This window comes from Sceloporus occidentalis, unplaced genomic scaffold, assembly GCF_023333645.1.
Source record: "Sceloporus occidentalis isolate IW3139 unplaced genomic scaffold, rSceOcc1.0.p SCAF_2, whole genome shotgun sequence".
NCBI lineage: Eukaryota > Metazoa > Chordata > Lepidosauria > Squamata > Phrynosomatidae > Sceloporus > Sceloporus occidentalis.
In genome coordinates this window covers 205,019,972-205,164,150 of record NW_028316982.1, presented here as the reverse complement: position 1 = coordinate 205,164,150, position 144,179 = coordinate 205,019,972, and the positions used below count along the sequence as shown (strand labels likewise).

The 144,179-nt window shown below is 39.4% G+C and overlaps 3 protein-coding genes across 3 annotated transcripts; 1 reads left to right on the top strand and 2 right to left on the bottom strand.

Moving 5' to 3' along the window:
• Positions 1 to 30,321: 30,321 nt before the first annotated feature.
• On the bottom strand, positions 30,322 to 38,844 carry MIS18A (MIS18 kinetochore protein A). Its single transcript, XM_089512101.1, has 5 exons — positions 38,256 to 38,844; positions 36,559 to 36,625; positions 35,160 to 35,282; positions 32,975 to 33,068; positions 30,322 to 31,294 (listed from the first exon to the last, which is right to left on the bottom strand). Exons 1-5 carry the CDS (start codon positions 38,452 to 38,454, stop codon positions 31,214 to 31,216), a joined length of 564 nt encoding a protein of 187 aa, XP_089368227.1. The 5' UTR covers positions 38,455 to 38,844; the 3' UTR covers positions 30,322 to 31,213.
• Positions 38,845 to 41,384: 2,540 nt separating this feature from the next.
• MRAP (melanocortin 2 receptor accessory protein) lies at positions 41,385 to 46,259 on the top strand. Its single transcript, XM_089508123.1, has 3 exons — positions 41,385 to 41,762; positions 43,672 to 43,768; positions 45,667 to 46,259. Exons 1-3 carry the CDS (start codon positions 41,657 to 41,659, stop codon positions 45,833 to 45,835), a joined length of 372 nt encoding a protein of 123 aa, XP_089364249.1. The 5' UTR covers positions 41,385 to 41,656; the 3' UTR covers positions 45,836 to 46,259.
• Positions 46,260 to 48,743: 2,484 nt separating this feature from the next.
• URB1 (URB1 ribosome biogenesis factor) lies at positions 48,744 to 139,715 on the bottom strand. Its single transcript, XM_089512100.1, has 39 exons — positions 139,558 to 139,715; positions 137,757 to 137,896; positions 136,676 to 136,827; positions 134,890 to 135,022; positions 133,809 to 133,905; positions 132,974 to 133,059; positions 131,319 to 131,444; positions 130,097 to 130,227; positions 126,652 to 126,847; positions 124,741 to 124,878; positions 122,552 to 122,725; positions 121,312 to 121,459; positions 119,660 to 119,782; positions 115,944 to 116,056; positions 115,035 to 115,148; positions 99,244 to 99,360; positions 96,926 to 97,067; positions 94,970 to 95,143; positions 94,170 to 94,354; positions 93,784 to 94,002; positions 91,382 to 91,561; positions 87,595 to 88,450; positions 85,321 to 85,525; positions 83,714 to 83,897; positions 82,252 to 82,310; positions 79,308 to 79,501; positions 78,007 to 78,117; positions 76,942 to 77,005; positions 74,594 to 74,765; positions 73,957 to 74,059; positions 67,777 to 67,937; positions 65,768 to 65,879; positions 65,168 to 65,274; positions 60,175 to 60,318; positions 58,248 to 58,357; positions 55,925 to 56,116; positions 51,826 to 52,067; positions 49,935 to 50,519; positions 48,744 to 49,029 (listed from the first exon to the last, which is right to left on the bottom strand). Exons 1-39 carry the CDS (start codon positions 139,694 to 139,696, stop codon positions 48,815 to 48,817), a joined length of 6,843 nt encoding a protein of 2,280 aa, XP_089368226.1. The 5' UTR covers positions 139,697 to 139,715; the 3' UTR covers positions 48,744 to 48,814.
• Between the last annotated feature and the right edge of the window lie 4,464 nt (positions 139,716 to 144,179).

Sequence of the window (144,179 nt, the reverse complement as noted above, 5' to 3'; positions counted from 1 at the left end):
ATGCATTTACTATTAACCTGCACTTCCTTCTCCATGTTCTGTAGCTCAGGAGCATGAATCATGTGGTCCTCCAAATATTGCTGAACCACAACTCCCAACATTCCTCGCCACTTGCTATGGGGGCTGAGGCTGCTAGTAGTTGTAGTACAATGGTGTCTGGAGAGCTGCATGTCTCCCACTCTTCCTGCACAGAACTGATGGCTTAAATCCTATTGCTAATACCTGTTAAAATGGAGTCATTGAATAATAATAATAATAATAATAATAATAATAATAATAGGATTTATTTATATGCCACCCAATCACTGGGAATCCGGGCGGCTTAGAGGGGATCATAGACAGTTCCCTGCCCTCAGGCTTACAATCTAAAAGACATGACACAAAAGGAGAAGGGAATGGTGGGGGGGAGGGGATCAGGTCCACCATTCTTCTCTCCCTCTGAGGCCTGGACCAAGGCAGATAGACCAGAGGGAGGGCTCTTCTTCTTCAGGCTTATTAAAACTTTAATAAATAAAATTTAATAAAATTTAAAAGTTTAATAAACTTTAATAAAATTGAAGTTTTTTAAATGGGATGTGAGGCTCTCAATTTCGAAAGAGAAGATAGTGAGGTCAGTTCGAAAATACACTCAATTACGTGATTACTTATCACACCTTAAATTCGCTGTAATGGCCTCCCCGAATGCAACCCAGATTCTGTGCAAAGTAAGCCATCACATTGGTGGCTTCTTAATTGTGAACTGGCACCCTTGCACATGCTCAGTGAGACTCCAGATGACTGGAGCATAGCATATTTAGGTGACTGAAAGAGAGGAACAAAGGAACCCCACAATTTACAAAAGATGTTGGGGGGGGGGGTGGGAGGAATGGTTGAAAGAACATGCTCTATTCACGTTAAAATGAGCATATATTCACTCTTGTCACATTAAAACGTGAATATAATGTTTATCCAATAGCTCCTGGTCCATCCCTCTTAAGTAGCAGACAGACCCCCCCCCCCCCCAGCAATGCTTAAGGACAAGCGGAAGCAAAATTGAAGCGGAATTGCAGCATAGCTTCATGGGAAACCCCCCCTTCCAGATTGAGGGGGCGGGAAACCAGGACCAAAGGAGACATGCACATCACACCAAACAACAGTGCACTGAGTGAGAAGTTGCCTAAGAATAGGGTTTGTGACTTCGGTAGTTCACCGAATTTACTTAACTGTGGATTGATGCAGACTGCCAGCGATTGCGTGTGGTAACCTTTCGGAGTGTGTTCAGAGTGCCAGCGATAGCATGTGGTAACCTTTCACACAATAACATAAATATGCATGATTGCGTTCAGGATGACACTGGATTATACTTCCAATTTCAGTCATATGGTATCCTCCATTGAATCAATTGATGAGTCTTGACTCATCAGCTCTAGCTGGGACTAACCAAGAGGATTCCAGCCAATGTGTAACTGACTATAGCTTTACTTTGGGGTTGCAAAACACTTTTTCTGCTAAAGCTCACATTCTTTCAGAGGCTGCATGCCAGCACTGGGCAGGAACAAAGCCAAAGATGGGTGAGACTAAAAATGGGTAGACCAACCCATTGACTTGCTCTACCCCTCTTTTTCTGTTACCCTAATTTTTCCCTGGCTCCTGTCCAGCAGATTACCAGGAATGAAACACACTGGTTTACATTACCAGAGCTTGGAATGATTGCCACTGAAACTACAACTCCCAGAATCTCCAGCCAGTAATGTCATGGCCTTGATGACTGGAGAATTCTGGGAACTGTTGTTGAAAAGTTCATCTTTCCAAGCTCTGGTTTACATTAATGTTTTGTAGTCCCTGTTTTCTATAATAATGTGCTTAATTTCTGAAGCATGCAACTCACTTTAAAGAAATGACTCAAAATGAGGCACCAAAACTGGCTTCAACTTCCTTTAGCACTGGGATAGGATGGCACTGATATAATTACTGTGTATTTTACTGACTGGAGAGAAAGAACTCTTTCAAGTTGGCCATACATTAACTAGTTCACATGCAGTTCTTTGTTGTCTTCTTGAAAAGGTCAGGTCAGACAGTTCAAGCCAACAATGCCCCCCCTCCAATCCATTTGCAGATTCTAAAAATGAACTGATTTAACTCAGCTATCTAAGCTCCTAAGCTTTTACACAAGATCAATTCAGAGAGCACAATGTGATAAAGCAGAGGTGGGCAACTACAGCCCTCTAGATATTTATGGTTTTGCCTAACTCTCCCATCATTTGTAGCCAATGAAGCCAATCATGAAAGAGTGTGGAAACTGAGGTCAAAAAAACATCCTGGAGGGTCACAGGCTTAGATAGAAGTGAATCCCACTGTATTAAATGGGATTTAATTTCAGGTAAATGTGCATTGCATTGCAGCCAAAAGAAGAATCACTGCTGGTTCCTAATTGATCAGTACCATATTATTTCATATTAAAAGTAGGGTGGAAAGCCCCCAAAGGAATACGACCTTGAGCCTTCCAGATGTTTTTGGTTTGTAAGTCCCATCTGCCTCAGCTAGTACAACCAGTGGTGAGGAGTGTTGGGAGCTGCAGTCCAGCAGGAGCTAGAGAGCCACACGATCCCCATCCCTGTAGTAAATGATAATGGTTATTGAGTTCTATTTACAATTAAGTCCCACCTCTCTCTGAGGTTAGGCAGATGAACGAAGAAACACAAGGCCTTTCTTCTTTTCTTGTGGCACCCCACAAGTGGAATGCCCTTCCCCTAGAAACTTTCCTGGCATACTACTATCTTTTCTCTTTGGGATTAGAATGGCAGGGAAAACTATTTAAATGGTTTATTTATGGTTAATTTAAACATTTAAATTAACTGTACATTTCTCCTCAGATCTAGATCAGAGAAATAAGAGCATCTAGGTTTTTGCCACATTTTTGCTACACCATCAAATAACATGGCCAATTTTGCTTTGGAGCCTTCACAGTGGATCATAATGGCATTTTCATTAGATTTTTTTAAAGTGAGAGTTTACTGAACTGGTTAGTGGCATTAATAACTCTAATATGTGTGCTCCAGCTCACTCTCGCTCTCTTGGGAAAAGAAAAGTTTTAAAGGGGTTTTCTTAGTATTTTGGCTTATTTGTTCATTCTAGGATGAGTGAACCATAAGTTTTCCAGAGATTTTCTTCCTATTTTTTCTACTTCTGCTGGTGGTGAGGTATGATCAACCAAATATGCTTGCTAAAAGGGTGCAAAATATCTCTGGCAAAATAAAAAGGAAGAAAAATAAGAAAAAAGAAAGCAGTGTAATTACCAATAATGAGTGATATGACAATGCATTGGCTTTGCAATCTGGTTTTGCTCTCATAGCTGAATGTTTTAGAAATAATGGGTTTAAAGAAGATGATCCTTTTAGACACAGTCAATTGTTATCCTGTGAATTCTTGAGTGTCTTTAAGTTACTGAAGAGGAACACAATGCTCTTTTGTAAAAATGCATCTCAAGAATTCCAAGTTTCTTTTTGCTTGCAATGTTTTCTTTTATACTAGAGGCATGAATTTATTAAGCAAGTTAAATTGAGTGGCCCAGTTAGCACTTATTCATGTTTTCAGTCAAAAAAGTTTAGCTAGTGGTGTTCAGTGATCAACAGTGGTCTGATTTCCCATTTTAAGGATGGGTCTGAGTAAATGTGAAGTCCTTCCCACTCCTTGTCTTTATGGGTGTAAGGATATAGAAAAGTTTCACTTTTGAACAAGCCCCTCTTTCCAATTAAATCTGAGCTCATGGACCTCTTAAATATGGCTTTTGATAGTTATACCAAAACACTTCATTATCCTGGTTTGTTTTAACACATTATTTAATTAGTTAGTTATTAATTTGTACCCCAACTTTCTCCTGAGATGGCATTCAATGCAGCTTACAATCATTATTAACAGATTAAGCTAAAAGTATTGGCTTACAAATGGTTTTTAAAAATTAAAGAACAATATTATTTTTAAAACATGATTTTAAAAGTTTAAAACATTTAAAATATAATGTCTGAACAGAAGTGGTTTAATACTAGAAAAGTATATTAGAGAAGTTCACTATATTTTGGTTTAAATTTCCTGGGATGGGAAGTTCAGTGTTAGATTGTTATATACAGTTATTTGGTTTAAATTAGTTTGATATAATACATGTTGGGTGAGGTTTTTTAAAGGGGGGGGGTTTAAAGGGGAAAATTAAGTTGTTTAAAATTATTTTTAGATTGTTAAGTTTATTTGTATCTGTTTTTTTGGAGTAGTGTTGTGTTCTGTTGTACATTTTTACATTTTATACGTTATGATTTAAAATATAATAAATATTATTATAAAAACATAATTTCCAGCAAAAGATTAAAAAATACAGCATACCACATTATACATGCACTACTGCTGCAGAATTAAATCTCAAAGCCCTGTTTGAATAAAAAGGTTTTCATTTGTTGGCGAAAGAAAGCTGGGAGTAGGCCAACCAGACCTCCCACGGAAGAGATTTCCATAGTCTGAGAGCAGCCACTGAGAAGGCTGTCTCCCAGATTTTCACCAAACATACCTGTGAAGGTGCTGGGACTGAAATCTAGACCTCCATCACAGATCTTATCATTTAGAGCAAAGGGTTCAGTTGTAATAAGGAGCTGTGATTTTTGTTCAAAAGCAAAAGCTTTCCATTTCCTCATCTTCATCACATGTGTGAATGAAAAATGTGAAACTTGTGCTGGCTTATCCCAATAATATGAATGTATCTGAACCAGACCAGCACTGGGTTTGGTATAGATGTGAGATTCAAATCTCATTCAAAATAATTAAGCAGGCCTTTATTAGAGTCTGAGTGGTGTAGATTAAGACACTGGGAGACCAAGGTTCAATTGCCCACTTGGCCATGGAAGCTATGTGACCTTCGGTAAGTCACACTCTCTCAGCCTTAGAGGAAGGCAAGGGGAAACCTGCTCTGAACAAATCGTGCCAAGAAAACCCCATGATACATTCAACTTGGGGTCACCGTAAGTCAGAAATGAGTTGAAGGCACACGACAACAACAATAGGCAAGTCCTACTTGCCAGATGTAAGACATGATAACAAATTTATGATGCTTAATGACTCACTCTTAATGACATCACCATTGTCCACCACCTCAGAGATTCTTGCCACTTGGAACATCATTGGCTCCAGCACACAAGACAACATCAGGGGGGCTTCCCTAGGTTTCAGGTTTTGTTCCTGAAATCTCTGGGCTTGGGATTTATTGAATCCTCTTATCTCCTAAGAGTGCATGTTGAATAGTTTGAGATGATGATGATGATGATGATGATGATGATGATGATGATGATGATGATGATGATGATGATGATATTGGATGACAGCTTCTAGAACATCAAAGTCAGCAGTCTGGAAGTTTTAGTCCAAACAGTTTTGCAAGCTCATAAAAGCAAGAAACATATGTGAGAAAAGAAGTAATAATGTTTCACTTTGCCAAGATGAGGGGAATCTGTGGGGTTTTTTTTTCTGTTTTCTTGTTTTGATGTATACTTCCCACTTGGCTGCTATTGACCATTCAGTTGTCTGCTTTAGGGTGGTCTGGTCCGAAAAAATGTAACTGAATTTAATTTGGCATGGATTCCCAACTCTTTTTCCCAGAGGATTTCTTTTTCAAGCAGGCTATGAAGACTGAGAAAATGGGAGAAATTGTGCAGTGCTCTTGCTTAGCACTATAACATCTCATGGGCAGTCAAATATCTTCATCCTATCTAATAACAGCTGAGTGGAACAATTTAATGCTGTACTGTTAATAAGCAAACTATTATTATCAATTATGCATAGTATTCATAGCAAACCCCAGCAGTGACTTAGAAAGCAATGAAAGGAATAACTAATATAGTAGCATACCACTGTCTGTTGAGAGCCACAGCTCTTCAGGCCTGTAGTTCTACTTAGATAGAGGTCTGTCAGCAAAAGGCAAAGCTATGGAATGGTTTGCAAGCCTTTCGTTATCAGGATCTTGCCACCTGTCAGTTTTGCATCTTGACTCTGAAGCCAGTTGCTCTCCTCCGCACAGTCTGTATCATTTTTCCACAACATGCATTAGCAAAACTGATTTATCACTAACTTATACCATCAGTGCACACAGGGTTTCTACGGCAGCTCACAGAAAATAAGGGCAAAAAACCCACAAGAAGCAGAAGAACAAAGAATAGATTATACTCATGAGATCCGGAAAAGGGTAAAAAAGCATCCATTTAATTTTTTTAAAAGAACAAGAAGTTAATAGCTAGGAGAATAAAAAGAGTTTTGACACGATACTGCAAAAACATCAAAGTCAGCAGCAGATAGGCTTTTGTGAGGAGAGCATTGTGGACACAGGGTGCCACAACTAAGAAGCCCTAATTCCAGTTGGCATCTGCCTCAGTTCAGATGGTGGCGGAACCTTAGAGGGGAAAAAACCTGAAGATTCTCAGACTGACAATAGGATAGTCAAAGAGCAAAGCATGGAATAATAACCTTTTTGTGGCTCCTAGGACCATCTAACCAGAATTGAAAGTGTCTTTGTTGGCTGGGGGGCTCTGGGAGTTATCAACCTCCCTCCTGCAGAAAAGCAAATTTTGCAAGCTATATCTATGATACATATAGAGCTGGTGAATACCACAAGGTTGGAGTGGATCTTGCATGTCTTCTAGAGTATGGATGGCATAGTGTAAGCCTATGGCCCTTGAACCCCCAGTAACTTTGTGTGGTCTTACTATATTGCAATTAATGAGCCCATACAGACAGACCAAAATAAAGCTGCTCCAGGTCACTTTGGAGGTATGCTGTCTGTATGGGCCCAAGGTTTTGAAAAGTGTGCTCTGGGATTCAGTCATAATGGATGTGATATAATATGTAAAAATGTATACAAAATACTTTAATGACTCTGTTTCTTTAGATATATGCAGCAGGATAGTCATGTTTCTTTGGTCTGTTACAGACTGCCAAAATAAAGCTGTTTTGGGTCTCTTTGGAGGTATGCTATTTAAATGATGCATGCATCCTAAGAATCCGGAAGCTGCACCAAAGCTGCACTCTGGTGCTTAAGTATGGAGTGTAGCTTTGGCATGACCTCCGGACTCTTAGGACCCATGCATCATTTAAATAGCATAACTCCAAAGAGACTTGAAGCAGCTTTATTTTGGCAGTCTGTAACAGGCCTTTGATTCATGAAGCAAGACTTTGGAGACTCATGCTGGCACCTGCAATGGCTTTACATTCATTCATACCATTAATGGAACTATCCAAAGTTCTGATCTATTTGGTGCAGACTAAACCCCTGTGATAAGTTCGCCAGTGTGGTACAGGGTTGGACTACAACTCTGGAGACCAGGGTTCGAATCCCAGCTTGGCTATGGAAACCCACTGGGTGACCTTGGGCTAGTCACATTCTCTCAGCTTCAGGGATGGCAATGGCAACCCCCCCTCTGAAGAAACTTATCTAGAAAATCCCATGATAGGTTCACCTTTGAGTCACTGTAAGTTGGAAACAAATTGAAGACACACAACAACAACAACAACAACAACAACAGCAGCAGCAGCAGCCAAACCCTGTGATAGGTTCACCTTAGGATCGTCATAAGTTGGAAATAACTTGAAGGAACACAGCAACAGCAAAAAAGATAGGCTGAATACTTCACTGACATGGAAGTTACTATTGGGTACCTTCTTACTGACGTGCTTACTTTAAATGCTCTGTCATGTATCATGGGATCTCAAGTTAGCATATGAATTTTATCAGTTTAAATAATTCAATAGAGAATAAGTTAAACAGACAAGCAGCACACTAAGCAAATGAACATGTTGAATAGTTGAAAACCATACATGGACTCAGATCTGGACAAAATCAAAGTCTTTAATTATTATTTTTTTAAAAGAAAGGTGTTTTAATGTAGTCTCAGAATGAAGTCAGCGCTGGTGCCAATTGGGCCTCCAAGGGGAGGGCATTCCACAATCAGGGCACATACCAGAGAAGGCCTTCCCTCACATCCTCACATAACTATCTGGGAAGCAAAAAAAGGGGAAAGTATTCTTTCCAGTATCTAAAATTGCCAATTTTTTCTGACCACAATATGGGACAACCCTATCAAGACTATCTGCTATGCATGTGATATCTATGTTATATATAGCTGGTACATATAAGGCTTGTCACAAATCTCATGAGACCTTTCATAAGAGTTCCACATTACTATGAGATCTGAGATCTGCCAGGAGCCTGGAAATCTTGTGAGAGGCCATTCTCTCATGGCAGGCTTTAAGCTGGGCTGCCTAATGTGTGCCTCTCATATGTAGAGTTCAAAGACATACCCATGTTAGTCTGGAAAATCAGTATGCAAAGGGATCTTGCAGCACCTTTGAGACTAACTGAAAGAAAGAAGCTGGTAGCATGAGCTTTCGTAGACTCACTGGAGGAAGTAGCAAAGCTCATGCTACCAGCTTCGTTATTTCAGTTAGTCTCAAATGTGCTGCAAGATCCCTTTGCATACTCATATGTAAGAGTAGGAAAACTGGGTCCCAACCACATACAAAATAAGTAGACATTGTCTGAGGCCATTTTGCTATGGAGTCAGTCTGTTGTGAGCAGCTGGCACCTGCTTTTTCCTAACTTGCAACAGACTGACCCTGGAGTCATTGGTACCCAATAAAGTGGCCTCAGACTTGTCTGTTACAAGTGCAACAGGCAACTGATCCTCCTACTCTTTGCTCAACAGGTGGCATGATTTGGGGCTGTTCTGTCTCCCTAGTTGGGAAAGTGCAAGAGCAATGGCACCCCATCTGCAATCCCAGCATTTGGTATGTAAGACCATTTTACTGAGTACCAAATGCTTGGGGGTTGGTCATGCAGGACGCATGGCTAGCACTTGCTCTCAACATATCAAAAATATAGGTTTGGGCATTTTCTAGGAAAAGCTGGTAGGTTTGTTTGCTTCTGCCAAGACGGCAGTTGTGTTTCCTGGTATGCACTGGGCATCATGGGATAAACAGTCTATAAGAAGAACTGTTGCCTTTCAAGGGATTACCCTTTCAGAGGCAAATTTAAGTCTCAATATTCCAAAAAGGTGAAGTGATAAACCCATGTGTATGCTTTCTTGATTTACAGTTCAATAGGAAAATCCCACCAGAAATTTCCAGAAGTTTTTTATGTTTTTAATTTGTTGTTTTAACTTCTAGATTGTACACCATAGGCAGGCTTTTATATATTTTTGATTTTACCTGGTTTTGTACAGCACCGTGTACATTTACGGCGCTTTATAAATAAAGATAATAATAATAATAATAAGTTTTAAAGGATTTTTTTTTTCATTTCAAAAAGAGAAAAAAAATCAGCTCACACAACAACAACAAAGGGAAGAAGCAAGAAGGAAGAGCAGGGTCTAAGCATGTCTGTAGGCCTGAGGGAGGTCACAGTAATTGTTTTTCCAGCTGAATTGCTCTGGATTATCAACTGCCCTTCTGCCTTTGCCCTCTGATGGAGACTCTTTGTTTGAGGCATCCCAGCTTCTTAATTTAATAGCCTGACACAGTCTTCCAGGAAGACACAAAAGGATCACCATGTCTGCCAGGAAACAAGACCTGCCCTAATTCCCAAGGAGGTTTTATTCCATACTGTGATGCTCCCATAGAAATCCTGTAGGGAAAAGAAGTACATTGAAGATGAGATGCCATCCTGAACAAATATACTGTGTCCTTATTCAGTCAAGTGAATTAACATGTCTGTTTCTTTACTGCATGTCCATAACACAGTGTCATGTTTATTCACATATCTTACGAATTTCAGGAGAATTTATCAGCAGCTGCTTTAAGAGAGAGATTTTATGTGCAAGCTGAGGCTGATATGATATGACAGCAGAGGGAATAAAACCTGAGGGGGAATAAAACCTGAGCACTGCATAAGCAGTTATAAAGGACACTACAGAAAATGTATGTTATGCTCTCTCTGTGCATTTATGATTATCTGGCTCTGGGTTGAATCCAAACTTGAAGTAGACCTATTAGAACCAATGGGACTGAAGTTTTCTAGGAACTCAAAGAGAATGGGGTCATTCTAGGCATCACTGAAATCCAATCAGGATAGGTTGAATGGCTTCTATTAGTGGAAAGGGAAGTGGGGTGTTGTCCCCTGGCCATCTCCTGTGTAAACTCAGAATCTGGCACAGAGCATTGGAGATGAAAGGGAACAGATAGGGGACAGAGGACTGCTATGGGAACAGAAGAGTTGAAGGATCTGTCACATAAGCAGAAATCTGCTTGGGCAGAATTTGATTTTGCTCTAAATGTGAATCCAGCCTTCAGTGTACAAAGGTGTCCCCTCCCAGCAACAACAACAACCAAAAAAAAAAGCCACAAGACAAAACATAGTGGCTGCATTGTTATGATAATGTAACAGTAGTTGTCTGCATAAGACATATTAGGTTTGGTGCTAAATTGAAGGATTTTACAACATACTGTTGTACCCCATGGATAAGAAATATGTGGCCCTCCAAATGTCAATGGACTGCAAATCCCAGCAGTCCTCACCATTGCAGCCAATAGTGAGGGCTGCTGAGAGTTGCAGTCCAGCACCATCTGGAGGGCTACATAATTCCCACTTTGGATACATACTCTAAGTAAGGAGTATGAATCTTGTGGCCCTCCTGATGTTGCTGAACTGCAACACCTAGTATTCATTAGTCATCATGGCTAGGGTTGCTGAGACTTGCATCTTGAAGCCTACATCTTTCCTGTCCCTGGTCTAAAGGAAAAAGTTAAATGGTCAGAAATCAATATGATTTTGATGAGGGTGGATCAAGAAATTTCCTGATTCTATAAACAGGAAAGTGTTGTAGAACTAAAATTGGCAACTACATTTCTATGTTAATTTTTCCCCAAGCAAAAATGTGAAAAGAAAAATTGCATTTAATAGCCATTGAATTCTTATCAGTCCTGCTAATTTTTCCCAGTTTTAAAATAATATCTACTATTTTCTTTTATTTAATTTCACTATTATAGAGCTATATGATATTCTGGGATTTTGAATAATTTTCAACAGGTTTGGTGCTAAATTGAAGATGCAACACTTCCTTCACTTATAGAATGGGTGCTGCATTCTTTGTAGTTTACTCATAAAAAGAGGTGGCTACTGTTGAGAACATGTCTCCAGTCTTTTTAAAATTTATCTGTCACAGAGCAGGTTTTTTCAGATTGTGGGGAGAAAAAAATTCAAGTTGAGTTCCAAGATTGCCAAAGTAGTTACTGTCAGAATTATAGATTTTGTAAGTAATTACTTCCAAATATTTGCTATTTTTCTATAATTAGAATTTCTCATTACGGTTTATAGAGCTCCACTTTCACAGTGGAAGGTGCCATCCCATCCCATTTTATACCTCCTAATTGACAAAGAATATAGCAGTAGCAATAGCAAGTACATTTCTATATGGTTTATCAGTGAACTAGCATTCCCCAAGCAGTTTACAATGTGTGAATCAAAAAAAAAATCAAAGAGCTTGTTCATTTGTTGCAGTTGTTGTTTGGTGTCAGGTTGGCTTCAACTATGCATGAGACATCTCTAAGTCCCTGTTCTAGTCAGCCCTGCTCAAGTCTTGCAAACTCAGGACCATGGCATTTTTGAATGAGTCAATCCACCCATGATATAGTTTTCTTTTTTTCATACTGCTTTCTACTGTAGCAAGCATTATCCTATTTACCCCCTTTGTCCTCAGCTTACTAGAATTGCTGCAAACTGAGTTCAAACTACAGAAGCAGTTTTCATTCAATTAACTCAGAAGGTGGAAGAGGAGAGAAGGTGGCAGAATCTTGCATTTCCCAATAGACTCCAGCAAAAGCAAATAGCTGTGGCCTCTCTTTGCTTGTCTTTTCTTCTTCATTAATAATGTTTGACCACATCTTGACCACACCTAGCCACACAGGTCACATTTTCACCTGTGAAATATTGGAGGGTACAAATTTGCTGGAGTTCTTTCCCACTTTTTTCTTACCTTCTTCCAAATCTAATTCTGGTTTCCATGTGATATTCCAATGCACAAACAAAACAGATAGCGGGAGATAGCAAAATATTTATGTTGTCCATTTGTGGATGCTTAGGCCAAGTGGCAAGTACAAATGGCAAGATTTTTTTTTTAGCTTTGAACTTTATCGCACCCGTTTTTTGGCCCGTTATGGGTACGGAAAGAGAACGCTCATGTGCACGTGCGACCACCAAATGGATTTTACCGCATGTCAAAGCGTCCCCCAAAAGGCCCCGTTCTGTTCCGTTGCAGCAATCCATCCCCGTCCAGTGCTGAGGCGCATGAAATGTTCTGGTCAGCGGATGGGTACTCAGCAATGTTTTATAAAGTGTTCAAATATGAGTTAGGTGAAATATTATGTAATACATTTAATAACATAGTGGAAGAAGGTAAACCTATCTCATGGAACAACGCAGATGTGGTCGTAATACCAAAAGAGGGGAAGGACAAAAAAGAGGTAAAAAATTACAGACCCATCGCACTTTTAAACATTGATTACAAGATCTACACATGGATATTGAGCAACAGACTTAAAAAAATCTTAACAGAAACCATACATAAAGATCAGAATGGCTTTTTGCCAAAGAGACAAATTAAGAACAACATAAGGAACATTTTAAATATTCTGGAATATTATAATTCATATAAAGATAAAAAACTGGCACTTATTTTTCTCGACGCCGAAAAGGCGTTCGATAATGTGAAATGGCCATTCATGTTGGAAACATTAAAGAAAATGGAAATGGGGCACTTCTTTATAAATAATATTGAACAAATATATAAGCAACAAAAATCACAAATAATAATCAATGGTGAAAAGACTGCAGACATATGGGTGGATAAGGGCACGAGACAGGGGTGCCCCTTATCCCCATTACTGCTTATTATGATTTTAGAAGTATTAAACAATGCAATAAGAAATAATAGAGAAATCAGAGGTACAAAAATAAAAGGAGAAGAGCATAAATTAAAAGCATATGCTGATGACATGGTTATCATACTGGAGGATCCCAATAGAAGCATAAAACATTTGTTGAAAGAACTAAATGAATTTGGAAATTATTCTGGAATAAAAATCAATAAAAGTAAAACCTCTATTCTAACTAAAAACCTAAAGGAGAAGGAGAAAGAAGAATTGATAAAAACAGAGAGAAAAATAAAATATTTGGGAATATGGTTAACTGAAAGTAATGCAAATTTATTCAAAAACAATTACAAAATAATTTGGCAACAAATAGAGAAAGAGCTAAAAAAATGGAACAAATATAATTTATCAATATTGGGCAGAATTGCCACAATCAAAATGAACGTTCTCCCAAAATTTATGTTTTTATTTATAAATCTGCCAATTGAGATAAGTGAAAGAAAACTATTAAACTTGGAAGCATATAATATGAATAATGGCTGGCATGCCCACTTATGGTACACGAAAGAAATTAAAGATAAAGATATAAATAAGCATACTATAAGAAAAGCACTGTTAAAGACATGGCGTTCAATAAAGGAAAAGTTTTATAGAGGAGTGCCAGAATGGGTCTCAATAGATGAAGCATTTCAGATTGGAAGGGGAAAAGGAAAAGACAGTTGGATTACATATAAGGATCTATTAGTGAAAGACAGAAACGCTAACATAAAACTAAAGACAGAACAAGAGCTGAAAGATGATGGAAAAAATATAACATGGTTTGAATACTTACAAATAATACAAAGATTTTAAAAAAATGCAAAAAAAGATGGATTTGAGAAAGAGGAAAATGAATTAGACAAGATAATACGGGGGAAAGACAAAGGGAAGATATCTAGATTGTACAAGTTATTTTTAGAAAGAACACTGGAACAAGAAACGGTCACCACATATATGGTTAAGTGGGCACAAGAAATAGGACATGAAATTTTGTTTGAAAATTGGGAATATGCATGGAAAAAATCTTACAAGTTTACAGCATCTCAAGACCTTAGAGAAAATTATATCAAAACTGTAAATAGGTGGTATTATACACCATGCAGAATAGCTAAGTATTATAACCTAAAAGATGATAGATGCTGGAAATGTCACAAGGAAAAAGGTTCCTACTACCATATGTGGTGGTCATGTCAAAAAATCAAAAAGTTCTGGTTCAAAGTTCACAAATGTATTCAAGAAATATTTGTAATACAATTTCCGTTATCTCCCGAACTGTACTTATTAAATATGACTTCTTTCTTAGGTGAAAAATTGGAAAAACCCTTCTGGAGAATTATACTTTATTTGATCACTGCTGCAAGGACATTATTAGCAAAAAAACTGGAAATTGGAATATATCCCAAGAATTGAGGACTGGCTGCAAAAAGTAATAGAGTACAAGGATATGGACATTCTGACTGCATTAATCAACAATGAAGCAAAGAAAAAAAGAGAAACAGAATGGGCTCCAGTAATTAAATACTGGATTGACTATATGGAATAATTTATGGGTCGCAAAAAGAAAAAGAAAGAAAAAGAGGAAAGGGAGGGGAAAGAAAAGAAAAAAAACAGTATATATAAGTTTGATGTATTGGATCATATATAAGTTTGGGAAGATTGTGTTCAGTAATTGCATTTTGTATTTTGTAAATTTATAAATGCTATGTATTGGGAAAACAATATGTAATACATACATGGGTTATGAATGTAAATAACTATGTTAAAATCAAATAAAAATATCACACACAAAAAAAGAAATGTTCTGGTCGGAAGTCTTTCGACCAAGCAAAATGGCGCCTGTCAGCACTGAACGGGGATGGATTGCCGCAACGGAACGGAATGGGGCCTTTTGGGGGATGCTTTGACATGCAGTAAAATCTGTTTTTGGGCAGTTGCGTGTGCGCACAAGCATCCTCTTTCCGTACCCGTAACGGGCCAAAAAACGGGTGCGATAAAGTCCTTTGTCTTCTTCCATTTTTCTGAGCTGTATTCTCACACAACCATGTTCAGATTGAAACCTAGAAATGAATACCCAGTGGCTTTCTTTCCAATGATATGCATTTGAAAACAGAGTGAACTGAAATTATATACCAGTATTTCAGTATTTCAGTTTATAAAATAGAAATGCATTTTATCTGCATACTAACAAAATGTATATAAGATATACAAATGGCAGTTTAATTCTCTGCTTCTGGTTCTTATGTTGTCAATGTGTCAGTGCATACACACAAGGTTTATCTAAAGGTTTATGGAAAAACCAAAGATTTGCAGAATTATTCTATGAAGTATGGGAAACTACTGTATTGTGTTTTGACTCTTTAAGAGGCAAGCTTAGAAGGCCTCAGTGCTAGCAGGCCTTGTGTAAAGGATACAAGGGAATGCTTTTAATTTGGGGGGCAGAAGCTAGTAGGAGCTGTTGGAGCCTGCACCACTTTATCAGAAGCTGTGTTTCTTTGAAGTCAGATGCTGTTCTGTGTTCCAGGAGGATTTAATAGACATTCATTGAAGATGGGTGCATGTAGTGCAGTTTCCCATGAAGACTGAGCATACTTAGTGGCTCCCAGAAGGGTCATGGCAGAAAGCCAAACAGAATGTGGAAATACAGACTGCAACATTTTGTTGCAGTTTGAAGCCCCATTTATGATCTCTGTTTTACTCTCACTGTGGATTAAGAAAAGGTTGCAAAGGATCCTATGCACTACACATTATGGGTAAAACTATGTGGTGATGGGTATTCAATTTATAGATTAAGTGTGCAGGTGCACAGTAGTCTGTACATGTTCTGATGTGAAATGGAGAAAGATGGCTATTGTATTTCAAGGGGTCCATTTGAATATGATGTCAAACAAGCAGCAAGAGATTTTTCTCTCACCTAAATGGAGACATGGGGTCAGGAAAATCCTCCCGTCCCAAGCCCTTCACAAGACTCTTTCTCATTCACCTAGTTATCACCAACGTATATTCCTTTTCACCCCCGTCTGCTTGACAGGGATTTCTAATGTTTTCCATATGAGTGCTATTTATTTAGCTTACTGACTATATACCAGCTGCTCCAGCCTACAGATATGAACCTTCAAAGTCAGGGGCAGAGGAAAGCTTCCCTCCGTTTTCCAGAAAATGCATAAAACACTCTTTGTGAAAAGAGCTGTACACTGGCATTATACAGCCACAGAAACAGGCATCTGAAGAGGAAATGAAAGTGAGCTCTGCTTAGAGGGGATTTCTGTCACATAATTTATTTTCAATATGGAATTGTACCCTTTCCTTTCTTGCTTATAATGGGGAGAAAAAGAAGTCAGACAGTTTGTGGGATATTATTACTGAAAGAACCTAATTAATTGAAGTTGGGTAAGATTTTTAGAACATTTTTTAAATCAGATATTTATGGCTGATTGTATTTCATAGCAGACCTGGAATATAGTTTATTGAGTAATTCAGCATGCATGACTTAAAATAAAGCTAACTACCTCAACAGTCCCAAATGCACAATTCTGCTTATGCCACTATCAGTTGAAAAACAATTGTGCAATGTTTCAAAATGGAACAAAAACAGTGCACTTGTGTAGCACAACTTCCAGCTGTTACTGACAGGATGCCAGCCAAAGGGTATATCACAGAAAAGGACAGTTCAGAAAACAGTTTCAGGTGACTCAAGGAAATAAGCCAAGTCATACACTATAGAGAAATTAAAACACAAGGCAAACACCAGGGTTAGGTGCTATCTGGCCCTCCAGGCATACAAATGAATGGGGCAATAATTCAGTTGTAAGGAACACAAGTGCACAGGCTTCCTATACTCACTTCACATAAGAAAAAAAACCTTCATTCTTATGGGGTGTACAGAAACCTTTCTTTTTCCATATGCAAGATACTTGTATTATAGGAAACCATCTGAAAGACAAGAGCATTGCATTTAGCAATAAAAGGAACAGACACATGCACCAAATGCTCAAGGACTATGTTAATTTGCAGTGAAACTTAATTCCATTTCAGAGGCTTGAATGTTCTGGGGAGAGTTTTCTTTTGTATGTTTGTTTTTTGTTTTGTTTTCTGCCCTTTGGTCACAATTTAATAGTTTTAACATAATTGCCCTGATCCAGTTAGCCATTTTTATGAGCTTCCGAGGGCCTGCAAGGCTTCCCAGTGGTTGCATTTACTTCTGCCTCACAGCTGCTCTTTCCTAAGCAGAGCAATATGCTTTTTAAACCTGGGGAAATTAAAGAAACAAACTTCTGCAGTAAAAGTATGGTATTTGTCAGTAAAAATTTTGCTTGGGTTTCTTTGTCATAATCTCTGAGCTCTGCAGTCAACAACTATCAATGTGACCCTTCTACATTTAAGATAATGGTGATAGGACTTCCTTTGGCAAGATCATACCCAGTGTTGTTATTTTCATTACACATCAAGAACAACCCAAGTAAAAGATACTCCAGTCCCATGATAGCTCAATTAAAGGATGAAACATTGCAGGACAATATAATTCGCGTATGATCTGGACCAAAGCTTGACAGGGTCAGTTTTTTCAGACTATAGCCCCTGAAATCTGGGATATGTAGTCCCAAAAGGTAAAATTTCTGGTTACCTGAACTGGACCAGACATGGGGTCAGAGGAAGGCTTGTGACTACTACCACCACTACTCACTAATGTCATGCTTTGTGAAATGGCATGCTTTATGAAATTTTTAAATATGGCAAAACTGCCAGCCAGTCTGCCTGACCTCTTTGATTCCTCTGCTTCCTTGTGAGGAGACTAGTGTAGTCAGTGGTGAGCCTTTTGCCATCATCTCCAAAACTGCTTAGAAACAATAAAAGTTGGAAGGGATTCTAAAGATTGTCTCCAACTGCCTGCTACTAAAACTAAGGGAAATAAAACCTACTAAAGTATCCCCAAAATGTGGGTGTTTGTTTGTTTGTTTACTATCCCATCTTTCTCCCAATACGGTACCCAAAGTGGCTTACACAAAGCAGCATCCAAACTCTATTTAAACGTCTCCAATGAAAGAAAGCCTTCACCCTGTGAGAGAGTCTGTCCCACTGCTGGATAGCCCTTACCTTCAGGAAATCCATTCCAGTGTTTAACTGGAATCACCTTTCTTGTCACTTAAGGCCACTGATTTGTGTCCTACTCTCTTAGAAAACATGATGACCATGTGACAGCCCTTCAGTTATCTGAAGATGGCTAACATATCACCCATCAGTGATATGTTAATTCTGTCATCTTTTCGGCCTGTGAGGGAGAGAATAGGCTGGCCCAGCTCCATCAGGGCTAGCCTGAAGAAGAAGAGCTCTCCCTCCGGTCCATCTGCCTTGGTCCAGGGCTCAGCGGGAGAGAAGAATCCTGGACCTGATCCCCTCCCCCACTCACCATTCCCTTCTCCTTTTGCGTCATGTCTTTTTAGATTGTAAGCTTGAGGGCAGGGAACCATCTATTATCCCCTCTGTTGTAAGCTGGCCCGGATTCCCAGTGATTGGATGGGCAGCATATAAATAAATCCTATTATTATTATTATTATTATTATTATTATTATTATTATTATTATCAGTCTTCTTTTTCTCTGTTTTGCTAAATGGTGGCACATGCACGCAACCATGCCATTAGTTTTAATGGGACTTCAGCATGTGCAGATTTTGGTATCGGGGGTGAGGGAGGTCCAGAGCAGAACCCCCTCAAATATGGAGGACCAACTGTATAACTAAATCAGAATAAAGTGTTATGGTACATCCCTTGATCTCAATGCTATAGTTTTGTTGATCTAGCTTAGGATTAAGCTACTTAATCATACTGTAGTCTCACGCTAAGCTTGTGGTCCACCAAGACACCCAGATCCTTTTTACATATGCTGCTGTCAAGCCAGGTTACTCCTATCCATTATAAAATGTATTTATTAAAAAAAAGGAACGAACAAAGCTGTGTTCAGGACAGAGTCCCACTTGTCACTTCTCTCCAGGATGAGAAGGTGGTTATAAAACCACCAATAGTTGTATCATGAACCCCAGTACTTCCCAGTCTTTTGGCTCTCCAGCCAGCATGGCCAATGTTGCAGAATTCTGGGAGCTGAAATCCCAAACATTGGGAGGATCAAAATCTGAGAACCAGTCATGCTGACATTTTATAGGCTTGTCTGCAAGAGTATCATGGAAGGCCATGTCAAATGCTTTATTAAAATCAAGGTATACTTTGTTCAAAGCATTCCCTTCATCTATGAAGTTATCAAAACTACCAAAAAAGAGAGATTAATTTGGCATGATTTGTTTTCTAGAAACTCATCCTAGCTGTCAATAATCAGGGGATTCCTTTCTAACTGTTCACAGACCAATAACAATAGCAATAGTGAGTACACGTCTTTACCGCTTATCAATCAATATTAATCAATATTTATTGACTAGCCCTGGGGCTGTTTACAATGTGTAAGCCAATTGCTGTAAACAAGCTGGATACTCATTTTACCAATCTATGAAAGGATGGAAGGCTGAGTGGAACCCTCCTCTAGGATCGAACCTACAATGCTGTGACTGCAGTACCAGCATTTAACCTGCCAGGGCTCCATTCAATTATCCATTCTAGAATTTTTCCCGGTGTCAATGTTGAGCTGGCAAATCAATAATTGCCTGAATACTGCCCCTTTCTCCTACTTGGGAAGAAAGTGACAAATTATTACAAATCATTGATCTCCGCCAATGAGAGGTGCCCGCAGCATTTCTTCTCCAGCTTCAACACTTTGCTTAAACCTCCCTCTCCTCCTGTCCCTTCATCTTTCTCTCCTAATGACTTTGCTAACTATTTCATCTCTAAGATTACCACTATTCGCTCTGAGATAGTCCCTCCTGATTCTTCTTCTGCTCTTAATCTTCTATCGCCTTCACCTAACAAATTTTCTGTCTTTCCTCCTGCCTCCTTGGATGAACTCTCTACACTTCTGAACTCTTCCAAACCTGCTACCTGTCCTCTTGATCCTATTCCTACTCGTCTTCTAATCTCTATAGCTCCCTCCTTTCTGCCCTCGCTTCTCCATATCTTCAATCTCTCTCTCTCTACAGGCTCCTTCCCCTCGGACTTCAAACATGCTCTCATTTCCCCAATTCTGAAAAAACCTTCTCTTGACCCCTCCTCTTTGTCCGATTTCTCTTCTCCCCTTTCTTTCTAAGGTTTTGGAACGGGTTGTTTATTCGCGCTGTCTTAAGTTTCTTGAAACCAACTCCATCCTTGATCCCTATCAGTCTGGTTTCCGCCCAAGGCATTCCACAGAGACAGCTCTCACAAAGATCTCGAATGACCTTTTACAGGCCAAGGCTAATGGCCTTTACTCTGTTCTCATTCTTCTCGATTTGTCTGCAGCCTTTGACACTGTTGATCACTGTCTCCTAATTGACATACTCTCTGACCTTGGGTTCTCAGACTCTGTTCTCGACTGGTTTAGATCTTACTTGTCTGGCAGATCTTTTGCAGTAGTTGCAGGGGGTCAGACTTCATCTCCTGTTCCCTTATCTGTTGGAGTTCCCCAGGGCTCTGTTCTGGGTCCCCTTCTGTTTTCTCTCTACACACTGTCCTTAGGAAAACTCATCAGCTCTTTTGGTTTTTCCTACCATCTGTATGCCGATGACACCCAGCTGTATCTTTCTGCCCCTGACCTTTCTCCAAGGCTTGAACAGCAAGTCTCGTCTTGCCTTACAGCTGTCTCACAGTGGATGCGCCATCGGCGTTTGAAGCTCAACATGTCCAAGACAGAGCTTCTTGTCTTTCCTCCTAAGCCCAACCTTCAACACTCCTTTTCTGTCTCTGTGGACAACATTTCCATTCAACCAGTCCGGCAAGCCCGCAGTCTTGGTTTTATCTTTGACTCTTCTCTGTCGTGTATCCCTCAGATCCAGACCACAGCCAAGGCTTGTAGATTCTTTTTGTACAATCCGACCATATCTCTCCGCCTCTACTGCCAAGATCCTGGTCCATGCCCTAGTGATCTCACGACTTGATTACTGTAATGTCCTCCTGGCTGGGCTTCCTCTTTCTCACCTCTGTCCTTTAATTTCTGTCCAGCATTCAGCTGCACGCATTATCACTTCCACCCACCGCTCTGACCACATCTCTCCTGTGCTGGCATCCCTTCACTGGCTCCCTCTCCCTTTCCGCATTCAGTATAAGCTCCTGCTGTCAACATTCAAAGCCCTCCATGGACTGGCCCCTCCTTACTTATCAGACCTTCTTTCTCCTCACCTTCCCACTTGGGCCCTCCGTTCTGGTAGTCAAGGGTTCCTGTCTCAACCCAGCATTTCCTCTGCCCCATCCCGGATTCGCCCCTTTTCACTTGCTGCCCCTCACTCCTGGAACCTTCTTCCTCCACAAGCAAGAGTCATCACTTCTTTAACCAGCTTCAAAACGGAGTTGAAAACCATCCTGTTCAGAGAAGCCTTCCCAGGCATCGCATAATTGTCGCTTACTATCTGATGTTATGTTGTTGACTGTTTATCGATCCATTTCCTGTATTGCTATGTACTGTATATGTATTATCCTACTTGTGAGTATGTATTTTCCCTGGATAATGATTAACCTTCCATTTTGAAGCCAAGCCCTCCCTCCTGTCCATCTGCCTTGGTCCAGGCCTCGGAGGTTGAGAGGAACTGCTGGACCTCTTACCCTTTCCCGTCACCACTCCCTTCTCCTTCTGTGTCATGTCTTTTTAGATTGTAAGCCTGAGGGCAGGGAACCGTCTAACTAAAAAGATTGCATGTACAGCGCTGTGTAAATTTACAGCGCTTCATAAATAAAGGTTAATAATAATAATAATAATAATAATAATAATAATAATAATATCTACCCATCTCTAGTCTTCTGGGACCTTGCCTATTCTCAAAGAATTCCCAAAGATTATCCACAAAGGCTCTGAGATTCTGTCTGCAAGTTTCTTTAGTAGCCTTGGATGCAGTTCATCTAGCCCTGCATATCTGAATTCATTTAAAGTACTTAAGTGTTGCTATATCACCTCTTTGCCAATTTTAGGCTGCAGTTCCCTCACTGAATCATTTATTCTATTTTCAACACCTTGAGTCCTGTTTTCCTTTTTGGGAAAAGACAGAAGCAAAGTATGTGTGGAGCAATGCTTTCTATTGTCACCTGTTAGCACTTCTCCATCTCCTCTACTTAACAGACCTGCTGCTTCCATGTTCCTCCTCTTGCTCTGACCATAGCTGGAAAATCTCTTTTTATTATTTTTAGCCTGTCTGGCAAACCTGAGCTTATCTTGAGTTTTAGCCCTCCTGACCTTCTCTTTATAAATATTGGCTCTCATCTGTACTCTTCTTTGGAGAAGCGTAAAAACAAAAATGCTAGGAGAACCCATCACTGGTCTCCCACATCTTGGACCATTTGTGCCAGCCACTATTTTTTCACTGCTGGCTTTCCTATCTCCTAAATTCCTCCCACTTTGTGAAGAATGTGCCAAAAACAGAGCTTGAAAAATGTTGGTTTTGGTTTTTTTTTGGAGGGGGGGACTATGATTTTCAGAATCCTCAGCCAGCATGGTCAATGGCTGAGCATTTATTTTAAATATAACTTCCAAAATGGCAATGCTAGTCAAAGGATTCTGAGAACTGTAGTCCTCAAAGTAACCTTCCTGCACTTCACTCCAAAATTGAATTTCTATAGTTATTTAACAGCTACAATGTATTCTCCACATTTCTCATCACTTCTATGACAACCTATTCACACTTATCATCTGTGTTCTCAGGATGTTGCTTAAAACTACTAATAATGCCTATAGCAGGCCTGCACAACGTACAGCCTGGGGGCCACATACAGCCCACCAAAGGATTTTGGGAAGCCCGTAAGGATGGGAAACAATTTCAAGGCTTCACAGGCAAACACTCTCCCTACAAGGCTCCTCCGCTGCTCGGCTTTCTCCTGAGAAGGCCAGGTGGCCAAGGAAGAAGATGGGCAAACACTCACCCCACAAGGTTTCTCCTCTGCTTGGCTTTCCCCTGAGATGGCCAGGCAGCAGAGGAAGAAGAGGGGCAAATGCTCACTCCTCAAGGCTTCTCTTCCACTTGGCTTTCTCCTGAGGAGAGGGCCAGGCTGGAATTAATATTAATAATATTTATTATGATTGATTAATAATAATAATAATAATTAATATTTAATTATTTGCGGCCTGAATAAATTCAACCCATTTTAATTATGGCTACTATCTACTGTCAAGTTGTGCAGATCTGGCATACAGAATTGGACAAGTTGAGCCACAGCCAACTGTTTGCCATCATTAGCATGTTTTTGATATCAGGGCTGACTTTCTTTGAGTGAAGAAAGAAAAGTTGACCATGCCTCAATATATCTGAAAAAATATCTTATTGCTGAGTTACTTGAACAACCTCCTGAAATCTGGACTTTTAAAATACTAACTGTAAGATCAGCAGCTCTCAAACTGATGACTTCAGCATGCGTTAGGCTACAGATCTCAACATTCCCAGATGTCATAGTGGTTGCTGGCTGGGCTTGGAGAGAACTACTCCAGCTAATATATTGAAAATGGCAAGTTGGTGAAGGCTACAGTAGGTAGATGCACTTGGTAGATACATCCATACTTCACAAGATATAATGACCTGGATCCAGTTGTTAACCCCAACTGGGAATCAATGGAATTTCCTTGTTTCACCAAATTCCCATTGCTCAAATGGGTCTGCTGTAGTTAGGACTAATAATCTAATTTTAGCCCAATGAAACTGACTATGGATAAAGGTCTGCTAGAAGGGACCTCCATTCTGTCCCACCAGTGGCAACAATGCTCTGGGGCAGGATATGGGAGATGAGCTTATCTGCTGTGGGACCTTGTTTGTGAAATGTTCTTCCCTTGGAAGCCCAAATGGCACCTATATTGGTTTCATTCAGGTTCCACATTAAAACGTGACTTTTTATTCAAGCTTTGGGGGCCTAACAAATTTCTTCCAAAATGTACATGCACATCATTTTAAACTCTTTTAACATTTTAATCTATTTTAACTTGTTGAATCGTTGAATGTTTCTAATCTGTTTAATTTATTTTTATCACTTTAAATTTGAAATCATTTTAACTGTTGAATTAAATTTACTGGTGCACTCCTTTGAGATTCCATGATATAATGTGGAGTTATCCCCTCCCACCCCAAATATAAAGGTAATGTTTCAAACTTTTAAAAAGCAAGCAAAACAGAAATCTGATAGTTTTAGCTGTATAGTTATACCATTTACAGGAAACTGGATTATCTTAAACCCATAGTAAAAGAAATTTACTAGTTAAAAATAGTTAAATTTACCCCAGTGAGAATGATTGGTGACCCTGAAAGAAATGTAGCATGTATTCCAGAGGATTACTCAACCTTTGGTCCTTTGGGACTGATCTAAGCCTTTTGAAAGAATGTTAGTTCTCTTCCTATGTAGTAACTTTGAAGTGAAGCAGCACAACTGATTAGTCAGGAATGTGGACTGACAGTTCTTACTTTAAGAATGGCTCCAGTTACTCAATCTTCAAAAGAATGATAGTATTTGAGCAGTACAAATGATCAGAATTGCAGGGGGGAGCCCCTTAAATTTAGTAGCTTGATTATAAAAAGGGATTTATTTAGACATAGGAACAAAATTGTACATTCTTTAAGAAATGCCACGAAGGTATTCAAAGGAATTGCTGTTTTATGGATACATAGCACTGTGGTATTACATCTTTATCCCATTTTCCACCATCAATAAATAAATGCGTAAATAAAATTTTGGACTCTGTTTTGCACTGGCAGATTGTGTTCCTTTCATAAATAATACTGGGGATTTTTAAAATAAAATTCTTAAAAGACAGCTCCTCAAACATATCCACCACAATCTTTTAACTGTGTGATTTATTACAATAAAACAGAGCTGTGTAGACCCCAGAACAGGGGGCAGGGGAACTCAAGTCCCCCAAGACTAGGCTAAGAGGCTGCAGTGGCATCAATAGGGATGTGCGGGGGGGGGGGGGGGTGTACGGTCCACACCGGATGACAACCCAGAAGAGAAGTGATACCTGGTGGGCTCTCCTCCTGCTGGGGATGGTGAGAAGGGGAGCAGATGCTCCTCCCAAGCTTCACTGGGGCAGCAGTTCCCTCTTCAGGATGAGACAACTGCCACAGTGAAGGAGAAGGCAAGAGTACCTTTTTGACTGCCCCCCCCCCCCACCAAATAACCCTCCTGGCAGCCTCCCCTGCAGCAGATGACACCTGGGGTGGGGATGCCACTGAGATGCTGAGCTCCTCCTCCCAGTTATCTGGCAAAATTGGACCCCAGGGACTTCTACAGTTGAGCCTTTCCTGGAATTATCCACCCAAAGTGCACTAAATGATCCAGTATTAAGAAATACAGATCTGAGGAAGTAGACCAAATCTACAAAAGCTCATGCTATAACTTCTTTCGCACAGTAAGGACTTTATTGCACCGCCTCCGGGGCCCAACTTACCTCTTCTGAATTTGAGCCAACTTCAAAATCTAGGCTGATTTCTCTCAAAACGGCTTCCTGTTGCCTCCAGTGTTAAATTTGGGACCTGTAAAGTCAGTTCAACAGCTATTTTTTCCAATTCTGAAGCTTCTGATTTGAAAAAAAATGGCCTCCGAAGTGACTTATGGGGCCCAAATTCAACACTGGAGACAACAGGAAGCCATTTTGAGGGGAAAGTCCATGTGATAAGATTAGCCTAACTTCTGAATTTGGCTGAAATTCAGAAGAGGTAAGTCGCGCAGCAAAAGCAGTGTGATAAAGACCTTAGTCTCAAAGGTGCTGCAAGATTCTTTTGCATAATAATATTCTAAACTAGCTATGTCTCTGCATTCTACCTCCATAGAAAGTGATTGGCTTTCAGCCCTCCCACGAATAATAAAAGCTGCCTGTAATCTGCCCTGTGTGTACTTACCTGGGAGTAAACACAGGAAGCACACTTCTGAGTACACATTGTACTTGTAATAGTCTTCATTTTTATGGATGTTTCTATGATAATGGATGAGAAAAATAGTTTGCCCTTCCCCTGCAAGTAAGCACAATTAATAGCAACCTGCCTGCCAATGTTGAGCCCCCTTACTTTAAAAACAATTCCAGCATCCTGGCTGTGGTCAAAATTGTTCCCAGCAATTTAATCCTTACTAACTGAAATAGCCTGTTTCCTTCACAGTCCTCTTCTGAAGTAAAAACCCTAACTTCTTTACATGATGAAGACAATGTGCCATGCTGCCCATATGTCATCATGACACCATGATACCCCTCAAGTATAGCTAGCAAGTGCTGTACAGGTATTATGAACGCTGAAGAACCATGTGAGCCTCCACAAAACTAACAGAAGCCGGCGACAAAACCAACATAGCATAATTAAAGAATTTTAAAAGGAGAATATGTGGAATGGATCTATTATAAAAATGAGACAATCTACTTAGAGAAAACAAACACTTATCAATTTTACTAAACAAAAGAAATTTTCTCACACTCCAAGCTGATCTGTGACTAACTGTAATAAATAATAGCACCTCTCATTCCTTTCTCATCCATTTCCCTGCAGATTTAAGAAACCAATCTCCATCACTTAAAAGCACTCCACTAGGCAACCTGAAACAAAGGAGCAATAGTATGAAGGCAAAAGAGTGCAGAATGCACCACCTTGTGGTGGCACTGTAAACAAGTATACCAGAATGCTTAAATGTGGAATTGATAGTTTATGGGACACATAAAGTGCTTGTAAAATAAGAGTTAACCCAATGTATTCCTGCATCCTAATGATGTCCCATGGAAGATAGTCTTCTGAAGCAGTTTCAATAGTTTCCAACTTTCAATGAGTCTCAAACCTTGCCTTTCTGGGTGCATGATGGAAGGCCTTGATTATATTAACATTTTAGTCCTACCTAGAATAGACCTATTGAAATCAGTGTGACATAACCAGAGGTCAAATACTGTACGTCAGCCCCATTGACTTCAATAGCTCTGCTCCAAGTAGGGCAGATGTCGAATTTAGGTACAGCCCCATGGTAGTAGTGCAATTTGATTTGGATGTAGCTTCTGATTTTAAACACACTGCAAGTATATTTTACTTTTGACTTTGTTGTTTGGGATTGTGAGGTACATGTGCTTCTCACCATAAAGTGATGGCAAAAATCATCATGTGCTGGTGAGTAATATAAGTAGCTGTATTAAATATGAGATAAATTCTAATGTCCATACTGTGATACTTTTCCAGAAGGCTGGGGACAGGTTTTGGAAGGCCACAGAGGGCTCCCTTGGTAGGTGGAGGGATAGAAGTACCAATGCCACTTCCCTTTGGCATGTATCTTGGCCTTTAGGACAGTAGATTAGGGCAGTAGATTAACCTACGCTTGTTTTTAAGGATCTTACGCATCAGCCTGCCTTCTCCCCTTTAGACCCATTTGATCTTTGAGGCCATCTGGTTGCTCTAGTGCCACAACAAACTACAATTCCCAGAATTTCACAGCATTGAGCCAGGGTATTTGGAAGTGGTGTCAAAACAGATTATTTCTGTAGTGCGGATGAGGCATTAGAGCCTTTCCTTACAACTTAGGTTATCTGGTTAAAAAGACAAGCTCAAGTTATTTGTGACTTGTTCTAGTGAGCCTCTAACCAACCATGCCAGCTTGAATGAAAGGTAAAGAGAAAAGAAAGGTGAAAGAAGATAGAGGGACTGCAAATACAGGGCTGATAAAGTATACATTTGGACTTGGTTATTTATTTGTTTATTTATTTAAGTTTCTGATCCCACAGTCTGCTGAAGTTATGGGTTTGCATTGGTAATACTGGTGCCCCTCAAAGCACCCCTTGCATTTGTTTGGGGGAGCAGTGTTGCATCTGGTGGCCACAACCCACATGACTGATATTCCTTCACATATTCCTCTGGCCACATATATGTGAAGAGGGCTTCTATGTATTTAAAAACACTTAATACTGGAAAAGCTACTTTTTCTACACCTCCCAGTTTTCTCCAGCAAACTGGCTATTAAGTTCTGGGTTATAGCCCCCCAAATCTTTCATGCTCTGCTGTGAATACACACAAAGGCCATTCACATAGTCTCCTTAGATCTCTTTTGCATTGAGGACCTCTAGCAATATACATCTGGGGCTGAGATGTTGTGGCTTACCTGAGTATTAAAAGAGAGGGTGCACATGGCCAACCTGTGTGGCTGTACATCCCCTTGCATGTTCTTTTATGTGAGCCTTCCTTAGGTCTTGGTGAATGTTTAATTTAGCCATGAATAGTCAATAGGAAATTTGAGATCTGCAAGTATTTAAATGAATTAATGACTGAAAAAGCAGGGGAACATCTTATCCATCCCTTTGCAAGGAGAAGCATAATAGAAAAGGCAATCACAAACCACTGTACTTGGTTACAAATTCATTATCTTTCTCAGTGTTCTAACAAATGTACATGTGACCATATCGAAAAACTACGCTTGCAGTGTGATCTCACTTTAAAATGTGTCAACCAGCAACACTCTTCATGAGCTGCCAAGGTCACAGCATTCCATCATATGGCATTTGCTTTTGGTAATGACTTTAATTAATAGTCTTGCAAGATGATTTTTTTAAATCTGTTGTTATATTCAGTTTTACTTTTGAGTGTGATTTATACACATATTTCAAATGTAGTGCTTTCCACCGAATCCAAGGAAAGAATGGTAGAATTAAAATGGAAGGGCTGAAATCTGTCAGCCCATTCAGCTCCAGGACACTCTTCTGGCTACTTTATTTATTTTATATTTACTTATTTATGTCCCACTTTCTTCCCAAATGGGACCCAAGGCAGCTCACAGGAATTAAAAGAACCACTGACAGGCAAGTTGGAAACCACAATTCCTGTCTTTTATTTTTCCTTGTTTTTAATAGTTAATTGTAATTTGTTAGATTTATAGTTTTGTCAGATTTGTTATCCCTAGATAGTTGTTTTAGGTATATAGAAATGTATTGTATTTCCTTGTGTTGCTGTTATTTTTGTTGTAACAATTCTTTTTTAAATGAATTAAAACAAGGTAAATTCCCAGCTCAGCCATGAAACTCAGTGGGTGACCTTGGGCAGGTCACATACTCTCAGCCTCAGGGGAAGGCAATTGCAAACCTCCTCTGAACAAATCTTGCCAAGAAAACCCCATTTTAGGTTCAGCTGAGGGCCAGACTTGAAGGCAAATAATAACAAATTTGAACCTAATGAAAAAAAGCTTTAAAACAATGAAAGAAACTACCATATTACTGTATCAGTAAGTTAAAACAATATACAAATATGCAAGCAATATACAATATACTTTTAGTACAAATTTCCACCTTTAGGTGGCATGCCATTATGGTAATGTTCACATGGGATTATCTTTATAATTACAATCTTCAACAAACCTTCCATCAAAAACCACTAATCCTTGAGAGTACTGGGGGTATGAGTTCATTCCTCTCCTTATTATGATGCCATTGGTGGGAAAGGTTTTTTCATTTGGAGCTTTGAAATAGGAGCATGAGGAAAACAGAAGTGTTGAATTATAGCCAGAATGGACCTGCCCAGTCATATTTATTTGGGTTGTTGCAAATGCAAGTTGCCCAAGTTGAAATCATTTCCCCTTGTCATTCACCTCATTTTTCATGAAGTATTTCTAACATGACAGAATTTCTTGGGTGTGATGCAGTAGAAAGGGAATTTTCCTTCTACAACCTGTTCATTTGTTGAAACAACCTCAGGTTGTTTTACAACCCAAATCAGTACTATGCCATACAGGAGGAATACCTTGACCTGTGCTTTAAGATGCCCCCTAAAGACATGTTTGGCTCAAGACTTTTTACTGGTCCCCGACAGTGGATTTTTAAAAACTTTTTAGATTTTGTTTTGCTGCTATATATTTGATATTATAATATAGGTAAGTGGTCTAAGAATTAAATGAGTGCTGAATAATAAAGTTGAGTCATTATTTCCAGTTTTATTCACAGTACAGTACCAAGATGTATCTTACCAAAACAACTTGGGAACAAACTGTTACAAATGCTGTAATAAATCTGTTAAGTTGCCTTTAAGTTGCCACAGTACCTTTTGTTCTGCAAAAGAAAAAGTAATGTTTGCTTTAGTTTCCAGTTTCATGACACCTATTAATACAGCAATCTATTTTGCAAGGCTTCTCTTAATGAATGGAGGCTGTTTTTAATGTTTGAAGAAAAAGAGAATAGAGATGAAACCATATAATACACCCCAATTAAATGAACAGAATGTTCTACAACATAATAAGAAATCTATGATGACTAACGCCACCTAGGCTATTTGTTACATGAAAACTATTCAGATTTGGCATACTGTTTGAAGCTTCAGATTCTAGAGAATGAGGCAGTTATCAATAAGCACCAAGACTTGCAGTAGAAAATGTCAACTATAAATTCTTGTTTTTATTGAAGCATATACATCATTGTGTATTTACATTTATTCAAGTATCTTGATTCCAAAACAACACTAGAAAACAATCCTTTCTAAATAGTAGGTCCACCATAAAATTACAAAACTGAGCTGACGTGCTATAGTTTTTACTATTTTATTTACAAAGATTAAGGGCTAGATCCAATTTCAGTCCCAATTAGAGACAATCCATAGAAATCAATGAGATTTATTGTATAACGGGATTTATGTAAGTGTTGCTTAACAAATCCCATTCATTTTAATGGGTCCACTGTATGTAGGACAAAAAAATTTCTCACCTGTTCTGGAAGATGTAAATCTTACTCTTTACAGCAATGGAAGTAACGATTAAGTCATTTAAAAATTCTGCTTGAGTAAATGAAACCTCACATTTTGACACCTTCTATTTTAGAACATCTAACTGGAAGAAAACTAAACAGCTGTTATATAGAGAAACTTTAAGTATTACACCATTGATCTCCCAGGCATCCCACCTCTTAGGGATGCCGCCTTCTTTGGAAGTTAGTCACATCTTCACTAAATTGACAAAAAAATTGTCAAAAAGTATATAGGGAATAGAAAGCAGAAAGCAGACAAGAACACTATTTCAGTCATTCAGCAAAAGTTGACATTGTTTTTTTAAGTAAAACATGGTTTTGCAAACAGGATCCCTGAAGATTCTCTTCAGCTCCCCCAAAGTATTTTCCTACCCAAGAAGCCTATATTTTCAACCGGACAGAGACTAGCCACATTCTGTTGTTTTTTAAAATGGATGGTTCTTGCTGTGATTCAACAAACTTCCAGGAATAAGTGTTATACCAAAGTTATGTATCGATATTAACATTAGTAATGTTCATGATCTTTTTCAGCCAATGTTGTGAAGAGATGCAAAACTGGATTCCACTACAGATAATCGTTGCTCCAATGCTTTCAATATTGTTTCTGCCTGTTAAGTAAAATAAAAGACCATTTCATTATACATTATATGTCAATTAAGAAGAGATGACTCACAAATCTTTGATATCTGAAATAAGAACTCTGAAGACTCCTCTGCATGTCATACATACTGAAGGTGTCCACTATATGCCAGATGCTTTCTGTTGAACTGAAAGATCTGTGATCTTTCTGCATGAAAAAACAAGCAGTAGTATGAACATACCACAAGAAATAATTTGTTTGCAAACAAGAATCAGATGCAAATAATTCCACCTAAAATGGAGCACCTGATAACTGGACTAAAACTCATGATGGCATTTATAAACCATTTTGGACAACTTTGCTTGAAACAACTAAGAACTGTCAATAGTTGATATCCTGCAACTACAAAAAGGATAGAATCATAGAATCGTAGAGTTGGAAGAGACCGCAAGGGCCATCCAGTCCAAACCCCTGCCATGCAGGAAATCTAAATCAAAGCATCCCTGACGGTAAGAAGTAATGGAATTGCAAAATGACTGAAGTGTTTTTGTGAAGGAGAATATTTTCAGCAGTGGTATGTGGTGTTATTGGAACAATAAACTGAAACCTGACCAAGGAGTCTGTTTTTGTTTTTTTGTTTATATTTTAATTAAAACTTGTTTAACTAACAAATATTTAAACCAAACAAATCCCAGTGTTAATCAAACCAGGCTATGGCTAAGATTTCTCTGGATTGTTTCATTTTAGTTTTATGCTTTTGAATCCCTCTTTAACACAAGGTTCAACAAATGATCTACAGCTATGAATGTTCTTTTTTGTTGTTGAAAATCTCTTACAATGTGATTTGATTTAAACAAACTCAAAATAGTACAAAGATGCAAATACAGGCGAGTCCAAGTGGCAAAAAGGGAACTGAATCTCCAACTATGTTAAAGTGTAGGTCTGTGATACATAAAGCTTGTCTCATTTAAACAATGTGCAGAATTTTGCTAATTGTTGTGTTGGAGTATGTGTAATGTATATTTTAATCTGGCTTTAATACTTCTACAAATGATGATGATGTCATTACTGGGTAATATATTTGTGAGCAAAATGTTGATACTGGATAATGCCACCCTGTACAGCATTTAACCATATAACGTGCAACAAATAAGTTTAGCCTCAGTTTTTCTTACAGTGCACTTGTGCATGGCTGCCATTTTGAAAAATGGCAGCCATCATCTTCAGGAACCAAGTGTGTAATGCCATCATCTTCAGGAACCAAGTGTGTAATGCCCCCAAAGCCAAAATCTGTTTCATATTTAGATTGCAAATTTTGTTCCAATTGCATGGTTTTACCACAAAATGCATAATTCTTGCATATTTTCCAGCTAATCCATCATCCATTGTTTTTTTTTTTTTTTTGCTACCCACCATAGGACTTAAAGTGGAGGAGTAGATGACCACCACTATCCCTGCCACATCTTAACACACTATTGACAAACTGTCCAAGGCAAACAAGTTTACCTGTTTGGAACTATATTTTACCTGCAGTTCTTCAGATGGTGTATGCAAAAGGTGAACATTTCTTTTCTGCTAACAGTTTTTGTTAGGAAATGCTACTGGCCATGATTATAAGTAAGAGAAATTTTAGGAAAGAATGAACTCTGCATAATACTTCTCATGGGGGAAAAAAAACCAAAATGCCAGCACAGATCAACTATCTTACCCTTTCTAGTGACTCTTCTAAGCTAGCTCGACTTTCAAGGGTGAGAGGCTCCTCATCAATTACAGCTTTCTGTTCCGATGACCCTAGGGTGTAACTTGGACATTGCACAGTTACTATTAGCATCCCAATGACTCAATAAAAGATTGAAAATAAATCAACTGAAGAGTAACTTGCAAATAAAAGTAATTAAGGTGCGGCCTGCACCCACCCCTTTCCCCGCTAGATCGGGGCCTCAGCGGCCAGAGCGGCAACCACTGAGGCCCCGATCTGCTGCTTTCCAGGCCACGGGGAAGCGGCAAAAGGCCACTTCCCCGAGGCCTGGAAAGGGGTGTCCTTGGGGCTTCAAGCCCCAAGGACACCCTGTGGTGGTGGGGAGGAGGAGAAAGGGGCCGCTTGGCCCCTTTCTCCTCTGTGTCGCTGGGCGTAGCCATCTAAAGGCTGCGCCCAGCGACGCAAACCTGGAAGGAGCTCTGAAACGGAGCTCCTTCCAGGGCCGCGGAAAGGGCGCATTAGGCGCCCTCGCGTGGCCCCACGTCACAACTGCGCCGCCCCGTTTAGAGGTGGCGCGGTCGTGACGTACTCATGGCGGCGGCTGTGTGGAACAGCCGCCACCATTTTGTGCGCACTCCGCACGTCCTAGGGTTGGGGGCATCCGGAAAGGACGCCCCTTTCTAACCCTAGCACGCACACTTTTAGGCCCATCTGTAACGGGCCTATGTTTCTAACAGAGATTTGTTGTGTGCCTTTCGACCTTAGGGTGAACCCATCACAGCGTTTTCTTGGTAAGAGTTATTCAGACGGAGTTTGTTTTTGTTTCCATCTGAGGCTGAGAAAGTGTGACTTGCCCAAGGTTAGCCAGTGGATTTCCATGGCTAAGTGGTGATTCAAAATCTGGCCTCCAGAATTGTAGTTCGAGACTCAAATCACTATAACCACACTGGCTCTCTAACAGAGATACATAACTTAAATCTCCCTATATCAGGAGTGGGAACAAGTGGGGCCGCTACAGATGTTGTTCTACTTTAAGTCCCAGCATTTCTCTCCATTGGCCATGCTTATATGGTCTGCTGGGAGCTGCAGTCCAACATTTTGGAAGGCTACACGAATCCCACCACTGTTCTACATTTTGTTAGGCTACAGTTCCTACCTACCCTAGTCAGTGTGGACAATGGTCAAGGATGTTAGGACTTGCAGTAGAATAACTGAATGACCGCATGTTCTCTACCCTTCATGTAGCACTAAGGCAAAATTAGGGTATCCAATAGTTAAAATGATTGTATTGCATACAAGGAGATTGGCTCCCTCCCAATATTCTATGGCAAATACAAAAGGTCTGCACCACAGGTAAGCACCTGCCAGCTTACCAAGGCAAATCTCCCTCAGAGAAGGGAGGGCTATCTTTATAAGGTGATCATTTTTAAATTTGACAAATGGGGTTCTGGGGTATCTCCAGCACTCAACCAGAGCTTTCCTCCTCAGGCTAGCATGGTACTGTTAAGCCATGTAGTACTGTTTGCACTTTATGGAGAGAGGGGAGATTTCAGGAAGAGGAGAGAAAAAGGATCACTCACCACCCCCAAATCCTCTGGAAAATGTTTCCAGTTGTGTGATATAGTCCTGAAGAATTTAGGTTTGGAGATGGCTCCCAGCTCAACTGCCAGCCATATTTTATGACTCTTGGGAGGCTACTGAGCGTGATTTGGCTCTGTTGGGCAGGCTTTTCTTCACATATCTGGGGATATTCCATCTACACATAAAACAATTACCACACCTGTATATGGGCACATTTTTCTGGCTAACCGCTAAGGCACAGAACCACCAATTTCAGTGTTAGAATTAGAAGGCAATAGAACTTTGCAGTACCATGCCTCAAGTTAGTAGCAAGTGAGCCATGTACAGAAAATTGTCACAGTTCTTGAAAGACTGCTAGATTTTACTAATGAAGTGCAGTAATGACTGCACACCTTCATCTTAATTATACATGTTTTAGTTTCTATCATCCAGAAGGAAAATCTAAATTTTGAAGGATACATATTATGATAATTATAGCCATCTGTAATAAAAATCCTCATTCTGTCTTATTAGCAAAAAGGACTGTAGTGTCAGTAAAACTAATAAAATAATAAGTATAAAATAATAAGTATAGAAAAGTATATTTGGCAAACAGAATTATTGCTTCTCTCACCTGTCTAGGGAGTCAACATTCAAGCAGAATAAATCTCGTTTATAGTCAAGATGCTTTGGGGTACATCTGTAAATGCTTCCAAGTGTCATCTTGCACCCAGTGCAAAACAAGGTTTCAAGAATACTGTAAAGCAAAGTATTTAGATTAGTTTTTAGACATGTTCACATCCTAATTCAGAGATGGAGCCCTGGTGGCGCAGTGGTTAAATGCCTGTACTGCAGCCACAAGGTTGTGAGTTCTAAGACCAGCAAAAGGGCCCAAGCTCGACTCAGGCTTGCATCCTTCCGAGGTCGCTAAAATGAGTACCCAGACTGTTGGGGGCAAATTAGCTTAATGCTAATTAGCTTACTTGCTGTTCACCGCTATGATCTTTGGAATAGCGGTATATAAATAAAAAAAAACAAATTATTATTGCGGAACAAATGAAATAAACATTATCATGCAATAAACGATGGATTAATTATTGTCCTTCTATATTTTACATATAATATATCTGATTCTCATAAAACCCCTAAGAAGTAGATTAGGCTAAGAGACTATGGCCCGAGACAGACAGTCCCTAACCCTAGTACATGTGAGCAGCATAACAATGGCGGCATCCTGTGTACACAGGCGCTGCCATTGATGTAAGCGCCACGCCAGTGCAACCATTCCAGCCCATAGAAACAAACAGGATCTGTGGAGAAGTGATGGCTCGTGGACTGCAACTGAAATATTGTAACTGTACACATTTGCTTGTATAGTATGCAACTTTTAAATCCAGTTTTAGCTATCATTTGGCTCAGAATGGCTTTTCCTTTCCCTTCCTTTCTAGCCTTGCTTACAGCATACTTAGCCATTCCCAGCAAGTCAAAGCCCTTCCATAACTCAGTCAAATCATGGTGGTTGTCCTCTGGAAACATACTCAATGTCCTATATTAATTAGGATCCAGTCCATCAAAATTATATGGCATCTATTTCGTAAACAAAACTGAAGCAGTACAAAACATAAATTTGTCAAATGATATAAATGTTCCATAAGATTCCATAAGTAAAAAGCATTTGAAGGGCAATATTTGATCAGGAAAAAAATTCCAGTAAAAAGTAAGGTACAGCAAAATGGAAAATAAAATTAGTGTAGTCCAAAACCACTTTTTAAATCAGTTTTTAACAATGCAAACAATTAAAACAATCAGAAAATCCATCCTTGATCTTAAGAACCAAAGGCCTTACAAAACAGGCCTGTCTTGGCTCAAAATTGATACAGCAAGAATCCCAACACAGTCTCTATTAGTTTGCATAATCATTTTTAAGTAAAAATAGTTTTGACCTAAAAATAATGTGTTTTGAACTAGAATGCAACAATCCTGGTACAAGAGAAGTCTCATTTTTATTTTGGCGAAGCTGACTGTTTACTTACCATCCATATTCACCTGCTTGGGTTGACAGTTTTTGTTCTTTGTCCACAGAGACATTGAGGGTGACACCTGCATTTTTAAAGATACAAATCAGGAACAGGATTGTCCTCATGTATATAATGAGCTGGCGTAGCTTTTTGGTACAGAAAAAAAAGTCTGTACTACACTGAATTTATGAAAACATTTACAGCCCTTCAAGTAGAAAATATCACTTGGCGATACTGGTAGCATGTTACAATTTTGTAAAAACAATGCAGTTGTGGCCTAATGGGCTGATACTGGTAGAAAGAAGTAACATTATACCTTGGCATAATGTATCATGTGTACTTTAATTTTTGGATAACATCTGTTTTGTTTTATTTTGTAAGATGTTTCCATCCTGGCTTGTATCTGCATCTGTTGAAGTGAGTAACAGCCCAGAAAAGCTTTACCTATAATAAATCTGTAACACGTTGTCTCCCTTATTTGAAATGCTTGGTTCCAGAAGTACTTCGAATGTTGGAAGTTCTGGGGGATTTTGGAATATTTGCACATACAGTGCGCCAGCGTCATACGTGCGACGGAAGTAACAATGGTGCCCACAGCACCTGCACTATGCCACGCAATGTGCTCGAGCCCCATTATTTTCAATGAGGCTCGAGCATATGCGCTATTTGCCTTATGTGGGGTGTGTGTGTGTGTGTAACGGAACCCCCACTTAAGGCACAAGCGCCCTGTACATAATGAGATGTCTTGCAGATGGGACCTAAGTCTGTGAAGTTGAAGGCTTTCATGGCTGGCATCCATGGTTTTTTGTGGGTTTTTCGGGCTATGTGGCCATGTTCTAGAAGGTTTTCTTCAGAACATGGCCACATAGAAAGCAAAGGTGCCACTGTCTTGGCCATCCATGTGGCCAATTTTTGGAATGTTTTGGGACTCCAGGTTACGGGAGGCTCAATCTGCGTAGTATGTGTTGGTTTTGGCCTTTAAAGCCCTACCTGGTTTGGGTCCAGTTTATCTACAGGACTGCCTTCTCCTGTACAATCTGCCCCGAACACTGGGGGGCGGTTGCTACCGTTTGTAAGAGCCAAGACTGTGGAATGACCAGCCACAGCTAAACCAGCTGATGCAATATAAAACATATTTGAAGACCCATCTCTTCCGGCAGGCCTATCCAGGCAGTTTTTAATCATGAATTTAAACATGGATTTTACATTTAATTATTGCCCTACGTATTGTCATATAAATATACGTGTATTTTATGGAATGATTGTGTTTTAACTGTGTTGTAACCTGCCTCAAGCTGTGAGGAGAGGCGGGTCAGAAATAAAATAATAATGATTACAATAATAATATACAGTCACTGTATATATATATTATTATTATTATTATTATTATTATTCAGTCAGTGGAAACAGGCCTCCTTGTTTCTGTCCCTGTCGCTTTTTGCCGCCAGGGGAAGGAGGAACTGCCAAAATAGCCCTCATGGCCATTGTCACTATGCACCTTGATTGAAGAAAAAGGGGGAGCTATTATTATTTACTCCTCCGCCTCAGGCAGCAAAGTGTGCGGGGTCGACCAAGGCTAGCCTCAGGGCTCTTGCGAAGAAGGGGGCGGGGCCAGCGCGACCGTTATTTGTCCCTCATTTAGGGCGCGCGCCAGAGAAAGGGGAAGGTCGGGGTAGGTCTCTCGCGCCCGCGCATGCGCACTCCCGGCTCACCGTTGAGAAGGATGCAGTTGGCGTCTTCGTCGTTGATCTCCCAGCTGAGCGAGTCCCCAACGGGGCGCTTGCAACCGGAGCACAGGAACACCACGGGCAGCTCTTCCGAACCGGGGCCTTCCTGCTCCTCGGGGCCCTGGGTATCGGGAGGCAACGGGCTCCTCTCCTCTTTTCCCATCCCCAGCGGGACCGCCGCCATTCTCGTTCAAAGCGGCACCGCCTCCTCATACCGGAAATAATTGCCCTCAACGTGGGGCCGCTCTAGGAAGCCCACAGCCACACTCGCTCGCCTCCCCAGAAAGGAGGAGAGAGAAAGAGAGCGCCGTGCTCTAATGCGCACGCGCACCCCGCCCGCAGTGACGTCAAGCATGTCCGTTGAGGGCGGTATTTCGAGCCTCGCCACGTGACCTGAGGGGAAGTCCATGGCAAGCTCCCTCTGAAGAATTGTTGCCAAAACCCACAGTGACTTAGAGTACACAAGCACAAGCAGCAACCCCTGTTTGAGGGCAGGAAAACATTGCCTCATTATACAGACTGAACAAAATATCAAAAGTCCACCTGTTTTGGAAAGCGTGCCCCCATAAAGACAGAAATGTGTTCCTTCATCGTGTAATCTACACAAACGTGGATGATATGCTTATTATTATTAACCTTTATTTATAGAGCACTGTAAATTTACACTGTGCTATACATACAATCAGTTAAAAATAGAATGAAATAAAAATAAACTGCCTGAGGCATACACTACAAAAAATAATATAATACATATTAATACATATTAACGTTAAATAATAAAATATAGCAGAGAAATACACATGGAAGGCTGCATCTACACTAGAAATAATGCAGTGCGGTACCACTTTTAAGTGTTGAAGCTCTGCCTATGGAATCCTGGGATTTGTAGTTGTAGAAGATCTTCAAACTGTCTCTGCCAGAGTGTTGGTGCCTCCTCTGTGTGTTCTTGTGCCTTCGAGGCATTTTTCACATATGGCAAGGCTATCATGGGGGTTTCTTGGCAAGATGTGTTCAGACAAGGTTTGCCATTGCCATCCTTTGAGGCTGAGAGAGTGTGATTTGCCCAAGGTCACCAGTGGGTTTCATGGCTGAGCAGGGAACTGAATCCTGGTCTCCATTTGTTGTCCAGTACTCATCATACCACTACTCCATGCTGCTCTTATTGGCACCTCACAAAAATACAAATCCCAGATTTCTGATTGAGTCATGACAGTTAAAAGTGGTGTCAAATTGAATTATTTCTACAGTGTAGATGCACCCCAAGTTAACTGAAATCAATACTTTCATTTGGTATTTCAGTAGAACACAGATTTGTTAATACAGATTGAGTCTCCCTTATCTGGAGTTAAGAATATTTGCTATTGGTGGTCAGCATCAGTTGGCAACGGAGCTGACCTTAAACTAAGAGTCATCTGCCTCAGGTGCCAGATACTTTGGGGCCAGCAATAGCAATGGGCCAGCCTTGAACTCCTGCAAGTAGCCTGTTGCCCTTGGATGCTGTGTGTGCAGGACTAGGAAAGATGGGTAAAAACTAACAAAACGAATTTCAACATGGAGAAATGTAAGGTACTACCCTTAGGCAGAAAAAATGAAATGTACAGATATTGGCGGGATACATACCGCCATTTAGTACGTCTTCTATACGTACTAGGGTTAGGAAGGGGCGGTGCTTCCGCACCCCCCTAACCCTAGTACGTATAGAATATGTACAAGATGGCGGCGCCCCTTCCACATGGGCGCCGCCATCTTTGCGTATCGGACGCTGAGCGTCCGTACGCGTCGCGCCGCTTGTGATGTAGCGAGTGCGCCCCTGGCGCCTCGCTACGTCGCAAACGCGACGAAAAAAGAAGCTCCATTTTGGAGCTTCTTTTTCGGTCCGCGCGGGAGTCGGGCCGTGTGAAGGCTCCGGCTCCCCCGCGGACCTACTGGCGGCGGCGGCAGAGCGCCGCAAAGTGGCGGTATGTACCCCGCCATAGAATGGGGGACACCTGGCTTAACAAGACAACATGTGAAAGGGATCTAGGAGTCCTAGCAGACCACAAGTTGAACATGAGTCAGCAATGTAATGTGGCAGCTAAAAAGGCCAATGTGATTCTAGGCTGCATCAATTGGAGAAATTTAGGGAGCTGGGTATGTTTAGCCTGGAGAAGAGAAAGTTAAGAGGTGATATGATAGCCCTGTTTAAGTATTTGAGGGAGTGTCATATTGAGGAGGGAGCAAGCTTGTTTTCTGCTGCTCCAGAGAACAGGACCCGCAGCAGTGGATGCAAACTGCAGGAAAAGAGATTCCACTTCAACATTAGGAGGAACTTCCCAACAGTAAGAGCTGTTTGACAGTGAAACACATTCCCTCGGAGTGTGGGGGAGTCTCCTTATTTTGAGGTTTTTAAACAGAGGCTGGACAGCCATCTCAGAGGTGCTTTGATTGTGATTTCCTGCATGGCAGAATGGGGTTGGACTGGATGGCCCTTGTGGTCTCTTCTAACTCTATGATTCTAGGACACAGGACACTGCCTGTCACTAACGCTGAACGTAAATTCAAATTCATATCTCACTTATGTCTGTTCGTTTATTTGGAGTTGAAGAGGGGGGGGGGAGTGCTATTCTTTTTTTTTTTTAGGCACCAAAATGTCTTAGACTGGCCTTGTCTGACATTTTTAACACTTCAGCTAACGGCTGGAGGAAATCTTGTTAGTCAGTTGCAGAAAAACAAGAGAGGCCATGGCATATTAAAGACTAGAAAACTGCTCTGGCGTAAGCTTCCATTCATGTCCCTCAAATGCATGAAGTATTAGTCTCAGATGGGCTGGTTGTTGTTGTCTATGACTTATGATGACCCCAAGACATGGGGCTTTCTTAGCAAGATTTGTTCAAAGGTTTGCCATTGCCTTCCCCTGAGGCTGAGACAGTGTGACTTGCCCAGTGGGTTTCATGGCCAAGCTGGGAATTTAACACTGATCTCCAAAGTCATAGCCCAATGCTCAAACCACTACACCACACTAGCTCTCAAGTATATATGTACACACTCACTTGTGCACACATTGAGAGAAGAGGAATTGTAAACTGGCTTGAAACAAAACTGAAATGCAGAAAATACAGAAAGTAATAATTAGCTAAAGTGCTTTTCATTGCTAACTTTACTCTATGTTATGGATAACAAAGGTGAACTATAGCTTGCACTGTACTTAGGGGAGGGATGATAGGGTGTCCTTTGGCACCAGGCAGCTGTTGTTTGCAGCAGACATGAAGGTCAGACTGAATAGTTCTGGTATCTAAGCATGGCCTGTCAAATAAAACATTATTTACACAATTATACAGCCTCAAGTAGGGTTTAACATTATTGTGTGCCGGGGCAGAGTTTTGAGCTGCCTGGGATGTACTATCAAAATGGCTAACAGGACGAATATATCCGATTATATTTGGTCTTACGAATATTACATGGATTATTTAGATCCCATTCCAGTTGATGCAAGCAAGCTAAAGGCCAACAGATGTAAGTAGCTTTCTTTTCTCCATCTGTGAAGGAATATGGTAAAAGAATAACTAAAATGAAGTATAGAGTTGGGAGACATAGCTGTGTTAGTCTTGAGTATCAGGATGCAAGGGAATCTTGTAGCACCTTGGAGACTAACTGCAGAGAAGAACTCGTAGCATAAGCTTTCGTAGGTTTGGTCTACTTCTTGAGGAAGTAGATAGTCTCAAAGGTGTTCCAAGATCCCTTTGCACACTGAAATGAAAATGTAGACCCTTCTGATTTATTTATTTGTTTTCTTGCAGAGCTTGGTGACTACAGACTAGAAAGGGTTCAATCCAGGAAAACTGGAAATGCAGCAAAAGATCCCATCACCTAATGCTAAACCATTATAGTCTAGATCTGTTTTCCCCCTTCTCCTAAATTAATCAGTTATCTGAAGTGATAGAACCAAGGACCACTGTCCTTCAAATTTACATGATGGATGCTGGTGTCTTCGTTCTTCTTCTGCAACAGCTCTTTGTGGCTATTCTATCTAACCATGCATGCAAATCACTTCTTGAGGTTGGAGATACTGTATTTATGTTAAACAATCCTTGTTGATTTTTGTGGGTTTTTCAGGCTATGTGGCCATGTTCTAGAAGAGTTTATTCCTGACGTTTGAAGATGCCAGCCACAGATCCTGACAAAATGTCAGGAATAAACTCTTTTAGAACATGGCCACATAGCCCGAAAAACCCACAAAAATCTATGGATGCCGGCCATGAAAGCCTTTGACTTCACAATCCTTGTTGACATTCAGTATCAAATTAAGTATCCAATCAATGCAAAAATCCAAATGGGTTTGGTAAAACTGGTTTCTTTATGGGCATTCATTGTTTTGGACTGTAAGAATATTAACCATTTTAAAATTTTCATTATTTTCATTGGACTGGATCCAGAGTTACAGTGCAATCTTTTACACGTCTCTTTAGAGTTGAAAAGAACATATGCTATGATTGCATCCACACTGAAGAAATAATCCAGTTTGACACATTTTTAGCTGCCATGACTCAAAGCTATGAAATGCTGGGAATTGTAGTTTTTTTTGGGAGCCAACGCTCTCTGACAGAGAAGACTAAATATCTCACAAAACTATAATTCCCAGAATTCCATAACATTCAGCCATGGCAGTTAAAAGTGGTGTCAAACTGAATTATTTCTGCAGTATGGATGCAGCCTCAAGTTGTGTTAAAACAGAGGTAGGGATTGTCTGGCCCTCCAGTTGCTGTTGGATTGCAATTCCCAGCAGCCATACACAGCATAGGAAGTAGTAAAGAATGCTGGCAGCGACAACCTCATAATCCCCAGCTCTGAGCATTGCAATGTTAGTCATGCTTAGAGTAAATGCATTGAAATAAGTGAGCCTTAATTTAGTCCTATTGTAATGGGCCTATTCAGAGTATGATTAAGTTGTTCTCCAGCTTAGTGTTTCTGTTACAGAATGACTATCCACTAGAATATTTGAATATATTTAAACTTTGTTTTAAATAGCAATTAGACTCTTACTGAATATTACATTTAAACAAAGTCTTTAGACCACATCCTTTAAACACATCTGAATGAAGTTAATTAAACATTTTGGTTTCCATTTGAAATTCTATTTTTTTCAAAACAGAATTAAAATGTTTCTTTATCCAGTGGTATAAAGACTCCAGTGCCGATTAAGGAGACCATCGATTCAATGATTTAAAGCAATGTATTGGGGCAGAGAGCTGGGAGGATTTAGAGAACAACCAACAATGCTGCACTCCCAATCTCTCCATCTCAATTTCCTTTGGCCTACATGCAAGAAGTAGTCTTCCATGATTATAACATTAGAGTAAGAAAAAATTATTAAAATATTCTAAAAATTTATCAGATTTATCATCATCACATTTCCTTTTAACAGATTCAATTGTCATTGCTTTTTGGATTGGGCTAGCTTCTTTTGTGGCACTTCTCTTCTTGATTTTGTTCTACATGTCTCAGTCTGATTCTACAATTAAGTAAGTGTTTTTATTGTATTGTATTGTATTGTATTGTAATGTAGTGTAGTGTAGTGTAGTGTCTGTTTGCACACGCCCCAAAAAATGACTTGCAAGGGGAGAAGTGCTTGTTCCTGTCTTCATCAGCCAGGGTTTATGAAGCCTGGAACAATAATCTGTACTTTCCAAAGTGGCAGAATTCAAAGACACAGTGGTGTTCATCTGAATGAGTATGTAATGGGATATTGTAACACCTTTGAGATGGAAAGGTTTGAAGTCTACTTCATCAGATGCATCTTTTTTTCTCACAGTGGTAGAATTTAAAGGTAAGCCATGTTAGTCTGTAGAAGCAGTATGTAGAGAGATCTTGTAGTACCTCTGAGACTACCGTAACTAAAGAAAGAAGTTGGTAGCATGAGCTTTTGTAGATTTAAGTCTATGAAAGCTCATGCTGCCAACTTCTTTCTTTAGTTAGCCTCAAAGGTGCTACAAGATCTCTCTACAATTTTTTTTCTTACAGTTAGTCTCAAAGGTGCTACAATGTCTTTTTGCATATCAAACGTTTATGCTTTTTTAAGGTAATGCATGAAATGCATATTGGCCAATGGCCTTGATATATTTTCTGTGTCACTTATTAGGTTCATTCATTTCAAATTATATAAAGCATGGCCTTTTAAAATTAGACAATAACCAAGGAAAACCAAGTAACAAACTATAAGAAAAGGTGCTGGGAAGTATCAGCTCAACAGTGTAGAACCTGTAATTCAGAAATATAACATGAAAACACGGAAGGAAAAATATATTTGCTTATATCAGGGATAGGAATCACACAGCTCTCCAGATGTTGTTGGCCTGGTACTCCCAGTATTTCTTACTGTGGGTTGTGATGGCTATGACTAGCTGGTGGGTCATGTAATTTCCACTTCTGGGTTACAGCATCTTAAGCCATCTTAAAAACTGGCCCACTGAAATCAGTCGGATTTAAATAAGTCACAATTACTTTTGGATCCATAGATATCAATGGGTTTACCCAATATACGTAACATGAGATATGGGTAAGTTCTGGGTCCAACCTGCTGTATTTATTTCATGCAAGGCATTAGCTACTTAGACTGAGAGCCCGTACAGACAGGCCAAAATAAAGCTGCTTCAGGTCACTATGGAGATATGCTGTTTAAATGATGTATGCATTCTAAGAGTCCGGAAGCCTCACCAAAGCCACACTCCAGTCCTGATGCCATTGGACTGCAGTCCCCATCAGCTATAAGTAGCATACCTGACAGTGGTGGATAAATGAATAGAAATAACAGTCACATAACATTTAGAGGGCTAAGAGTTCCCACCCCTATAGTAAAAGGATAGATTAGGCTCAAAATCACATTTAGCCAATTCTGTGGGTGACTTTGAAGTAGTCACCAGTTCTCATAATCTACCTCATAGATTTGTTGTGAGGTAAAAAGGAACAGAACCATATACACTCATCCCTCCATATTTGCGGATTTGATATTTGAGGATTTGATTATTCACAGATTTTCTTAATATGTTCTCTCTGTAAATATCTAGGTCCTCCAGCCCAACTCTATGGTCAACTTTAATAAGTTGCACTGAAAGACCTAGAGATTCCTAGAGAGAATTCTCTACTAGGCATTCATAGCTCCTCCAGGGTAGCTCTATGGTCAGAGTCTGTCTGTTGCACTGGAGGACCTAGAGATTCCTAGAGAGGTGCCCTCTCAGGTAAAATCATGGTGTTTTTGTTATTTGCGATTTCCCCATATTCACGGGTTCTTGTGCCCCTAACCCTAGTGAATATGGAGGGACAAGTGTATTGCATTTTGAGCTCCTGCTGAACTTCTGCTGTGATATTCTGTAAATTATATTTTATGGGCAGCCAATAATGTATTAACTTTATTTGTTCACAGGAATGGAAGACTAGAGAAAAGATATCCAAGGAATTATTCAATAAATATCCATCAAAATCTTGGAACAAACCATGATAGACCAACTTTAGATGATTCTCAAGTTGAAGAAATTGAAAGCATCTGTTCAAACAGTAGGTCACCATGTCATAATCTGAACAATATGGTTTGAGCCTGCATCTCAACTAAATATACACAACAATCTATTACACCATAGGTTGACTAGAGGGAGCTTCCTTAGGAACATGTAATCAATTTAGAATACTTGTTTAATAACAAAAATTGCTAAATGAACACAATCAAATAGTTACCTCAGATGTAATGTACAGTGAAATGACTATTTTCAAAATTGAATCAGAAACAGAGGGTTCGGAATAAGTATATCAGTCATCACTAATCGCTCACGGAAGAGATATTAGCAATTTCTTAGATATTTGCACAATTGTAACTTAAGACATTGTTCTAATGTTTTGTATAATGTAATTTGTACATGGCAGACTATCCTAGAAATAGTTGATTGTCCCTTCCAATTCATTTTCAAAACATAATACCTACCATTAAAGAAAAAATGTTGATGGGGATTTTTTTTTTTTTACTGAAACATGCTGCATTTTCCCTTGGTTGTTAACATCTTAATTTTTAAATTTACTTTTAATTTTAATATAGTAGTTTCATTGCTTTTAATATTGCTTTTAATTGTATTCTGAAATATGTAAATAAATGATCCATGTGTTGTTCTGGACTTTTGTAAAAACATGTGTTTAGTATAGAAATTAATGTAAGTATTGTCACCTGAAAACTCATGCAGCCCCTTCAGTGACAATTCATGCCCATTATGCAAGGTTCCCAATTCACATGCTGAGAGATTCTTTATGGCACTTTATTAAATCTTGCAAGACTGAGTACAAACGCCTGAAGAGTTACAGTATGGTTATGTGATATATAGTATATAGTATGAAATAAGTGATCTGTTGAGAGCAGATAGAGCACAGAATACTGGGGATGACTAAGGACTGGCTGAGTATTTCAGTGGAATTTTAAAAAGGTTTCATGACTGTTAATGCCCTGATGGTGAAGTGGTTAAATGCCAGTACTTCATGCTCTCACTCACAAACCACAAGGTTGTGAGTTCAATACCAGCCAGTGTTCAGGGTCCAGCCTGGCATCCTTTCGAGGTTGACAGCTTGTTGGGAGCAATTAGTTTACCATTGTAAACCACTGGGCACTGATAAGCAGTATAGAAATGTACTTGCTATTGCTATTTCTAATTAATTATAGTCAATTTAGAGTAAGAGTCAGTTGATTATAGGGAGTGGACTCTGTGAGATGTGTTTGAAGAAGATAATTAGCATAATTGTATAAGCATATAAGTAACAGTAAGAACTAAAACAGTAAGAACTAAAACACTATGCATTTGAACAAGTAATTATGAATAGGTTTAATGTTGTTGCTGGGTGCCATCAAATCAATTCTTACTTATGGTGACCCTAAGGCACATATATCATAGGGTTTTCTTGGCAAAATTTGTTTAGAGGAGGTTTGCCATTGCCTTCACTTGAGGCTGAGAGCATGTGACTTGCCCAAGGTCATCCAGTGAGTTTCATGGCTGAGCGAGCAATCAAACCCTGGTCTCCAAAGTCAGAGTCCAACACTCAAACCACTAGTGTTCTTTTGTTAAACTATTTTGTATTCAAATACACACACAAAGCCTTTGGGGTCACTATACTAAGATAAAGTTACTGATAAATTCAGGCACAGTGATGACAGTAGTGGAAAAAGTAGCAGTCCCCACAAGGCAAGAACTGGAGCGACTAAAATGGTGAAGGGTCTGGAAATCATGCTCTATGAGGAACGACCTAGGGAACTGGGGATGTTTAGCCTGGAGAAGAGAAGGTTAAGAGGTGATATAATAGCCCTGTTTAAATACTTGAAGGGATGTCATATTGAGGAGGGAGTAGGGTTGCCATAAGTCTGGACCTCCAAACTGGGACAAATGTAGGACAAATGTAGGACAAAATTTTCAAATGTAGGGCGCATTTTTAAAAAATGGACATGCGAAAAAAATTGATGTTTTTTTTTTAAAATGTTACTATAAATGCATGTTTCTTAGGCATGATCAAAATGGAGGGCATTTGGGAATTATTCCTAGACAGATGGCAGAAATGTACTTTCCCTTTCTGGCCACCCCCCCTCCCCCATTCCAAACAGCACATTTGGGCATTGAACATGGCTTTACTTAAAATGGCCTCTTGCATATTTCAGAGGCTTATTGTATAACCAAACTCTTTGGGTTTCACACTGAACATGCTATGCATTCATACTGAACATGTCAAGGTGGTTTAACAAGAAGTGGGTTTGCCCTCGGATTCAACTGTACTTCTCAGAAGTGCGTACTTGGTCAAGGGACTTTGGTTTTTTTTCACTGCGCATGAGTTTGTAAAAATCAGAGCAACTTACATTGGTCGTGCCTCAGAAGCTGGCTCATTCATCATCATCATCATCATCATCATCATCATCATCATCATCATCATCATCATCGCTATCCTCTTCCTCCTCTCCTCCCTCCCTCCCTCCCTCCCTCCCTCCCTCCCTTCCTTCCTTCTTTCCTCCCTCCCTCCTTCTTTCCTCCCTCCTCCTCTGCCTCCCGGGCCCAAGCAGATGAGGTGGGTGGCTGCCTTGGCGCACTCCCCCCCCGCCCGCGTGCCAAGGCAGCAGGCAGGCAGCCACCCACCGCCTCTGCGCAACTGCGCTAGGCGCTTGGCTTGGCCTCGGCAGGCAGAAGCAGAGCCAGAGGAGGAGGAGGAGGCAGTGGCTGAGGGCCCGCCGGCTGCATGAGCAGCCGCGCGCGGCGAGAAGGAGGAGGAGGTGGGTGGCTGTGGGCGGGGCAGTCCCACCTTTGCAAAACCGGACTGTAGATTGGTCTATGCTATGCTTTTGTAGCAGCCTTAACTTCCAAGTGGCCAAGCATGTCAAAACATAATATATAAAAATAGCCCTAAAATCCAGCTTTGACAAACTCTGTAAAAATTAACAGAAAATATTTATTTTTAAAAAAGATGTAAAAAATGTACAGCATCATTATAATGTAGTTTCTGTATAAAACATAAGTTATAAATACTAAAGTTATTTCCTGTAGATTTTACACAGAATTTTAATTCTGAAAAGTGTGGTAAAAAATTGGCAGAGAGTAAAGGTCTTTGCATAGAGAAACCACAGGTTCTTCACATTTCCACATTTCTTGATCATTGTTTTGCTTCCTATCTGTTGCTCCACATACCAATTTGATGTGATTTATAAACATGTCTGGTTGTTTTGCTCCCAGCCAAATGTCTCCAATGTAAACAGAAGTGAGGAACATTCCTGCAGCTAGAAAATTAAAAAAAGATAGTCAAAATTAATGTCTAGTTTTTACCATTGATTTTTATCCTTTATTTATTACTATTTAAAATATTTATACTGCACCATACATCAAAAGATCTCTGTGTGGTTCACAAGTAACATTAAAACAAGTTAAACAGATTAAAACAATAAAAATAATTTAAATAAGATAAAAACATATTAAACATCACAATTAGTTAAAACACATTGCATATTTTATATAACAGAGTTCCTATTATGTTTTTCACAACAGGAACTTATTTTTTTTCTCTCAGTCCACTCCTACGTTTCTTAGTTTTATGGAATAGAAAGATGTATATGTAGAGAAAATCAAGCCTGAACTCTCCCCTAGGCTGCATCTGCATTTTAGAAATAATCTAATTTGACACTACTTTAACTGCCATGGCTCAATGCTACGGAATTTGGGGAACTGTAGTTTGTTGTGGCACCAGTGCTCTCTGTCAGAAAAAGTTAAATGTCTCACAAAATTACACTTCCCAGAACTCCACAGCTTTCAGCCATGGCAGTTAAAGTGGTGTCAAATCGGATTATTTCTGTAGTGCGGATGCAGCCCTAGAAGCCAAGATGACTAAACTGAGACTGCTGTACTTTGACCATATGAAAAGACATGTCTCACTGGAAAAGACAATAATGCTTGGTAAGGTAGATGGTAGTAGGAAAAGAAGAAGATTACATTCCAGATAGATAGTCTATGTTAAGGAAGCCACATTCCTGAGTCTGCAAGACAAGAGAAGGACTGTTGATGAGAGGATTACCTAAAGATCTCTCATTCATGGGTCACCATAAGTTGAAGTCGACTTGATGGCAATTAACAACAAAAAAACAACTTATATCTTTCATTCTGATGTCTTGCTGAAAGTAAAGTAAGTTACCTTTCTTCATTGTGTCCTCCTCTGTCATTGAAGAAAGGCACAACTTTCTCACAATCCCATGAAAATCCTTTGTGTTCAAATCCTGAAAATCTAGTAGATGAAGCATGGTATCATTGAGCAGAGAAAGATCACTCAGTTCCACAATGTTGTCTTCAGTGGCACTCCAAATGCTGTTGTAAATCTTAAATATATCACTTCTTAGCATTTCGTCTTTAAGAATCTCCTCTACCACAGTGCTATTTTGCAACACATTCTTTTTAAGCCACTTGAATGTTAAAAGTACATTTTGTACATTGAGGATACTGTCAATGTGGGACTTCACAAGCCATCTGAATACTAAGTAAGCAATCTTACATGAAAGAGTAGGGTTGCTATAGCTGTTCTGCTCTTTTGGATACTTTACTGACAAGTCAAGAAACACAGGTTTCCACTGGACAAGTATACATCTTAGAACTGATTTGCATTCCTCTAAATGTAATTGTTTCCACTCAGATGCTGTTTCTGTTTCAATTAGATTCTTTTTCTGAGCAAGCTGAGATAATGTTCGAAAAGGCATCTCTGGTTTGTTTTTTTCTTTAATATTTTCTGTACAGAAGAAAGAAAAAGAAAAAAAAGGTAACACCTCATATATAATAATTTAGAAAATGAAAAGGGGAAATTGTTTTTGTGAGAAAGGGAATAAAAAATTAAAAAGCTAGTAGTGAGGCAGAGAAGCACAGATTTAAGAGAATACTGTTACACAGAACCACCTTCTAGTGGACTGTGGTTGTAACACAGAAAAATGACTAAATCGCAACAAGGTCAGTATCCCAACATATCATCAAAAGCCGAAATATGAGATAATATCTATCTTGAGGCTACTAGAATTCCACAAATTTACATCAGCCAAAAATACTTAAATAAAATGTTGTTATTCCTTTTACAATAGCAGAAACAATGCAAATAATATTCCTTCAAAAATAGCAGAAGCAATGCAAACATTGCTCAAGTATTTCTTAAAAAGAAGCTTTAAAAATGAGAAGGCTCCTTTTATTTAACTGAAACAGCACTGCTCTTATGCTGGATTGACATAAACTGGAAAATTGCATTAGTCTGCCTACAGTGCTTTCTCAGTCATCCCTCCCTCTCATTAATGTTCAAACAGGAAGAAAGTGATTAGTTAGAGTATCTAAGCTGATGAGATAAGCACTACAATTACAAGAACCACCATTCCCATTAGCTTTGTTTTCTTTCAAGAGTAAATGCCAATGATGTTCAATCCCATTTTCAACTTTAAACTAAAATAGGGGGTAAGAGGACATGCTACCAAATGAGAAAATGCAGTCAGAGAGGAATTGCAGAGAGGAACACAAAGCAACCCAAGTTTAATCTTTTGCACAAATTAAGAAGCAAACACTTTCCCCACCTACGTATATACACTGGGCTCTGTGTTCTATAGAGACCTACAAAATGGAAAGGAAACTGATTCTAAGAATTATCTGTAAGAGTTGGTTCTGACTTTTTGGTTATTTTTTATCAGCATCTGTGAAATCTAAAGACAAACATCAATCGGGAACTTAAAGTGTCCAAGCTTAGAAAGGCCTTAATAAGCTCATAAAGATCATAATGCAGCACACATGTAAAGTGGTGGCAATGTCAGGTAATAAGAATTCATTTAAACATTTTCAGGAATGTTTTAAAAACATGTAAAGAATCATATAGTGAGACTTACAATCCTATTGTTTATATTATGCACAATATTAAATAAATAAGCATAGCTTCAAATTTTACTGATTTTCCTTTCCTTTCTAGTATTGATTATTTAAGTTTCTGGCTCCTAGAAATTCTCAGAAGTATTTGCTTTGATAGATAGAATTCAACAGAAAACAAATCGCTTATATTTAGAACTTACTAAGCAAGTCTTTAGTTTGATACTGTTGTGCAATTATCTGCAGATCATTTTGAAGTTCCACATCTTTGCTGATGATGCTCCATTTGTGCAAAAGCAGCAAAACATCTCTGTTTGACAGGACATGCTCATTTACAGTAAATCTGCCCATTTCTCTGAAGGCTTCAATGACCAGAACGCGGTATTCTAATACAGAACTCAATGTGCTGAAAAACTGAATCAGGTTAGGAAAATCCAAGTTGACCCTGTTTGGCAAAAGAAAGAGGGAAAAAAATTAAAACAGTGTGTGTATCTATCTGTCTATAACGGATGTGGGCAAAATACAGCCCACTGGATACATTATTATTATTATTATTAACCTTTATTTATGAAGCGCTGTAAATTTACACAGCGCTGTACATACAATCTTTTAGTTAGACGATTCCCTGCCCTCGGGCTTACAATCTAAAAAGACAAGACACAGAAGGAGAAGGGAGTGGTGGAGGGAAAGGGTAAGAGGTCCAGCAGTTCCTCTCTACCTCCAAGGCCTGGACCAAGGGAGATGGACTGGAGGGAGGGCGAGGCTTCATAATGAATGGTTAATCATTTTCCAGGGAAAATACATACTCTCAAGTAGGATAAAACATATACAGTACATAGCAATACAGGAAATGGTTCAATAAACAGGCACCACAAGAACATCAAATAGTAAGCGACAATTATGCAATGCCTGGGAAGGCTTCTCTGAACAGGATGGTTTTCAACTCCGTTTTGAAGCTGGTTAAAGAAGTGATGGCTCTTGCTTGTGGGGGAAGAAGGTTCCAGGAGTGAGGGGCAGCGAGTGAAAAGGGGCGAATCCGGGATGGGGCAGAGGAAATCCTGGGCTGAGACAGCAGACCTTGACTACCAGAACGGAGGGCCCTGGTGGGAAGGTGAGGAGAAAGAAGGTCTGATAAGTAGGGAGGGGCCAGTCCATGGAGGGCTTTAAACGTGGACAGCAGGAGCTTATACTGAATGCGGAAAGGGAGGGGGAGCCAGTGAAGGGATGCCAACACAGGAGAGATGTGGTCAGAGCGGTGGGTGGAAGTGATAATGCGTGCAGCTGAAAGCTGAACAGAGATTAAAGGACGGAGGTGAGAAAGAGGAAGCCCAGCCAGGAGGACATTACAGTAATCAAGTCGTGAGACCACTAGGGCATGGACCAGGATCTTGGCAGCAGAAGCGGAGAGATATGGTCGGATTTTGGCAATATTGTACAAAAAGAATCTACAAGCTTTGGCTGTGGTCTGGATCTGAGGGATACATGACAGAGAAGAGTCAAAGATAAAACCAAGACTGCGGGCTTGCCGGACAGGTTGAATAGAAATGTTGTCCACAGAGACAGAAAAGGAGTGTTGAAGGGTGGGCTTAGGAGGAAAGACAAGAAGCTCTGTCTTGGACATGTTGAGCTTCCAACGCTGATGGCACATCCACTGCGAGACAGCTGTGAGGCAGGACGAAACTTGCTGTTCAAGCCTTGGAGAAAGGTCAGGGGCAGAAAGATACAGCTGGGTGTCATCGGCATACAGATGGTAGGAAAAGCCAAAAGAGCTGATGAGTTTTCCTAAGGACAGTGTGTAGAGAGAAAACAGAAGGGGACCCAGAACAGAGCCCTGGGGAACTCCAACAGATAAGGGAACAGGAGATGAAGTCTGACCTCCTGCAACCACTGCAAAGGATCTGCCAGACAAGTAAGATCTAAACCAGTCGAGAACAGAGTCTGAGAACCCAAGGTCAGAGAGTATATCAGCTAGAAGACAGTGATCAACGGTGTCAATGGCTGCAGACAGATCAAGAAGGATGAGAACAGAGTAAAGGCCATTAGCCTTGGCCTGTAAAAGGTCATTCGAGATCTTGGTGAGAGCTGTCTCTGTAGAATGCCTTGGGCGGAAGCCAGACTGAAAGGGATCGAGGATGGAATTGGCTTCAAGAAACTCAAGACAGCGTGAATAGACAACCTGTTCCAAAACCTTAGAAAGAAAGGGAAGAAGAGAAATCGGACGATAGCTAAAGTCCAAGGGGAAGGAGCCTGTAGAGAGAGAGAGATTGAAGATATGGAGAAGCGAGGGCAGAAAGGAGGGAGCTATAGAGATTAGAAGACGAGTAGGAATTGGATCAAGGGAGCAAGTTGCAGGTTTGGAAGAGTTCAGAAGTGAAGAGAGTTCATCCAAAGAGGCAGGAGGAAACACAGAAAATTTGTTAGGTGAGGGTGATAGAAGATTAACAGCAGAAGAAGAATCGGGGGGGGGGGGGGACTATCTCTGAGCGAATAATGGAAATCTTAGAGATGAAATAATTAGCAAAGTCATTAGGAGAGAATGATGAAGAGACAGGAGGAGAGGGAGGTTTAAGCAAAGTGTTGAAGGTGGAGAACAAACGCTGCGGGCACCTCTCATTGGCGGAGATCAAGATTCCCTGCAGGGTACTTTTTTGTCCCCATATGGCTCAGTAGCCCCCTGGCACCAGTCACAGGAGTGTTCAGATGGGCCTTTTTTGAAAACAGGAAGTGACCATCTAGTCAAAGGTTAAAGAGGTCCAAAAATAAAGCAAGATGGCCCCTAGGACTCCCAGAGGCTTGGGACTGCTATTGGACTATTTTGGTGGGACGGGAATGGCTTCCTATGGGGAGATAGGAGGCATAGGATAGACAATGCAGGACGTGATCATATGGGATTTGCCCTATAGCTGCCAACCCCTGGTCTACACACATACACACAGGGTCTAACACTGTACGATTCAAACAAAGTCACTTTTTTATTAAAATAACTGTTGTTATGAAGGAAGTGATGGTTATATTCTCGCCCATCCCAGACAAAACAAGAAACCGAGGTAATAAATTGGAGCAAAAAGAATATAAAGTCAGCTCTCCACATTCGCAAGGGTTAAGGGATGAAGAAAAATGGGGTAAAACTATGAATTTGGAAAAACTGTGCATAACTCCCCCCCCCCCCGAGGCCAGTTCAATGGACAAGTGGGTGGGAGAAAACAAGCAGGCGAACATACTCCTCTTCTTCCCCTGCCCCTTTCCCGATAGGATAGCTGTCTTCTTCAGGCAGCTATACCACCAGGAAAGACACAAGGGGGATTGATCCTCCTCTTCTGCCCCTTTTCCAGATGGGATAGCTGCCTTGGGAAGGCAGCTACCCCACTGAGAATGACACAGGGTTGGTGTATGCACCCTTCCTGGCTGCTCCCTCCCTTTGAAGCTTTTTTCTCCCAAGTTTAAAAGCCTGGGAGGGAGGAGGAGGAGTGTGCACGCACATGGCCTTGGCCTCGTGAATAATCAAAACCACAAGTGTCAAAGCCGCAAATGTGAAGGGCCAACTGTAGTGAAATAGGCACACTACTGAGCACACTCATTCTGTCTTATCAAAGTGCAGGTTTGTGATAGTAGATTTTCTAATAAAACAGTTCATATGCTGGTTGTAAACCAGTAACTAATCCAGTGTCACAGCTTTTGAAACTACCACTTTCTGCTATAAAATAGTAATAGTATGTACATTTTTATAGCGCTTATCAGTAAACTCAGCATTCTCTAAGTGGTTTAAAATCTGAACTAATTGTCCCCAACAAGCTGCGTACTCATTTTACCAATCTATGAAAGAATGGAAGGCTGAGTGGAGCATTGAATCCCCAGGTTCGAACTCACAACCCTGTGCCTGCTGTACCAACATTTAATTACCATGCCACCAGGGTGGCAAGCCTTCTAGTCACCACTACATCCCTATTCAATTATTCTGAGAAGTCACAGACTGAAAAAATTACTTCAGCAGAGCTTTCTCATAACTCAACAAAATGTTTCAGCATTAAGGCCATCTTGATTATATTTAGAAACAAAAACAAACATGGAATACCAAAGGCAGGGTCCCACTGAACACAGCACTGCTTAAGCCTTGGAAAGATAGCTTTGATTCAGCCAGACTATTTCACAATTTTCTAGATAAGCCAATTTAAAAAAAAAGGGTTTGCTGCCATGCATAACAAAGGGTTAATTATCAGAGATTGCAAGAACTTAAGACAATATGAAAACTTTTAATGTCGTGGCAATACAACTGCGCAGTGCTTTTGAAAACAGGATACTTACCGAATGTGTTTAAGAAGTGTGATCAAAATATGGAGAAATTCACTGATAAACTGAAGAGGAAGGAATTTCTGATTTGCTTGTAGCTGTTTTTTGCAAGGTACTCCAAGTGACTTTCGCTTATCTCCCAAATTCGTTACCCAAAGATTATGGACTAAAGAGATTACATGATTTAACACCTTGTTTTCTAAAAACCTAGGAAGTTTACAAATGAAAAGAAGGATAAATTTCTTATTTAAAAATTCATTTTGTTTTATTTATATATACTTATATACTTGTATACTAGATTATTTGTTTATTTATTTCATATTAAAGGGAATTTTTGAAAGTACTCTAGTTTTATCTGCCTTCAACAATGTCAGCCTCAAGAATCTAACTGCACAAAACATTATCTTTTTATTTTACCTTAACCAATTCAGAGAGAAATTAGAATTAAAAGGAGATGAATAAAACCCACAAAAGAATGCTGACGATCACTTATGCCCCTGATTCTGCAATCTTAACCTACATTTGTATACAGGGGGTACGTGGTATCCACTGGGGTTTGGTTTCAGGATTCACACACACACGTGAATACTCAAGTCCCATTAAATGCAATGGCACAGTAAGATGGTGTATAAAATGTATTTTGATTTTGCCCTTGTAACAAGCTGGGTACTCATTTTAATGACCTAAGAAAGGATGGAAGGATGAGTGGACCCTGGAGCCCTGCAGGATTAACTCACAACCTTGTGGCTGCAATACTGGCATTTAACCATTGCACCACCAGGGCTCTTAGTGTACAATCTAAAAGGTGCTGTGAAATTAAATCTTCAGGCTATATCCAATTAAACTTGTCACCACTGGAATGGGAAATGTGGGAAATTTCCCATCCCCACTCCTCAGAATCTGCCTTAATGTGTTCAGGGTCCACAATAAGATGTGTGGGTAGCTGCAGATGGAAGGAGAATAAGGATTTTCTTTTGGAAAGGTTTTAACCACAAATTTAGGGCATTCATATTTCTCACAGCAAAGGCATTATTTTAGGAACTGGTAGTCATGAAAGAGAAACCATTTTAAATAGCTTTACAGAAGGGGTGGGAATTGTATGGTCTTCTGGTTATTGGTGAACTGCTTCTCCTAAAAGTCACCTATCATAGCCAATGGCAAGGAATGTTGAAAATTGCAGTTACAGATTCAGACCAAGAATATGTTGGGTGTTTCTGTCAGTTTTAACTACAGCAGTGGAAGTGAAGGTTTTGGCAGTAGAAAGAAGAAGGTCTCAACACAGTGGTGGACGCATTAGCTGGATCATGCTCTTGGAAACTGACAGGCAATGTTTGGATGCAATTTTCTTTGACCCAGTTTAATATGACTCCTTACGATTTAAGTGAAAGATTGCTGAAGTTACTAAATGGCACAGGTGTGTATCAGCAATGCTGGACAATGACACAGGAGAAACCATGGTTACCAATTTGACCTTTATATAAGATACTAGCAGATACTGGTTTGAACTTTAAGAAAGAAAGCCCTTTCAATTTTATTTTTTAAGAGAAGACGATGTTGGATTTTATTTGCCCCCAAAAACCATTTAGGCTTTTAATGAATTATTACCAAAGTGAGTTGTTCAGTTATCATTTTGTTACATTCCATTTCATGAACATTTAAAATGCCCCATCATCCCCTTGAGTTAAACAGGAAAAGTGGCACAGAAGTGTACAGTCGGCCCCCCATATCCATGGACCATAGATTCAACTATCTAGAGTTTTAAAATATTCAAAAGAAATATAAATTTGAAATAGTAAACCTTGATTTTGCTATTTTATATAAGGGACATTTCACTATATTTAAGAAACTTGAGCATCCTTGTATTTTGGTATCCACAGGGGATCCTGGAACCAACCCCAGCGTATACCAAGAGTCCACTGTATAAATAAAATAAAATGCTCCCTTCAAGAATTGTTCAACCAAAAAAAATATAATATAGTAGATTGTGCCTGACTTTATGAACCTATGGCTGTTCATTGAATCACAGAGTTTGAAGAGACCGTATTTTAACATAGAATGCTTTGCGTCATGGGAACACTGACTTCAGAATAATCTCTACAGTCTGAAATTTCAACAGGGACAAGGATTTGATACAAGTTTTGAACTCTGATTTGAAAGATCTGCCTTTACTGAAATTTTAAACAGCTCTAAGCAACAGAAGCATGTAAATGGCTTAGGTTGTTCTGACTGCATACAGTGATGTGTGTCAGCAACAAAAACTACCTCACACATATGCTTATTTAATATGTGCAAGAAAAGTAAATAACTGTCCCTGAACTATGAGAAGCTCTCTGTGTACCTTTTCTCTAGGATAGATAATATCCAGGTTAAAAGACTATGATCTCTTATTAGTTGATAGGCCGCTTTTGTGATATATGCTGCATTTTGGAGTATTTCTAGAATCTGATGCTGAAAGACAAAACATTACAGATTGTTACTTAAGAGACAAGGAAAGAGTTCTGTAGCACCTTAAATACTAACAGGTAAATGGTTTTCCCCCTGCAACAAACTAACATGGCTACCATTCTGGAATCAGTCATTAAACAGTCTGACATGGGCTGCATCTACACTGCAGAATTAATGCAGTTTGACACCACTTAAACTATCACAGCTATGGAATTTTGGGATTTGTAGTTTTGTGAGATATTTAGTCTTCTGTGTTGGAGAGCTCTTATGTCACAACAGATTACAAATGCCAGGATAAAGCCTTGATGTTAAACTGCATTAATTATGTAATGTATCAACAGACTGAGGCTGCAAAAGTTAAAGGGTTGTATCCAACTGTGTCCATCTGCTTATGTAAGGCTCCTTGCCACGCACGTGGAGCCTTCTGTGAAAAGATAGTGGAGGGAGGCAAATTTTGCCAATTTCTTATTTTTCCTGTAGGCCTTCTATCATCTTACACATTGTTCCAAATGATCTCCCAATCCAATGGAGAAGAATGAGGGGGCAAAGGAAAGGCAGTCTGCAAGCAAAAAGACAATCAAGTGCAACCCACAATATCTGGCAAGATACAGGGTATTTTGCTTCAAATGTTACAATTAAGTTACTGTGTGCATAAATCTTTTCATAATAAAAATATCAGATTGCCATTATAATTAGAGCAGGGAAGAGAGGAGCAGAAACTATTTCAGTATAAAGAAACACAAGTTTCATTAATCTTTCTTGAATGTACATAATGAAGGGTTTTTCTGCCAAAATTACAGTAGACTGTTCCACAGTTGTATAGCAATTTTCCATTCATACACAAACTTCTTTTTAATTATTTCACAGTAAAATACTATCAGAAAATTGTTTACAATAACTTATTTTCAAATAAATACAACATGAGGATAGTATATAGTGGAACGCATGGACCAGATTGGGAGGGTTACCCTAAGATGGTGGATAAAGGCAACACCTTACCCATTTCATAAGTATTTTCCTTCATGCCATAATGAAGACTAGAGTTATAAGGACACTTGATGACTGCTACTGTATTTCTACTTGTTTAGTAAATATACTCCAGACTCTGCAGCTAGTGCTTTCAGTAAGTTAATCATGTTTTTATATGTACCCTTAGCACTAAGAGAGAAAATGTAATTTTTTGCCTTGGACTTTTAGGTCCATTAACGTATACCTACTAAAACATACAACTAGCAAATAATAGGATTCTATTGTTCCATTTAAATTGCCAGTATGGTGTAGTGGTTTGAGCATTGTACGATGACTTTGGAGATCAGGGTTCAAATTCTTGATTTGCCATGAAAAACCAGCTATGTGACCTTGGGCGAGTCACACTCTCTTGCCTCAGAGGAAAGCAATGGCAAACCTCCTCTGATCAAATCTTTCCATGAAAACACTGCAATAGGTTCGCCTTTGGCTTGCCGTAAGTTGGAAATGACTTGAAAGCATTGTTCTGTTTAGCTGGTTAACAGTCCTTCATAACCTACAGAGCAAAACTATGCAAGTTCATTTGAAGTTTATGTCACATTATGTTCAGCTATAATTAAGCTCAGGGAGTGCAGACTTTAATAACATACCTAGCGATGATTCACTGAAGTTATATTGAATTTATCATACCATCAGATTTTACAATTAATTTCTAAAGCACTACACCAGAATACTTTGCAAACGTTATCATGCTGGCTACAGAAGTTAAACACTTGAGATGTTAAAGCTAACTGGACTGCTTTCACGTAAGATAGAACCAAAGTGTTTCTAATGATAAAGAAAGTCTCCACTACCTGGGTGGCTTCATCACATAGTGGGCTATGGAAGAAGGACAGAATGACATGGAAAATTCTCTGGTGATCATACAGCTCATAGCAGTGTTTATCTCTGAGTCCTTCTCTAATAATGGCTAGGACCCATTCACGTTCCATTTTGTGCTATAACACAAAAAACAAACACAAAGTGCTGTCAGAGAAACAAATAACGAAACTAAATTATACAGGTTTTCCATTGTATTTCCTCCCCATATATACTAATCTCAAACTAACATCTGTTTTAGAATAAAACCAAAAAAGCAGATAGCTGCTGTGGTTCTTCAAGTGGCCATCTGTGAACTCAACATATATAGGATTCTCTGCACCTGTGCAAATCATCTTCGAAATTTCTAGAGCAAGACCTCTTGCCCAAGCCTGCACCCTGTACATGCTCAATATTGTTCCTGTTCAAACTTCCTCAGTTCCATATCTGCCAGAGTAGCCAACAACCAAGGAAGTAAAGCAGGGCCTATCCATTTGATCTGCTATAATTGATCCTAAAGAAAACTCCCACTTCCGACTCAGTAGTATGGGAACAGATGACGATTGGATATTTTAATGATTGGTAGCAGTTTTATTGTTTGCATTTTTAGATAACATTGTATTTGCATTTTGTACTGCTGAATTTTTTGCTATAATCCCACCTCGATCTGCAGGGAGAGGCAGGAAATAACCACAGTTACAAGTAAGCCACCTGCTTTTCTTCTTCATGGTCTCTGTGACTCACAAATAAAGGAGACTGGCAAGCTAGACACACCTGGATGGAGTCTGACTATGGTTGTGATGAATCAAACACAGGCAAGCCAAAAGAAGTAGAGTCTCAGGCCTGAATATCAAGTACTGTAGTGCTTTAGAAAGGTGAATGGCTGAGCGCAAGTAGCCGTTGGACAGATAGTATGAATGGGCATACCAGCCAAGAATGCAGATGAAGTGGACAGAGCTCTCATGGAATGATAACAGACAGAGGTAGGCTATGGCTTCCTGGCAGATGGTAGGAGCCACCTTGCTTATGAGTCCCATAGCATTAAAAATCTAGATTTCTTGAAATGCTTTGTCTCATCAGCACAGAATGCAATGGCCTGTTTGATGTCTAGTGTGCGCCAGACTTGTTGGCATCAGCTGATGGATTTGGGAAGAAGGTCAGAAACAAGAGTTCCGGAGACAAATGAAAGGGGGAAGTCACTTTGGAGGGAAAATGACATCTGGAAACAGGATCACCTTGTCCTTGTGGAACTGGAGGAAGGACAAGTCCACCTTCAAAGTGGCCAGCTCACCCCCTCTCCTGGGAGAGATGATGGTCACAAGGAATACAGTTGTTCGTGTGAAGAGCCAAAAGTCACACAAGGCAAAGAGTTAGAAAGCATGCCTCCTTAACAGGAAGAGAACCAACCATAAGTTCCAGGTAGGAGTGATGGGAGAGGAAAAGGTATTAACAAAACCTCTGAAAAAAGGTTCAGTTAAGTTTCAAGGTCAAATGAAGGCTGAGTGAGCAGCCACATAAACTCCTATCAAAGAAATAGAGAGTACCTGTGAAGTGAAGGAAGACAGGAATGGAAGAATATAGTTGGAAACTGGATGGCAGTATACCTGAATGTCACTGAGAAAATAAAGAAAGCTCTTCCACTTACAGCAATACAACTTCCAGTCCAACTGATTGTCTACGTGCAGAGCAAAGGGTGGCTAATGCCTCTGGAGGAATATTCTCCAAGCCATGAGACAAAAGTTAGAAAGATCCCAAAGTCAAATCCAACCACCAGCTTGGGTGACAAGATGACAAAATAGGAGTCTGCAACGCAACAATGAGACAGGTGCAGGAATGTGGAGAACTATCTTTGAGGCCACAAAGGTGCCAGTAGAATTAAGTCTGTATATATGTCTCTGACCTTCTCCATGATAGTAGTGATGAGGGGAAGATGTAGAGGAAAAGATAATTCTAGTGAAGATCTAGCATGTCTGGCCTAGGAGGTCCCCAGCCACAATAGCAAGGGCACTGATGGCTGTCACTGCTAGCAAACAGGTCCAGCTTTGGGTTGTCTCAATGGTCAAACATCTCATGGAGGACATGAGGAAGCAGCTTCTACATGTAAAACCGAGTTTGCAATCTGGTGAGAATGTTGGACAAAATGTTTTCCTTCCCTAGAAGGAAACTGTAACAGCAATGATATCCCTCATGATGCATCTTGATGGTGAGGTCAGGAAGAATCCAGGAGTGAGCACCTCCTTGCTTGTTCAAATAAAATAACATTGTTGTGTTGTCTGTCAGAAACTGAACATGAGGTTTAGCAAGAAAAGATTTGAAGGCTACAAAAACTTTGAACACAGCAAGTAGTTTGAGAAAGTTGTTGCAGCTCCTCTTTTCTTAAGGAGGCCAAGTACCTCTAATGGCTAGAGTCTCCATGTGAGTTCCCCAGCCATTATCATTATTCTTATGGTTTGGGGGATGGAAATGGAATACCCATGAACAGGTTTGACAGAGTAGCATAGAGTAGCAACTGATGAACTGGGAGAGGGGACAAAGCCTTATTGGGGACCATCCAATACTGGGATGAGCATGGAGAGAAATCAGTCCTGGAGAGTATGCATTCAAAGCTGAGAGAAGGGGGTTGATAGTCAAGGCTATCAATATGAGCAGCACCCGCACATCCTCTGCTTGTATGCCTTGAGTTGATGAATGCAGAGAGTGACCTCCACAATCTGGTGTGTTCTGTCGAGAGGCAGGTAGGTTCTGCCCAACTGACAATCCAGCACAGCACTGATGTATTGGATGTGTTGGGTCAAATACAACTGTGATTTCCTATGGTTTATAAGGAGGCCAAGATCATGCAGCAGAGACATGGAGTCAGAAACTTCAGAGGCAAAGGTTGAAGAATGGGAACAGAGAGAGTATCAGGAGGGAATGTCACAGACAGAAGAGATGGCTCAGCGCTCCTTCCTCAAAGTCAATGCCAAAGGAACAGCCTATTGTTGAGAAAGGGGAGGAGGAGCAAAGGAAGCCAGAGGCCTCACACCCACTGATCAGGTGAAAGTTGGTTGATCTACAATAAGTGGATGATCAGATGGATGAGGCGGATTCAAGACATGCCAATGGTGGGGCTCTTGGGACTGGTGGGCCTCAAAGCAGTCATTGTTGTACTGACCTACTGGTGGAACTGGGGGAGGATGATGATGATAAAGAAGCTTCTGATGACATGGTTCCTGCAGCATGCTAGGCAAGTGCCGATGAACTGGCAACCTGGACCTGTCCTTGGGGATGGGAGGCACAAGCAAGGAATGGTAGATCTACCTCTTACTACAGTGACGATGGAAGATTGAACAAGCACCTTACCCTACAAATGCAACACCAGACATTGGACATCTGTCAGGTCCAACTCCAGGACAAGAAAGTCTTCTTCCAAGTATTCTAGAGTACAGCTGGCCCTCCGTATCCATGGATATTTTTATCCATGGATTCAAGCATCCATGGCTTGAAAATATTCTCCCAAATATATAAATCCCAATAAGAAAACCTGGATTTTCTCATTTCATATAAGAGGTACCATTTTACTGTGTCATTGTACATAATGGTACTTGAGCATCCACGGATTTTGTTATCCATGTGAGGTCCTGGAACCAAACCCCAGGAAATAACAAGGGCCACTGTAGGAACATAATGAGTCACAGATGAGGCCAAGTCCACATCATCAGATTAACGATATTAGGCACCATTAGGACATTTGACTTCTTTGGACAAACTGAAGGTACATGAGCAGGCTTGGATTTTTTCTGACAAGATAACATGTTGTTAGAACAAATTATCAGCAGATTTGGATTTCTTCTTACAAACCGAAGAATCATCAGAAGGCTGAAGCCAAAGTTGATGGTATTCAGGTTCCCTTATACGTGAGGGACGTTTTGTCTGTATTAGAGCTTTTTGGGTGGTGAGATCAGTCATGTTAATACCTGCTTCCCAGAGAAGGGCTTTAAGATGCAAAGCCCTGTTCTCATGGGCCTGGTGAGAAAAGGCTCTACACTTATCCATAATGTGGGCCTCCCCCAAGCCAAGGAGACACTTAGAATGGCTGTCCGTCTGGGGAATCTTCTTTCCAAAGGATCCACACCTCTTAAAGTATGTTGTAGATGCCATAAATTGGAGAAGAGTCAAGAAAAAAACAAGGCAAAGAAGAATAGCTAATGCACAAAGTCCCCTACAAAGCAACCATGATGGCAGATGAAAGAGAGCTGTGGAGATCTGAGGAGCAACTGCACTGAGAAGGTGTGGTGCTGGGTGGCAGGGAGAGGAGGCTTGGTCAGAGAGATCTAGCTTTAGAAATTTTCAAAGATGGTCCCAAATGTGTGAGTCACAGAGACCATGAAGAAAAATGAAAATCTACTAGTACTCTGTGACTCACAATCACAGTACTAATGGCTTTATTTACTAAGATAATCTAACCTCTATGAATCAGAAAAATCTAACTGCAGAAAGCCACCTCATCTCACTTCAAAGATTTCATAGCCCTTCTGTGAAACTATACTCAATATATGACAGGACTATGTATATTCTATATCAGAAAGTTCACTTGTGACTGAATATAGACATAAATTAAAATGGCCACATTTCTTATTTTAATTAAAAAGACTCAAATCTGTATGATTTTTTAGAATGTTTTGAAATAAGTAGTGAAGAGGTAGAAAGAAAAGGACAACTTAATGATTATGTTTCAACAGGAGAGTAAAAAAAATCTCCATAACTGAATAATTAGTTTGTGATCTTGTAATCAGCACTGTATTCAGCACTGAAGATCCTGGGTGATGCCTCCATCCATAAAGAGAACTAAACAATGATGTTCACAAAATAAGACAAAGTACAAAACATGGAGTTTCTCAGAAACACTTGACAGTGAAGTTCTTCACTAAATTCTGTATGCACTAACTTGCAGGCACAAAAGTCGTTCTGTTTAGGAATGACAGTCCACACAGCATAATTTCTTATTACCTCTAAATCAAAACTGTAGAAAAGGTGAAAAAATCCTGGCACTTTCTTCAAATCCAAAAATTGGTGAGAGAGAATGAACTTGTTCAGCTTTGTGTACATGTGTTCCTCTGTAAAAAAAAAAGAAGAATGGTTATTTTAGCATGCAGATTCATCATGTTTATAACTAACTACTCTGAAGAAACAACTGTGGCATTATGATCAGTAGTGCCACACACAGGTAGCTTTCTCAGAATACCATTAGCTTCAAGGTCCCACCAGAAAGCAAGGTACTTCAGTGTCAGCCTTTATTCCTGAACATTCATTGGATACCTTGGACTACATCCACAAAAGCTTATGCTATAATTAATTTGTAAATATTTAAGAAGGAACTAGACTCTTCATTGTTTTTGTTGCAACAGACTGACACTGTTGCACCTTTAAAAATTATTATCTAAATCTCAAAGCCATCTATGACCATTAACAAAGGATCAAACAAACAAACAAAAATACACTAAAAAGTTATTAGAAATATCAGATATCAAAAATATTCTTCCCTTTAAAAAAAAAAAAGATTAGAGATTAAAGATTAGAGACAAACACATGTAGTTTCTCCTGTATTACCTGGCTTCAGCATTTGCTGGGCTACTCTAGATATATAGAGTGCCAAAGGGAAAGTAAATCTCAGATTTGGTTGGCTGATTCCATTTTGCACAACATCCATAAGGTAGAGCAACTGCAGCATAAAAGAAATGGAGATAAACAACTGGGAAACAGGATGTATGAGGTCATCAGGAACTGCTCAAAAGCACCAACAAAATTAGTCTTTATAAAACATCAGGATTTTCTTTAAGGACACTGCCAACAACAAGAACAACAACAAACTCTCACAGCCTGGTACCCTCAAAATATTTTTAAAATGAAATAGTCTCAATTGAAATAGAAATGTTAAATCTACTTTGAAATTATATAAAAGAAATCATCACTAGAACAAATATTACAGGAGAAAAAAGTTGCATGAATGGTACTAAACTCCACATTTAGATTTACTCATATGTCCTACACTTAAATTAAAAATCACCATCACATGTACCATACAGGAAAATAAGCAAGACAGAATCTTAAGAGGTGCTTCCTGAATGTATCTAGCCTTAACGGGGCAAATATTCAAATGACTGTATACAGCATCTTGTAGGAACCATGCAGCCTTCTGGACATTATACCAGGTGCTAGCCATCATAGCCATTGGTGAGTAATGCTGGGAACTGCAGTCCAAGAATATTTGGAAGGTTGCATGATTGCCACTTCTGGTATACAAGACGCTAGATTAGACAGACCTTTAGTCTCACCCAGCAGGATTCCATTTAAATTAACTATTAGTTTTCTCTGCGGTTTTCATTCTGGAAGAATTTACTGTATTCCTGATGTTTCACCTGCATCTGTGGCTGGCATCTTCAGAGGTTGGTGGCATGGAAGTGTGTGTTGTTGTTTGGGAGGAAGTGGTTTACATGTTAATGGTGGAGTTAGTTTGTGTGTTATCCTGTGTTGAATGGCCCAGCCTGGATGTGTGTTGTGGGGGGAGGGATACGCAAAAAGGATTTGTGTCTATTTAATTGGTAATCCATTGTCTGTTGAGTGTTGAGTTTTGATGTTTTTCAGGACTGGTAGCCAAACTTTATTTACTTTTAGCATTTCTTTCCTGTTGAAGTAGTTCAAGTGTTTGTGGATTTCAATGGCATTGTAAACATATGGTGGTTAATGGAGGGCACCAAGGAATCCCAAAAGAAGATCAACATGTGCTTTATAGACTATAGCAAGGCCTTTGACTGCATAGATCACGAAAGACTATGGAATGCCCTTAAAGACATGTGAGATGTGGTGCTGGAGAAGAGTGCTGAGGTTACCATGGACAGCCAAGAAATCAAACAAATGGGTCCTAAAGCAGATCAAACCAGAAATTTCTATGTAAGCCATGATGACTAGACTGAGGTTGTCGTACTTTGGCCGCATCATGAGGAGGCACGACTCACTGGAAAGAATAATAATGCCAGGAATGATAGAAGGAAGCAGAAAGAGAGGAAGACCACATGCTAGATGGATGGATTCTATTAAGGAGGGTATGAATTTGTAGGACCTGAGCACAGCAGTGGAGTATAGGGAATCTTGGAAATGTCTCATCTACAGGATGGATAACAACAACAAAACCTGTGCATTCTGCGCTGGTAGTTGCTGGCATGGTCCAGAAATTCAGTGTTTTCAAATAGCATTCTGTGCCCTAGTTGGTTTAATAAAATAATAAATAATAAAAAATAAAACTTTTATTTGTATACCGCTTTTCCTTCTGATCAAAGCGGCTCACACTGTGCCAGTTATGTGACATATGTCACAATACAAAGCAATACAATACTTCAAACAATACAGTACATTAGCAATTTCATCAACAATTTTACACATAATTTATAATGTATTCTGCTAGTGATGATTTTTCTGGCAGTGTCTCTCGTGTTCTTTGATTTGTGTTTGAATGCTGCATTTGGTAGTCTCTATGTAGACCTGTCCACAGCTGAAAGCCTTCAACTTTACGTAAGTTACTGTTGTTTAGAAGCACTAAAATGTTAACTTCTCCTCCTTACCTGCTTCTGTTCTCGAAATCGAGCCCCTTCCAGGTGAGAGTGAAAGGCATTCAGGACATAGTATGCTGCTGCTCTCATGTTACAATCATAGCTACTAAGGGCTGCTATTGCTAGGCCCAAAGCATTGACATCAACAAACTTGTGGCAAGCTACAACACATTCTGTGGAGAAGGAAGAAGGAAACCACTTTAAGATATTTGTACAGTTGGCCCTTCTTATACACAGATTTTTTTAATACATGGATTCAAGCATGCACGGTTTGAAAATGTTCAAAAAAAGTATAAATGTCAATATCAAACCTTGATTTTCCATTTTTTATAGGGGACACCATTTTGCTATGTCATTATATTTAATGGGACTTAAGCATACACGGATTTTGTTATACACGGGGGATCTTTAGAACCAAACCCCAGTGCATAACAAGGGTCCACTGTAATAGAAAACTCAAAAATAATGCTTTGAAGAATATGTTCTATATATCTTAGAATTACAGCACCTCTTCAGCAGACATAATAAACACCTGGTTATAAAAAAGTTCTTTTATGTATTTTTCTGAAACAAGGAACAACTCAAAGTTGAATCCACTGAGCTGCTCCTCTCCTTTCTAAGCCAAAGGGCATGAGATATATTGCATCTGGTTTCACACTCCACCTAAAACACAATCATTAATACACCTCTCTGCATTCTCCTGTGATCAACTATACCAGGGTATGTTTTTAAGATAAGTGAAAACAGATTAATTACCTGCACCACATAATGGTATGTACCATGAGAGGATTCAGTTTTGTTATATGTCTTCAAATCAGCTCTGATTTATGGCAACCCTATCATGGGGCTTTCTTGGCAAGTTTTATTCAGAAGTTTGTCATGGCCTTCCTTTAGGCTGAGAGAGTGACTTGCCCAAAGTCATCTAGTGAGTTTCCATGACTGAGTAGAGATGCAAAACCTGATCTCGCAGAGTCCTACTGCAACACTCCAATCAGTACACCATGCTATCAGTGATTAATACAGTTAGCTAAAAAGGATTGTATTCATTATTATTTGTGGAGCAGTGATTCTAATTCAAGCTACTGATCATGAGTACAGAACAGCTGACAGATCTACCTTTATTACAATCTCTCTTATCAAGAGAAGCATCCTGTAAACAAATGCAGAATATTGTTCTTTTTTTTAAGGACAAGACCTAGATAAACCAGCTGAACACTAATCCAAAAAAACTGAATACCAATCACGGAAGAAAGCAGTTGCAAGAGGATCTGTCCTTGAAAAATGAAATCAATGCTGACATATAAAGTAGTAAGCTTAATTTATGTTGGACATGCTGTTTATTTACAGAACCTTGAAAAGATCAGGGGAAGGCTGCTAAGATAACAATTACTTCAAGATATTGCCAGAGGGGTCTCTCCCTACCTCCTCCTGATTTTTGTGTAATTTGAGGTTTTTACATCCAGTGGAAATCAATTATAGAACATTTGCCTATAGGGTACTGCTATAGCACATGCAGGAAGCAAAAATATAACAGAGGCCCTTTGGGCCACCTACTGAAACAGCCCAGAATGTTAAGGATTGTTTTGGAAGACATGTTCAGAGTGAGGGTAGTGTAATACAGTCAAAAGATTTAATAGAAGCAGATTTTTTGTAGGACAAAAGAAAGCATTGAAATACAGAATGAGTGGTAGGAAGCCTTTGTAATCAGACAAATTGGCTAGCAACTGAGGCAAAGAGGAACCAAAACAAGATCTGTAACTTGGATGACATTGTTTTTTGTGGGTTTTTCAGGCTATGCGGCCATGTTCTGAAGAACTCTTCCAGAACATGGCCACAGAGCCCGAAAAACCCACAAAAAACTATGGATGCCAGTCATGAAAGCCTTCAACTTCACATTGGATGGCATTACTGAGAAAGACAAAATGCAGGGAAGATAGTTTGGTAAACATCTGGGTTTGGCTATAAATGGGATGATATACCTGTGACGTAAGCTAGAGAAAAGTAATGTTTTCACATTCACAGAACACCCTGCACAGAAAATAAATGAGGAGGGAGACACACAGACAAAAAAACCTGCAAGCTAAGTGAGACTGCAGTAATAAAACTACTATCCTCCCTCACCAGAATAAGGAAAATAGAAAGTAGAAGTGTAAATAAAATCATCCATGAAAACAGGATATGAAAAGAAGCTATGCTTTTCAAAATAAGCACAGGGTGGGAGGAAGACTGCTATTCCAAAAATAGAAATCCCCTGCCCTCTCACCAGATGAGCTTTTTAAGCAAACGGGCTAAAAATGTTATCAACCCACTTACTCCAAGTACTGCATGCCCTAGGAAACTGAACTGACCATACAATTTCTCAATCTCTCCTCATACACTTCCTTGATAATCACGCTTGATGTACATATTTCTCAAAACACCCCTTGCACAACATATCTCTTCCCAGCTACTTCCTTTTACCTCCATACTTGTCCTCAGTCCCCACCACCTCTGCTTAAAAGACCTTAGGAATGGGCCTTCCCACCAAGATTCTTGTCAGCCCTCCCAACTTCAACTTAATCAATACAGGGTCAACCAATATTCCTCCAAACAAGATTACCTTCACATTTCAATCCATCTAACTATCCCAGACTCCTGCAACCAAAACACTCTCAGGGCAGGACAGGTGAAGGTGGAATTTTTTTTTTGGGGGGGGGTGAGGGAGGAAAAGAGGAAAGACCTCAAGGAGGTGTGATCCAAAACCAAGAACTCCCAAGTATACTATGGTTGCCTTTTGTTACTTATTCCCAACATAGAACACTATTAAAATGCCACATTAAGTAGGCTTTCTTCCTCAACAGAGTGCAGCCTCAGCTAATTCTTCAATCACTGCAGAAAACCCCTCTCTGCCCCAGCCTGTTTATAATCAACCAATGCCCCTTAAGCAGGTTTTTAAAAACAACATTTGAGATGGATCAGCCCTGTGATTACTTGACATTTAAATTATTATTGAAGATAAGAAATACCAACCTTTTTCTGGTCAATGTTATATTTGATCTCTGCTCATTAAAACTATTTACTCTTCCTTTTAAAGCTTTAAAATTATCAGTCAGCCATCTGTTTTTGAACATGTCATGACTACTGGGCGAACACAAACCAGATGTCACAATACAGCATTTACCAAGAAAACAATGTGAGGGGGCAGCTGGAAACGTTGCTCAGAATGAATAGGACACTAGTTTTCAAACATTTTATAAATATGTGCCAGTGAACATAAAATATTTGTGCACTTCAGGAAAGGGATACAAAGAGTCTGCATCCAGTTATGTAAATCCCTGTCATCTTCCACAAAACTTTAACACCAGTTATACCGAAGACTGAAGGAGAAATTTAACCAAGACATAAAGACATATGGTATTGGTAAAGCTGACATTGAATTTGAAAAGATAAGTGAAGATAATAAAATTCATTTATTTTGAAAATTAGATAAACTGATATTAAAGTATGAGATGGAAAGTGAAACGATAAAGGAATGCATGGTTAAATGAGCCAAAGATATGGGCCAAAATATATATGTGATTCAAAGAGAAAAGAATTGGAAAAAAAGAATGTGATACACTCTAAATTATGACATAAGAGAGAACTTGTTTAAAATGCAATGCCAATGGTATCTAACTCCTTTTAGACTTCCAAAAATGAATAAAATTAACAATACATGTTGGAAATGTGAGAGAGAAGTTGATACATTTTATCACTGTTGGTGGAATTGTGAAAGAGCAAAAGAATACTGGAAATTAATCCACTCCCAGGTTAAAAAATGTTAAATATGAATGGATGATCTGATTCTAAAATGTACCTACCATATATACTCGACTATAAGTTGAGAAATGTATGCCTCAAAATTGACCCTAAAATTTGGGGTAGACTTATATAAGAGTCAATACACCAGTAGTGCTTAGGAGGGCCCTAAAGCAAGCAAGCCTGACGTCCCAATTTCCATTGAACACCCATTCCCCCTCTAGCCCGTTTTCCAAGCCTTTGCTTCCTACTGGAAAAACTCCCCATTTAAGCCCACTTCCCTGTTTCTCTGCTCTGTTTTGTTAAGGAAAATGCAACATGGGATATACAGTAGAAGAAATAAAACATGTATGTGAGAGTCACTATGACTAAGCAAAAGCAATTAAGAAGCCACACAGGTGTAAAAGCTAATGTAATTTAGCAGTCCTAAATGCCAAGGACAGAAATGTAGAGTGTATAATTGGAAACACCTGAGAATCATTAAGTGTACAAGGTGAGATGATGAAATCCTTAAGTATGGGTTGAACTATGAGAATCAATCAAAATGAGTGTACACGCCCACTGGGTGGAAACTGACTAAGTGGGTGGTGTTTGACAATGGCTATAATAATTGCTATGTTTGCCAATGTATTTTGTGGGTAGTTGGAGTGTTTTGGGTAGTTGTGGAGTTTTGTGAGTAGTTTGGAGATTGTAGAGATTGTGATTTGTGAGGGCATTAGCATTTGTATATAGTAGAATAAAGTAGATCTTTTATATAAGACTACTGAGTTGTCTGGTATCTTGAGTGAAGATATAAGAGCCAGCAGGATCCTGGAGAAGTGTGAAGACTTCTGTGGAAGAAGAGTGAGAAGGCTTGGAGAGTTTGTCAGGTTCTCCAGCTTATTCTCTGAAACTCTGCTGCTTTGGAGAAAAGCATTAACCACTGGCCAAAGCTGGTCAGCTCCGGTGCATAACAAGGTGGTGAGTTAGAGCCAGAGGTGAAGAGCTACAACTCCCATCATCCCTGACATGTTTTGCAAGCCGTTGCTTCCTATTGTAAAACCTCTCCATTTAAATCTACTTGCTTCTTTCTCTGGTCCATTTTGCAAGCCTTTGCTTCCTATGGAAACAACTCTCCATTTAAATCCACTTGCTTCTCTCTCTGGTCCCTTTTGCAAGACCTTGCTTCCTATGGAAAAAACTCTCCATTTAAAACCACTTGCTTCTGTCTCCAGTCCATTTTGGAAGACCTTGCTTCCTATGGAAACAACTTCCATTTAAATTCACTTGCTTTCTTTCTCAATCTGATGTTAAAACCTCTCCTCCAGAACCTGGGAATCGGTTGAGAGAGGTCCAGAGAAGAAGAAGTGCTATTTCCTCTTTTATCCTTCCTTACAGCCCCCTAAGTTTTACCCTAGACTTATCCATGGGTCATACCAAAATCCAAGATTTTGACTCTGAAACCTTCCCTCAACTTATACATGAGGTCGACTTGTACACAAGTATATACGGTATTAAACATGATAGAAGATCAAAATTTAGAAAGCAAATATGGCAAATTATATTTCACATAATTATAGCAGCAAGATTATTATATGCATCATTATGAAGAGCAAAGAACTACCAAAGATAGAAAACTGGTATTTAAAAGTATGTGAATATATGGAGATAGATAAACTGACTTGTATGATAAAGGAAAAAACAATGGAAGGTTTTAAAGAGCATTGGAAACCACTGTGAAGTCGAAGGCTTTCCCGAAAAACCCACAAAAAACATTGGAAACCAGTGATTGTTGTTTTTTTTAAAAGGAAAAACGTTCCTTTATGAGCATTGCTTTAGAAGAATAAGAGAAATAAGGCAATTAAGTGATAAATACCGATTTGTGTCATATAGTACTGATAATTAGAAATGATTTAAGAAATGCTTTAAGTCAATTTGTTTGAAGTGTATACATATAGGGAGTAAATTCTGATAGGATATTAATCGAGAGTACAATATATTAGGAACTGTATATAGGATGAAAGAAATAAGGAAGTCAAAGTTATGTAAGTCTTGTATTACACTTTGATGTTTTGTTTGTTTTTAAAATTTGTTAAAATTAATAAAAGCTATTTTTTAAAAAAGCTTTTTTCCATCCCAACAAGGAGTGGCATTTTGCCGCTTCTTTTTGGTCTGGAAAAATGCCGGACTGGGACTGTGGCATGTGGTTGCCGCAGCCCCAATCCAGCACTCAAAGAGGCTGCCAGAAGCTGCTCCTTCAGGGTGGTGTGATTCACCCCATAGTTGTGTTAGTCTAGACCAGTGTGCAAAGGACACCTTTGTAGCACCCAATGGGCTTTCATCACACTAAAATCTAAGCACATTCTCTTCTTGGAGTCTATTTCTAAGATTCATACTGAATGGTTCCCCATATGCCAAGATAATTACTCCCAATACCTGGTCTCAGCAGTTCACTGAAGAGCTGTAGGAGGAAACATGGGTCATAAAGATCCTTCAGAGCTACTTCAGTTTTGCCTTTGCTTAAGAGCTCTGGTTCTTCCTAAAACACAGCACATAAAAATAATGTATTAGTGGATTTCAAAGAACTGTATTTGCTATACTAATCCCCTCCTAGAATCTATCATGCAAATACTGCTACACACTGATGACCCAGATGACTGTTGCAGCTGTGTTAATGGTTACTATGGTTTGGGGTGTTGTAGACATCCTTGGCTGGCCTGTCTACTTCTTTCTTTTGCAAGGAACTTGTTTAAAATGTTTCATGAAGAACCAAAGCAGTCAGCCATAGGAACTCTGCATAGGAATTTAATGATTAATCCCTTGATTTCAAATAGCATTGTTGGTTCAGAGTATGAAACCTCTTTGAATTCAGAGAGATGCATTTCTGCAATTCAAAGCAAGCGCATTCATCATGTTAAAAGAAAACCCTGCAGGACAAAGGATCTTAGACAAAATCAACAAGATGCCACAATTGTCATGATACCACTTGCAAGAATGTGACTGAATGGCTAAGGCTATAGTGTTTTCTACTGTGTATCAATATGGGCAGGCACATGCGGTCAAACTAAGGCACCTCTAGGGCCAGAAGATGGCGGTGCTGTGGGAAATGGAGAATGGTCCTCATCATCATGTCTCGGTCTAGCAGACACATGATTTCTTCCATGCTTGGCTGCTGCCACAATGATTTCCCCAAGCTTTTGCATGTCTTGTGATGCTCCACAGCAGCTGGACCCCAAAGCAGGATTCTGTAATCATATTGGGAGAAAGTAATCTGTCTTCTAACATATACATGAAGAAAAGAATAACAATTATAAAAACCAAATTGACATGAATTGGCAGAATAACTTCGGCTTTTATTCTTCTTCCTTCATTTATTACTTAAAAACCCAGAGCTAAGATGTGTTTCCTTGACAACCTTAGTTTTCTTACCAAAGTGTTTTGAAAAAGATTTTCAAAGCCACATTCACTTCTAATGTACTCATTTTTGGCCATCTTCTAAATTAGGGAAAGGCTGTAACAATGTCTTCTAAACAAAATCTTGAATATCTGCCTAGCATATCAACAGAATGAGTGACAAAACACAACTGTTTTTCAATCATCACAATATCTCTTTTTTTTAGGAGTGAAGTTTGGAGGAAGAATATCTTTGCTTTTCAAATGAAAGAAAATACTTAAAAATAAAAGATTTTCTTAGGACCTGCTTATATTGACTAGGCTGCTTATCTGAAAGACAAAGAAGCAGAAAAATGTCTGGCCAGATCCTCAGTTACTTGACTTTAAGAAAACAGGGCTACTTCTACCAGTTTGGACAAATATCCAAGAATAAGAATATACGAGGTAGTATCCTAAAGTTTTAATTATCACCTTTAAAAAAATTTGACAGAAAGTTTGTCTTGATTTGTAGTTCCTATCTCTATGTAGTCTCCATCCAGATTTACACATTTTCCCCAGCATTTCTTGATCCTCTGAATACAAATATTGTAGAAGTCTGCAGATTGCACCTTACGAGGATTTTATACTTTTGCACTTTAGTCACTTCTGGCACAAGCTGTCACAAAAATAAAGGACACAATGAGCTAATTTTCTCAACATCATGCACTTAGGGACCAATGATGACACTGACAAAATTTCATCAATATACCATAATAACATCTGGGTGATAATTATTACTTTATGATACCCCCTCGTAAGGCGTAGTCTGCAGATGTCTACAATATCAGGTATTTGGAGGACCAAGAAACGCTGGGAAAAAATGTGTAAATCTGGAGATAAGTTAACAACTACAAATCAAAACAAACTTTCTGTCAAATTTTTTAAAGGTGATAATTAAAACTTTAGGATATCCCCTCGCATCTACCAATGTATTCAAGCTGCTCTTGGCATCACTGGCAATGGCTGTAAAACAACCCAGATATCCAAGCAGTGCAATAACAGTATTGGCACCTTTGTGATCAGAGGAGCTGACAAGCATCAGTTCCTCTAATGGGAGAAGCAAAGTGGCTCAGTTGCTGATGTTAAAACATTCCTGGGAGAAACAAATGAACCAATACCCACCAAACAATACTGCTTGCCTTTATGCTGGGAGAAAGGAGCATATTTCTTAACAGCCAAACAAGCTGTTATACCAGCAGACCTATCTTTGCTCTAGTTTGGGAGGCAAGGGAAGATCCTATACCCTGCAGCTATTTACCATGCTGCTGAGAGACAGCAGCTCTGATAACTTACATTGCTCTCCACACCTTCAGTTGATGGCCAATGGTTAAAGCATCAGCAGATACAAGGAAGGACTTAGGTCCAAAACACACTGCAGAAATAATCCAGTTTGAGACCACTTTGACTGCCCTGGCTCAGTGCTAGGGAATCCTGGGAATTGTAGATTTTTGTGGCACCAGAGCTCTCCAACAGAGAAGGCTCAATGTCTCACAAAACTACAGTTCCCAGACCTCTCTAGCATTAAGCACAGCCAGTCAAAACGGTCTCAGACTGGACTATTTCTGCAGTGTGTTTTGGACCTTTGTCTTTATGAAGCAGCTGTATCCTATGATGCAGAGAAGATCAGACTCAATTAATTTATTGCTGTACTAATGTAAGAATAGCTCCTGAGGGCAATCAAGCCAATGATTCTTAAAGGATGCTTGAGCAATTCAAGGCTTCACGTCCTACAAAAACAAGGCAAGGATCTATATGAGGATATGTGGGGAGGTCAAGCTTTATTCATTCACTTCCTGAACACCACTATCACACTTCAGAAATATATGTTCCTATACACAGGTTTAACTGAACAAAAAAGTCTATTTGTGTAAAAACTGCCTGGGTGTGGAATGCAACTACCAAGGCCAGTACTTCACAGTAAATGCAAAATGAGCACATACTGCACACTTTATCCACCTGACATAGTGACCAATGTGGTATTCAACTAACCTGAACTTGACAAGGCTTATACCATTCTTTTCATACAATTTAAGTAGCAGCAGTATCTTCTGGTCTAAAAACAAAACAAAACATCATCATAAATTGGAGGGAATCAAATTCTCTAAACCTTAAGAGTGATTCAGCATAAATATGAGGCTCATTTGATCATTGCAATATTAAGCATGAGGCATCCTTCAAACAGCTATCATAACTCAAACTCTACAGAGCTTTTGTGTCACAGTGAAGGTAGTTCACACATTCTGTCATCATCCAACATAGGGATAAGCAGCAGCAGCAGCAGCAGATATAGAGATGAATCCTGGGAAATTATTCAGAAGTACACTGCTGGTTTTGAAAAACAGTTTGTTTCTGTTATACCACAAAGGGATATGCTGCAGCCTATTTCAAAGGCGAGTTACTACTACTGGAGGCATTTGCAACATGCAGTTCACTTTTATTTTTTTTTACTACAAAAAGAGTTGTCTGGGAAGTCCAGGGGTCTCAAGGGCTACACAAACAGCTAGGAGAGCTTCATAAGGCCTCAGGCCTGCATTTTGCCCACTCTTGAGCTAATAACATGGCAAGTAGCTAAGATGCAGCTGTGAATCAGAACTAAGAGCCACATACTGAAATCTCTGTACAACCAAACAGCACATTCACAGCATGTCTGGCAGGACACCTCTTTGTCCCTACTTTACCTGATCCATCTACAGTCCTCACACCTACCCTCTTTGGGCTTTCCAATGTGGTGCTGTTCAGTTACCACTATTGCTACATTCTGACCAAAAACTACATCACTAAATCCTTTCCCTAACGTGCCATTTCTTTTCACCTTTTCTTCTTCAGTCTCATTTCTGAGAGTAAAAAGAAAAAGGAATGGGAAGGGTTAGTTTCACTTAAATCTCTAACTGTACACTGACAGGAAAAGATTCATCTTTTAATTCAACTGTGGACACGTGCAGAAACTGCAGCTGGATGTTGTACACTTTGTAGTTTAAACACTGTTATATATTAAGATTTTCTAAAATCAAAACAACAACAACAGGCATCTCTTTCAAGGTCAAATATACTTACCTAAAACACTCAGTGTTGCACCATAAGCTCCAAGCAATACAGGAAAATGGCTACTCTCACAAACTGCAGGACAGCATTTCACCAGAGTCAACAGGATGTCCACTAATGCCTCTGAAGCAAAAAGGAAAAGACATTTTATTCATCTTCAGAATTACTCTTGCCAATCTGAAAATATTAAAATTGTTCCAGCACTTCCCTGCAACCACACTGCTGGACATAAGCACTAGGAAGTTCTCCAGCACAACACCTGCTGAGATGAATGGAATGCTACAAAAGCACTATTGTGCTGTCTTGCATGACTCCCATTAACTGTAGCTGAGCCATGCAGGAGAACTTCACAGTGGATAGCAACTACTGAAAAGAACATGGAAATACATTATGACTAACATTCCATAACAATACCTTTTATCAGGATTTTTTAAAAAAGATTAGCAGATATTTTCAGTTCACAAAACTTATGTTCTCCTAGTATAAAGAGAACTTTGAATTTTAAAAAAGTGAAAGGGATTGTACCACATCTTACCAACTTCTCCTATTCAGCTTTTGGGAACAAATAGACAGGACTAGCCTTCTTTCCACCTCTCTTTCCTAGGCAATTTGCACTGGAAAACAACATGCCCGTTTGTTGACTAATGCTTCTGGGCCATAACTAAACAATTTGGGGCTTCTTTCTTAAGTAACGACATGTTGTCCTCTTTCCATCAATTTGTATTGCTATGCTATTCCTGCATCTGGGATAAAAATAAACTTATGACCAGAGTTTATTAAATTACTTTTTATGCTACAATTCCCCAAAGCCCCCAGCCAACATGGGATAATTATCTGATGCTCTGGCTGTGACTATTTCCTCAAAAGAATGGAGAAAGCCAACATTTTTAGGCTTTAACTACCAATGGTGTTGTCTTAATGCCACTTAAGATCTTTCAAAATCCAAAAGTGGGTTATTTCAGATTTGTTGAACTGCAAAGCAAAAATGACTATTATAAAACAGTGCCAAATTAATAAATATATAGCCAAATTTCTTACTGTGCTTTATAAAGTTCATCTACCATTAATACAATGTAAAAACAAATCTATAATAAGAGATGGCATTTGAACAGAAAAAGTCGTTAAAGGAAAAGGTGTAATGGCAATGGAGGAGAACAGTCACATTTTAAAAACATGATACTGAAAATAAAAGGCTTCCAAATATAGCAGCTCCAAAAATTGTAGGTGGACTAGTTAACTGGAAGTATGAAAAACATATCTGAAAGACATTTGGGTTATATTTGGAAACCAATGGAAACAAAAGACAGACATACCTCTTGAATGAACATTTGTGTCATTATCTTCCCGTGACTTCAGCATTGTTGACAAAAATAAAGAGTGCTGCGTGATCATTATGTAAAGCACCGAAAGCTTGACTAATCTCTGACTAAGAGAGGTTTCTTTCTGGTACAACAAATTTATGGCTACATTAAAAGTTTTCAGAAAACCCTGGTCTTTATAACGGTGCCTGCAAGACAGAGATTTAAAAAACTTTAAGAGAAAGAATGCACTCTACTTGCAAAGTCAATGAAGAAAGAATTACATCCCAGGTGCTGGCTTGGTTTCTGCACTACCTAACTATACTGTTTGAGAAGTACTTTCCTTATATTTTCTCCAACCAGATGTCCTCCGGATGGATTTATTAGTGTTCCCATCATCCTCAACTGGTACAACTAAGGGCAATTTGCTATGGAGGTAAGAGTGTTGGGCTGGGAATTGAAAGACATGGGTTTAAGTACCCCCACTGGCTACAGAACTCACTGGATGACCATGAATTAGTCATTCTGTTTCTCTTAGACCAATCCGCCTCACAGGTTTGTTGCAAGGATGGGCAGGGGAAGAGGAAGCAAATCATTTGAGATCAATAGAGAAAAAACAGGCTATAAATGCAAAATGAAGACCGAGAAAAGGAGGTAGCAGTAGTAGTTACCTTAGATTGGTTTTTCTCAACCTTGGCAAGTAATCCTGATCTCTGGAATAGGGAAATGGCCAGGGCAGTGGGCATGATTGTTCTTAAGCGTCCCCTCCCATGGAGTGGAGCCAAGAAAGCACCCTGGTTTACCAAGGAACTGATGGTGATGAAAAGAGTGAGACAGAGACTGGAATGACAGTGGCGGAAAACTTGGAGTGTGTGTCATCAAACAGGCTAGAAGTCATTGGAAAGACAATGCCGTGGGAGTGGTGACAATGAAGAAATCCTTCTTCACTGCTACCAGGGCATTCACACAATATTATCGAGAGACACTATTTCGAGTGGTCATGGGCCTTCTGCATTCTTCCCTGCAGGAGCAGTATGTAAACCACTCAGTGGCCCGTTGCAAAGAGTTTGCATAGCACTTTGCATATAAAATTGATCAGATCCACTCCAATTTGCATCATGTAGTCAATTTAGCCCCTGCTTTCCCAGTGTTATTGGATATGCTTCAGTTTGTGCAGGATGTGAACAGAATCTTTGGAGAAGTGAGAGCTACCATGTGCTTACTGGACCCATGCTCATCTTGGCTGTTGAAAACAGCCAGAGGGAGACTGGCCAATTGAGTAAGGAAAGTACTGAATGAGTAACTAGAGAAAGGCAGGTTCCCAGCTTGTTTAAAAGAGGTGGTCTTGAGGCCACTATTGAAAAAAATTCTTCCCTAGAACCCACCAGGTTAAAGAACTATTAGTCAGTCTCAAAATATCCCATTTGGGGTCAAGGTTCTGGAGCGTGTAATGGTTTCTGGATGAAACAAATTATCTAGATCCATTTCAGTTTGGCTTCAGGCCTGGCTATGGAACAGAGAGATCTTTGGTTGCCTTGGTAGATGACCTACGCAGGGAACTGGACAGGGGCAGTATGATCTGTTGGTTCTGCTGGACTTCTCAGTACCTTTCAATACAGTGGGCCCTCTTCTTACATGGGGGATCCATTCCAGACCCTTCCCCGCGTAAGGAGGAGGGCAACGGGAGTTCCACAGTCTGGGAGCAGCCATAGAGAAGGCTCTCTTCTGAGTCCTCAACAACTGCACCTGCGAAGATGATGGGACTGAGAGAAAGCCCTCCTTGGCTGATTTTAGGGATTTTGGAAGCCCTAAATATCTTTTGTCCAAAGCATCTGATGGGTTGTATCTCCCAATACAAGGCAGCCTGAGTGCTAAAATCAGCCGAGGAGGGCTTTCTCTCAGTCCCACCATCTTCGCAGGTGCAGTTGTTGAGGACTCAGGAGAGAGCCTTCTCTATGGCTGCTCCCAGACTGTGGAACTCCCTTCCACCAGAGGTCAAGTTGCCCCCCTCCCTGCTCTCTTTTCACCAGCACCTGAAGACATTTTTATTTAGGTAGGCATTTGTTGGATGAATATTGCTATGTCCTGTAAATGGTTTTTATGATTTTTACTGGTTTTAACTATGTGTTTTTAACTTATATTTTAATATTAATAATGTTTAATTATTTTTTAACTTATGTAATCAGTGTTTTACTTTTGTCTTTTTAAATTATCGTAACCTGCCTTGAATCCCATTATAGATGAAAGGCAAGACATAAATCCTTGAAATAAAATAAATAATAAATAAAATAAATTCAGATTTACTGGATTGTGAACTTCCAGAATTCCTGGCTATTATCCATGTTGGCTGGTGTATCTGTGGGTTGAAATGTAAAGTATTTGGGGAACAAAAGATTGAGAGACAGTGTTTTAGATCAGTGTTTCTCAGACTATCTGTTGTGAGAGAGTGCCATTTTTTCCCCAACGTGTCAGAGAGCAGCATTATATTTGAGCCAATTAGCTACAATTCTTCTTTCTTTCCTGATAATTCACCAGGGACTGGCAATCAAAGGCTAAGGAAGTGGCATCAGTCCACTGTTTTAGATTATGGTAATGTTCAGGATAACATATTAATTGAAAACGAAATTAAAAGAAATGGTTGTTTCATATTATCTCTAACATACTTAACAAAGAATAACAACTTTGTGGATTCTGCATCAAGAAATCCAAATCATACCACTTCATTAAGGTGCCATTTGTATTCAGGGCTGTCCCCAGTCCTGCACTAGTAAACTATGCAGAAATACCTCTTAAATATGTACCATATGATTTGGTAAAGATGGTTTGCACTGTCAGAAATATTCTAAGCTCTCTACACATAGGGAACACTGGGATATCTCAGAGTTTGTGCCCTAAACATATAAATCTTTATAACAGAAAATATGTGGGGCATCACAGGTGTAAACATGAACAGACTTACTTGAGTCCCATCTTCACAAAATTGTGCCAGTCTTCTGGAGCCACTTCAGTTACTGAATTCTGGATAAAAAGGAAAGAACAACACAATATTTAAATATATGGTGATGAGGGATGAGTGTGAGCAGAGGACAAAACCTGAGAACCTACATATCCCATTTCCCTATTTAATGAAACAGTGAAAAGAAAACTTAGATATTCCATGCATGCACAATAAGTTTCGGAATCAATTTCCTCCAAAAAGTATGAAAATTTTCAAAAACTTGAAAATTACAGTCATGCTTCCAATTTATATGAACCACATATTTACTTAAAAGAAAATTCAAGAGTTAAAATCAATATGACTTTTTTAGAAGTAAATACATTCAGTGTTATCAGTGCTCATCTAAACTAAATTCTATTAGCTGATCAAATAAGGTATGTCCTCATGCAGAAAAAGCTTAGAAATCTTTTATTTTATTTTAAGTCCTTGCTACATGGCAGATTCTGGAAGTTATAGTTCAACCAAGTAACTTTTCTGAGCACTGATTTGCATGCTTCTGCATGTGGACCCCCAGCTGGCTCAGAATCCAAACACATAATAATCCCATCTTTCCATACAAGTTCAAGAGGGTTGGCAGTGATAGCTATTAAAACAACCACAGCATGAGTAGAAACCTATTGCTTTCAGTCACTTTTAGTAACAGAGTCTGTCTTTATCCTTTTATGTTCTGTGACTTAGGACTCTTATCACTGCAAATCCTTATAAAGGCTTTTCTGTATAAAAATGTTGAAAAGCATGAAACTGTCCTAAAGTTTTAACAGGACATAGGGACATCTGAAGAATTCCTTTATAGTGGTTAAATATGCAAAGCTGGAAACCACTGGATATTCTCTGTGTAGAAATGTATAGATGGGTAGAAACAGGAGTAATGTTTAGAAAAATATCCTTAAATAATTAATGAGTTAACACCACATCTCAGGGTGTGGTGGAATAAAAAGAATGTAGAGAAGAGAGAAAAAATTTACAGAAGGTGAGAAAAGTGCAGGCTACAGGCTGCTTGCCTCCTTTTTATCCAATTTTTGTAGCCTCCATATCCCAAATTCCCCCTAAAAGCCAGTCTTTCCAAAAATGTATAATGATGGTGGGACAAGCACACAAAATAATTAATTTGGTCACTTCCCCATGCCATGACAAATCCAGATATTGCAGCCAGAAGTGACTTGCAGTTAAATTTTTCAGTTGAACATAAGGTGGTGTGGCCTGCCATGGGAAGTGTGGAGGAACACTGATCCTTTTCCCCTGCTGCATTGCCCAATCCTGTTTTTTGGAAATGTACACATTCACATTCAATACATATGCACCATCTAGTGGACAGGTTACTGATGTTCATTGCATTCCTTAGCGTCTGTGATGCTTGATCAACACAACAGTACACTGGATAAATTATGTATAATAAATCTGAATTAGAATCACCATTGCTTACCAGTAATTTCTCTAGCCTTGACAGCATGAAAATCTCCATTTCAGAGTGGGTTTCATGTGTTTTGTTACTGCTGTAAGCAACTATCAACCATTTTATACATGCAGATAGCAAGTGTTTTCTCCATGAATTCAGCTTCTCCACAGAACTCTCCAGTGTTCTTGATACAGCATCAGCAATCGTCCAACTAGAGAGATTTTTAAAAAGCAATAAAGCCGCACCTGCATGTTCATTTCACCAGCCCCTTATTTGGAAGTGAAGGGAAAACAAACACAGACGAAGATGCAAGGTGTACATGTTCCAAGAGCCATGCTTTAACCTCTGAAAACATGTAGCTGCTAATTGGGCTAGTATATAATACAAATATTGTTTGTTAGGCTCTCTGGAGGTTGCAGAAGCCTTATGAATGTTCTACTAGGCTATACCATTGAGCATGAGGGGCTGGAATAATTGCCAGTTCAGGGAAGCAACTGATGAGATGAGTCACAAACACAAGAGATCTGAAACTACATGAAGGAGTTCTGTGTATGTTCAACTTGGGAGGCTGAAAGCAACCTATCCTTTTCTGGGATAATAACATTTTACAGGTAATGTAGAATTTGCATAGCTCAGATCTGGAAGCAACCTAATGCCGTATTAAAGACTGAAGAAGGGAACTGGCAATTGGCAGATGATGAAAGTGAAGGGGAGGAAGATGTGCATGAAGGTAGGACTCATTCATCTAGTGTCAAAAGAATTGAGATTATGCTTGATTATTGCCTTCTCTCTGATAAATGACAAAAGTGTGGTTAAAAAACAAGACTGCAACTCTTCTAATGTTGAATCTTAACACATTTTGAATATGTAGTTACTCAATCTTTCCACAACATTTTAATGTGGTGCTTACTGACTCATCTGGAGTCAATACACTGTCAGTTTATTTTTATAAATAAGAAGCATTAAGAGTACCCTTTCAGGTTGACTACAGATACTTGGGTATGAGTGCATATTCTTGTTTCTGTCAGGTAGTTATTATATTATTTACAACAGTGTGGACACACTCTGGAGCCCAGATGACCACACTAGCCAATTTTGAACTGCTCTGGAAGGCTGTAATGTGCTGTCAGGCCTACCATTTTGGGAAAACAAAAGTGACATTACGTAATTCCCAGTCACCTTTGGTGCCACTTTGCGTATGAGCCTTTATCTCCTGTTCTGAGGTAAAGGTTCCCCAAAAAAGTATTTTAAGCATTTCAGAGGAATTCTACTTATATTGAATGGGAAAAAAAAAAGAGGGGAGGAGGAGTTGGGTTGTTTTTTTCAAAAAAGATGTGAGGTCAAGGGAGCAATGAGGATCCCAAGGGTTACATTGGACCCATACCTTGGGCCACATGAAGCCCACATTTCTCACCCTTGGTTTACACAGTTCCAATTACATATCCCAACCTCTTGGCAAATCAGAATGTAAGTACAGTTTTGCTAAGTGTCTTGTTCCCAAAGTATCTACATTTGTTCTCTCCCTCCCCAGTTCCTGGGTTGATCTCTGGAATCCTCTGGCAAGAACAGGTTCTAAAGAACTATACAACTAAAAACAATTTCTGAATGGCTGGTCAGAAATTATGTAGACTTACTATTCATGGATTCTCCCTTTCTCAAGAATCACAGGTAATTCTTCCACAAGATTAATGAAACTGTCTGTTTCTGAAGATGGCAGTAACTTGGAGAGAACGGGACACTCCACAGTGAACGTTTCTGATGATGAAGTTGTATTCAGAACAACGTGTAGCAGTTCAGGCCACAAAGCATCTCTTAAAACAGTTGTAACAGCTGAAGAGACTGCAAGAAAGAACAGTGCAAAGTAGGAAAGGACCTGTCAGGTGTCATGCTTTTCATAGCCTACAGACTAGTGTGAGACACTGTTTAAAGTTTTTTGAAAGATATACTCAGTGTAACAGAAAAACTGCCTCCAAATACAACTATCACAGCCTCTGATGAGATGCCTATCAAATCTGTTTGGAAGGGTTATTTTACAAGGATTCATAACATGTGGCTCCAAAAACAAACCCTAGTTAAGAGCTCCTTGCATAATCTGCCCTAGACAGTATTATAGCTGTTCATACACAAGCCTAAACTGGCAGGATGTCTTCTAAACAAAATTTAAAACTAGAACACCTTCTAAAAATACTACATATACTTGTGTCAAAAAATCTTTGACAAAAAAATTGCCCCTAAAAACCTGTGAGTGAGAACGTATATATGGGTCAGTGTTCGAATAGGGACCCAGCACAAAGGCAGTGACAAGACATAAAAGTGAGAAGCCCCTCTTGGTGTGACAGGACATGGCAGTAGCGCTCTCACCCCATTACCCCTCGCTTGCCCAAGCCAAAATAAGGCAGTCCTTCCTCCTTCATCATCTTTTTCAGCCCAAGTGACATTCAGCAGAAACATGTGGGAGCCCAAGGTACGTGATGCACCTATCATTTTGGACAGCTGAGGTGGAGCAGTGGTGGCGGTCATTTTTAATAGGGGCTTGCTGTATAAACCATGTGCAGCTTGGCGGTCTCTCTGCAGAGGCTTACACAATAAGACCCTATTAAAAATCGCTGCTGCAATCTCTCTGTAAGCCTGTATTAAAAACAGCCATCATCATTTCACTCCACCCCAAGCAGTCAAAATGGCAGGTGTGTTGCATTTCAGGCTCCTCCATGTTGCTGCTGAATGCTGCTTGGGCCAAAAAAGTTGTTGAGGAAGGAAGGAGGATTTTCTTTCTCGGGTTTGGGCAAGAGAGGGATAATGGAGTGCAAATATTGCTTTTATGCCGAGAGGCGCATCTTGGTTCTGCATCTTGTCACTGCCTTGGTGTTGGATCCCTAATACAGGCATGTTGCTGTCCATGTTCTTCTCATTCCTCCTTTCTTCAGCCTGCATTCACATTCTTTTTCCTCATTTATACTCCTTTCCTTATATGTATTTGTACAAATATAGGCATTTTAAAATCAGCAATGCCATTTACCCTTCCCTCCTTCTAACTCCTCAAATAAACATTCTCTCTCCTTCTGTTTAGCTCTTCCAAACTATGTTCCCTCTGTATTTTTAAAAGGGAAAGAAAAGATTTATTTGTTACATGTTCCTATGTTTTACCCACAGTTTATCCACAGGCCATAGCAAAATCCATAATTTGTCCCCTAAATCTGCCCTTATCTTATATGTGAGGTTGACTTATATACAGGTATATATGGTGATGTGTAATGAAGGATTCAGGAGTAAAAAACTCAGCTGAGCCATCAGCTGTTTAGTTTTTTGTGGGTTTTTCGGGCTATGTGGCCATGTTCTAGAAAAGTTTCTTCCTGATGTTTCGCTCGCATCTGTGGCTGGCATCTTCAGAGAATGTTTGCCTGGAAAGAACTTGGGTATATATAATGTGTGACCTGGAAAGGCAGGAATGAATTTGCATGTATATTGTTTTGTTGCTAATGGCAGGCCTCAGGGTGGAGGGTCTGCAAAAGAGGAAATATTCTCTGAAGATGCCAGCCACAGATGCTGGCGAAACATCAGAAAGAAACTCTGCTAGAACATGGCCACATAGCCCAAAAAATCCACAAAAAACTATGGATGCTGGCCATGAAAACCTTCGACTTTACATCAGGAAGAAACTTTTCTGGAACATGGCCACATAGCCCGAAGAACCCACAAAAAACTATGGATGCCAGCCATGAAAGCCTTCGACTTTACATCAGCTGTTTGACAGCAGACAAAAAATTTAGGACTAAATCCCCGAAGTACTCTTTCACAATTTCACTTTGCAAAATTAACAGAACATATATTGTGACATAAATTATTACAACAATTAAAAAGATGACCAAGACTGCAATGTGAATTTTTTTCAGTAAGTTAGCCATTGTTACCTTTTGACAGGCGAGTAAAACAATGCTGCTCTCGACAACCCAAGTATGTACTGATGAGGGCCAGAAAAAGGCCCATATTCTTTTTCAGACGTTTGCCTGTACCATGCTTCAGACACCAAAGCTCAAACTGCAACAAGTGAGTCTGACAATACTGAATCAACAAAGCTACAATGGCAAGGGAGGTTTCAGTGGAATGATTAAGGCAGAAGAGCAGCACATCAACCCCAACAGCTTGGGCAAAGGCAGGTTCTTTCTGTATCACATACATGAAGACCTTTTCTAGCTCCTCTGTGGCTGCTGTAGTCAAAAGAAGACTCATTCCTTGAATGTGCTCTCTTGAAAGGAACTGATCTTCCTTCAAGGATCCTCTTTGGTAGCTTTCCATGAGAAGGTGAATCAAAGTCTCTCCATACCTACTCAAATACTTTTCTTTTTCAGAAACAGTTTCAGCTTTCTTCTTGACCAAATGTTTTTTGGGAAGCTGCAGCATAGCAAGTACAACTTCTTTTAGCTGCTGTGTATCCATGTATGTGTGCAGCTCATGCAGTGCCTCCATCTGCTGGGATCTTTTGAGGTACATCTTGCACCCTTCTTTGCTGACAGTGTGCAGTTCGTCTAACACAGTTTTAGTGATAGTACTAAAATATTTGGAGAGGACATCCAGTTGATTCCTGGGCTGCAACTGTGAGCAACCCATCTTCAACAACTCAAGAATGCAACAGTTCAGTTGAGCTGACAGCAGCTTCACTTTAACTGGACTTAAATTGTGAGGTGGAACCGAACGCTTTTCTACAGCCAGAAACCAATTCTCCAACGTAGGGTGTCTGAAGACAACAGAGAGTAACTCTTCCAGTATCTGCAATGGAGATGGTTACAACAAAAGACGTCATCCATTGCATATCTATAATCCTCAACACAGCCCTGCTGGATTAGATTAGGGCCATGACCCTGTTGGTGACATACTCCAGTAAAGACCTGGATGTATTCTGAATGAAGCTGTAGAAGTAGGTATTTTCTATTTCCCTAAGGGGCTTTTAGACATGGCTTCTTTTTTCCAGTTGTTGATCACATGCAGGGCTGCATCAAGTGTTTCCCACCTGCCCTCAAGTGTCTGGCAAAGAAGGAGTAGCCTTTATACTGGGGGCAGAAGCTGCTCTTTCTTTGCTGTGTATACAAGATTGCCTAGATGTAGCCCTACACCCAATAAATGGCTAGGCAAATAAAGCCATGAACCAAAGTCCCCCACCTGCTGTGGGGGACTTAACTGGAAAAGATGTAGAGATAAGGGAACTCCACTTCCTTGTGGAACATTTAATCACACTGAGAGGGAACTATGGTTTACTACACTGTGTTTTCTGGATCTAGGTTTAAGGATCCATTTAACTACCATCCTGTTTCCCACAGTGGTTAACCTGATGCCTTTGGGAAATCCACAAAGAGTGCAGGAAAGTGACAGCCCTCCTACTCTCACTATTACCCAGAGACTGAACAGGTTCAACAACTCCAAGACTCATTTACCCCATTCCTGTGACCTACTGCAGGCCACATCCAGACACAAACAAAATGACTGGAAGCTTACTTCCAGTTGCAAAAACCCATCATCTTTGGCCAGAAAAAAACAGAAATATGATTTAAAGGAGAACTCTTGTTCCTGTAGTTTTCCAAGAGTATGATTGTCCTTATTTAATTTTGAAGAATGGGAAGTGGCTCTTGGGTCCTGCAAATGTGGGTGGGGCCCCTATGTATGGTGTATGTGTCACCTACCCCAACTTAGCTAGTGGAATTCAGAGCACAGTGCCTCTGACCCTGGAGGGTGCATACAACCACTGTGACCAGCAGCTACTGAGGCCTTCCTCTGTGAAGCACCAATCTTGCTTTAAAAGGGATGTAATCTAGTGGTCATCATATCTTGCTATAGTGAATTCTACAGTTATGTGTTGTGTGAAGCAGTATAAGCTCCTGCTGTCAATGTTTAAAGCCCTCCATGGGCTGGCCCCTCCTTATTTATCAGACCTTATTTCTCCTCACCTTCCCACTAGGGCCCTCCGTTCTGGTAGTCAAGGTCTGCTGTCCCAGCCCAGGATTTCCTCTGCCCCATCTAGGATTCGCCCCTTCTCACTCGCTGCCCCTCACTCCTGGAACCTTCTTCCCCCGTGAGCAAGAGCCATCACTTCTTTAACCAGCTTCAAAAAGGAGTTGAAGACCATCCTGTTCAGAGAAGCGTTCCCAGGCATTGCATAACTGTCACTTGCTATTTGATGTTTCTTTGTTGTCTGTTTTATTGAATCATTTCCTGTATTGCTATGTATTTTATATGTATTATCCTACTAGAAAGGCCCCTTCCCCACCACCACTCCCTTCTCCTTTTGTGTCATGTCTTTTTAGATTGTAAGCCTGAGGGCAGGGAACCGTCCAATTAAAAGATTGTATGTACAGCGCTGTGTAAATTTACAGCGCTTTATAAATAAAGGTTAATAATAATAATAATGATTTGTCTCCTGGAGGTTTTGCAAACCAGTTTCAGTGGATAGTACTAGGCTGTATTATTTTTTTACCCACCAAATATATTTTCTACACCTCTAGAAATATCTGTAATTTTAAAAAAATAGTAAATCAAGCAATTCAGTAATAAGACTGAGGAAATAAAGGTATGTGCAGTGACTGGCTACAGTTTGCCTCTGACTTTCTATTCCTCAGATGGTTGAGACGATGGTGGCTATCTCAAAGAGCTATCTCTTGGTGGCTATCTCCAAGAATTAGTAACAAGGAATGGATGAAGCACATCACCTATAGAAAAGAAAACTGGATGGAAATAAAAGTCAGGCACTGGATGAATTCACACAACACAGGAAATTTGAGATCTGTTGGATTCCTGTCTTACCACTGACAATGAGCTTACAGCAGGAATAACTAAACAAACCAAGCAAAGCTTCTCTCCCAACAAACCAGGATCCACAGTTTATGAAGTTTTTTGTACTTTCCATACTCAGTTTGTTGGGCGAGAAACAAGCCAGAATGGTAGCTGTGTTTAGGTTCACATGACAGAATTTTAAATATATTTTATTTTTTCCTGCCTTTCTCCCAGCAAGGTTTCATGGTTTGTTTAAGTGTGGCAGGAGAGAGCAATCAGGCAGCATATACCAGCATGCTACTTGCATGCTGCATTAAGTAGCATTAATGCTGCTTGCATTAAGCCAGGATTGCTGCAATTCCATAGCTCTGTTGAACACAGCAGGTTTTACTATCTACAGAATTTCAATTTTTAATTATCAGGCCAAAACTACTTTTAAAGTTTTAAGTATGTGGAGAATCATGCCATTTCATTGAGAGGCTTTCCGCTTCCTCTAAGGGATGATATTTTAAACAGAAAAATACCTGTATACAATTACAGGTTGAGTATTCCTTATCCAAAATGCCAGAGACCAGGCATGTTTTGGACTTTTTTAGATTTTGGAATACTGTATTTGCATATATGTACAGATATGAAATATTTTTTAGATAGGACCCAAGTCTAAACAAAATTCATTTATATTTCATACACACCTTATACAGATAGCCTGAAGGTTATTTTATACAATGTTTTTAAAAATTTATGCATGAAACAAAGTTTATGTACACTGATTCATCAGAAAGAAAAGGTATCACTAGCTCAGCCAACCATGATCCCCCCCCCCCCCCCCCAGTTTTTGGAGTATTTCAGATTTTCAAATTTCGGATAAGGGAGACTCATCCTGTATGTGGAACAGCTTAACGATTTGTCTATATATCCATACAGAAATGTTAATACCTTATCATTTCCAGTCTCAGCTGCCTTCAGAAACTCTGCATCCACAAAAAGATCAGATTCAGTTTGGTCATGTTTCTGTTTCTGCTGATTACAGAATTCTGCATCATCACCTTTGTGCAGCAGGTTCTTCAGTAGTTCCACAAAGAAGTTAAGAAGGGAAAGACCAGTTTTTTTGTCAAACTGTTGGAAAAGGATATGTATTTCAGGATAAAGAAAAAAAGAGACTCAGGGAAAAGGGTGAACAATAAAACTATATCTTTGCACTGAATGAGCCAGTAATGATTTAAGTGCTGGCCTACAACTCTGGAAACCAGGGTTCAATTCCCAGCTGAGCCATGAAACCCAGTGGGTGACCTTGGACAAGTCCACGTGATCTCAGTCTCAGGGAAGGACAATGGCAAATCTCCTCTAAACAAATCTTGCCAAGAAAACCCCCATGACAGGGTCACAATAAGTTGAAAACAATTTGAAGGCACACAACAACAGGGTCACACCTACTATTATACATTTTTGTCTCCTGATTTGCAAACTGACTTGCAAATCAGTTTCAGCGGATGGTCCTGGATGTGGTATTACAGTAGACCCTTGTTATACCCTGGGGTTTTGGTTCCAAGATCCCCAGCGGATAACATAACGACATAGCAAAATGGTGTCCCTTATAAAAAATGGAAAATCAAGGTTTAATATCTGAAATTTATAATTTTTTGAACATTTTCAAACCACGGATGCTTAAATCCGTGTATAAAAAATCTGTGTATAAGAAGAGCCGACTGTATAAGCCTGGTTTAGATGGGGTTACACTCCCACTGAAGGCAGATGTGGCCATGATGGTAGATACCTTAATTACATCCCATTTGAACAACTGTAAGGTGCTTTACATGGGGCTGCCTTTAAAGAGTATTCAGAAACTTCAGTTGGTATGAACAGCTACAGTTAGAGTGTTAACCGGGGCAGGTTACCAGGACCATATTATGTCCTTGTTGAAACAGCTCTACTTGCTGCCAGGTCCAGGGTACTAGCAGACCATATCTCCCTGTATGAGCCTGCCCAAGCCCTGTGATCATCAGGGGAGACCCGTCGCTCGGTTCCACCACCATCAAAAGCATGGTTGGTGGGAACACAAGAGAGAGCCTTCTTGGTAGCTGCCCCTAGACTATGACACTCTCTTCCTAGGGGCCAGAAAGTTTATAAAGAATGGGCTGAGGGTGGGGTACTGTTTTAGACTGAGTTGTATTAAAGGATTTTAATATTCTTAATGGTATTTTATTTTTTAAGTGTATTTAAATAATTTTGCTAGTTCAACCTATTTCAACATTCTCCTTTTTATATGATTTTAAATGTATTTTTTAAAATTGGAAACTGCCTTGGATCCCAATTTTGAGAGAAAACAGCATATAAATAAATATAAGGAGGAGCAGAAAAAAGAGAAGATTTTTTTGCATATCCCTGAATTTATAATATGTATGCATATAACAAATAACAATAGCAAGTACATTTCTATACTGCTCATCAGTGCACTTAAGCACTCCCTAAGCAGTTTACAAAGTGATGTGTTTCCATCAGCATGTATTGTGCAAGTCTGAGAGCCAGGATCCAACACACTTCCAAAGCATATTACCTGCAATGGGAAATACAAATCTGCAGCCATTTTGTGTGTGATGCATCTTTTAATGTAGATTTTTTTAAAAAAAAATTAAATTGGAGGCAACATTATCTGTATTAATAAAAGAGAACGTCTTCCCAATTGTTTCTCAGAACCATAGCTCCAAGATCATGAGTCGTAGTCACCTGAAATTTGACATTCATAGTATGGCAAACATGGTGTGTGGATTTATGCATCATATGGTTTTTAAAAAACAGTAATTAAGTTTAAATAATTTAAATGTCTCTATGTTTTTGAAGTGTAAGGTTCCATATTCTGTTACCAGGTGGAAGATTACTTTAAGTAGCTGATACAGTTTGACAACAGGGGTTAGAGCAGTGGTTCTCAACCTTTGGTTCTCTAGATTTTTGAGATTTCAACTCTCAGAATTCCTGAACAATGAGCATACTGACTGGAACTTCTGGGAACTGAAGTCCAAGACATCTGGAAGCCCAAAGGTTGAGAACCACTGGGTTAGATGATTACTTTTTCCCCACTTCTGTGGGCTATCCATTCCACTTACAGGCATGGAATGGGCAGACCTTTCCCTGCAGGAGTGTACCATGGCAGCAGGCATGCTTAAGGGTCTTGTATTTGTGGCTTCATTCAGACAGGTACAATACAATACTAAAAACTGCACACTGGTAGTATTGCTTACAACTTTTGGTGCACTAAAGTAACAGCTATCCCAACATGTGTGAGCCTGCGTACACTAAGGTTGCTTAGCAAAGGATGCAAGACAGGGAATGGCATTTCTTACACTGCTGAAATTCTCCACTGTAGTTTTTAAGTATAGCAGAACATGCTTTGATGCCAACAAGAGCTGGTGAGATTGGAGTTGCGAAATAGCTTCATTTAATTTCTCTATAATATCCTCTTCCAACAGAATAGTAACACCTTTCTGATAAGTATTCTTCAGCAAGGAGGAAAATGAAGAATCTGATGACAGGGCTTCATCCACACACTCACTTTTGCCTTGCTGCAAATGATTAAAAAAACAACATATCATTACAGATAATTAATGAAAAGATGGTTATCTATGCCATGGTAACAGAATAAATGAAGACCACAAAAATAACTAGTCATAAAATCATAATACTAGATTCCTAAACATATATAGTTTGGTATCACTTTTATCTTTCTCACCAAAGCTTCCTTAGCTTGCTGTGGTATCCACAGATTGTAATAATGGCTGAACTCAAAAAGCTGCGGACAGACTGAATGGAGATCTTTATCATAAAGCTGAAACATTAAGCACAAAGCTAAAGGGTCTCTCTGAGAATGTAGAAGGTCAGTGAAAACAGTGATGAGATACTCCACCATGCTTTCTCCTGCAAAAACAAACAGAAAAGAAAAGATAAGATCCTGTGGTTCCTTATAATATTTAAAACCAAGCACCAGATCACTTACCGTACTCAGAGAGAGGAGTAAGTATTTCCTAATAACTGTGCAGAACTGTGGCTTGAAAACAAAAGGAATACCAATGTAGGCATGCTGAACAAAAGTACTGTCAAAGTTATAGTTCAGAGCACCTGCACTTTTGAGAAATTCAAAAACATGTACTACTTAAGCTACAACACCTATCAATTTCTAAACTCTAAAAGTAGAGTCAAACCAACAAATTTTACTTTATGATCACACAGGATATGGCTGAACCAGTGATGAAGAAAAACTGATGGATGATGGAGATGCTTTGCATTCAAAAGATGCCAAGTTTAATCTCTAACATTATTAGGTATAATGAATACCTTATGAACCTCCTCCATACCTATTCTTCCTTCAGACCTGTACCTCACTTTAAAAGAAAATGAGTAAGAACGCATCAGTAAGCTTACTGCAAACAATCTTTCCTCATTCTGTTTACAATTCTTCTGAACTAGATCTTAGAAGCTTTGCAGATGGTAATAAGAATTAAAACATCAAAAGTAAATATAGAAAGAAAATACCTCTCATGTTTTCATCACCCTCGAGAAGCAACTTATTTCTGGCTTCTAAAGAAGCTGGGACAATAGCACTGAATGGAAAAGTGCTTACAATCATGTCTTCATTTAAACTAGGTCCAATTTCTTCATTTAAACCTTCATTACCTTCCACAAGGACATCAATCATATCCAGAACATCTAGGTTAAAAATGGAAAAACTCAGATTAAGAAGACAATTGCTTCCAGATCCAAAGAAATAAGAAAGGATCCAACAGCCAACATGAATCTCAAAACTTAACACTATACAAAAGAAAGCATTCTGCTGAAGTTCCATGTGCATGTATCCTTAACCAACAAGAACATGACATGTACAAGACAATCCTGCAGTTGCTTGGGCAACTCAGCTCATCTTGATTAGCCTGTTAATTTCAGCTGGCATTTTTAAATATCTCAAATAACATACTATAACAGATATCTCGAATATTAAAAACATAGTCCTATACTTGGGATCTATAAAAAATGTTATGTTTCCTCTAGCCATTATAAGATGGTGGCATATTATTTCAAAATGAAAAGTTAGTAACCAGCAGGCAGACTTTGTGGCTCCTTTCAAACATCACACCAAAATCATAATGGTTAAAGACCCTAATTACATTGTAATTACATGGTCCATGAAATGACCCAACTATGATTTTGGTGCCACCCAGAAAACCAACAGCCAAAATTTGTATTAGCCATAGTTTGGCAGAATGCCAGTAATGACAAATTACATTTTCAGCCATCATTCTTTGTTCTGAGCTTGCTGCACCAGGCAGAAAGGAGGGAACTTAAAAATATATGCCTAATGAAGGTGAGAAGACAGAAAATTAAAGTAGAAATTCAGTTCTAAAGTATGGCTTGTCTGCTGTACCTTTGGCGACTCAAACCATGGCTTGAATTCTAAATGACAGTCAGCTAAAACCATGGTCTGAACTATCCTATAGCTGTCAGGAAACATTCAGTCCTCATGTGCTTGTGTGTTCTCTCTCTCTCTCTTTGAATATGCAGCTGCATAAAATAGATTTTTACTTACCAGTTCATTAAAAATGTAAAATGTAGACTTCAGGGAAGAACATAAATATATCAACACTGCCATGTTGAGCTAAGCTATATGAACAGCAGCACCATTATAATGACAGAATTAAGATTCTGTTCTGAAGAGGATTTCATAGCCACACAACTTCCATAGTAAACAATATGGCTGATACATGTTTGGTTCCTTACACTCAGTAGTAGTACAGTGCACTACTTAGGAATATAGTAAATCACTTACTTAAAGAACCATATAGAAGACCTTGACCACATCAAACAGCCTTGATCCTCACAGCATGTACAGAAGGACCTTTGTATCCACAGCCTTGCTATTCATGGATTTAAGCATCTGAGGATGGCAGGCCCCATTGTCCCAAATGGCAGTGTGTGCACACAGCTGTGTTAGCAGCAGTGCACATATTTCACCACCATTAGGAACAACTGGATTTCAGGTCCCACTTTTTTTCATATTGGGGGTGGGGGTTGGAATGAATCCCCTGCGGGCATGAAAATCCAACTGTATGTCATTGCAATCACTCTCTTTCACATCCACATACAGAGTGCCAATGTCTGGCAGAGAGATTACTTCCACATGTATAGTTGTGATTTACTGTGTATTGAATAGGACTTTATTATCCAGTCTCATAGAAGTCTATAAGCCTTAATGGTAAGAAAGGTGAATTTATGTTTTATTGTGTGGGTGAAAAGAGGTAAAATAAAGGTGTTATATATATTACTAGGTAAATAAGCAGGGTGGTGAAAATGGGATTAATGTTTGAGGATGTTTGGATTAATTGTAATTGTAATACAAACTGGAGTTTATGAAACAAATGAATTAATGTATTAATGGTATGTATGATTTTATATTGAATAAAATGTTTTTTTTAAAAAAAAGAGCATAGGGCATACCATCAATGTGAGAGATTGGAATGCTGACATTATCAACATCTTTGATGGTAAATAGGTTGGCCTGAAGAATGCTGGCTTCCTGGACAAGATCTGCTGCTTTGTCTGTGTATGGATAAGGGTTGGTCACCAGTTTAACCAAGATCTGCAGGGGGGAAAAGAACATTTATTATACATTCTTCAATAGATGCCTTGTTCAAATCTTCACTTGAGAGCATGGAGGGTTAAATGGCCAGTGGGGATATGGGTGTCCATGTAAACCTTAATCTCTGAATTTCCGACATGCCTGACAGCATCAGAGAGTTTTGTGTGTTTCGTGTATTTCATGTAAAGGTGTGTAGAGTACTCTGTGGCTGCATCTGCACTGCAGAAATAATCCGGTATGACAGCACTTTAACTGCTACAGCTCAATGCTATGGAATTTTGGGAATTGTAATTTGTTGTGGCACCAGAACTCTGGTGTCAAACCAGAGTATTTCTGCAGTGGAGATGCAACTTGTAATTCCAATTGGCTGAGGTCTGAAAAAGCCAAAGACAAAAAGGCCTACAATATTACTGAGTGTGCAGAGATCTTTGTGAAGCAGGGTTTACAGATGCACCCATGTCTCTACACCCAGGTAGCCCTCCCCTGTTCAGGTGAATGTCTGAACAGGGCTATAAACATGACACAAGGTAATGCAACTGCAGAAATAGAGACTGAATAGTAAATCCATGTAGGAGTACAGTGTAGGTGACCAAAGTTTAGTTGTCTTTGGCCTGGTAAAGACTGCTGCTTTACAGTGGCCTGGGGTTGAAATTAGGGATTGGGAGAGTGGAGTGTCCACACGCTCTGTGCTCTTCCAGTGCCATTTTGGGCACGCATGCGTTCAGAAGGCACACGCGCCAGTGACGTCCCTTGTGTGCCACGTCCAAATGGCGCAGCGCACAAGAGACATCACCACGCTGCCCCAGGGCGCTGATGGCACCTTGGCAGGGGCACAGGAGCAGATCACTGCCGTGCCCGTGCGGTTGCTACGGCAACAATCCGGGGGATTTCTTCTCATCTGTACAGCCCTTTCTTACAGATATATATATATATTTTTAACTGAGGAAATGGTGGACAATTTTCAAAGTGACTACATGCTTCTCTGGTAAGAACTGCTCAGACGGAATACTGGGTTTCACGACATGCATTATTTCCCCCATATTTACACACACAGTTACATTAAGAGTGCAGCCAATGAATCCTACAGATCTTTGGATATTTAACTTACTTTAGTGACTTATCAAGAAGAGCTGCCAACACTTTGAAAATTCTTTTATGCTCTATTTTTTAAGTATTCTTTGGAATGCAACATTTTACAGCAACCCTCCTAAAAGAAATGGCCACTTAATTTTACATTTATTTAAATTTATCCTTGAAATACTCTGAGTGATTTGGCAGCTAACTGCGAGAACACATTTCTACAAAAAATAATACAGAAAGTATCAACCAAAGATATACTGGTATGCCTCACAGCCTAAACTCTAGACATTATACGATAAAGTCTCACCTACTTGTACACACAGAGAGAAACCCACCTGTCTTCAATGGTTACAAATGATGTTTAATTAAATGGATATTTTAATCAACAGAGCTCTCTTGCACATAGACACAAACACACACACATACACACTATAAATATATAAATACAAATGTAACTATAAAAATAAGAAAGAGAGAAATGGGAATGAAAATCAAGGAGCACTTTTTTCTCCATAGGTTTATTTTAAAATATTTTGAGTCGTTGAGAGCAGCAGTTTGTTTGATCATCTTTATTCATTTTGGTTCTGCCAAGAATAAAAACTGTACTCCTGGGAATCAAGGATTATCATTAATAATAATAACAATCTTATTATTTTTAATCACTGAGCTGCCTGGGAAGCCAACTTTCTTGGTCATGCAGTACCTGTCTGTATGCTAAGTTTCATTACTGTTTCCACAAAAAAAGGAAGCTGTATGTCACCTGGGAGAATTCTGAATTAAAGTGAAGTTTACATAACCTGCTTTTCCTTTTCATGTTCTTTGTTCACTCGGCAATAGCAGAGCAGTAGAAAACAGATGGTGAAAGAGCCTCATTCTTTTATCAACACTACTCACTGTAGTGGAAATCACTAACAAAAGCTTTTTCCTATAATCTCATTTCCTTTGTTCCCCTCTCTCTGTCTAGCAGATGCCAGTTCTCAGAAGTCAATCACAAAGGTTTTATTTTTTTTTAATGTACTATAATAATAAATGGTAACACATTTCCATTAATGCTGTTCTCAGAATTATTAGCCTGACTAATTTGTGCATTTATTACCTTTTCTAAAAACTGAATCACTGCTTCTTTTTTGGATTCTATTGTGTCATCCAAATGCTCAAGCCACAGTTCAAGTTCTTTCCAGGTATATTCAAATACTCCACTGTCACGCAGAACCTGTTTTTTAAAAACAAACAAACAAAACAAAAACATTATATAAAGCTTTCAGGTGCTATTTATGTACTGGAACTCTCATTGTGGTTGCTTAATGGGAAAAGTCCACTGGTAGAAAATGGTGCAGAAAGTATCAAGATTTGGAATACGGACAGGAACAACATAAGAAGGAACAACATAAGATGTCAGGTATCTTTTACCTTTTAACTAATGGCCCTGTAAAGGATGCTACAGTTAATGAAATAAAAGTTATATAAAAGGCTGCTTAAAGTGTATAAACATTACTTTCCTTTACTTAAACCAGGACCGGTTTAGTCCAGAAGTTAGCAATAGCAATAGCAATAATATTTCTGTACTGCTTATCAGTGGACTAAGATTCCCTAAGCTGTTTACAATGTGTAAGCCAATTGCTCCCAACAAGCTAGGCACTCATTTCACCGACCTACGAAAAGATGGAGGGCTGAGTGGACGCTGGAGCCCTGCCTGTGATCGAACCCACAACCTTGTGTCTGTGAGTAACTACAGTACCAGCATGTAACCACTGCACCACCAGGGCTCCAATGCTTCTGGACTGCAACTCTCATTGCCCCATATAAGCTGGAGCTATTGAAAGTTGCAGTACAACAAGACTTGGAAAGCCACACATTTCCCGCACCTGACCTATAGCAACTCAGATTCTACAGATTCTATCTATAAGTACTTTGAATAACAAATGAATTGTTACAATGAATATAGTGAACACCGTTGACTCCGATCTAGTTAGAGACCATATACGAACATATCCAGGTTTGTCAACATATGCATATTGGCTTGGGTGAGAAAACTACATACTCAATTAAGTTCTGCACATACATCACAATCCCATTAGCCACATCTTTGAAGTAAACGTCTGTATAAAATGCAATGGCATCTATCAGTTATTCAGGAGGCGGCATGAGGAGAAGCATGTTCAGTCTGGAATTGTCACTCTATTGCTTCGAAAGCAACAGTAATTCACAATCTTTTTCTTTCTATATATCATTTCATCTTCTTGCTCTTACCAAAACCTGGCTTCCAGCCCATGACACTGCTACCTCCGCTGCCCTTTCTTTTGACGGTTTTCTTTCACCCACATAAGCTGCCCTGAGGGTCGAGGAGGAGGAGTCAGTATCTTATTATCTAATTCCTGCCAGTTTCAAGTTCTTTCTTTCCCCCCTAGCTATTGCTTCTCTTCATTTGAGTCTCACTCTATTGGACTCTTTTTTCCTCTACAGCTGTGGGTGGCAGTCATCTATCGCCCCCCTGATCCTGCTACTCAGTTTCTTTCAGACTTTGAGTCTTGGCTGACACTTTTTCTATCAGATGCAGTACCCACTTTGATCCTAGGTGACCACCTTGACAATCCCAAGAATCCTTCAACCTCTCGCTTCAGCTCCCTTTTAGCCTCTTTTAATCTTCAACTTCATTCCAACTCTTCAACCCATTCTCTTGGTCACTGCCTTGACTTGCTACTAAGTGTGTCATCTCTGACTACTTGGCATCTGATTTTCCATTGTCTGATCATCATTTATTTTCTTTTACTCTTACATATATCCCACCTCCTCATCATACTACTCAACGCTATTTTTGTGATCTTCAGTCTGCTAACTGTGACCATCTCAGTCAGTCTTTGGATTCATCTCTCCTCTATCTCTTGGGACTCTCCTGACTCAGCAATGGTTTTACTCTTTCTTCAACTCTGGACAGCTTTGCCCCTGTCTGTTTTTGTCTTCCTCTACGAATAGGCCTCAGCCCTGGCTTACTCCCATTGTTAGGTTCCTCCGGTCCTGCTCTCGAGCGCCCGAACATCTTTGCAAAAAGTACTAGGAGTGGGCCGATTTTATTCATTATAAATTTGTCCTTTTATCTTTCTCACGCGCCCTGTCTATGGCGAAACAGAATTACTATAAATCATTGATCTGCACTAATTAGAGATGCCCACAGCGTTTGTTCTCCTGCTTCAACTCCTTGCTAAAACCTTCCTCTCCCCTCCCCTTCATTATTTTCCTCTACCGGCTTCGCCAACTACTTCATTATTAAGATCACTATTATCCAATCTGTGATAGTTCTTCTTGACTTGTCTTCCATCACTAATCTTCTGGTACTTTCAACTAAAAAATTCGCTGTGCTCTGTCTATGGCAAAACAGAACTATTATAAATTGTTGATTTGCGATAACAAGAGGTACCTAAAGCATTTGTTGTCCTGTTTCAATACACTGCTAAAACCTTCCTCTCCCTCTGTCTTCTCATTTTCCCCCAAAGACTTCGCCAACTACTTCATCACAAAAGTCACTACTATTCAATCTGAAATAGTTCCTCCTGATTTGCCCCCTACTAATCTCCTGGTACCTTCTACTAATAAACTCTTTGTATTTTCCCCATTTCTCTGGATGAACTCTCTACGCTGCTAAACTCTTCCAAACCTACAACCTGTTCTCTTGATCCTATTCCCTCCCGTCTCCTAACCTCTATAGCCCCTTCTCTTCTGCCCTCGCTCCTCTCTCTCTCTCTCGCTCTCTCTCTCTGCGAGTTTCTTCCCTTCGGACTTCAAACATGCTCTTGTTTCCCCAATTCTGAAGAAACCCTCTCTCGACCCCTCTTCTTTGTCTAGCTATCATCCAATTTCTCTTCTCCCTTTTCTTTCTAAGGTCCTGGAACAGGTCGTTTATTTTTGCTGTATTTTCTTGAAGCCAACTCCATCCTGGAACCTTTCCAGTCTGGTTTCTGCCCACAGCACTCTACAGAGACCACCCTCACCAAGATCTCAAACGATCTCTTGCAGGCCAAGGCGAATGGCCTCTATTCTCCTTCTTCTTGATTTGTCTGCAGCATTCAACACTATGGATCACTGTCTCCTGGTTGATTTACTTTCTGACCTTGGGTTCTCCAACTCTCGACTGGTTTAAATCTTGTCCTCTGTTCCCTTATCTGTTGGAGTTCCCCAGGGCTCTGTCTTGGGTCCCTTTCTGTTCTCTCTATACACATTGTCCCTAGGTAAACTCATCAGTTCTTTTGGTTTCTCCTATCATCTGTACACCGATGATACTAAGCTGTATCTCTCCACCCCTGACCTTTTGCCGGGATTGAACAGCAAGTTTCTTCTTGTCTGACTGCTATCTCTCAGTGGATGCGGCTTCGGCACTTGAAGCTCAACATGTCTAAGACAGAGCTTCTTGTCTTTCCACCTAAATCCACTCTTCAATATTCCTTTTCTGTTTCTGTCAAGGACACTTCTATTCAACTGGTTCATTAAGCCCGCAGTCTTGGTTTCATTTTAGATTCTTCTCTGTTGTTTATTCTCCAGATCCAGGCCACCACCAAGGCCTGTAGATTCTTTCTCCACAACATTGCCAAGATCCGTCCATTCCTCTCAGCCTCTACTGCCAAGACCCTGGTCCATGCCCTAGTGCTATCGTGACTAGATTATTGTAACCTTCTTCTGACAGGGCTCCCTCTCTCTCACATCCATCCTTTAATCTCTGTTCAGTATTCAGCTTCATGTATTATCACATCCGCTCGCCGCTTTGACCATGTTTCTCCTCTTTTCTCCTCCCTTCATTGGCTCCTCTTCCCCTGCCACATCCAGTACAAGCTTTTGTTGTTGACTTTCAAAGCCCTCCATGGACTGGCCCCTCCATATTTATCTGAACTTCTTTCTCCTTACATTCCCACTCGTACCCTCCGTTCTGGTAGTCAAGGTCTCCTGTCCCAGCATAGGATTGCCACTGCCCCCTCCCAGATTTGTCCCTTCTCACTTGCTGCCCTTCACTCCTGGAACCTTCTTCCCCCATGTGCACACCTCATCACTTCTCTAACCAGTTTCAAAATTGAGTTAAAGACTATATTGTTTAGAGAAGCGTTCCCAGGGTTGAGCCCCTCTCTGCCCCAGGAAGCCTCGTTTTAACTATCCATTAAGAAGCCGAGCCCTCACTCCAGTCCATCTCCCTTGGTCCAGGCCTCAGAGGTAAAGAAGAACTGCTGGACTTCATCCCCTTCCCCACCACCATTCCCTTCTCCTTTTGTGTCATGTATTTTTAGATTGTAAGCCTGAGGACAGGGAACCGTCTAATTAAAAAGATTGTATGTACAGCGCTATATAAATAAAGGTTAATAATAAGGTTAATAATAATAATAATGGATGGCATGACAAGGTTCTTTACAAAACAGAACATGGCATTTGAACAGCCAACACCGTGGTAGACGTTTTGGTTCCCCATATCTAAAACCCAGCAAAAGATCTGCTTGCTAGACAGCTAGCCAGAATAAATGATAGGTTTATCTGTTACAAACAGGAAAGTACACTGAATTACAAATGCAAAGAAAAACTGCTAGGTTGGGGAAGCAGGAGGCGGGGCAACATGGCGGAGAGGAAGCAGCGGAATCCGTGAGCGGGATCTCCTCTGCTCTGCTGCAGGCAGGTCGATAATTTAACCGTGGGTTAAATTGTTGGGCAAATCCTCGTTGCGAAAACGAGGATCAACCTGACCCCCGGGGGTCTGTGGAGCAACCTAGCTGACGGGAAGAGGGAGAAGAGGGGGCAACCGAGGCTGGGAAGCCTGAAGACCGTGGGTCTATAGGCTGCCTGAAAGCAGAAGCCTTTTTTGGCAAATCTCCGACCTTGCCACTTTTAAGGTAGACTCTGCTATTGAAGTCAACCTGGGACAAAGAGAGCAAGACTTGAATGGCAACCTTGAATTTTAAAGAGGATTGGCAAAACTTATAAAAGAATTAAGCTCAACTCCCCTATGGTCTGGGGGTGAGAGAGTTTGGAGGACAGCTGAAATTCCACCGAAGTACAGTCGGGTAAGATTGGGATAATTGGAACGTGTTGGAAAAGGACATATATACAACTTTGGAAATTACTATAATAAGAAACATTTAATTTCTAATTTCAAATTTAATTAGAACTCTGTATTATATGGAAGAGAAACTCATAAATTAGTTTGGAAACACTAGCTGAATTGGAAAATTGGAAGCACCTGGACTACCTTAACAACTGCCCTCAATTAGAAGCAGCTAAAGGGTGGAAGAGGAGAGGTGCTGTATAAGAAACAAGAAAGAAAGTTAATTTATCAGAAGATTTCATAAGGCTACATTGAATCTTTCAGAGTTTTGGCAGCCTAAATAATAATGGACTTAATATAAACATCTGTGTCAGGAAAGAAAGAAACTATCTATGAGGAGTCGGGGTGCTGAGTATGTGGGAAATTCTAACATAAAAGAACCCCATTGAATTTAAGCCAAGGAAAGAGCGCTGCAGAAGGGAGGACAGAAGAAGAGATACCAAGGAAAATTAAAACCCAAGGAGATTAATACAAAGAAAAAGAAAGAGAGAGAGCAGAAGAATTGAGGACTGTGGATGAGACGACAGAGGGGCTAAAGCCCAGTGAGTCTTTTAGATAGAAAGAGTGTGGCGGAATTAAGGGCAGGGGACGAGACGACTGAGAGTTGTAGTACTTCTCAAATAAAGAAAGAATGCGGCGGAATTGAGGACAGGGGACGAGACAACCGAGAGCTGTAGTACTTTTTAAATAAAGAAAGAATGCGGCGGAATTGAGGACAGGGGACGAGACAACCGAGAGCTGTAGTATCGTAAAATAAAGAAAGAGTGCGGCGGAAATGAGGACGGGGGACGAGACGACTGAGAGTTGTAGTATTTTCTAAATAAAGAAAGAATTTGGCGGAATTGAGGACAGGCGACGAGACATCCGAGAGCTGTAGTATCGTAAAATAAAGAAAGAATGCGGCGGAATTGAGGACGGGGGACGAGACGTCGGTGAGTACTATGGACATGAGACAGTTATAAAAAAAAAAAAAAACGTGTATGGGTCTGTGAGGGACTTTTTATAGTTGAGTGGGCGTAGCCAATTAGTGGAACAAACTAAACAACAATAACAACAACAGAAAGCAGAGAAAAGCTAAGCAGAGAAGATCAGTCAAGTAGGGAGAGAGTGAAGTCAAAGGGAGACTGTGAGAATAGGAGACAAGGAGACCGGAGGAAAGCAGAAGAAAGCCGAGGCAAGCAGAGAAGACCAGCTGAAAAGGGAGAGAGAGAGAGGCCAAGGAGTAACAGCGGACGCAGGAGCAAAAGAGGCGAGAGTAAAGTAGAGAAAAGCCAAGGCAAGCAGAGAAGACCAGCTGAGAAGGGAGAGAGAGAGGCCAAGGAGTGACAGCGGACGCAGGAGCAAAGGAGGCTAGAGTAAAACAGAGAAAAGCCAAGGCAAGCAGAGAAGATCAGCTGAGAAGGGAGAGAGAGAGAGGCCAAGGAGTGACAGCGGACGCAGGAGCAAAAGAGGCTAGAGTAAAACAGAGAAAAGCCAAGGCAAGCAGAGAAGACCAGTTGAGAAGGGAGAGAGAGAGGCCAAGGAGTGACAGCGGACGCAGGAGCAAAAGAGATTAGAGTAAAGCAGAGAAAAGCCAAGGCAAGCAGAGAAGACCAGCTGAGAAGGGAGAGAGAGAGGCCAAGGAGTGACAGCGGACGCAGGAGCAAAGGAGGCTAGAGTAAAACAGAGAAAAGCCAAGGCAAGCAGAGAAGATCAGCTGAGAAGGGAGAGAGAGAGAGGCCAAGGAGTGACAGCGGACGCAGGAGCAAAAGAGGCTAGAGTAAAACAGAGAAAAGCCAAGGCAAGCAGAGAAGACCAGTTGAGAAGGGAGAGAGAGAGGCCAAGGAGTGACAGCGGACGCAGGAGCAAAAGAGATTAGAGTAAAGCAGAGAAAAGCCAAGGCAAGCAGAGAAGATCAGCTGAGAAGGGAGAGAGAGAGAGGCCAAGGAGTGACAGCGGACGCAGGAGCAAAAGAGGCTAGAGTAAAAACAGAGAAAAACCAAGGCAAGCAGAGAAGATCAGCTGAGAAGAGAGAGAGAGAGGCCAAGGAGTGACAGCGGACGCAGGACTTAAAGAGGCTAGAGTAAAGCAGAGAGAAGCCAAGGCAAGTAGAGAAGACCAGCTGAGAAGGGAGAGAGAGAGGCCAAGGAGTGACAACGGACGCAGGAGCAAAAGAGGCTAGAGTAAAGCAGAGAAAAGCCAAGGCAAGCAGAGAAGACCAGCTGAGAAGGGAGAGAAAGAGAGACTAAAGGAAGACAGCTGATATCCAATTTTTGGGAGTCTAAAATTAACAAGTCAGATAGAAAATGTCTGTGGTAACCAGATTAACAGCTCAAAAGCAACAGCAAGGGAGCTCCACAGCTCAAGCAAGAAGACCCTCAATAGAATCAAAACCAACAGAATCTAATGAGAAAATACTTGAAGCCATAGAAAGAATGGAAAAAAACTTTAGACAGGAGTTGAAAACCTCCAGACATGAAATGAGGGCGGACTTTAAGAAGGAAATAGAAGAATTAAAGGAAACGATTACAACAATGAATACCGACTTAAAACTGATTCACAAGGATGTTGCTGTATTGAAACAAAAAACGGAAACATTAGAGGAAAGGACAAAGGAAATTGAAATGAAGCAGAAAGAGGAAGCTGAACAGGACTTAGTTAAGGAGGCAAATTTGAGGAAAAAATGTCTAAAAATAAGAGGTTTAAAGGAAAGTCGTGGAGAAAATCTTTATGAAATAATCCTTCCATTTCTTGCAGAAATAGTAGAAGTAACAACTGAATATATGGACGCTGAAACGGATAAGATCTATAGAATCAGCTCAAATATAGCTAAAAAGAAGGAGTTGCCAAGAGATATAGTGGTTTATTTTTTGAAAGAAAGAATTAGAGACAAGGTTGTGAATGAAAGTTTTGGGAAAACATTAAAAATTGAAGAATCAGAGATTAAAATATTTCGAGACATACCAGCTGTGATATTACGTAGGCGCAAGGATTATTTCTTCTTGACTAAAATTTTGCAGGAAAAAAACATACGATATAGATGGGACACAACAGAAGGTTTATGGATTTTTTGGAAAGAAAAAAACTGGAGAATTAACACAATCGATAAAGCAAAGAAATTTTTGGAGGAAGTTCACAAGAAAGATGATTTGGGCTTTCAAAAAGAGGACCCGAAGGAAAAAAAGAAGAAGAACAAAGACAAATCCCAGCTCGGGGTGGGAGAGATATTAGGCGCATCGGGAACCTCAAATCTTATAAATCCAGAAGAAGAAACAGAAGTAGAGTTCGAACCAGAATAAGACGAGAACAATATGAAACTCATTTCATGGAATGTGCGGGGAATGAACACCCCTTATAAGCGAAAGCAAATATTTCATATTTTGGAAAAGGAAAGAGCGGAAATATGCTGTATTCAAGAAACACACATAAGATCTAAAGATAAAAAATATTTATTACATCCAAAATTAGGCCAGGCTTTTATATCGGCAAAGAAACAGAAGAAAAGTGGGGTGGCTTTATATGTTTCTGCAAAAATCCCGGCTAAAGAAATCTTGTCAGATCCAGAAGGGAGGTATGTTGTAGTAGAGATAACTTATGATGGGAAGATAATATTGGTAATTGGCTTATATGCTCCTTTAGATAATAAATCTAGCTTTTATGGAAAATTAATGGAAGTAATCCTGAATTTGGAATATGAGACCCATATTATGATGGGAGATTGGAATGGGGTAATAAATCCCCTAAAGGATAGAGATCATGTTGGTAAGAAAATAAAAGAAAAACAGGGCAAATTGCCTAAATCCTTTTTTTGTCTAATGGATTCCTTAAATTTAGTCGATATTTGGAGACATCAAAATGATACTGCCAAACAGTTTACGTATTATTCGGAATCCCAAAAATCTTTATCTAGAATTGACATGATTTTGTTATCTCAAGATTTACTTAAACATGTTAAAGAAGCAAATATTCTAACGAAAAAGATATCTGACCATAACCCAATTTCTCTTGAGTGGTGTTCTGATAAAAAAGATAGAATTTGGAGGTTAGATGAAAACCTTCTTAAAAATCCTGAGGTTGTAAAGCAAGCAAAGGAAACTTTGAAATTCTATTTTAAAGAAAATCTTAACAAAGGTGTCAAACTTAAAACTGTTTGGGATGCCAGTAAGGCTGTTATGCGCGGGTTTTTCATCCAAAAAAGTATAGAACAGTCAAAAAAATGGAAATTTAAGTATGAGACCATAAATCAAAAAATCAAGGAGAAGGAGCGGGAACTATTGAGGGAAAACAATAGGAAAGCTATAATGGCAGAAATAAAAGTTCTGCAAACGCAATTAAACTTAATCATTACAGAAGACTTGGAAAGGAAATTAAGAAGTGTCAAGCAAAGATATTTCGAATCAGGAAATAGATGTGGAAAATTGTTGGCGTATAGTTTACGGAAAAAGAGAGAAAAAAGTATGATATTGGAGATATACGATAAAGACAAACGATTAACAAGAACTAAGGAAATAAAAAAGTTATTCGAAAAATACTATAGTAATCTTTATAGGGAACAAGAAAAAAAGAAAACCTTCTCAAAAGAATTAGAAATCTATCTAAACAAATTTGGTTTACCGGGGTTGGAAGAAGAACAAAGAGAATTACTGAATAATAACATTACGATGAGTGAAATGGTGGAAGTTATTAAGGATCTGAAAAAGGGGAAAGCCCCTGGCCCGGATGGATTGTCGTCAGACTATTATAAGATTCTACAGGATGAGTTGTGTTTACCTTTGTTGGAATTAATGAATGATATAGCGGTTAGTGGAATTCCGGATTCATGGACCAACGCATTCATTACAATAATACCCAAAAGTGGAAAAGAATCTAAATATCCTCAAAACTTCCGTCCAATATCGTTACTTAATCAGGATTACAAAATCTTTTCAGCAATTGTAGCTAACAGATTGAAAAAAATCTTACAACAGAAAATTAAAAAAGAACAGTCAGGTTTCTTACCCAAGAGACAGATGAAACGAAATATAAGATACATAGTCAATATGGTAGAATATTATGATAAGAACCCCTCAAAAAAATGTGCATGCGTCTTCCTAGACGCAGAAAAGGCATTTGACATGTTAGACTGGGAATACATGAAAGCAGTAATGAAAACAACTCAGATGGGAATTAAGTTTTGTAATTGGATTGAGGCGATATATAGCACACAGTCAGCTCAAATCCTTGTGAATGGAGAAAGGACCGAAAACTGTAAAATTAACAGAGGTACGAGACAGGGCTGCCCCCTTTCTCCTTTGATTTTCATCTTATCACTAGAAGTTTTGTTGAATCAGCTTAGAAGAGATAACATAGTAGACGAATCCCACAAAAAGAACACTTCATGTAAAATTTTAGCATACGCGGATGATCTGGCCCTGATAGTAGAAAATCCCTGGGAAAATATTGACATTATCTTGAATATAATTAAAGAATTTGGAAAATTTGCCGGTCTCAAAATAAATAAAGACAAAACTCAGATAATGACTTTAAATTTAAATGCTGAAGAAGAAATTAACCTTCAACAACAACTTGGATTAAATTTGAGTAACAAAGTTGAATATTTGGGAATAATACTATCAAAAAAACCTTCTGAATTATTTGAAAATAACTATACACGTATGTGGAAAAAAGTTACTAAAGATCTGGAAAGGTGGACAAATCTGAATCTGTCTCTTTTCGGCAGGATAGCCTCAATTAAAATGAATATTCTCCCACAATTTATGTTTCTTTTCCAAAATTTACCAATTATTAAAGATGACAAGCCTTTTATACAATGGGAACAAAAAATTTTTGAGTTTATTTGGAAAAAGAAGAAACCTCGGATAAAGAGAATAATTATGAAAGATTTGAAAGAAAATGGTGGACTGGGCGTCCCGGATTTAAAACTTTATTACTATGCATGTGTCTTAGAGTGGGTAAGGAACTGGATTAACTTTGAGGACCAAGATTTGTTACAACTAGAGGGTACTAACATAAGATATGGATGGCATGGGTATTTATGTTACGATAGAAAAGAAAAACACAAAGATTTTGTTAATCACGTGATTAGGAAGGCACTTTATGTAACATGGGTAAAGATCAAAAAGAGATTCTATAAGAAATTACCAATTTGGACTTCGCCTCAAGAGGCTTGGGGTTATGGGCGGGAACAAGCCCAAAATACAATCAGATATAAAGCTCTGTTAGAATGGGAAGGAAATAATCCTCAAATGTTACCATTAGAACAATTAAGAGCTCTAGGGTATAACATGAGTTGGTTTACTTTTTATCAATTAGTGGAGAGATTAAAATCTGATTTAAAAATTTATGGAATTGAGGAAGGAGAGAATGAATTAGATGAGATATTACTGTATTCAAAAGATGCAACTATAGCTAAAATATATAAATTATTGTTAAAAAGAGAAACAGAAATGGAAATAATAAAGGAAGCCTGTGTGAAGTGGTCGCAAAATTTTGGATACTCTATTCCCATTGACACCTGGCATAAAACATGGGGACAAGATTTAAAATTCACTGATAGCATGGACGTTAAAGAGAATTTCTACAAAATGCTTTATCGCTGGCATTATTCACCTAATAAAATTGCTAAGATGCAAGGCAGTAACATCAGTAATTGCTGGAAATGTCAAAGTAAGCAGGCTACATTATATCATGTTTGGTGGACATGTCCATCAGTTAATAAATTCTGGAAAGAAATCCATGATTTAACACAAAGGATTTTACAAATTAAGATTAAATTTAAACCAGAGAGTTATCTTTTGAATATTATTGTAGAAAAACAAGAACGTAGATATTTGAAAATTCTATTATATGCTTATACGGCAGCGAGATTATGTTATGCCCGGAAATGGAAAGATAAGAATATCCCTACAATGCAGGAATGGCTGGAAAAATGGCTAAGTATGGCTCAGCTAGATAAACTAACTTTGTTAAGAAGTGATAGATGGTCTCAAGATTGGGAAAATGATTGGAAAAAACTGTATGAGTTTGTAGGTAAATATAAGTAAGTTTGTGGATACGGACTATGGCTATTGATTATAAAACTTTTGTGTAAAGATTATATATGGGACATGTAATCAGGATTGTAATGTATATAGTTCCAGTATATTAAGTATATATCTCCGGTTGGAAGGGAAATGTTTATGGAGAACAGAGTCGTGGATAATAGTCAAATCACACAGATCGATAAAGACAATGTTAAAAGAGGGTTATTTTTTTTTCAGCATTGCTTGATAAGAATTTAATGCTCAAGAAAGCATGGTATATAGCAGAGGGGGGGGGGATAGGGGGAGTTCAAGTATGGGGAGGGGAAAAAAAAAAGGAATAAGTTCAAGACGCTGGAAATCTGTGTACAAATATATTTTGGAGGTCATGAATTTTTGTTAAATCTTGAGCAAATAAATAAATAAAAGAAAAAAAAAAAACAAATGCAAAGAAGAGACCATTGCTTGTAACAGTAAAAGCAAAGCAAAGGTTTAATCTTGCCTAGCAATCATTTGGAAGAAACACTAGGTCATTCATTTTGCATTGCCAGCTTCTGTATTCTATGTAATTGTCTTTCTTTAAATACATCAGCAACTGTATTCTGTGCTGGCTGCTATAGCCCTTGGTTGGGAATATCAGTATTGATTGATTGATTCTTACTAGAAATAGATGCATTAGCAGTCTTCTTTGGAGAAAAAAATCAGAGTAAGGCAATTTTTTAAAGCCCCTGTAATGTCTCCATTTCATCCAACTCATGCTGGATGTTTCTGTCTATTAAGTTAAAAGATCAAAAGACTTATAACAGAATTGTTAGAGCCATCATGGTGTGGGGATTGCACACTGGACTCTGACTCTGGAGACCAGGGTTTGAATTCCCACTCAGCTATGGAAACCAACTGGGTAAACTTGAGTAAGTCACTCTCTCTCAGCCTCAGAGGAAAGCAAACACAAACCCCCCTCTGAATAAGTCTTGCCAAGAAAGCCCTGTGAAATGACATTTGGGTCAACGTAACTAGGAAATGACTTGAAGGCACACAACAACAATACCCAGAAACAAATCCAACTGAGTTTGATGAGGCTTACTTCCAGGTAAGCATGCCTAGTATAAATGGAGACAAACTCTGATTCTGATCTTCTCAGACCTATTGTTTTTTTAAAGGGCAAGACTGGCTTGAGTATGCTGGTGGAGGCAGCACAACAGTGGTGACAGCAGCAGGTATGATATGGCCACAGGCACAAGGGCAATGCAGGAAAGATAGAGTCTTTGCTTCCAGGAGAGATAGCTGCACTGTTAGGTACCAAGCCGCACAAGACTCCGTAGGGCAGTTTTCTTTCTGAACAGCAATGGCTTTCTCAGTCTTCCCACCCCACCTCTCTGTGCCTCCCAATATAAGGTACAATCCTAAGAACATAAAAAAGTGACATATCATTTAATTCAATGGCGGGACTCACATTGGTCCAATCCACACTGCAGAAATTATCCAGTTTGTGACACTGGCTCAGTGTTAGGAAATCCTGGGAATTGTAGTTTATTGTGGCACCAGAGTTCCATGGCAGAGAAGGTTAAACATCACACGAAACTACAATTGCCAGAATTCCATAGTAATGAACCAGAGCACAACACAATCCCAAGTTTAAGTTCAATTGAAATAAATCAGGGATGGGAATCATGTGGTCTTCCATATGTTATTGGTATGCAAGCTCTAGCAGATCTTTCCTGCATAATTAGCCATGAGAAATGCTGCAAGTTACAGTCTAACAACATCTGGAAAACTTAGGTCCCATACACACTTGCAGAAATACTCCAGTTTGACATTGCGTTAACTGCCCTGGCTCAATGCTAAGGGATTCTGGGAACTGTAGTTTTATGACTCTGGTGTCACTGGAAAAAAAGTAAAGAATTATTAAATGTTTCTTTAATAATTAAATAACCATTTGCATCTTTTTTAAACGTTTCTCATATTTCTTTCAATATTCTCATAAAGAGCTACATTGAAGTTAGATATTATGTAAACATATTTTAATATATTAGAGGTCAGACATGAACATTCTTGCTTTATATTTTTTTTAAAAAAGCACAACCACCAATTATTTTTAATACTGGAAAGAAAGAAAGAAAAATCCCCAAACCAATTGGATGACACTGAAGCAGGTGTAAGGTTGGCCTAGGGAGGGAGAGAGGCTTCATATCCCAAACCAATAGTATTCTAAACCAGTGGAGCTTAAAAACCAAAAAGGTAGCCAAGTTCCTTGAGGAAAAGAGATAAACTAGACTTCATGCATGTTTCTAGATGTATTTATAAGCAATCTTACATAACTGCCTTCAAGGAATTTCCATCTGAGTAACCTAGCTGGCTCTATAATGATATAAAAGTATATGCCTTAGTCTGTATCATTTCAAAAGTATGACTTCCACAATGTGCCAGATTTTCACTGTCTAAAGCTTTTGGGGTACGAAGGTAATTTGCTTCTTTCTTGTTTCTTTTTTAATTTGCTCAGAGCAAAGATGAGTAAAGCAATGCAGAAGCAGTATGACACCATTGTGCTTTTCTATCTGCAGGTAACAGCTAAGTTCTAAAAACTACAATGTTATACTGAAGAGCAAGATGAAAATCGAAACCAGGAAGAACACATAGGGAGCTGTGTAACAATGCCAGGTATTTTCAATAGAGTAATGACATGCACTCCAGTTAACTTGACAACCATATTCACAGAGACTGCACGTTTCCCCGCAACAGAATTCATTATCAACAGTAAAATCTCAGGTAGCAGTAAGCTATCATACACAAGGAACAAAGGCCCATTACAGACCGCCCAAAAGGGGCGGTCTCGGGCCGCTGCCGGTTGCAGCGCAGAGGGGTCGCAGCAGCCAAAGTCGCGCTCCTTCCGGCAACCCGGAAGAGATGCCGCAAGTGCCAAAGCGCGCACTCGCGGCATCACTTCCAGGCCGCGACGTGCGGACGCAGAGCATCCGCTACGTCAAAATGGCAGTAGCCGTGTGGAACGGCCACCACCATTTGTTACAGACTCTGTCCGTAATAGGAATAGGGGCGTCTAGAAGAGACGCCCCTTTTTCAAACTGGGACGTCCTGAGGACGTCCGAAATGGTGGTTTGTAACACGCCAAAGTTTAAATCCATAAAGCTCTCACTACGGAGTATCAGTCTATGTATTTTAATCAAAGCTTGATTTCCATAACTGCAGCATAGGCTGCATCCACACTGCAGAAATTATCCATGTTGACACCACTTTAACTGTTATGGCTCAATGCTATGGAATTCTGGGGATTGTAGTTTGTTTTAATACCAGAGCTCTCGCCAGAGAAACCCAAATATCTCACAAAATTATAATTCCCAGAATTGTAAAGCTGTTCAATAGTGGAACATGCTCCTTCAGAATGTGATGGAGTTTCTTTCTTTGGAGGTCTTTAAACAGAGGCTGGATGGCCATTTGTTGGGGGTGTTTTTACTGTGCATTCCTGCGTGGCAAGTTGAACTGGACAGCCCTTGTGGTCTCGTCCATCTCTACGATTCTATTAATTTCATAGCATTGAGCCATGGAAGTTAAATGGTGTCAAACTGGATTATTTCTGCAGTATGGGAGCAGCCATAGAGATATTCACAGCCTACAGCTATTAACATGATAGTACAGAAGCCATAATTGAACCCATTTCTTGAGAACGGGGCAATCAGGCTGTGAGTGATGTATTCTTCAGTACAAAAAGAAGCATTCATTTTTCTTTCTAACCCTAAATCCAATACAATTTCCCTGTGTATACAAACATATTTAGATAAATAGGTCAATGAAAAAACTCACCTTAATAATCAATTTCTTCGTGGATGCTTTCAGTTGTGAGTGGTTGCTTGTTACAAACATTTTCAACAGTAAATAAAATACTGATCTTTCACCACAAACTTTCTCAGCTTCATCCTAAAAGAGCATATTTTTACTGGTTACAGTTCAAAGTCTCTCGACAAACAGACTAAAACACTGTAGTTTACAACCTACAGTGAAGACTAAGCTACTCAACAGGTTGAGGAACAAAATGAAAAACTTGTACTGAAGTGTAATTTAAGCCACCTTTTTCACAGCCCCTGGTTCAGAGAGAATTATGTGGCTCCTCAGATGCTGTTGGACTGCAATTCCCAGCAGTCCTAGCCAACACATCCAGTGCTGAAGAATGCTTCTAGCAGCTATCCTGATTTAGTATGATGTGGATGAGGAAGAATGAGCTGCACTGAGCCTTTGTCGCATGCATTTCTCTTTTGCTTTGAAGAGGAAGAGTTTAGAAGATTTTGGATCTGTTGCATTATTAACTTCAAACAAGCCAATGTCACATCATGGATCATGTTAACCACAATTCTACACCCAGACAATACAGTAAACTATAGTTAATTAAAGTAGAAACAAAAACCAATATGGTGCAGAAGTTGATCATTGGACTAAAATTTTGCAGACCAGAGTATGGATCCCTGCTCAGTCACTGAAACCCACTGGTTAACCTTGAGCAAATCACACATCATAAGGTGGGCTGTGCTGGCACCCTGAGAATCCTGGAGAGACACCCCTCCTTCAGCTACAGTTCTAATTCCCAAATCAGAGGAATAGTGCAGTACAGGAAACTCATCACTGTTATTTCTAATCAGTTAAGACAAAGCAAATGCATAGGGATAGTAGGAAAACAAAGAGAACAGCACACAGGTGATCTTAAAACAAGATACCTACCTGCATTTTGAACCAGGTAAACTTATTTGCAGGCAGTTCTAAAGCCACCATGAGAATGTTATGTTGCAGAACTGGAGGGATCTCCTGGCGCAGCCCTTTCTCAGTGATAATACCTATTGATTGGGAAACAATATTACTTTCTATTTCATCTATTTCTGTTTTCATTTGATTCCAGAAGAAATTATGTAGTTTCCAAAAGAACACAAAAGACAGAACAACATACTGAAGCAACTAATATTCAGGAACATAACACATCAAGAAAGGCTTGTTTTTTTTTAAAGTAGTGGAACACACAATGAGATCAGACAGCCTGGGATTTGATTTTTAAGTAGGTCTCCATTTAACATCATAAAGATACCTGGTAGTCTTTCCTGGGGAGAACATTCCCAAATTAATGGAGTACACCCAATAAGGGGCTCTCCCCAGTTATCAGGACAGAAAGGGTACCTGAGAAAGGGCTTGATACAATGATGCAGGGCCACACTATCCTTCAAGTATCCTTTTTCCAAACCATGTAGACCCTTAAAAGCAAGGGCCAATACTCTCAGCTGAGTTCAGAAATGGACTAGGAAGCAGTGGAGTACAAGTATCAGCATCAGGTATGTTCTGGATGAGGAGCCCTATCCTTTCTCTTGCTCGTTTTAAATTCAAATTAAAGAATTTCTTGTTCTATAAAGCATTTGGAACTGTATTTTAATATTGTTTTATAATTCCATATTTGATTATATGTATTAGTTGTTTTTACAGCTTGTATTTTAACTGCATAACTTGTTTAATTTTGTATAGTTTATATGTTATGACTTTTAGATTGTATACCATTGGCAGGTTATATGCTGTTTTGATTATGCCTGTAAAGTGCCATGCAAATTTATTGTTCTATATAAATACATTAAGTAATAATAATAATAACAATAATAATAATAATAGGCTGCTGACACACTGTATAATTAATTCACTTTGGCACACCATCACTCCATCCTATGGAATCTTGGGATTTGTAGTTTATTGTGGCACCAGAGCTCTCTGATAGAGGCCAAATACCTTACAAAACTGCAAATCCCGGAATTCCATAGCATTGAGCCATGACCACTAAAGCAGTGTCAAACTGATTTAATTGTGCAGTGTAGATGAGCTCTAGTTAGCAAATGTGCATTTGTACTCCACCATAAATCTATTTTCCAGCCTATCTTTAAAGCAGTTCTGCTTTTAATACTTAGTAGTGTACTCCTGAGGTTACCACAGTATAGATAGCTCCAAACAGTTTAAAACTATGTGAAGACCTGGAGGAAAAAAACTGAAAAATGTGTGTGTGGGGGGGGGGGGGGGGGGAGAGGGAGATCTCATATTTTTCTGAAATTTTTCTGCTCCAGAAAAATTAAAAACAAACAAACAAACCAAATCATTGGATTGTGGAATGTTTAAAACAATGTATGTATGTATTTTTATTGTTGCTGTCAACAAGTACTTTGACATGGCTAAGCAGAGCAGTCTCAGTTATCTTGACTTCTAGGCTTCAGGCTTGATTTGTTTTTTGTCTTTGTTAACAGTCTTCAAGGTGACTTTGACTTATGGCAACCTTATGAATGAGAAACCTCCAAGTCACCTTATCAACAGTGTTGCTCAGATCTTGGTTGTATCCACACTGCAGAAATAATCCAGTTTGATAGCTCTTTAACTGTCATAGCTCAATGTTGTGGAATTTTAGGAAATGCAGTTTTGTGAGACATTTACCCTTTTTGCCAGAGAGCTCTAATGCTACAAAACTACAGTTCCCAGAATTCCACAACATTGACCCATGGCAGTTAAAGTGGTGTCAAACTGGATTATTTCTGCAGTGTGGATGAAGCCATTGAGTCTATCCATCTAGAATGTGGCCTTCTTCTTTTCCTTCTGCCTTCTACCTTACAAAGCATTTTTACAGTATCTTCCAGTAAGTCATGTCTCATCATGATGTGGCCACAGCAAGACACCCTCAGTTTAGTAATCTTGGCTTCTAGTGAGAGTTCTGCCTGATTCTAGGACCCATTTATTTGTTTTTCTAGCAGTCACCAGTATCCACAGAACCTTTCTCCAGAGCCATATCTCAAATGAACAGATTTTCTTCCTATCAGATTTCTTCACTGTCCGTCTTTCACAACCATACACAGAAATTGGAAATATGATGGCATGGACAATCCTAACTTTAATATTCAATGATATATCTTTTCACTTTGGAATCTTGCCTAGTTCTTTCAGTGGCTCTTCCTAGTCCTACTCTTCTGATTTTTTGAGTGCAGCCTCCATTCTGATTAATGACCGAGCCGAAGTATGGAAAACCTTGAATTATTTCAATGTATTTACTCCAACCAAATTATTCCTAAAAACTACCCAGCAGGAAGGCAATGTGCACTGACTGGCCTTGTTATTCTTTTCTCAGTTTTTCTTACTGGACTGAATGCTTTATATCTATTTGATACTATGGAAGACTAGAGCAAACAAAATAATTTTCTCTGTTTTACTACTGTTGAGAGTTTCCTTCTGGGTTTTGTTTTGCTTTGTTTGGGATGAGGAGTTGGTTGTTGCCTGCTTCTAATGAAGTAGCAAAATCATAAAGTACTCTTTATGGGTCAGGACTTTGTAGCAAAAAATTTAAAATGGAATTTCATTTGTAACTACAAGGTGATGCAAAAGTACAGTACAAAAATGAATAAGAACATATTTACTTTTGCAACATTTTTAATCACCCATTATTATCTAAATGAAGTGTACTTTTAACATATCATACATTATAATTTTATGCCAAACAAAATTATAACTATATTGTGTATATAATTTATTTTACATTACTGAAGTAACAACCTGCCTTTCAGTCTGTAAAAAAAATGCTAATAGATTTCCCCTTATTTTTAAAATGAGAATCTCTATTTTTTCCAGATTTTTTTTTTAAAAACTGGGTTTTCGCCATGGTTTTACCATTTCCAACAATTTTACACCACTGCTTCTTAGAACCTGATAAAACTGTTCAATTATAGGCAGAATAATCTCTAAAGCCTCTACATCCTACCCAAGCCAGCAAGATCTGTTACAGCAAATGAGCAACACTGTTACAACAACGGTCAATTGGGAAAGCATACTTACTCAGAAAATGAAACAGAATAGCACACCCAGTTGTTAAAGTACAAGAAAATGCCAGGTAAGATGAAATAGTTCAGATAGAATATGTTTACAATAGTAATGCTTATGTCTTAGTACTGTATGAGGTGCTCCTGCTGCAGTCCACAGTAGAGTCAATAGAAGCTCGATATGCATTGAGTACGACATATAATTTGAATCTCTACATACAGATTTAAATTATGTTGTTGTGATTGCTTAAATCTGTATGGCTCTGTATGGTTTTGCAATCATAAACCTATGCTGGGATGCTGTAAAAAAAATTTAACCAAGAGATGAGATGATAGAAAATCTGTAAGAAGTTACTACCAAAAAACACTGCTCATGTAAACAGAAAAGCACAGGAATTTTCCTTATAATAGGTCAGAGGGATTGTCAACCAAGTTCATCTACCACTCTCTAGTTGGCAGGATTAATCAAGGTTTCAGGGAAAGGGTCTTTCACATCACTTGCTTACTGATCCTTTCAGATGGAGATGCTAAGGGCTGTTGTCCTTGTGCATGAAAAACTTGTTATGCATCTGATTTTCAGCAATTACCTCACAACAGGAAGTGTGCTTGAATTACCTTTTATTAGTTTGCTGAAGTCAAAGTTGCTCTGTGCTACTAAGTGGGGAACAACTTGTTGATAAAGGCAGATAACATGAAGCAAGACAGCCTTCAAAAGTGTGGTCTCTGCATCGTCTGAACCTAGAAAATGCATACAATAGGTTAATAGATTTTATAATTTAACAACTCCACAGAAAGGCCATACTTCTCTAATAAAATTATAAGAAAAATAATATGTATTCTTTTCTTTTCAGAGGCGTAGTACATTACTGAGAAATCATAGTTATGATCAAAAATAACCAAGTTAAACCAGAATCACAGAGCTAAATTTATAGATTTAACAGACTAACTGCTGTCTTACTCCACTTTTCTGGATTCAAACTGGGACAATCACCAGTCCTGCTTTAATAATATTGGATAAAAAAATTCTTCATAGTGAAGCACTAAAGCAGGGGAAAGAGCAGTCTACAGGCTGCCTGCAGTTTCCAACCCCACCCAGGAAAACCTCAAGCCACCCACAGCCTTTTTTTTAAAGGAAGAAAGAAAATCACTGAAAGCATTAAATAAAAATGGTGGCTTGATCTGTTCCTCCCCCAACCCTTCAAACCTAAGAAAAGGACGTTTCGCCCAAAAGGCAAAACTGCACACGTCATGACATTTGGTCATTCTGAATATGCTGCTGTGATCCACTGGGTGGAGGGAAGAGATGGCATTTGTCCAGTGATGGATTAAAAGGTGGGGTGAAGTGGAATTTATAGATAAAGAACAAGGAAAGGGGGAAAGGATTGCTTGTGTTACTAAATTAACAGTAGTCTCACTCACCTGAAGGCTGGGGGGCCCTAAGGGGATATACACGTTAAGAGGCAAGTGGTGCAGAGTTGGACAACCCTAGTTGCTTTCCACAGAAACCACTTATTGCAATCCTTTTTTATTTCTGCAGCAAGAGCTGAATCTGAGGATAGCATTTGTTCTTATGTGCCTTCATGCCAACTCCGACTTATGGTAACTCTTTCAGAGGGTTTTCTCAGAAAAAAAATATTGATAGATTTCCATGGTTGAGTGAGGATTTGAACCCTGGTCTCCCAAGGTCCTATCCCAACACTCAGGCCTTGCCTGCACTGCAAAAATAATGCAGCTTGACACCACTTTAACTACCATGGTTCAATGCTATAAAATCCTGGGATTTGTAGTTTGTTGTGGCACCAGAGCTCACAAAGTATAAATATCTCACAAAAGTACAAATCTCAGAATTCCACAGCATTGAGCCATGGCAGTTCAAGTGATGTCAAATTGTATTATTTCTACAGTGTAGGTGCAGCTTCAGACAACTATAACATGTTGGCTTGCTATGAACAGCATAGGGATGTACATTTAGCTTGGGGAAACATCTTCAGTAGAAAAGACAGAATGATTTGCACCCAATGTGAACTGGGCAGAACATGAACAGGCCAAACTATGTCTGTCATGGGAATAACTCAAAAAGGTTTCTTGAAAGAGGAACTCCATTTTTAGAACATTATTAGGTGCTGTTAAAAACATCACTCCTACAAGAGATCATTAGCAGAGGTTGCCTTAAAGAACAGAACAGTGCCGCTGTGAATCATCAGATATGAATCATTAATAGTTGCTGCTCTCAGGCACACTGGATATTATGACTAATGCTTTCCTACCATGCTCTCCATTTGTTTCTTTGACCTCAACCATTTCCTCCACAATAGAAGTAGCATCTTCCACTGTCCCTTTCTGTCCATCTTGTTCCTTCGCCTGCTTTAAAAGTGACTGCCAGACTGCTATTATGTTCGTCATATCTGGTAAAAGCTACATTTTTTAAAAAGACCAGTATCAGTTCATAAATATGATTGCACAATAGGAAGCATTCCAGTATATCCATCATAATTATTTGCAAAGCAGGAGTACATGAGAATAGGCATGACTATGTCCTACAAAGACATCTGAAAAGTTACCAGCTATTACTATTTAGAAAATATTTAGGTTTTATTGAAAATAAATTAATGACAGTAGCAATAATACAACAACAAATCACAATTGGTATGTTGAAACCCATCAAATCTCAAGAGTATTGCTTAAATCAGTTGGAAGGTTTACTTAGATGGTTGTTTAACTTAGCGGTTCAATTGTGAAGGTCTGTATTACAAGTAATAACTATTTTCAATCTGAGGACAAGCTTTTGCTGTGGAAGGTTTACTTTTACTTTTATTCATCTCAGCTGGGAAGAACCAAGGCTAAATGCATAGGCTTAAGGTTTTTGATGTTAATATATCCAATAGTTTCATAGCAACTGCCAATAAGATTCTTCTTATCATGGATATGATCTATTCAAAAAAGAATATGTTTAGTTTGAGGGTTCGAAATTTATTTTATTTTTATTTTTAAAAATTGAGCCTTTTTTCAGAGATTTAAAATGATATGAGGGCCTTCAGTTTTTGGAAAATGGAAAAACCATTTCTTTATTTCTAAGAACACAATGCAGACAACACAGTCCATGGCTGAAATGTCAGGATAGCAGCAGTTACCCTAAACCTTGGTAGATTCTTCATTCAGGCTTTCATGCTCAAAGCTCCCATGTAATCAATTATGGAAATTACTTTAGTTTTTTGCTAGTAGCTTATTTGGCTGAACTCTACCTGAATACCTTGGTTTAATAAATTATCCCTGGTACTTAACGAAAACTTTAAAGTAACAGTAAAACCTTTATATTCCACCTTTCAGCTTCCAGGCTTTCAGAATATCTTACATAATGAGAACTCAGTTAATGAAAAGCAACAGATTAAAAAAGCAAAAATCCAGTAAATATACTTTAGAATATTTATTGACATAGATACAGAAAAAGGGCAAGAATTCCTCTGAAACATTTTGCGCTCCACAAATTCTGCACGATTCCATTTGTACCTTGCTGAGTGCCTCCCTATACTGCTGGACAAATTCCTGCATGATAGATGGAGTGTAGATTTCGGACTTCTCCCATGTGTTCTCATTCAGACAATACTTGATATTTTCCAGTGCTCTTTTTAGAACAACTGATATAAGTAAAAAGATTGTATGTTTCACCGTTTTACTGGCAATCTAAAATAAAAGAGAAATGCCCTGTTACTGTGTTTCAACTTCTTCTGCCACATTTAAGCAATGTACTCTGAAAATTAATTACATCTTAAAGGAAAAAAAGGGAACTGACCTGAAGATAAGCAAGAAAAGGTGCAGAAACAAGAGGGAGAAAAGGTCATTTGATGCCAATTAAGGATGCAGAGCCTTAAAATGAGGCCTAAAGTCAAAAGATTTAAGAATCATTTGCTCAGAGTACTTCAACATCTTGCTTTCTTCGGGTCATTAGATGCTACTTTCCTAGTGAACCAGAGGATGCTGATATACCCAAAACGTGTGATAGCTTCTAGCAAATGATTTTACTTCTATAATAATTTCAAGGCTGAACATGCTAACAATACCTTATGAAAAAGTAAGATCTTTGCTTCTTCTTCTTCTTCTTCTTCTACGACACTCTCTCTCTCTCTCTCTCTCTCTCTCTCTCTCTCTCTCTCTCTCTCTTTTTTTTTTTTTTTTTTTTTGTTGTCCATCCAATCTTTTAACTGAAACATTTATACCTAGCCCTATGTCCAAGCAGGATTTCAGGGCATGTATAATTATATCAAAAAACAATAAAATCAATAATGCATAATGAGTATAATCTGGAACAGGGTTTCCTGCACATATTAACAGCAAAAATCTAAAAATATCCAGTTAGAAAGTTTACATTAGTGATGCTTCAGGGTGTGTCCTGGGCCCGGTGTTTGACATTTCTATAACTCAGATGATAGAATGGAAGGCATGCTTATTAAATTTACATATGACACCAAATTGGAGGTGGGGTAGGGTGGGGTAACTAATATCCCAGAGGACAGGATTAGAATTCAAAATGGCTTTGACACATTGACGATCTGGTCCAAAACTAACAAAATAAATTTCAACAGGGATAAATGTAAGGTTCTACATCTAGGGAGGAAAAGAACATATACTGGATGGATGATACTTGGCTTGAAAGCAGTACATGTAAAAAGGATCTAGGATAGACCACAAGGCAAACATGACAAAGATGAGTATGCATCAATAGGAATGTAGTGTCCAAATCAAGGAAAGTAGTAGTCCCACTCTATTCTGCTTTAGTCAAACCGCACCAGGAATATTGTGTCCAATCCTGGACACCAGAGTTCAAGAAGGATATTGACAAAATAAAATGTGTTGAGAGAAGGGAGACCAAGGTGATCAAAGGTTTAGAAATCAAGCCTTATGAAGAATGGCTTACAGAGTTGGGTATGCTTATCCTGGAGATGACTCAGAAGTGTCACAATAGCTATCTCATGCAGAAAATTGGGCAAGCTTAACTTCTGCATCTCCAGAGACTAGAGCACAAAACCAATTGATTCAAATTATAAGAAAAGAGATTCCATTTTAAGATTAGTAAGAACTTATTTATTGTAGGAACTATTTGAAAATGAAATGGACCTCCTTAGAAAGTGGTGGACTTTGGAGGTGTAATAAGGAGACCTTGGTCTGGTGAATTTATCATTAGCTCAAATAGAGGAGCAGTCTCTAGTCCTGTGTATACGAAGGTTGCCAAGGCTCATCCACATTTAGGATTTTAAGGCTCCAATGCTGGTAACAGAGGGGGGTGGACTTCAGAAATCTTTAAACAGAGGTTGGATGGGCATCTTTCAGGAATGTTCTGTGTTACATTTAAAACAAGCCATCATTCTAAAAACAAAGCAACATTCAACCATAGTTTAAGACATTCACTTACTTTCGTTAACCATGGTAAAACTGAACTATGGCTAATCAAAACAAGTCAATGTCCTAAATTATGGTTTTAAATTATCTTGTTTTAGTAACCATTGTTTGTTTTGGTTTAAATGTAACACTGAGTTGTGTTAAGAAAAAAAGAACACTTCCAAACTCATTTACATGCCTGCACTAGAGGATGGGGGAGTATATCAATCCAAGGCTTGCAGAGGTTTTTCCTTGTAATACTAAAGCATGTAAATACTGCTAAGGAGTTCCTGAAACAAACCAGTAAGGAGAAAAGTTCTTACATTCAATCCTTGGGTGAACATGGCTTTATTGCATACTGCCGGAATGGTTGTTACCATCACCATAGAAAGTAATCTAGGAAGTGGAATGAACTCCGTGGTTTTAAAAGCATTGGAAATTTCTGGCTGAGCCTCATAGATCTGAAAATTTAGAAGGAAAAAAAACCACAAAGGTTGAACGGTACTAATGAGATTATGACCCTATAACTAATTCAACTGGACACATACTGATAACAATAAACATCTAAAGGTCCAGTTCTACATGAAAGAAAGAAACTGGAAGTAAGAAGGGAGGCAGCAAATGTTCTTAAGTTGTTGTTTGTTTGTTTTTATTGTTTTTACCTTTTACCTTTTATTTTTATTAATTTAATCACAAGCCACTTTTGGAGCCCATTTTGACCGGAACAGTGCATCCATTACAAACTAATCAATAATTTGGGTCAATAGTGTCTGTACAGCATCTATAATCAAAAGTTACTGCTATAATCAAGATGCTGCTAAAATGTTTAAAGACAAGGAGAAACATAAAGGAAGAGAAAATATTCTTCTAAAGCCTTTTTAAAAACTGCCAGACCCCTACTGAACTGTGGGAATCTTTCTCTGATAAACTGCATTCTCACTTGCTCTTTTCCCCACCAAGTCTACCTAAAGATTTAAACCTCTTTGTCAAATAAGATAAATTTTTATTAAGTGACTAGTCTAGACCTCATCTCCACCCAAACATTTTCTGAGACTGTAAAGGTATATTCTGTATACTCTCATAACCTCTGATAATCAAATGAAAGCGAGTAATACAATCTGCTAATACTGCCCCTGAACTCATCAGCAGCATTCAGATGTCTTCCTTTCATATTGTTTTTTTAAAAAGCATTTAATCTACCAAAAGCTACCTTCACATTTTTAATGAAACAATAACTAAACTCTCATTTATCTTCTCTCTTCGTAAAAAAAATCTCAAGTTAATACAACACTGTGTATTAATATTTCTTTTAAAATGTTTCACAGCAAAGATATGAGTTGCTCCTCTTTAGCAATCAAGGTGACAAGTCTAGAATAGAAGAGATGAATGAACAAGGCAGGATATGTACCAACATTCACCTAATACAGTTAAAATAAAATACACCAGAAGCACATATTCTACAACTATCACTAGCAACACCTACTACTAGGTCAGTTCATACCAGCTAGATAATCATAAACTCAAAGACCTACCAGTCACATAACTGTTTATTTAGCAGCCTACACAGGGTATTTCTGGTGCAGATTGCAATGGAAGAATTCAGCAAACAGAGAAAGATATGCCTATATTGTCCACTATTTAATCACATGTTTTAAGGTAATACTATACTCTTTCTGGAGCGATCAGAGTCGATAACAACACTTCAGCACAGGAAAAAGGTACAAGACAAATGTAGGCTCCCTTTTCTGCCACTAGTAAGCAGCATTGTATCTAATCTGTGCTATCTGTATCTGACTGTAGTTGTCTTCTGGGAGCTACAAGTTACACTCTTTGAAGACAGGTGTAGAGAGGGGAAAACTGTTCGGATAAATGCAACATGGTCTGGTTAATTTACTTGCATGAAAATAAGGTGTGAGAAAAGCAAGAGAGCCCAAAGGGTCTTACTCAGTTGACAGTGAGTGATGCCTTAACATGCTCTTATCTGAACATACTTTACTACACCTCACCAAAATTTAGCTGTAGAGTAAATTTGAGTAAACCTAAAACTTGCAGTTGTTGTCTGACTGCTGCAGTCCAATGACCACTGCAGGGTCACCAATTCTTGATGCAGAGGGAAAAGTGCAAAGGATCACGTGAAGGAACTTATTATAAATTACTAGGATCTTAATAACAGCAGAAATGTTGGTAGCGGTCCCTTCCATATACAAAAAGTGTATTTTATGTAGTATTCTTACCTTTCTCAGTAATTTCATGTTGTCCATCCATGCTGATTTTAGTCTAGGAACAAAAGAATACTGAGACTCCTTAAAGTATCTGTTCAGTAAATCTGGGCACACTTTAAAAATGTTCACCATAAGATCAGCAACCATCTCATCCTCCACAGCAGTCTTTAGACTCAAGAGAAAGCGCAGAAGCACCAGGTTCCCTCCTCTATAAAGGTAGATTTTGAAAGAAAAATCACTACATCTGATAGTTTACTGTCATAATTCAAATACTATTGGTGCCTGGGATCTACTGCAGTTACATACAATAGAATGAACTCAACTGCTAGGATTTTTTACTTTTGAAGATCAGACTCCATTAGTTTTGCACACTACTTTTCAAAATTTCCTGTTTCAAAAGAAGGTTGTTATGAACCATCCAAACTGAAATTTGACAAGCAAATGCCTAAATAATGGGTGGGAATTGTGCAGCCCTTCTGATGTTGTTGGGACTGCAGCTCCCAGTAGCACAGCTAGTGATAATGAATGGTGGGAATTGCAGTCCAGCAGCATCAGCAGGGATGCACTATCCCCACCCAATTGTTAGTCCCAATGAAAGTGAATCAGTGGAATACTGACTTTCAAAGTTCCCCTTGATTTGATCAGCATACTGTAGTTGGGTTTAACAACTGGATACAGATTGAAGTTCAAAGTTTCCTTGGGTGCATGCAGCCAGTTATGCCGTATTTCAATTTTAAAAAATGACATATTCTGCTCAGAGTATCTTTTAAAAGGTGGTTTACAGAGAGAGAATCTAAAAACAGTTGGCAAGAGCCTTTATTTATACACAGATTAATTCTTATTTCATTCCATTTGCAAGAAAGATATCAGTTTCAAACCTGACCCAGGAGGGGGTGACAAGTCCAGATACTGTACAAATTTTGCATAACAAGACATCCTCAAAGATTCCAAACACTTTGAAGTCAAACGAAATCAAGGTTAGGGTTATTTTTACTTAACTTTCCATCTTATATACTATTTTAAGCTTCTCTCTATAAACAAGTGGGCATATAAGATTATTCATAAGGCAAGACACTTATAGCAGTTAAGGGCACTTATAAACTTTTTTTATGTTTCTTCTTTGTAAAGAGGAATCATTATTTCTCAGACGGATGCTGCCTGCCCACACAGAATCATACAATTGTAGAACTGGAAGGGATACTAACCCCAGCTCACTGCCAATCAGGAAATCTAAAGCATCCTTGACAGATGGACATCAAAAAACATCTAAAATATCTAATGAAGGAGGGTCCCTTGGAGATTTGTAAAGCAAAATTGGATAGGGACCTGTCAGTATAATTCTCCCCACCTACTGCAACTACCAAAAAACTATCTTGCTAATTCAGCTTAGCAACACTGGGGAGCAATATACCCCACCAAACACAAGAACACATAGAAACAAGAGCAAATTGAGGATGGATGAATGTTTCATTGTACTGCAGCCAAGATCTAGCTTAGCATTTGTCTCATTTAAGGGCAAAGGGGTGTTAATTTTTCCACCATCAAACTTTTCATACACACACACACACACACACACACACACACAGACGTATATATCAAGAATGCATGTTCTATTTTTAACTACATTTCCCTTTACAATGGTAAAAGTGAACTCATGGTAAAGATGCTACTATTGTTCACCATATACATAACATCTTACATGATTACAATAGTTTGCATAGGATATTTTATTAAATATGTCAGTCTGAGATGATCTATCAATACGACAGAAAGCAAACATCATCAGAAAGGGTTACTGACAAACTCATACTATGGTGAAAGTCACAGGCACAGAGAGAAAAAAGTGTAAAGAGATATCATGAAAAACATCAATTCAATGTCTCAGATATCCTACATAGATCATAGATCTCCTGCAATTATTGCCTACATTTTAGGGCCTAAAATGTAGAAGAAACAAAATTATCAGTTCCCCAACAGCCTTAGCTGAAAACTAAAGGAGACATGATAAGCTGCAATAAGCAGCTATTTTTTTTTACTCTACAGTGAGTACAGATGTACCCCATAATCAAGATCAGGATGTTCACATGGGCTGGTTTGGGCGGGGGATAACATTTCTCTCCCTTGCAATTCCAATCTACCTCAATCCCATCTCATCTTAGAAAAGAACTATGACAAGGAAACCCAACATTTTCAAAGATTCTTTAGCTAAGCAGGCTATCACTTGCTTACTGTAAGTCACATGGAAAATATGGCTCAACTAATATATATTTAAATATGTGTTTAATATACTGTATTTTCCAGCGTATTAGACGACTGGGCATATAAGACAACCCCCAACTTTTTGCCGGCTCCCCAGGCAAAGACTGCCTTGCATGCAGGCAGCGCCCTGGCCTACTATAGTTAAGGGGGCCTGGTGCGCACATGCACTGGCTTCAGGGGGCCTCTGAAGGCCTGGAAGGTGGGAGGAGGCCGGCAAAGAATATGCCGGGCCTCAGGGCTCTCCTGGAGGCTCCATTTTGCTCCCTCACAACGAGAGAAGAAGCCCCACCTCTGGGCAATGGCTCTCCACGACTGCGAGGGAGGCAGAACTTGGTGCCTGAGAAGAAAGCACGCCTGGTCCTTCCCCGCCAGGCCTGCTCTTCCTCTTCTCCTCTCCCTCCACAGCCGTCCCTGTTTCTGCTTCAGCCTCTGCCCAAATGGCCACTCCCTCACTCCTGCCTGCGGGATCGCAGCCGCAAGCCCGATTCCTCGGTCCAGATCCCATTCTTCGCCACCCCACTCCATGCAAGCCAGCTCTCAAACGGCACCACTTCTGCCCTCAACTCCTTTCCAGCTTCTTCTGCTTCCTCTAAGGGCTCCTCCTTTGGAGGCCTGGGAAGGCGGGAAGCAGGCCGGGCTTAACCCGGCGTATAAGACAACCCCCAACTTTTAAGCAGATTTTTCAGGGCTAAAAAGTTGTCTTATACACCAGAAAATAAGGTATGTTTAAATCAAACCAAAAAGTCTCATACTCTTAGGAAACAAGCAGAATACTCTTACTGGTGTTCTGTCCTTTCCTTGCTATGGAATACACACTTGCCAAAAAGCTGAGGGAATGAAGAAAAAATTGCATTGGGAAGACAGTTGAGAAGCTGCCAATCCCAATGTTTTGAGGGTTGGGCCAAAGTTTAGAAAAGTTACTTTTCAAATTACAATTCCACAATCCTCAAGCTAGCATGGAAATAAAGTTCAAAACATTCACTTTTCTAAGTTCTGGAGCTGTGCTTGTAGATGGCAACACGTTGTGAAAACCTTACTACACTACCCCTTCCTCTCTGTATGGAGGACATCATTCATAGAAGACATAAGGCAGTGAAAGATAAGATTTTGCTCTGAACCTAAACAAAGCTGAAAATAAAAGCAATGAGGAACAGTAGAAAAGAAAAAGAAGACTTTAAGTACCAGATAATTTGAATACCTTCCAGATGTGCCAAGACTTGGATCATAAAAATTAATGCCATGCTTCAGAGAGCAGCAGAGATCCATTAAAAAATTATGAACCAGCTCTCTCACTAGCACTTTTCCTGCCTCTTCAGGATCCTGGGAAGCCTGCACAGAGTACAAAATTTAGAGAGGAGATGATGTTGTTAAAATATTTATAGCTGATCTTTATCCAGAGATCTCAAGGCAGTGTACAATAAAAATAATCTAACAAATTTAAACCAGGTTGAGTATTTTAAAAAATGATTTTTAAAAGATAAAACATATTAAACAATTAACAGATTAAAACACAGGGTTAAAACATTCAAATAGTTTAAAATGAATTATAGCTATGTACGTGAGTTTGCTAAAACCAATTAACTCTCCAAACCTTTCACAAACAACCATGTTTTCACTTGGTACTTAAACAACAGCAATAACGGCACCAATTGGGCATCCAAGAGGAGGGTGTTCCATAACTGGGGTGCCAAAACAGAGAAGGTCCTTATCTGGATGTTAGTGCTTAATTGTTCAGTACATTCATAGGTCAGTGGTAGAGCACATGCTTTGGAGTCAGAAGGCCCCAGATCCTATTCCTGGCATTTCCAGTTTTTTTTTTTAAAAAAATGAGATACCCCTGCCTCAAAATACTGGAATCCCAGTGTATCAGGACTGATATCAGACAATTCCCATATCCCTAATGGAGAAACAGAAGACCCACACAAAGCCCTTGCTAGATAAAATGCAAATGGACCCAATGCAAAGCCTTTGCACTTAGGAGTCATGGCATGACCAATGGAGCCCTAAGACTGTATTGTACCTGGGAGTACAATAAAAGAGATGCCAGATACATATTTCATCGTAGTCAGAGGAACAAGCATGTGTCATGAAAACACTCCTCTTAAGTGCAAGGAGACTGTTTTTGAAAGAAAGCAGGAGAGAACTTGCTCAGCTCCTTTTGTATTCACAATGGCATTTGGTCTTAATGCTTAAATATGGACAACCACTTATATTAAGCAAAACCAGACACCATCTCCCTGAAAATGGCACCAATTACAACCACACCTTCTACCAATTTGCAATTTATCATGTGAGGCTGGGCCTGAATGGTATTTGTTTTTGTTTTGTTTTTTCTTCTTGGACTAATAGACAGGGACAACTCTGCCCAATTCATCAGGACAGGAAAAAAGAAAAAAGGAAAAGGAAAGGAATTGTTATACCTTGACATCTTCAGTTTCAACATCAGTGATTCCATTCCAGCGATAAAGTGTAGCAATGTGATTCAATACGTCTGCAGTAAAAAAACGAACTTTCTGGGTCTTAGTGATATTTTTATTTTGAACCACCTAGAAATAACACAACATACATTCTTAAATTTCAAAAGTAACACAGATAAAAATGCAGATTTTTAAAATTTGTTCTTGTCCTTCTCTGCCAACAAAGCAAAACAGAAATTCTGCAAGATCTGAAGTTACACTTTAGGGCTAGCTACAATAGGCACTTTTTAATCATTAAAAGCGCAATACCAAATGTATTTTACTGATGGTCTGCACAGATTCCTTTGTTCAAGAATAGTCCTTAGAAGTTCATTAACAATGGTTCCCAGAAAGGTGAAACTGTCTTCCTGGTTTCTAAATACAGTGGTCCCTCCACATTCTCTAGGCTGTGGAGTGAAGGCCCCCGTGAATGTAGAAAACCTGCAAATAAAAACACTATTCTTTTTATCTAAGAAAAAACCTCTCTAGGAACTCTATGATCAACATCTGCCAGAACTTGATCATAGGACCATGCTGGAGGACCTACAAATGTTTAGAGAAGTGTTTTCTCTAGGAACTTCTAGGTTCTCTAGCACAACTCTATGGTCAATCTCTGGAAAGTTGTGCTGGAGGACCTACAAATTCCTAGAGAGAACATATTAATCAGAATTGCAAATAAACAAATCCACAAAAGTCAAAGCGGAGGGACAACTGTACTGTGGAGGGACAACTGTACTGCCATTTTTATTGCCATTTTATATTTTTTCCAGAATGTTTGCTACTTAGAATATAGATGGGCACTGCTGGCAGAAACTACATTACAAGACAAATATGGAGATTAAGATTCACATTCTTCCATTTTTAAACTGCTGGAACAATTTACTACACAACAGACTATGGGCCTATGCAGACTTGCAGTAAGCACTGGCTTGGGGGTGGTGTTGGGGCACGGTGTTGGATGATGCATGTCCCAGTGCCACCCCCAAGCCGGTGTCACGACACCCACCTGTTTGCCAGGCGGCACTACAATGCTCCTTTCGTGCAATGTTCAGATGCTGCACACCAAAAGAAGCACCAAAATGTGTTGCCACGGTGGCAAAGGAGTGCCATTTTGCTATTTCTTTTTGGGGCCGAAAAACGCTGGATCAGAGCTAGACGTGCGGTTGCTGCAGCCCTGATCAAGTGCTCAAAGGGGTGGCAGCAAGCCGCTCTATTGGGCCTGTCTGTTTCATCCCTAATACAGCTATGCCTCTAGAAAACCAGTTCTTCAGAAGTCTTAAAGGGAGGCCATATATACAGGAATTTACTTTCAAACACACCATAAACAATTACATCTAATGCTTTCATGATTCTGTATCCTCACTATGCAAAGGATATTTATATATTATATTTAAAACAGCTTAAAAACTGGTTTGCAGCATTAGTGTCTAAAGCAAATTCTAAGTTCCAGCATTTAAAGTATTTTATGATCAGTCAATCCACAGTAGAAATGCTGACAAGCACTAAACTGCAGCAAAACATCAAGCAATTGGTAACTAGATATTCCTTGAAAAACCACAACAAAACTATTTTCAGCACAGAAAGAAAATATTAAGAATAAAGCCATTTCAAGGGTGTACCTTAGATGCCAATGTGGAAAGCAGAAGACTAACTGTAGAAATTCTATCTTCCTTTAATCCACTTCTAAAAATATCTGGAATAAAATCTATAACCCATTTGAAAATGTTATAATTATAAATGGAAAACAATAAAGCATTTTAAAAATGACAAAAGTTTCATTGAACATTATCACTATTGTATTAGAATATGTTGTATTCTACAAGGGGAACCAAAGGTGAATACCATCAAAATAAAAAATAATATTACAAATTGATTTCATGATTAATTGCACTAATATGCCTATAACTAGTGGAGAAGGACCTTTAGTGCTACAGGATAGGCTCTAATCCAGCCTACTCTAACCTGGCATTGTCCAAAATGGATTATAATGCCCATTACCCTGATATAAAATGGACAATGGGTGAAATAATGGGAGCTTTAGTTCCAAATACATGGAGTGAATCAGGACAGGGAAAGAGCTCTCATCCTAAGAACCACTCTCATGCAGTCCCTCGTTTTTCCCCATTAAACCAAGGCATCGGCAAAGGCTTCTTGAATTCTTCTTTTCCAGAATCAGCATCAGAGTGCTTCCTTCATTGTACAGTGTAGCCACATATAGTACTCCAAAACACACGTGAGTGTTCTTTAATCCTTGCCTCTTCCCCTCTCTTGCCATGTAAATAGTAACATAAACTTCACAAGGCTTCACAAAGTTCTCCTATGATCTGTTTTACCCAAAAAAACCACAGGCAAATGAATGTGTGCAGCTCCCTCCCAAAGCCTCTATCAGTGATTTTAGAAACCCTCAATGTCCCAAATATGAAAAATCCCAGGAAAAATAAAAATAAAAAATACCTTTTAACTCCAGAACTTGCACAAGGATTGTGTTATCACCAGCAATCAAAAAAGAAAGAGCATATTGGATGTATGCCATACGGACATCAGGTTTGCCCTAAACAAATGTTGGGACAGTGAGCAACTCACAACTGTTTTAAAATGCAATCCTAAATATATCAAAAGCATGTTTACATTTTAAAAATACACAGTTCACAGCAATCCATTAACCTACAGCATTATTCATATAATGAATTGCCACAATTGTGAATGCTCTCCCAAATCTGCTTTACCAGGCAGCTGTGGATTTGGCAAAGGAAGTTTGTTTGGCTAGTGATCAGGACACGAGGATGATGCTACCACCTACCTCCCATCAGTCAGCAAGGATGTAACATTATTATTATTATAGTCCCACTTTCCCCCCAAAATGAGGACTCAAAGCAGCTAAAAAGGATGAGCCTTATTGCAAGTCCTTGTCACAGCCTCGCTGGCTTGTGGGATGAGAAATGGAAAAGTCCTTACTGCCAGTTGAATGTCCTATCCAGCTACTGTCTGCTACAGCAGGTTTGCAGGGGTCAGGCCAGAAGATGCTACAATGGGCCCTTGGTATCTGCTGGAGTTTGGTTTCAGGATCCCCTGCAGATAACAAAATCCATGGATGCTGAAGCTCCATTAAATACAGTGGCACTGTGAAATGGCATCCTTTACATAAAATGGCAAATCAAGGTTTGCTTTTAGGAATTTATAAGTTTAAAAATATTTAAAAGCCATGGATGCTTGAATTCGTGGATAAGAAATCTGTGGATATGCAAGGCTGACTACTTATTTACACATATATAACTAAGTAAACAATGTAGCATTCCAGCCTATGCTTATTTGCAAAAGAATCCACATTAAAACAATCAAAGAAACATGCATATCTCAGTGCCCCCCCCAACATCAGTATTTCACTTAACAGTGCCAAAAACAATCTGTATCTGTAAGGACCTTTGGGATGCAGACAAAACACAAAGAATATAAATGTCTGGTTTGTTATTCCAAACGTATATTTGACATTAGAGAAAACCATCATCACTTTACAGAATTGCAGATTTTTTCTTACCTTATAATCTCTTTTCTTTACTAAACTAGGTAAAAATTTATTATTGAAATCAAAATGGGCGTAGACATCCCTTGCAGCATCTGGCCCCTGTGTGACCATTGCCGACAGCAAGGTGAGGCACAGACGAGACATTCTATACAAATAAAGGAGGAAAGAAGACATTGTTTAAACAATGCATAGGCAAACAAACCAATAAGAAATTAAAAACTGAGACCTGACGTTTATGAAATTAAAGGATGTCACTTTCAGCTAAATCAACAATGGAAGAATATATATATATATATATATATATATATATATACACATACACGGCTCCCTCCTTGATGGCCTTCCGACGGCAGGTGAAGACCTACCTGTTCAAACAGGCATTTAAGGAATTGCTATAAGGACAGGCTGGGATGTTGGACCAGTTTAAAAATTCTTTTTAATGTATGTTATTTATTTATTTTTTAAATGTTTTCAATTGTACTGTTTTTTAATGCTGTGAAGCCTCTCTGAGTCCCAGTCTGGGAAAAAGAGCGGGATATAAATAAATAAACATGGAGGGAAGACACATTATGGGTATTCTTGCTTTCAGAATAATGACTGAAAATTGTAGATGATGTATTTTATATAAAACAATTTTTCCAGGTTAATCTTCCATTCAATTCTGGTTTCCAATAGTGGTTTCAATGCTGCTACTGTGAAACAGCCTGTCACTGAGTCAAATTTGTGGTTGCTGTTAAAGATGACAGCCTAAATCCAATCTCGAGGGCAGCTAACAACAACAATAAAGTCAACACTTGTATAAAGCTCACTATTTTAATTGAACTACTCTAGTTGGGACTAACAACTTGATTTAGGCCAGGCTTTGCAAATGAACTGGCACAGTGAACACTTTGCACCCCCACACCCTTTGACAGGCCACAAAGCATGACTTCAAGAAACCAGAAGTGACATCCTGTCACTTCCAGCTTTATTTTCAGTTGATAATCTGCCATTTTGTCCATGATTTTTTGAGCTGGAGGCACTAAAACTACCCAAACAGATGCATTTTAAATCCATACTGCAGGTATTTGAGTTAGTTTGGATTACTCTCCCCTATCCCAAAAATAAAATTGGCAATGCATTCTCCATTTCTGACCTAGGCCAGGACATTTGCAGCTATTAACTTGCACATCAAAAGCTTACACATGAGAAATGTGCTGCTATTTTTCCAGGTTTTTTGAATATGCATTAGTACTCCAAAAATGTCATAAAATAAGATAGCAGAAACAAATAGAAGTGGAGAAAGACCAGAGCAAATTAAATGGCTATTAACTGAACAGAATCTGGAGGTCAACAGTGTCTGATCTCTGCTCAAAGCAGGATCTGACTAAAGGATGGACAGCAACCCTGAAAGATGGCCATTCTAAATCAAATATAGGGCCTGAACAGACAGGCCAAAATAAAGCTGCTTCGGGTCACTTTGGAGGTATGCTATTTAAATAATGCATGCCTCCTAAGAGGCTGAAAGCCACGCCAAAGCTGCGCTCCAGTCCTTAGGACTGGAGCATGGCTTTGGTGCAACTTCCGGCCTCTTAGGACACATGCATCATTTAAACAGCATACCTCCAAAGTGACTTGAAGTAGCTTTATTTTGGCCTGTCTGTTCGGCCCCATACTTTCTGTGCTCTTCTAAGATCACTGCTAAGGTCTCAGCAAGTATGACCACAGCTAATGGAGATGTTATTTTACAAGGTTACCAGGGGAAATCTGTTTCAGATTATTCACCATAGACTGTGCCTTTGGCTTACAGCAGACTTACCGATGTCCTTCAGAATACAGAGCAGCATAAATTAATCTCATGTAGCTATTGATCAACTTCTTTACGATGTTCATCCCCACAACATGAAAATGCGCCAGATCACTTGCTGTTCGCAGCAAAATCATCTGTAGAGCTTGAAAGATTAGAAGCATCTGCAACATTCAAATATTTGGGTTTATTATTTTTGAGTTAAGAATAGAATAAGCAAAAAATGTTACTTCAACAAATTGGGTCATCATCCTAAATAAAATATATTACCTTGCAACAACAAAGAAAGTTGCAACAATGCAGCAATACATAGATTCTGTCCCCCTGCTATACACTTTCAATCAAGATATAGATGATTACATCAACATATGGAAATAAAAGCTCCTGTATTATAATTGTGTTCAGGATAGAACTTTGGACTGCAACCACATGAAATCCTAATTCAACTCTTCACAGACTAGAGCTTTCAGGTATTATTGTGGGAAACCTAAAACTGACTGACAACCATTTCATTTGACACTTTCACCTCTGATTGAGCTGAATGTCAGTCATACAATTGCTTTTTCAAAAATGATCTTCTTTTTACATCCTTCCAACTGACAAAATATTTGTGAAACAGAGGCCCATGACAGGGGGAAAAAAAGGCTCATCACATCTGGTCTAGAAATAAAGGAAACCTATACTGCACAGGTGGTGAGTAAATCTTGTAATTAGGTACAAAAAAATCCCTTGATAGGTAAGCCAGCAGCTTTTTCTCTTACTGTCTGTCTCCTTTCAACAGACAACACATGAAGGGCTGTATGTAACTTAATACAGTGGTCCCTTGGTTTATGTGGGGATCCATCCCCCCCTCCCGCATAAGCCAAAAAACACATAAGCTTGAATCCCATTTGATTGAATGGGGCTGGTGGTGCAGGAGAGCGCACACCATTCACTCTCCCTTCGTGCCTTACACAGGTTCTTAATGCAAACAATGTACCAGTATTCTAACTTAGCTCTTCTTCTTTCTTTTATAAAAACAAATCAATACTTGTTATCTGAATACGGTGCCCAGTGACTATAGAATCCAAAATTCAACAAGCAAAATACTGACCTCGCTTTCAGGACGTCTTTCACCATCCAGAAGTTTTAAAATTTCTGCACACTCAACAGAAACTTTTATGTATCCTTCTACAACGTCATATTGCTCTTCTGATGGTAAGGATTTAGCAGAGGATATGAATGTTTCTAAACCTACAAGAACAATTTTTCTTCATTTAAATTTTCATATTAATAAATTAAAAGGTTCTTTTTTAATGTGCTGATTCACAGGTGACTCCCAGTGTAAAGACTATCTATCTATTCATGGTTGAACTGGGATTTGAACTGTGTTTTGTATAGGGCCAAATGACGGTACCAACATCCCTACTGGTGACATTAATACTGTATCAATGCAATCTCTGGAAAATATTACGTGGACAGAACAGAAACACAAATTAACATAGAAACGTCACAAAGGGCAAAGTAGATTTGATACTGTGTAATTATATAGGAACAACATGTATGCATGTCAAACAATGTGCCAGTACAGTATCTAAGTAAATACAGAAGAACTAATTATACGGAATGTATTATTAAGTAATTCATTAAATATGTAGGTAATCTTAGGTCCAAAACACATGGCAGAAATAATCCAGTTTGAGACCACTTTAACTGCTGTGCCTCAGTGCTAGGATATCCTGGGAATTGTAGTTTATTGTGGCACCAGAGCTCTCTGACGGAGAAGGCTCAATGTCTCACAAAACTACAGTTCCCAGAATTCCCTAGCACTGAACCAGGGCAGTTAAAGCAGTTTCAAAGTGGATTATTTCTGCAGTGTGTTTTGGACCTTAGTAACTTTCTGGCCCACTCCAACCATCTCTTTCTTTTCAATATGATACATAAAGCAGGCGTGCTCCATCTGACTCTCCTGGCCTCTCTTTCTGATCCATGGACACACTCACAGACATCTCACCCACAAGCTCCCATCTCCCAAAAGGAGAGAGGCTGGGATAGACCTGCAGCATTTGGAGTGCTCCTCAAACCCCATTTCCCCCATTTTTGAATGTCGAAACCAGTCCCCTTTTTCACATCATTCTCTGAAAGAGGGACGGGGATGGAGACAATATTTTCATCTCACAAACTGGCGGGACAACTACACAATTTTCGCACCCAACACTGAGCGGTACTGAGTCTCCCTCATCTAGAAATCCAAAATATTCCAACCCCCCCCCCCCCCACATCTTTTTCATGAGTGGAGGATGGTTTCTGATGGCTCCGTGCACATAAGCTATGGTCCAAAACACGCTGCAGAAATAATCCAGTTTGACACCGCTTTAACTGCCCTTTGGCTCAGGGCTAGAGAATTCTGTCAATTGTAGTTTTTGAGACATTTATAGCCTTCTCTGCCAGAGAGCTCTGGCGCCACAATAAACTACAATTCCCAGGCTTCCATAGCACTGAGTCAAAGTGGTCTCAAACTTACCTTTCTGCTTCACAAAATCGTTTAGCACAGTGGTCCCCAAACTGTGCCCTTTAGTAAGAGATTTTTTGGACTTCAGCTCCCAGAATCCCCGACTATTGGCAGACATGGCTGAGGCTTCTGGGAGCTGAAGTCCAATATCTCTTATTAAAGGGCACAGCTTGGAGACCGCTGCATAGTCTCCATATATAGTGATACAGTGCTCCCCAAACGGTGCCCTTTAAGAGATTTTGGACTTCATTTCCCAGAAGCCTCAGCCATGTCGGCCAATAGCCAGGGATTCTGGGAGCTGAAGTCCTAAATCCTTTATTAAGGGCACAGCTTGGGGACCACTGCATAGTCTCCATATCACTATATAGGCTGGCGGCCCAAGGGAGAGCGGGAGTCCCCTCACCCTCCATGGCGGCGCTGGGGTCCCGGAGCAAGGCCTTGAGCCGGGCGCCGGTGAGCTCCTCCGCCGCGGGGCCCCGGGGTCTCTTCGCCGACGAGGGCTGAGCCTTGGCCGAAGCCATGCTTTTGCGCTTGGCGCCCATTGCAAAGGGACAACCACGCTGTAAAGACTCACTTCCGGTCTCAGCCGGAAAGGGTCCGTCTGTTTAGTGGTCCCCTCGGAAAACAGGCTGCGAGAAAGGTTCCTAGTAGAATAAAGGGCCGCCTCTTAGCCCTAGGAAAGTATCCTGGCTCAAGGCAATGGAATTCTGGGAGTTGGTGGGCCCCACAACAAACTCCAACTCCCAGAATTCCATAGCCTTGAGCCAGAAAGAGTTAAAGCGGTGCCAAACCAGGTTATTTCTCCAGTGTGGATGCAGCTTTATAGGAAAGACAGAAAGTCCAGGGCTAGAGCTCTCCAACAGAGAAGACTAAATGTTTCACAAAACTACAGTTCCCAGAATTTAGGGTTGCCATAATTCTCTACCACAAACTGGGACAAAATGTAGGACAAAATTTAGCCCAAAATGCAGGACATTTAAGAAAAATGGAGGACCTTAAATGTCCTACATTTGGGCTAAATTTTATCCTACAATTGTCCTGCATTTTGTCCTACATTTTGTCCTGGTTTGTGGTAGAGAATTATGGCAACCCTACCAGAATTCCATAGCATTAAGCCTTGGCAGTTGAAGCGATCTTAAACTGGATGTATTCTGCAATATGTTTTGGACCTCTTGCTTCCAGAAAGGTGTGCAAAGGGATCTTGTAGCACCTTTGAGACTAACTGTGTAGAAGAAATTGTACCATAAGCTTTCGTAGGCTTGGTCTATGTAAGGACCTCTTCCTCCCTCCTCCTGCTCCTCTTTCCCTCCTTTCCTTGCCCCTGTCAGGAAGACTTGACATAGCCTTTCTCCACTGTGGACCGTGGTAGAATTCAAAGACATAGCCATACTAGTCTGTGAAACCACTATGCAAAGGGATCTTGTAGCACCTTTCAGACTAACTGAAAAAAAGAAGCTGGTAGCATGAGCTTTCGTAGACTTGAGCCTACTTCACCAAATTATATTTCTCATATGTGGTAGGCGAGGATTTGAATCGAGGATTTAAATATCAAGAAAAGAGGGGAGTGGTTGCGCTTAAGTAATTTAGACTAAAAGGGCACCATACTGATGATCTTATGTATGCGTCTAGCAGATTAGTTAGGGCATAGCATTGGGAACATGTGGTCTTCCAAATACTGATCTGTCTTTCTTCACCAGTGGCCATGCACTCATAGGAACTGGATTCCAATAACATAAGAATATAAAAGTTAAGCTTTATCAAACTAAAGGTCTCTTTAGAGCAGCATTCTTTTCACCCAAAGGGAAATCAGTTGCCTATGGGAAGCCCAGAAGCACAGCATGAATGTAATACCTGCAGTGACATCTTATTAATGAAACTCACAACTGATGTTCAGAGGTATAGTACCTGTCTGGAAGAATGCAGAGACACAGCCATGTTACTGTGGAACATCAGTATGCAAAGAGATCTTATAGTACCAAGTCTACAAAAGCTTATGCTACAACTTCTACACAGTTAGTCTACAAGATCCCTTTGCATACTTTTATGGATAGATAGCTAACTGCATTATAGCCCTAGATAGCCACATTTCCCATGGATTTTATATATATATATATATATATATATATATATGGCATTGATGGAGTTATGATGGTATAACAACTTTGTTTTTCAAAAAATACAGTCATGACCACTAGTGGGTTTTTTTAATAATGTTTTCTCATTATTATTAATACACTGCTCTTTATTTTTGTAGAATTGATCTATGTCGACCAAGTTTATGAAAGCTTATGCTGCAACTTCTTCTCAGAGATGCTACAAGATCCCTTTGCATACTTAGAATCTTATAATCATAGAAGAGACCACAATGGCCATCCAGTCCAACCCCCTGCTATGCAGGTAATAGATAGCTAACTGGACTATAGTCCTAAGTAGCCGCAGCTCCCATGGTGGAGACCTATAGTGGAAAAGATGGTTACACATTGTGGCCACAAAATTACTATTGCCACAATAACCACCCCTAAATAGAATTCAAAGACATACTTGTATGCAAAGGGCATCTTTGTAGCACCTTTGAGACTGAAAGAAAGAAGTTAAGACTGAACAAAAGAAGTAGACTTGAGCCTATTTTCTCAGATGCATGACTGAACATGCATCTGCAGAAGTAGGCTCAAATCTAGGGAAAGCTCATGCTACCAACATCTTTCTTTTGGTTAATCTCAAAGGTGCTACGAGATCTCTTTTCATTCTGTTTCTCCAAAATGTTGCTTTCCATATCTGTCAGGCTGCCGGGCTCTCATTTTGCCCAGTGGCATGGCAAGTTCCAAAGCACAAGTCTTTGCCACAGAAGTTGTCCATCCAGAAATGCAAATATCTCTCCAGGGCTGGTCCAAAACTTTGTGTACATAAGTCAGTCATTTGTTGCATCAGTCAGTCATTTGCTGTGGTTGAGTAAAAGCAATTACTGTATATACTCGACTATAAGTAGACCTAATGTATAAGTGAAGGGCATGTTTTGGGGCCAAAATTATGGATTTTGCTACGACTTGTGGATAGGTCAAGGATAAAACTTGAGAATCCAATGTGTGCATGTGAAAGAAACTGCATAGGGAAATCTGAAAGAGCTGCTATACCATAGTGACTGGTAAATAAGTCAGCCTGAGATTTGGGGGTCAATTTTGGGGCATAAATCTTTAGACTAATAGACAAGTATATACGGTACTGTCAGGGACGTAGCCAGGATTTTAGGAAGGGGGGGGGATCCAGACTAAGTGCCACCATTATAATGGGGCTTGAGTGCGGCGGCGCAACAGCACACATTCATTTTTCTAATGGAAGGGGGGGTCCGGACCCCAAGAACCCCCCCCCCCCTTGGCTACGTCCCTGGTACTGTCAAGTTGGGCAAAAACCAAGGCAGAAAATCCTTTTCTCCTCCCTGGCAGTAAAAATACAATAAAACCTAAATAATTTGCTGCTCCTTCAAGACCCTCAAACAGCTGTCTCCCTGTTTATTGATAAGGCTGTGTAACTCTCTCGCTCCTGTAGTGTTTCATAAAGGTTGCACTTTGGTGTTGTGATAGTGGAATGTGAAGGTGCTCAGTGGGTTTAACTTTGTGTGGCTGTGGCTGATGCAAGCTACCATCTTTATGCCCTCTGACCTCTTCTAACCCCATCATTCCATGGGAGCATATTTAGCCACATGTTTAGCTCACATTTCCCACATCCATGGAAGATAGCACCCATATTCCCATGTTAATAAAAAGTTGCAATCCCGAACTGTAGAACTTGCTTCAAAAATTTGATTATGAATTCTTATGCATTAAGTACATTAGCGTAACATTCCACTGTTTTGCACTTTAATATCCATTATCCTTGACCGTTGGCTAAGCTGTCTGGGCTGACAGGAGTCGTAGACCAAAATAGTTGGGGAGCCTATTCTAAACGTTGCTTTCTTTTGAGATTTATTGTGGCTTAAAATGTTTCTATTAGGCAAGTGTGATGCTCTTGTTTTTCTTGATGCTGAATTCCTGTTACTCCTATTAGTTCACTGTAAAACATTTATGCAAACTTACTGGTGGCTATATTTCTTCAAGTAGTATTTAAACGGCATGTTTTGCTATTTTGTGTTTCATATGGTTAACATCATGAAATGTTAAGGCATTTGTGCACCTGAAGCTTAAACCAATTTACAAAGCAAATGTAAATGCAACACCAGTTAGAATGTGCATTCAGTTGTACTGCCCTTTACAGCAGAATGGACAGACACTTTAAATCTTCTTAATACCAATTGTTTCCCCAACCCATCATTAATGATGAGTGATAATGAGTGCTTCCAGATGAGGGTTTCATTGTGCAATTGCCCTGCCTGCTCATTCAAAGACTTTTATGGAGGAGAGAGGAGTCCAGATGTTCTTGTCTTTCATGTGCAACTCTTTTGTGCTTTCCCATGGGTCTTTTTGTCTTTTTTCTCACTATAGAAAACCATTAAGGAGAGAAAGGCAGGCTATCTGTGCAATATCTGATAATGTTAGGAGCCATATAACTTGAAGCATCCAATGTCTCAAAACTTGCCATTTTGTGAACTTGTTTCTAATACAGTATTTCTTTGCCAGACATTTTATTAATATATTTTAAGTAACTGGAAAATACACAATACAGTACTGTTTAACTGGAATGTCACTGTGTGTTAATGTAGCACAATCTAACTAACAAAAAGTACTTTTTATAATATTTTGATGAAAAAATATCAGCATGCTTGAATCTCTTGACAGTGAAATCAATGAGACTTGATTCAAAGAGTGGAATTTAGCCTGACAAAGGAATTTAAGATAGATTATATCTGTAAATTCCAAAAAAAATGAACAAACTAATACATTTAGTTGGTGTAAATCTTTCTGCACATGTTGTCATCATAAAATAAATAAGAAAGAGAGCTTTAGTTTTACAGTGGAAATAAAAATCGAGTTTTGATTAGACTCCTTGTGCAAGTCATACTCTTTCAGCCTCAGAGGATGGCATTGGCAAACT

What these genes read in the sequence shown, in the direction of transcription:
- MIS18A (XM_089512101.1), bottom strand. Translation starts at nt 38,454, where the DNA reads ATGGCGGCGGTCCCGCTGGGGATGGGAAAAGAGGAGAGGAGCCCGTTG. An exon ending in CAAGCAGGTGAATATGGATG is followed by an intron (nt 35,283 to 36,558) that starts GTAAGTAAACAG and finishes TTTGCTTTACAG; the next exon opens with TATTCTTGAAACCTTGTTTT. An exon ending in TAGAAGAGTCACTAGAAAGG is followed by an intron (nt 31,295 to 32,974) that starts GTAAGATAGTTG and finishes TTTACTTAACAG; the next exon opens with GCAGAAACAATATTGAAAGC.
- MRAP (XM_089508123.1), top strand. Translation starts at nt 41,657, where the DNA reads ATGGCTAACAGGACGAATATATCCGATTATATTTGGTCTTACGAATAT. An exon ending in CAAGCTAAAGGCCAACAGAT is followed by an intron (nt 41,763 to 43,671) that starts GTAAGTAGCTTT and finishes TCCTTTTAACAG; the next exon opens with ATTCAATTGTCATTGCTTTT. An exon ending in CAGTCTGATTCTACAATTAA is followed by an intron (nt 43,769 to 45,666) that starts GTAAGTGTTTTT and finishes ATTTGTTCACAG; the next exon opens with GAATGGAAGACTAGAGAAAA.
- URB1 (XM_089512100.1), bottom strand. Translation starts at nt 139,696, where the DNA reads ATGGGCGCCAAGCGCAAAAGCATGGCTTCGGCCAAGGCTCAGCCCTCG. An exon ending in CCAGCAAATGCTGAAGCCAG is followed by an intron (nt 65,275 to 65,767) that starts GTAATACAGGAG and finishes TTTTTTTTACAG; the next exon opens with AGGAACACATGTACACAAAG. An exon ending in TCTACAGTTTTGATTTAGAG is followed by an intron (nt 60,319 to 65,167) that starts GTAATAAGAAAT and finishes TTTGTGTTATAG; the next exon opens with CACAAAATGGAACGTGAATG.